General features: G+C 40.4%; 4 protein-coding genes across 6 annotated transcripts; all 4 read left to right on the forward strand.

Moving 5' to 3' along the window:
• The first annotated feature begins 7,975 nt into the window (after nt 1-7,975).
• Nucleotides 7,976-52,581, forward strand: LOC308509617 (uncharacterized protein). Its single transcript, XM_081077859.1, has 5 exons — nt 7,976-8,107; nt 30,545-30,604; nt 48,122-48,248; nt 48,451-48,511; nt 48,912-52,581. The coding sequence occupies exons 1-5, from the start codon at nt 8,105-8,107 to the stop codon at nt 50,665-50,667; spliced, it is 2,007 nt and encodes a 668-aa protein (XP_080933985.1). The 5' UTR covers nt 7,976-8,104; the 3' UTR covers nt 50,668-52,581.
• LOC308509216 (large ribosomal subunit protein uL6-like) lies at nt 45,486-46,079 on the forward strand (the record flags this gene model as incomplete). The annotated part of the gene is made up of 1 exon (XM_081076980.1): nt 45,486-46,079. The coding sequence occupies exon 1, from the start codon at nt 45,501-45,503 to the stop codon at nt 46,077-46,079; it is 579 nt and encodes a 192-aa protein (XP_080933106.1). The 5' UTR covers nt 45,486-45,500.
• A 14,199-nt stretch (nt 52,582-66,780) lies between the features above and the next one.
• LOC308509621 (uncharacterized protein) lies at nt 66,781-92,399 on the forward strand. Of its 2 annotated transcripts, none has more exons than XM_081077865.1 (3): nt 66,781-66,905; nt 80,375-80,501; nt 89,902-92,399. In XM_081077865.1, the coding sequence occupies exon 3, from the start codon at nt 89,909-89,911 to the stop codon at nt 91,352-91,354; it is 1,446 nt and encodes a 481-aa protein (XP_080933991.1). In that variant the 5' UTR covers nt 66,781-66,905; nt 80,375-80,501; nt 89,902-89,908; the 3' UTR covers nt 91,355-92,399. The 2 variants fall into 2 exon arrangements, with proteins under 2 accessions (XP_080933991.1, XP_080933990.1); XM_081077864.1 differs by having other exon boundaries at nt 66,849-66,905; nt 80,375-80,764.
• Nucleotides 92,400-99,492: 7,093 nt separating this feature from the next.
• On the forward strand, nt 99,493-112,559 carry LOC308509619 (uncharacterized protein). Of its 2 annotated transcripts, XM_081077862.1 has the most exons (5): nt 99,639-99,674; nt 108,205-108,237; nt 108,601-108,727; nt 108,930-108,990; nt 109,372-112,546. In XM_081077862.1, exons 2-5 carry the CDS (start codon nt 108,235-108,237, stop codon nt 111,011-111,013), a joined length of 1,833 nt encoding a protein of 610 aa, XP_080933988.1. In that variant the 5' UTR covers nt 99,639-99,674; nt 108,205-108,234; the 3' UTR covers nt 111,014-112,546. The 2 variants fall into 2 exon arrangements, with proteins under 2 accessions (XP_080933987.1, XP_080933988.1); XM_081077861.1 differs by lacking the exon at nt 108,205-108,237 and having other exon boundaries at nt 99,493-99,674; nt 109,372-112,559.
• Nucleotides 112,560-123,722: the final 11,163 nt, after the last annotated feature.

Genomic DNA, 123,722 nt, shown 5'->3' on the forward strand with positions numbered 1-123,722 from the left:
CCTTTTTTTTTCCTGAGATGTCACCTGTTAATTTTACTGCACTTTCCTTGTAGAAGTCCAGTCATTTTCCAACTGCTGTTTTTCCTCCACTTTATGGCTCCTGCTTTCCTATCTCTTTGTAGGTCTCATCTTTTGTTAAAAACTAGATATTTTAGGTAATACATTGTAGCAACTCTGGGTACTGGACCCCTTCCTGCTGGGGCTTTTTATTGTAATTTGCGTATTTATTTGTTCAGTGACTGACTGGATTATTTTAGTGACGTCCATTTCCCTCTGTGTTGAGAAACCGGAGCTGGTGTATTAAATTCAGAGCAGCCAGATATGACCTGCTAAATGAAGCCACACGGGGGCAGCAGGTGCTCCCTCAGCGTTGTGATCCCACTTTGACGCAGTGAAACTTCCACGGTCGTTTTGATTAAAGGCGCAGTTTCAATACACCCATACAAAGTACAGTCACAAGATTTATTACTTATAGGTCCGAGAAGTGTGGATGGGTGGGGAGGAGCGATTTGAGACGGTGTAAGGGCAGTCTTCTGTCCCAGGTCACTAGAGAGCAGGGGAGCGTGCACCTATTAATTATAAGCAGGTTGGGGTGGACATCACTAACTTTTCACAGGTTACTCCAAGTGCTTATTTTAAAAGGTACCCTGGGAGAAGCAAAGCAGGAACTTGGGATGGGCACCTAAGCTCAGGTCCTGATCTAAGTGCGGAGACCCTCGGTGTGAATACGATGGTCACACTATGAAACGCCTGGGCAGCACTCAGAACGGCTGTTTTCGCCTCACAGACTAATCCATGTTAACACACTCAGGAACTGTTTGGGTGTGATGTGACCAGAGGACAGGAATACCGGAAGTCCTCCTTTCCTGTGATTAACTGTAATGATTCCCCTTAAAGATAGAGATAAACATATGGTGCATCTTTCCAGTTGTTCAGTCTTTTCTCTATATAATATATGACCTTGAATTTGAACCTGGGGATCTGGAACTTGAGACCTCCCACCGACTTGAGCCACAGATACCTGTGGTGTTCTTTTGTGTTTAGCATTATTTGAGAGGATTTTTAATATATACACTTATACATTTTAAATTTTAATGTAGTGGGCCTTTTTTGTGCTGCCATTCAGACTGGTGCCATAGAGTGTACACCCCATGGAGTTCCTCCCAATTAGAGCAAGTTACAATCATCTGCACCATTCTAACCCATCCTGAGTTTATGCTCTGAGTAGGGTGAAAACAATGCATGTCCAATGTGACTTCTCAGTGGAAACCAGAAAGAGCTATGGATATTTAGAAAGTAATCATCCAAGAAATAATTAAAATAAGCTGCAGACAGATTGTATCATTTTGAGTAATATCCTAAGGTACTGTAAAAGGAGACATAGTGAAAACTCACAACTACACTTAAAATAGTATGTATCTATATTCAAAATAATAGAAAACAAGCAAAATGTTCTATGTTCCAGGAGAATGTTGAGCTCTGCTGAACCTTGATTTTCATGCGTTCCACTCTCCTTTGTACAACTGCAGGATCCTTCTCGGGAAGAGTTGAAGAACTGGGAAGAAGGACTCAGTCCCACTGGGCCTTTCTTGCAGCCCTGTCTTAACTGAGAAAATGCTCTCTAGGGTTGCACCTTCCTCATCTCATGCACATAAGGAAGAGTGAAGTGGGAGAGCTCCAGGTCTGTATTTGCATTTAAATCAGGCTCCTCAGACAGACCTCTGGACGTAATGTGGCTCTGAAACATAAAAGCGTATCCCAGTTTTCCCCGAGTGGAATCAAAAATGGGCATCAGCGTTATGTCTTTCCATGGTAGTCCTGGGACCTTTTCCAGCTGTATTTTCTCAGCTCAAGTCGACCTTTTGCCTGGCTGCTGGCAAACATCTTTAGAAATCCACCCCTGTCCTACTCCAGTAAATTTCTCTGTGGCCCACCTGCGGGCTGTGACCTGAGAGGGTAGAAAAAGCAGTGGCAGAACCCTGTCATGGGCACAGGCCCCTCAGTTTCAACAACCCAGCTGTCTCATAATTACTTTCTCTACTTGCAAAAAACTATTCTCAGCCTGGTGTTAAACACATTAGAGCAGCAACTGCTTGCAACAAACAGTCTTTCTGGAAATGGAGAGTCTCAAGGCCCTGAACTGATGATCCAATGTACCAAACTTTCCATGTTTTCCTTGGGTCATGAAAGGAGGACCCCTTAGGCTTACAGAGGACTCCTCATTGAACAGATTTTGGTACCCGCAGGACAGAGCCAAAAATGGGACTTCTGGTATATCCCACCTATAGGAGGGAGGGTATTTCCCAGTCCTCTGATGGATACATTCATCCTGGAGAAAATCACCAATTTTTCTAGACACATTGGCCACTGGGGAAGTCCTTTGAGATCACATGTGTGACCAGGAGAATTCATATACTTATGGACAGTGTTGTGCCACCAAGACAGCTAATGGACTCCAGTAGAGAGGTGCTACATTCTGTCCCCAGATCAAACAAGCCATCTGGACAAAAACTGCACACAAGCATCAGCTCAGTTAGTCAAATTCTGGCACTCATGCTAGCAATACAGGATGCCCTGGCCAAGAGTCAACATCATCTGCACTTTCTCCAGATCCTTTGGCCACTGTCAGTGATCTTGCTGTCTGGTCGCACCATCAGCAACAGGAACTTTTCATCCAAGGTTGTCCCCCTTTGGGATAAATTATTCTCTGATTATGTTGCTCAGAATTGCCCAAATACGAAGTATTATTCCTAACTCTCACATATTAAACCTTAATTTTCAGAGGCTCCTTTCAACCCTCAGAGTGAAAAGTTGATTCTAATTTCTGACTCATGCTGAAACGTTATGGTATTAACCTTGGCCCTGTAAGCCCATGTAATATAAAATCATTGAGGAAACTCTGCCATAAAGGTCTAGGCAGAAGCAAAGGAATTCCCTCCTCCTTTCCCATGGCTAATTTAGTGACTGGCCAGTGCTCCTGATATAAGAAAACACACCTCTAGTAATATAATCAATTAACTTAATTCCCAGGATGAGGAAGGCGTCCCTATAGCTGATTTCAATACATTTTATAGGGCCCCTTACCCCCTCTGTGGGCTATTCTCTATGATCAGTCCATGTTAGATACTCATATAGACATATTACTTATCCTATCTGAAGCCAAAATGCAGGATGCCCCATGACATTATGATGTGAACCACTCATTTCTCCAAATATACAACACTGGGCTCTTCACAAAGTGTGTAATGGAACTTACATCTCTCTCAGGACCTCAGCCTGTAGCCCTATTAGAAGCCAGAATGGATTACTTAAACAAATCTTGCTACCTTCTAAATGGGTCTTTGGTCTTTCAAGACATAGATTCCACCCCCAGTCTTTAGGGCCCACTTCTGTGTCCTAATCAGAAGGCTTGATGGCACTTTATAGGTAAAGACCTTTCTCATTTCTGTCAAAATGGCCACTCTCCCAGGTCTTTGGTTAAATGGAATAGCGTCCATACCCACTATTCTTATATCCAACTCCTGGGTCTTCCTCCTAACATCACCCGTAGTTGGTACCCTCGATACCAGTTTTTTATTTGCAGCACCCACCTTCAAAACACCCTGTGGCCCATCTCAACACAAACGTGCTGCTTTCCTACCAATTGCACTCACTTGTCACTGGCACTGCCATCATGTCATTCAACAATCTCACGTCGTTAATGCCAGTCAAGAAATATCCAAACACTGAAAACCCATGCAGCAGACAGTTCATGTGTTAGAGGTTTTCTATGAAGGAAAACTCCCTGGCAGCTATGGTCACTGATGACCGCTTTGGTTTGGAATATTTGTTAGCCAGCAGGGAGCACTGAAAAGGGGCTGCTTGCTGCATGTGGGTAAACCATGCAAAGTGCCACCAATAACTCCACAGTGAGGCAACTAATTACAAATGAACCACAAATTAAATAAAGTTAACAATAACAAACAATGACAGTCATAAAATAATTGAACAGACCTCTGGAACCCTACCGACATATTTTCCTGGATCTCTCCAGCATTCTGGGATGGCTGGATTAAATTTCATTTGAGGTTTCTCCTACTGAATTGTAAGTTGGTTTTGATTTTCACATGGCCTTTAAAATTCATATTCAAACAATTGAATATTCAAATTCATTTAAATAAGATGGGACATCATTCTGTCAACAAACATCAGGACTGAACTTAAATGAAGACACTGACTCTGTTTTGATGTTTAACTGTTAATGAGATTTAGATACCTGCTCTCCTTGATGGGTCCATGATGGGTAACTAAATTAGAATGTTGACACATGCCCCAGGTTTAGGTAGAAACCCCAAATATGTCCTGATTACAGGGTAAAAGCAAGGAATTTTCAAGATGCAAACCACTTGAGTTATTTATAAAAATTTCCTCTTGGTGCTAGCAAGCTTAAGCTAGTCTTGGCTATACATGCTTGGTTACTGATTCTATCTCTAGGCAGAAATCTGTACTCATCAGTCCTTATGATTAGGATGTTTGTTCACTGTGGTTCAGCCCAGTTCAAAAGTTCAAGGAACAAGATGTGCAAAGCAGTTCCTCTGAAATGGAAAATCTGGCTCCGTTTAAAAACACTTCTTTTATGTTAACTTTCTCATTTCCCCCTTTTTGTCAAGATCTTTGTTCAAGATCAACCACTGGGGTTGTTTGTGATACCTCATTGTCAGGTGGTCCATTCCCGATGTATCATATCCCATATAGGAGGGAAACTGGCTTCGTTGAGAGCCTTTAGGCCACATTTGAGCAACAAGAGTACCAAAATGGAGGAATGTTTGTCATCAAAGCCTATGAAATAAACAAAGGTTAGTGAAGTTCAGCATAGGTATTCCAATAATTTTCTGTGTTATCTTTTATTATCCATGTGAGGTCTCATAAGTATTAGAATCAATTCGAAATTTTAGGCTACCATTATTTGCACAGAGTTATTATAGCATTGTGGAAGTGAGTAGAAGCAGAGTTTAATAATAACCATTATTCCTAAATTTACAAGGAGGTCACTAATTCCAAAATCTGGAATAGTTCTAAACCATGAGGCTATACCTGAAGGTCGCCAACTAAACAGGTGGAAAGACCAGGAGCTTTCAGAGGCCTCTGTTGTAACCAGTGGGCCTGGTCTCTGATTTTGTGTAATTGTGTTTCAGTTAATCCTGAAGAATATATGAAGTACAACAGGTGGTATTAGCGATGGCAGAGACACCACCTTTTTATGCTCTGCTAATTTATCATCAAGAGCAATTCTGTTATCTAAAACAACCTGAGCAATTGAATTTAAAGATTTTCCTTGAGCAGCTATTGCTTTGGTGGTAGATTTGAGCAATCTTTCCTAAAGTTCTAGACAAATTTCTAGACACATATATTTTATTTGTGCCAACATCCTACCATAGAAATAAAATGCTCAAAAATCTCATTTCTTCAGTTTCAGAAACACCACCAGGCAATTCTTGTAATCTGTGATGTAAATTGAAGGGTGATATCCAATGTCGAGTCTCTGAAATAGGCATCACCAATAATCTGACTGCTCAATACCTTCCAAGTTGATAAGGATTTAAGCAATGTGTCCTCCATAGATTTGTCTGCCAAGTACAAGTAAAAATAAATCCTAATGGGGCACAGATAATGGAGTTATGCTAATGAGACTGAGTGAACCAAGGATCTGAAGGATCTGGGCAGTTAAGTTTATCTGTGGGTGCAGTAAAATCATATTGGCATAAGAAGGAAAAGTTGCATAGGACAACTGTTGAAACCTGGGATGGCTGGCAGGCTTACCGTTCCATGTTACAAATGTTACCTCTTAAATTTCTGGAGGTTTGATTGATTAGGCAAGGAGCTGTAGAAAGTCCTAGAGAAGTCTCACTACTCTGATGGTTCAACAGTACAATTAGTACACAGGAGGAATGGCAGAGAAATTGAGACTTAAATGTTCTAAAGGATCTCTAGGTTCCAGTACAGAGAGAGGTTTCAGATGCAAATCCAACAGTTTGTCAGAATTCCTCTATGTGCAAGGGATTGGGCTATGCAGACTAGGCAGTTGTCCTTCTAGGAGAAACTAAGAAGAAAAAGAAAACAACTATTGTAGCAGGTGTTTGGCCTCCCATATTAATACCTTTTATATGCCTCATTTGCGTGATAGAAAGGGATTCATCAAAATATATGCCAAAAGAAAATAAGTCCAATAACTAGTATTGTAGCTGCAATGTATTCTGCAAAGGAAGGATTCTTGGGGTGTATTCCAAAACCCCCAATTAATAAGGTGAACAAGTTTCAATAGGACAGTTAGCATGAGAAAGGCAATAAGGAGTAGTAATATTCCAAAAATAGCCTAAAAGGCAGACATCTAAATTTCAGTACCAACACACAATGCAAAAGAGTTTTGCAATTCAGGCTCATAGGCACATAAGTGTTTCCAGGTTAATTAACACATCCATCACTTCACAGTATTATTGAGAGAGAGAGAGAGAGAGAGAGAGAGAGAGAGAGAGAGAGAGAGATCAGAATGCTTAAGAACTACTCTCTCAGCAAATGTCAATTATACAACTCAGTATATGTATATCAAATCATCACATTGTACATTGTAATCTTTAAAACGATTGTATTAGTCAATTATACATCAATAAAATTTGGGAGAGTCTCCAGGTGCATCTCAAATTTACATAATGAGTATTAAAAATAATAGAAATTCAAATACCTTAGGGATATCATAGCCATTTACATTTCAAAGTTCTCTAGGGATACAGGCAAAAACTGACCTAAATTAAATTTCCTTCTAATGTAAAATGTACACCTGAGAATGTAATGAACACACCTCACACCCTCTTGTTAGACTGAGATGAGTCCCAATGCCCAGGCTGAGGCTGCGGATTCAAACTTCACACCAGAGCCAAGTGCTCTGGATTCTTTCCCTTAAGGACCAAGTGACTGGGGGTGGGGAAGGGAAGGCTCATTGCTGTCAAGGATCAAAGTTTGAAATGAAGCCAGACTCTGTTACAGATGGTGAGGTCACATTGTCTGTGTTTCCAAACAAGGGTCACAGTTCCATGAGTGGCCTGACAGTCTTACACCAAGCCGTTGACCCCTAGAGGACGTAAGACCCTCTTGTTCTGTCGACCAAGCAGAAATGAATAAAACTAGAAATAAATGATAAAGATTTATTCAAGGGTCTTACAGTTTGCAAACTGGAAACACAGCTGGGCAAAAATCCCAGGAGAGTTTTAAAAAAGAAATAAAAGTTAAGAGTTCTTAGAGTAAAGTCACATCCTGGGGAAAAAATCAGTCCTACATTTGTAGCCCTAGGATTGGTTATCAGTGAGATGTCAGGCGGTCTGGATGATGATTGCCAGGTGGGCTGAAGGATAGACGCCAGGAGGTCTGGTGACGTCCTGCATCCTTTAGTGGATAGTGCGAAGGTTATCTGCCAGTAAATAAATGTCCGGGTATTGACACAGGGCTGGGAAGTTCAAAAGTTTAAGTTCCCAAACTAGTTAAGACAGGAAAAAGCATCCTTTCCTGAAGGCCTCGACCTTCTTAATGTTAATAATTTAGCAGCTTTCTTGAAATGACTCCAATTTGTGTTTTCCCTGTCTTCACTCTTTTTCCTCAGTTCCAATCAGCCCTGGCCTGGTCTACCCTCTTGTTCATGATTGCTCCATCTAGAAACTGAATCAGGAATTCCCTGTGCACACCGGTGCCCGGGCCTTCACAAAGAGCTGGGGGAAAACAACACAGGGAGCCCCAGGCAAGGAAAAACTTCTGTTTAAAGTCAAATGTGCCAGGCTGGGTCAGGTTCCCGCCCACCAGCCCAGGCTGGTTCTGCAGAGCTACACGTCCTCCCACCCCATGTCATTCACACAGGACCTTTGCAAATTGTCCAATCAGGGAGTCGCTGGGGCAGGTGGGTGGGGCGACACACTGCAGAGGAGTGGACATCCCTACCTTATCTGTCCTTTCTGGGGATGCCTGTTGCGTGCTGGTAACGGTCCCTGGGTGCTCTGTCGGTCTCAGCCTTTGTCGCACTGATATCTGCACTAGTCGTGGGGGTCTAGGCAGGACTAAGGGAGACACAGGAAACCTAGAAATGGTGAGTGTTCGGGCCGGGTGCGGAGACAGGACAAGGGGTGGTGGAACCAGCGTGGCGGGACCCGGTCTCCCCGTCGTCAGCTCTGGAACCTGCGGACCTCAGTCCCCTCTCGCAGGAACCGTAGGGCTGGGCTGGCTGCCGGGATCCGGGGCGTCCCGTCCCATCACTGCACGCGGCTTTAACTTCCCCAGATTGTGCGGTGACCAAGGGGAGGGTCAGAGGGGACAATCGTGACTCGGTCTCTGGGATTCGTATGTGGGAGAAGCTGAGGTCTGTGGGGTCCCCAAGCCCATTTTTGTCTCCTCAAAGGACCCGTTTTCTCCTGAGTTTTCCAAATGTTTAGGGAGCGGTGTCTCAAATCCACCACCCTGTCCCTCTTCCTGGGACTGGCAACAAGTCCCTAAATTTCCAGATTCTCTAATTCCCAAGCCAACTCCTCCTCTCCGATTCACGGCATCATTATCAACTATTTGTCCTACGGGATGCATTTCAAACACACCCCGTATTTTAATTTTTTATGCTTTTCCCATAGCGCCACGAATGATTCTTTTGTAGAGATTTGTGTATTGAGGATATTTTACATGAGAGGAAAGCAGGGAACAACCACCTGGAAGACGTTATATGAAATCCCCGTTCCTCTCCCCCAGGACCTGGCCTGGGCACAGACGTCCTATGGGAAGTCCTTTGGGTGGAGGTTCCTCTTGTCCTTTTCCTTGATGCTGCGTCTTGTCAGCATTGCCCCTCCGTTGGTGTCACCTTGATTTCTTCGCTTATTTAAAGTGTCCGTTTTTTAACGGGTAAAATATGTTTAACCACTAGAGTTTGAAGACGGTAAAATAGTTCCAAACATGTCAGAAAGAGGTGAATTTTAGAACAAATAAAATATTCCAAGATTACATTCCATTTGTATAGAATTCATCTTTCACACCTCCCGGAGCATGTGTATTAAGTTTCTGAGGTCTGTTCTTTACCTTTGAGTGTTTTCAAATGAAATTCTAGGTCTTGGAATTTCTGAGTAGAAGTGTTCCAGTATGATTAATTATTTACAAACCAAGTTCTGCCTTGGAAATAATAATTAACTGACATCCATTTTCTGAAAGGAATAGGTATTTGGGGGTTTTAGTTGAACTAGTAAAAGTGCCTAACAATTTTCTTCCTTTCCACATAAATGCTAGTTTTAAGTCATTTTGATGGATTGTTCAAACACTGGCTTTGTGTCATTTACAAAAGCAACTGTGGTCCAAAGCAGCTCCAATGAGATTAGAAGCCTGTGGTCAGTGACCCAGGCTAAGGCCCCTTGAGCTGCAAAGGGAAGTACTTGAAGGCCCAGTGGTTCTTCCTGGGGAGCTTCCCCTGCAGGTGTCCTACCTGCTCACACCCATGGTGGAAGGAGTCTTTACCCTGAGAAGCTGCAGCCCTGGAAAGCTGGGTGCACATGCACTTGGCAGGGGCTGGGGGTGGGGCGGGGAGCGACACTCTTTCTGAGGTTGTGGTTTCCTTAGGCTGACATTTTTTGACAATTTATTTGAATTTTGTATCCATGATATATGTGCACTCAGAGTGTATTCGTGTACATTGAGAAAGTCTGTAAAGATCAGGAGTTCTGTCTTGTGGACAAAGGGTTTATGAACTGGGGAGTTCATTTGGATCAGAACCTTAATCAGTCTGAGAGTTTCCTCACTGTGAGAATGGAAGTCTGCGGGAGGGAGCGTTTCCATACTTAACGGAAGGGGGGAGAGTGTGTTTGGAGTTCCCAGAACTCATTCCTAAGGCTGCTCAGGTGTCCTCCTCCTCCTTCCCCAGGGACTGATCCACTGTTTCAGCGGGGAGTATCTAGACCCCAAGGTTGGGAACGTGTTCAACTTTCTGAGTGTGAGTTTCCTTCTGAACTGTAGGGAAGCTGTCTGTTTATGTTTTCATTCCAATATATGTGTTTTTTCCCCATTGAATTCTTTTCTCCCTTGAATGTTGCAGCCTTTTACTTCTAGTTTCCATTAGCACTTGGTCTTTAATATGTAAGTTGATGGAGAGGTAAAGTATGAGTAAGGCAAGAAAGCTGTGGAACCAAATTGAATTTTGGTTCCATTTAGGCTGGTAGAACCTCAATATGTAAGATGGGTGTATTTAAGTTCCAAGGTGTGTTTTCCATGTTTAGGTCAGTTTATGTAGGTCCATGTCTCTAGAGAACTTCAATATCAAAAAGCTATACTCTTCCTAAGAAAATGATGACCTATTTTAAAACATGTGAGGAAAAAGCAATTGATTTTCTATTTTCATTGATATGAGGGAAACGTCTCAATGCTGCTGCCTTTCCAATTTCTGGTTCATTTCAGGGATAAATTGCAAAATGCATTATAGTATACTACTCATTTCTGAAAATATCCGCAGTGAGGAATATAGTGGAGGGACTAATTATTATAATGCCCCTTGTCCTTGTAGTTGGAAATGAATTTGTAAATGTTTGATGGTCTGCAGTTTTATATTCCTTAGTGCTTAAAGGATTAAAACTTGCAGTGGTTTTCTATCTAGAAAAATTAAAATTAAATTAATTTTAAAGAGCAAAAGTTAATTAAAAATAATGATTAAGCATAGAAAAATATGGTGTATATAAATTTCTCTATTTTATATAAATAATGCATTAGAATGTTTTAAAAGAATTACTAAGATAGAAAACTAACTTCAGAAGACTCCCTGCGAGCATATCTGCTCCACACCTGTGTTTTTATCCCACCCACACTCAAATAACCAGGTTTGATAATTTCTTGATCATCCTGTTAGTGTGTCTTTATGTAAAAACAAGCCAGTGCAAAATGCCTGTTTTTCTTACCTGTGTTTGTTCTTGTCATGAGTGGTCAGGGTCCAGGTATTTGATGTTGACTCCTGAAGACTTAAGCTCCACCCCTTCCTTTCCCGCTCCTGCTTCTTACCTGTCAGGCTGATGAGAAGCCTGGAGGCCCCTGCACTAGGAGCTGTTGCTCACTGGGGAGCCCTCCTGTGGGCTGTGCTGCCCTGCGCTGTATCGTGGACCCACCCAGCCTGGGGTCTGTATACATAGGACTCTGAGTTGACAGTTTAGGTAATTCCTCATTCTTTGGGAGCAGGAGTATGGGAATGGGACATGCCTTACAGTGGGCCTGGGTAGATGTCTTGGCTGGAACCGGTCTTTAGAGTGAAAGTGTGAGTGAGGTTGGGTTCGCACAAACATTAGAGGAATCTAAGGGTGGTTCAATGATTATTGTACCCCATGAATGAGGTGAGCCCATCAGATACTCACTACTTAAAAAGCAGGTATTCCAGAGAGAAAGAGAAGAGACAGGGAAGGCAGCCCAGAGCTGGTGGGCTGAATCCACTCTCCTAATACCAGAGGGCTCCCCAGGTTCCTTCAGTGCCCCTGCTGCTGCTGCCCCTGCCTCTATTGCAACCCAGATCCTGACCCTCCGGGCTGTTGGGGACAACACCTAAGGCCTCACTTGGGCACAGCGAAGGATTAGTTCAAACAGGACTTAAGCCCAGGGTCCTTAAATCCTACACAGCAGCCATTTCCATGGGGGAGGCCTGTAACCCAGATGGTGCTGATTTGAGTCTCCCTGGGGGGAAAAAAAGATAAATACCATCTTTTTTTGAGAGGGCACCCACTCCCCCAAAGTTTATCCAGTGAACTAAAATACAAATCGAGGAAGGACACAAGAGAAGGTAGAAAAGGAAAATGTATCAAAAAGAGGTCCATACTTTGACCCAGTTGGAAATCCAAAATATACTAAAAGAATTTCAAAACAAAAAAAAGATAAAAGGACATTTAAAACATACGTATTTTTTGTTTTGTTTTGTTTTGTTTTTTTAAAAGTTTATTGGGGTGACAACTGTTAGTGAAATTACATAGATTTCAGGTGTACAATTCTGTATTACATCATCTATAAATCCCATTGTGTGTTCACCACCCAGAGTCAGTTCTCCTTCCATCACCATATATTTGATCCCCCTTACCCTCATCTCCCATCCTCCTCCCCCCTTACCTTCTGGTAACCACTAAACTATTGCCTATGTCTATGAGTAAAATACACGTTTTGAATTGATGTTACTACCTCCTGAAATGCAATAATTCACAAACATTCATTTGGTTACTCAATAGTAAGTTAAGTTACAGTTATACCTGGGATCTCAGTAAATTTAAGCAAGGATCCCCCATGATCTCAGGGGAATTAATGAATATAATATAGAGGTCAGGTTGGTATACTTTGCCTGAAGCATCAGCAATCTTTGCTTTTTCTTAGTCATAGCACCCATTGTCCTAAAATATTCCACAGTGAATAGGACAGCTCTGAACCAGTGATTCGTGCTTTTAAATTAAGTCCTCATTACTTCCTAATTGAACTCACAAAATGGGGTTTCATGGTTTGTACCCCTTAGTAAAATTAGTTAATATGGCCCAGTGTTAAATAAGTGGGGTCTTCAAGGATTGAAAATTATTATAAGAAACCTTTTAGGAAGAAGTGATTCTCCCCAGTGCTTCTCCTTTGTTAAAGAGCTGATTTGGGAAGGTTCTTAAACGTGGAAAGAGTGAGTGACACCTCGCACTGGATTTGCTGGGTGATCTGTCCTGTTAGCACTGTCTTTCCTGTGTTTGTCAATTTGAAAAGATTTGCTCACTTATTTGAGCCTCAGTTTTTCAAATATTTAAAAATTATATAAATAAAAGAGCTTGAAAGAGGCAAGAAATCGGTGAATTTCAGAAAATAAGAAAATAGTGTTACATTGAATGTGTTGAAAATTGTTTTCTTTTTTTTCTGCCCTGAGTTTGTGTAATAATATTCCAAGGTCTGTTCTCTTTTTGTGTGGGGATAGGGTGCTTTTAAATGGAATTTCAGGGCTTAGAGTTGAATACCAGAAGTGTTCAGGTATGATTGTTGAAATAACAATTTCTTGCCATGCAAATAACAATTAATATCATTATTTTCTGAAAGTAATAAGTACTTCAGGTTTTTCTTATTAAACTAGAAAGATGCCTTACAGTTTTCTTCCTTGTTTTACACATAAACGTTGGGTTAGTATGATTTTACTGCATTCTTCAAATATTGGGTTTGTGTCATTTAAAATATCCACGTGATCCAAAGCAGTGTGACTGGGAACAGAAGCCTGTACCCAGTGACCCAGGCTAAGGCCCTTGAGCTGCAAAGAGAAATACTTGAAGGCGCAATGGTTCTTCCTGGGGAACCTCCCCTGCAGGTGTCCTACCTGCTCACACCCACCGTGGAGGGGCCTTTACACTGAGAGAAGCTGCAGCCCTGGAGAGCTGGGGGTGCAGGTACATGTGGGAGAGGGGAGTTATACCCGTTCTGAGGTTTTAGTTGTGGTTTCCCGGGGCCTGTTTCTAGACATAGGTAGGAGTTTTGCGTCCACAGTGCAGGTGAGCTCAGAGTGTAATTTGCACATTGAGAAAGTCGGTGAAAGGAGTTCTCTGTCCTGGGTTAGGGTTCATGAATTGGGAGTTCATTTGGGTCAGAACCTTACACTGAATCCAGCTGAGATTTTCCTCATTGTGAGATGAAGCCTGAAAGTGGGAGCATTTCCATTATTCCCTGGGGAGAGGGGGGTGTGGGAGCTCTGAGAGTTCATTCCTGGGGCTGCTCAGGTGTCCCTCCCTCCTTCCCCAAGGACTGACCCACACTAGGGGTCCTATCTCAACCTGGAGAGTCCAGAATGTGGAACCTTCTGAAAGTGGCTTTCCTTCTGTCCTGTGGGAAACATGTTGCTCATCTGAGCTGATTCCAATACTTCTGTTTCTTTCCTTTGGATCCTTTACTGACTGAATAATGCAGCCCTTTGGCTCTGGTTTCCTTGGACACTTTGTAATTTTATTCTTTGTGTAGGAAATAACATGTTTAGTTTCTTGGAATTAAAAATGTAAGTTGACTGAGAGAGTTGTTATTGATAAGGCACGTAAATAGTGGAACTAATTGTTCCTCTCAGGCAAGAGAAACTCAAGATGTGAGATGAATGTATTTAAGCTCTCAGGTCAATTTTTCATTTTTACATCAGTGTTTGTATGTGCGTTTCCCTGGAGAAGTGAAATTTAAAAGGCTAAAGTAATTGAATTTTTATTTTAATTGAAATCAAAGCTTATGTAAATCTTTGAAAAGCCTACTGTGTGTAGGAAGCTAAACCCAAATGCCTATTGCCTCATAATATGGTACTTATTCTTAAAATATCTCCATGTGAGATTAAGGGAAGGACAAACTAGGGTATAAATTGTTTTTTAGTTATCAGGAGATTTGCAAATTTTCATTTTGTATGGTTTACACTTTTGTAACTGTTTTTGTTTAAAGGAATTAAATTTTAGGATGGTTTCCTAAAAAAACAAAGACCAGTAGATAGTAAAACATGGTGTGTATAAATTTCTCTGTTTATTTTAAATAAATCTGTAAGATCGCAAAGTCTAACTTAAGAGGACTCACTGCCTACACATCCTGGTCGCTCCGGTGCTTTAGTCCAGCAACCCCCACATACACAGCTTTGGTCATTTCTTGAGCCTCCTCTTACTCTTTCTTTACATAACAACAAGCCCTTGAGAATGCCTGTTTTTCTTACCCATGTTTGTCCTTGTAATGAGTAGTCAGACTCTGAATTGTTTGATATTTGCTATGGCTTAAGCCTCCTCCTCTCTCTTCCTTTGTGTCCCCACCTGGACAGGCTGAGGACAAAGTCCAGGGCTCCCTCCTCTGGCACTGTCATCTTCCACCACACAAGCCCCTGCCTGTGAGCAGGACTCTTGCCCCAGCCCCGCCCCTGACAAGGATTCTTTGCTGGAACTTTAGTCAACCTCTGAGCCTCCTCCCAGGCCTACCTGTGCACATGCTTGTATAATCCAGTTTTAGCAGGAACCCTGATGTCAGGTGAACCAGAATCCCCACCCTCCTGTCTCATACCCCTCCATATCTGATCAGGTTCCCCCTCCTGCACCATCTGGTGATGTCTGATCACCCAGGCCTGTCTGCAGTAAGAATCCTGTTAGGTCGGTTTAGCAGGAACCCCCAAGCCCCGGATTTTTCTCTTAGTTATTTTCCATGCACTGACCCCCACCTGTTGTCTGGCTGTGAATTCCCACTTTTCCTTGCTGTACTCAGACGGTAGCCCAATCTCATTTCTCCCCATTGGGAAAGCCCTCCACAATGGTCTCTACACCTATCACAGTGGTTCTGATAAAACCTGCCTTATCATCTTTGACAAGTGGCGCTGAATATTTTTTCTGTAACACCCCCAGTCACAATGAAATTCCAGGCCAGGCTCCTTCCTTGCTGTTTCAAGCCATTTCACAGCTGCCCTCCCCAGATACCTCAAACACGTAAAGTTATAGACCTTCTCCTACCCTCTATTTGTGTATGTGTGGGAGACACACGAGTATCAGTCTCAATATGAGAACCATCCCTCTGCGAGTGACCATAACACTTGGCACTGTGAGCAGCATGTCTCAACGTGACCACCTACCTGGGTCTGTCTTTTCTTGCTCTGACTTGCTCACCTGCTCTGCTGCCTGATGGCTGCCGCACTGTGGGCTGCTGGGTGCTAGGGAGCTGGTGCTGTGAGCTGTGCTGCCCCACGGGGCAGTGTTGACCCCATCTAACCCCAAAGCTATGTGCAGTCCACCAGAGTGGGCAGTTTCGAGAATTTCCAGGCATTTGGGAGCAGGCATATGGGATTGGGGCCTTCTCTAAAGTCCTGGGTCGATGTCTTCGCCCAGATTTCTCTGTGTGTTAGAGTGAAGCTGTGACAGAAGGTGGGTTGGCCCCGACATACCCGGGGATGGGGTGGGAGAGTGGGACTACACCCTGTGTGGGAGGTGGGCCCATGGGGTAGTTATGCCTAGAAGGCAGTTATTTAAAAAGAGAAGAGAAGGGGTGAAGAAAGCCAGTAGGTGGCCGCTGATCCACATCATACCAGAGGGCTCCCCAGGACCCCTCAGTGCCTCTGCTGCTGCTGCCCCTGCCTCTACTGCAGCCCAGATCCTGACCCTCTGGGTTAAGGGGACAACACCCATGGCCCCACAGTGGCACAGCCAAGGGATCAGTTCAAACCAGTTTAAGTTTGGGGTCCTTACACTTTATAAAGCAACCAGTAATCCTGGGGAGGCTTCCAACCTGATATCACCAATGTGAGGTCCTCTGGAGGAAAAGAATACATAAATACCAGGGTAGAGAGGACACCTTCTTCCAAGAAGTATATAACGTGACCAAGAAAAAAAGCAAAAACTGAAAAACAGGGAAGGACAGGAGGGAGGGAGCAAAAGAAAAATAAACTAAAACTAAGATGTACAATTTTACCAATTAGAAATCCACAATGTACTAAAAGAGTTCACACAAGAAAATAAATAAATAAATAAAAGGTCGCTGCCTGGCTTTTGGGGACTCTAAAACACAGGTTCTGCATTAATTTTGCCATCTGCTGTAATGCACTAATTCCCAAACCTTCATACAAGTCATCAATAATGGGACTCAAATTGCAGTTATACCCAGGATCCTACTAAATTTAAGCACGATACCTCAATAATCTTAGAGGAGTTTCTGAATATAAAATAAAGGATAAGTAGGTATGTTCCTTCTTAGCCATCAGAATTATGGTCTTGCCTAAATTTCCCATAGTCAAAGCAACCATTGTCCTAAAATATCCCACACTGAGCAGAGAAGCTCTGAACCAATGATTTATAAGTTAAAATTATATGAAGTCTTTGCCATTTCCTAATTGGCTTCACACAAAGGGACCCCAGAGATCTTACCCCCCATTTAAATTACTTAGAATGGCCCTATGTAAAGTAAACGGCCTGGTAGCATTAAAACTCTTACAAGAAACCTATTTATAAAGAAGTGATTATTTATAGTGTTTCTCCTTTAATGCTCCGATTTGTCCTGATCTTAAACGTGGAAAGAATGAGGGACACCTCACACTGGATTACCGCAACCTCAGGGCTGTGGTCACACCAAATAAGCCCCTATTTCTAGTCCCCAACATTATGGAAATTACTGCCTCCATCTACTCAGCTACTGGTAAATATTTTGCACCCAGAGATTTGGTTAATTCTGTCTGTTCAGTGCCTATGTCAACAGCCTCTCAGATGCAGTTGGCCTTCACCTCTGAAGGGACATGACACACCTTTACCTGGCTCCCCTCAGGGGATTTCAACATCGTTGCCAGCACACACAGTCTCTGCAGGCAGGATCTGACCTGCATCCAGGAGCCACAGGTATGACATTACATTAAGGACATTCTCCTCTAAAGATGGTCATTTGACATTCTGTTAAGTACAGAATATTGTGGGCATATTTCAAACTGGCTATTTTTCTGTCCCTCTTTCCAACTTTTTAGACAGTGGTTTACCCCGTGATCTGAATTCTTTGATAGCTCTAAAAAGATTTGTTGATTTTAAGTTTGTTTGCTTTTTTTGGATGAGGATGGGAATGTCACCTTCTAACACCAGAAAGGAAACCAGAGGTCTCTGACTCCATGTTTTAACATTGCCTTCTGGTGTGTTGGAAAAACCCAGTAATCTTCCTGAGTAGGGAAAAATCCAATTCTTCCCTCCTATGTGTCTCCTTTACTTTCACTCAGAATACTTCACTTCGCACACTTCTGGTCACCAAATGTGTGAGGGTTTTTCACCACAACAGGCAATTCTCTGTGACACCAGCTGGGTGTTCCATAGCTTAACTCAGTCATAACATTATGTGTCTGGAGATAATGTTATATCCCCCTGATTATGACATTATGCTCAGTCCCACAAGACTGTTCCCATCCCACTTCTGACGCCAATCACAGGTAGCAGGTCCCAAAGGGTTCATTTAAGTTCTGTCCAAGCTGTGTACAAATCAGAGGTTCCCACCCTCCTCCTTGGGTTCTGTTAATTTGCTAGAGTGGCTCGTAAGGCTCAGGAAACACAATTACGTTTACCAGTTTATTAGAGCATGTGATAAAGGATACTGATGAACAGGCAGATAAAGAGATACACCAAGCAAGGTCTGCTGAGGTCTCTGCGGAGTTGGGGTGCATCTCCCAGTCTGTGGATGTGCTCACCAACTTGAAATCTCTCTGAACCCTATCGTACTGGGAATTTATGGAGGCTTCCTCAAATAGGCATGATCAACTAGTTATTAATTCAATTTTCAACCCCTCTCCCCTCTCTGGAGGATCGGGGTGGGACTGAAAATTCCTACACCCTGATCATGGCTTGGTCTTTCTGGTGACAACCCCCATCCAGGAACCATCTGGGAGCCCAACCAGAGTCGCCTCATTAGAACAAAAGATGTTCCTACTGCTCTTATCGTTTCGGAATTTACAAGGGTTTCAGAAACTCTCTGCCAAGTGTCAAGCACAGCGACAATATGTATTTTTTCTATGTATCTGACAGCTGACGACTTTAAAGCCTTACCCCGCCTTCTTCGTCACGTGCCCCACATCTGTACAAGGTGATAAAAGAGCTTGGCTGCTCACTCCTTTCACACATTCCTGGTAGGTGTGTGTGTTGGTCCCCACTAGTCAACCAAACCTTGGGTGGTATCAGGGGCCCACCTGTCTCTGCAGGTTATATATTGCAATACACTTTGCTTATTTGTTCTATTGATAAATTCTCCAGATCTTTTCATATCAATAACTGTGTTGTAGTAAGATTTAGTAATAACAATATGAACAGCCTTGGAATCATCATCAAGATTCATAAATCGCCTGTGGGCAGTGGCGAGGGTTATCCTGATATTCCCGTCCCTGACTCATCTCTGCCCTGCCTATAGATGACCACTGTCCTGGTTCCTTATTCTTCATACCTTTGCCGTCGACTATTTTTCACCAAGCAGTGTTCTTTCTGTTTTGCCTCTTTTGACCTTTCAAGGAATGAGTATTAACAGAGTACCTTGAAAAGGTTTTCTGGTGGTTGCTTTGCCTCATTTGTTTCACACATGCTGTCATCTGAGGCTTCGGACCCGGTCTAGGCTTTGGGGTCAAACTTCCACCAGAGCCAAGTGCCCCTGAGACCGCAGGATTCTATAAAAAGTACCAGAGGAGTGGGGATGGGGGAGGGAAGGGTGACGTCTCCCCGCTGGAACTGATCAAAGATCAAACTGGAGCCAGATTCATCATTACCTATGGTGAGGTCACTTTTAAGTGTCTGTGTTTGTGAAGAAGGGTCACAGTTCCGTGCTTGGCGGCCTTATGGTTAAACGCAGTGTCCTTGGAGAGGATGGGTTCAGAGCCATTGCCAAGACAACGTTGGCTCAAAAAAGTGACCTCTGGCTTGCTGTCATTCAGGCCTTGCGATCTGTCCAATCAGGGGAGTCGCAGATAACAGGCATTGTGCTACGTGGATGAGGGCATGGGCGGCGTGTCCGTTGCTGCTAGTTGCTGCTCACTCCGCCGCCTCCAGATCAGCTTCTGTTTGCCCTCGAGGGCCACAAGTGACATTCCCACATTGCCTGCAGCTGTGATCTGCACTGGCCGTGGCTTGGGAGGGTGGACGACCAGGTACTCCCCCACCCCCAAACTGAGAAATGGTTTGTGTGCTGGGCGAGTATCAGGAGAAGGGGTGGGGAGGACGGGTCTGAACCAGTGGTGAGAGGATCAGGGCATTCCCCACCGCCACTCCGAGTCCGTGGGTGGCGCTGCACACAGCGACCCAGCGTCCTCCGTTCATCTGCGTGTCCCCCAGAATATGCGGTGAGCACGGGAAGTGTCATCAGGGGACAACTGTGACTTGGTCTCTGAGGTTCCTGTGTGGGAGAATGTGGTGTGGGAGTGGGGTGCGGTGGGGAGGGGGGGGTCTCCAGGCCCTCCTTTCTCCCCAGAGCATCTATTTTTTCCTGACTTTTCCAAATTTTTCGAAGCAGGGTCTCAAATCCACGACCCTGTCGCACCAGCCTAACTCCTTCTAGGGCTGGCAATAATGGCTAAATTTCTAGAACTTTTCCTGCATTCTCAAATGCCATCTTACCCTCTCCAGTTTATGGCATCCACGGTGAATTTCAAACTCTTCAGTAACTATTTGTCCTCCACGATGGATTTCAAACTTTGCAATATTTTAATTGTCTATCATTTCTCTACACAATCATAGATGATTTATTTAAAGATTTTTTCCCCTGTGAATATTTTACATGAGGAAAGCAAAGAATAACCACGTGGAACTACATTGTATATAAAATCTTGTGCCTTTACCCCCAAGACCTTCCCTGGTCACAGATGTCCTACGGGAAGTCCTTTGGGTGAAGGTTCCTCTTTGGAAACTGCTCGGTGATCTATCCCTTTATCACAGTTTCCCATCAGAACAGTCTCTCCTTGAGTTTACTACCTTTCTCTAAGTCTCCGTTTTTCAATAAATGTAGACTGTATTTAATGAATAGGTCTTGAGAGTATAAAGTATTTCCAAAGATGCTAATAAGATACAAATTTAAGAAAAAATATTCCTTGATTCCAGTCCATTTGTTAAAAATTTTTGTTTCCTTTCATTTCCCATGAATGGGTATAGTAACAGTCTGAGATCAGTTCTTTTCTTTTGGGTGATTTCAAATGCAGTATCAGGGCTTAGACTTGCAGCACCTAGAAGTATGTTCAGGTATGGTTGTTTTCCAGACAATTTTTTTGCCATGGAAATAATAATTAACTCACATTTATTTTCTGAAAGAAATAGATTTGTGGGTTTTCTTACTGAACTAGAAAAATGCCTTACATTTTTCTTCCTTCCCACATAAATACTGGGTTTGAGTGATCTTGTTGGATTGTTCAAGCACTGCAATTATCACTTTAGAAAAATCTATGGTGATCCAGAGTGGGAAGCTGAAGCCTGTGGTCAGTGACCCAGGCTAAGGCCCCTTGAGCTGCAAAGGGAAGTACTTGAAGGCCCAGTGGTTCTTCCTGGGGAGCTTCCCCTGCAGGTGTCCTACCTGCTCACACCCACAGTGAAGGGGCCTTCACACTAAGAGAAGCTGCAGCCCTGGAGCGCTGGGGGTGCACAAGCGATTGTGGGTGGGGCAGATGGGGCAGTGATGCCTTTTCTGAGGTTGTAACAGTGGTTCCCTTGAGCCTGTTTCTAGACATAGGTTTGAGCAGGGAATTCACAGTGTGGGTGTACTCAGTGATTTGAGTACATTCAGAAGGTCTGTGAAGGTAGGTAGTATTGTCTTTTAGACAAAGGATTTATGAATTTGGGATTTTTTTTGAGTCAGAACCTTAAACTGAATCTGGCCAAGAGTTTCCTCATTCTTGAGAATTGAGGCCTGAGAAAAGGAGGGTTTTCATTACACCCTGAGATGAGGTTGTGGGAGCTCCCAGAGTTCATTCCTGGGGCTACTCCTTCCCCCCGGAATGACCCACTTTAGGGATCGTATCCCAACAGAGGGAGTGTGGACTTCAAGCTTAGGAGTATGGATTTTTCTTCTGAAGCAGTCTGCTTATCTCTCCTGATTTGAATATTTGCACTCAAATATTGCATATTGCATCTCTGAACTCTAGTTTTCCTTAGCAGTTTGTGATATTATTTCCTGGGTGAGTTTAAGATTTTTAGTGCTTGGTATCAAAAGTGTTAATTGATTAGAAGATACAATAATAAGTGTTGATACAATAAGTGTTGAGCAAGAAATTCTGGAACCAGAGTATTTGTTCCTTTTAGGCAAGAGATCTTGAAAATATGAAGTGGGTGTATTTGAGTTATCAGATTTTTCTTTTCAGGTCAACTTTTGTATGTGCTTGTGCCTAGAGAGCTTTGAAAGTGATTTTTGCTAAGGCAAATTCATTCCTATTTTAATTGATAGGAAGAAAACTACTCAAAACTTACATGAGTCTTTGAAAATCCTAGTACATCTAGTGGATTAGGCCCAACTCCCTAGAGCATTCATTGTACAGTCATGGTCCTGTCATTTTGGCAATACTGTCCCCTTCAGATGCCACCTGCTTCACTTTTTGGACATATTTCAGTCAGGTCACCAGACAGTGTGCAAGTCCAGTCAGGTTTGGTGCCTACTTTAGGTGTGACACATGAATCCAAGAGTCAACTCCCTGGAATTCAGGGGCACATGGGTTATTCATCAGTACCTGAGAGGGGCCCTTTCAGGTGAGGCTGGAGCAAGTCTTTTTGGAGGTGTCTTTTCCAGTAAACAAATGTCCAGGTTGTAGCATGCGGTGTTCGGGCTTTTTGTCTCCTGGAGTGCTCTGTGGTAAGATTTCTCTACCAAAGAATGCTTATTTTCAATAGAAGCAATTAGGCCTTTACAGTATTGAAGTGTGTCTTCCTTTGTCAACTATGGATTGAAAGAAGCAGGAGCCAAGCACATGGGACGTTCTGTAATTATCTCGAAAGGTGAGAGTTTGAGTCCCAAAGGGGTAGACCTCAGATTTAAAAGGACTAGTAGCATTGCTTTTGGCTAAGACATCTGGAGGGTTTCTATAAATTTAGCCAGTCGAGTCTTAATAATGTTAGTGCATTCGACTAAACCTGAGGATTGAGAGTGGTAAGTGCTGTGAAAATGTTATAAGATCAGCACAGACTTGTTGAAGCACCTGACCTGTTAAAATGGGTTCCTGATCACGTTGGAGTTTAGGAGAGATTCTCCAGGTAGGCATAATATAATCTCTTCCAAAAATACATTAGCCACAGAAATGGCAATAGTCTGCCTACAAGAGAAAAAGCTTCTGTCTAGTGAGAACACATACCGTGTTTCCCGAAAATAAGACCTAGCCAGACTATCAGCTCTAATGCGTCTTTTGGAGCAAAAATTAATATAAGACCTGGTCTTATGTGGTGTAATACAATACAATATAATATAATGTAATATAATACCAGGTCTTATGTTAATTTTTTCTCCAAAAGATGCATTAGAGCTGATGGTATGGGGAAACACAGTACATATCATGACTAAAATGTATTTGTATCCATGAGATGGGGGAAGCTGTATGAAATCTATTTGCCATGCCTCAAATTTTCTGTTAGGCAATTTGAAATGTCCAGGGGCAGTGCAAACAGGCTTCCCTGGGTTGTACTTTGGACAGGTGGGTCACTTAAAGTGGGTGCTTTCTACTACCTTATTAATATTTCCCACCAATGTTGATTCATGAATGCTATCATTTTGTCAGTGGACCAGTGGTTTAATGCATGTACAGTGGTCAGGAGTGGAAATATTAGAGTCTCTGGTAGGACTAGGTTGTTATTTGTTCTCTCTTTTTATGATATCAACAGTTCTTGGATTTCCAATCTTGTTTTTCCCTTTCAGAGGCTAATTGTTGGGTTTCTCTGACCAGTTTTTCTAAGTTATCAGTTGTGGAAATACATTTTTGGACCATGACAGAGGTTTGACTATTGTTGGTTCCTTTAAGGACAGCTTTCCTTGTAAGAATGTCAGCAAACTAATTTCCCTTAGCTTCCACTTGGCAATTATCAGTTCTGTGTATCTGTGAGTGTGTGTCTGTTTTGTTCACTTATTTTGTTTTTCAGATTCCACATATAAGTGAAGTCATGTGGTATTTGTCTTCTCTGTCTGACTTTTTCACTTAGCATAATACCCTCCAGGTCCATCCATGTTGTTGCAAATGGTACAATTTCATTCTTTTCTATGGCCAAGTAATATTCCATTGTGTATATGTACACTTCTTCATTTATCTATTGATGGACACGTATGTTGCTTCCACATCTTAGCTACTGTAAATAATGCTGCAATGAACGTAGGGATGCATATATCTTTTTGAATTAGTGTTTTGAATTTCTTCGGATAAACACCCAGAAGTGGGATTGCTGGGTCTTATGGTAGTTCCATTTTTAATTTTTGGAGGAATCTCCATATTGTTTTCCATAGTGGCTGCCCAAATTACAATCCCACCAACAGTACATGAGGCTTCCCTTTTTTCCACATCCTCACCAACACTTGTTTGTTGATTTATTGATGATGGCCATTCTGACAGGTAGGAGGTGATAGCTCATTGTGGTTTTAATGTGCATTTCTTTGATGATTAGTGACCTTGAGTATCCTTTCATATGTCTATTGGCCATCTGTGTGTCCTCATTGGAGAAATGTCTGTTCAGGTCCTCTGCCCATTTTTAAATGGGATTGCTTGTTTTTTTTGTGTGTTAACTTGTGTGAGTTCTTTATAAATTTTGGATATTAACCCCTTTCGGATGTATCATTGGTGACTATCTACTTCCAGTCAGTAGGTTGTCTTTTTGTTTTGTTGATGGTTCCTTTGCTGTGCAAAATGTTTTTAGTTTGACGTAATCACATTGTTTATTTTTCCTTTTGTTTCCCTTGCCAGAAGAAACATATCAAAAAAAGAAAAAAAAGATACTGCTAAGAGTAATGTCAAAGAGTTTGTTGCCTATGTTTTCTTCTAGGAGTTTTATAGTTTCAGGTCTTACATTTATGTGCTTAACCCATTTTGAGTTTATACTTGTATATGGTAAAAGAAAGTGGTCTGGTTTTTTCTTCCTCTCTTTCTTTCTTTCTTTTTTTCTTTTTTTTTCTTTTTTGCATGTGTCTATCCAGTTTTCCCAACATCACTTATCAGGTTCATCAAACTTTTGTTAATAATCCTGAATTTTGTTCCAGTCAACAGGCTTCAGAAAGCCTCCTGTAATTGCTCATTGGAGTTCTCCAGAAAGTGTTTTAGTATTTTGCCAAAAGTTAGGGGTTTGTTTTTCTAAATCCTTTCATGGATGTTATCTTCGCACAAGCTTCATCTATCTAGTGTTTGGCTTAACCCTCACCAACAAGCATGTAGACTGATATAAATCTGAGAAACCAGATTGTTGAGTTTGAATAACTATGTCAAATTCTTCAGCAAATGTATGGGAGTCTTCAGTTACTTTAGGAAATCTTTCAGCTATGACTCAAAATTCGGCCTTACTCTGGGGAACTTAGGAAAGTTGAGGTTTGTTAGGTTCCTCAGAAGACTTAATTTCAAAAGGGCAGGTACTGATAGGTTTAGAAGAGGAGTGAATGGGGAGAGGTTTGAAGGAGGGAAAAGATGGCAGCAGAGGTGAAACCTGAAAAGAAAAGGAATCCAGGAAGAAAAACAAGATGGTACTGGTGGCAGAGACTGAGACAAAGCAGCCAAAGGAGAGATACAAAATGGCACTGAAGAGGAACTAGAGGCTTCAGAAACCATTTTTTTCTTTAAATGTTTGTTTTCCTCAGTTAATATTAAATTTTTATTTTGCAAAAGGTAATTTTAGTTTGCTGGTAACATTTGGAAGCTTTGAAATGTCTATCGAAATAGGTATTCCATTCAGTTTTGCCAGTTTCAGAGCTATGATTGTCAAATTCGGTTTTAAGAAAAGTAAGTTTGGGATTTCAATAGTTCCCCTTAATGAGCTTTGGTATTCTAAATTACTTTTGATCAAATCAGTCCATTTAGTTTAAAATGTGCATGAGGAGAGACCACAGGTTTTAAACATAAAATCAGCTGCAGTCCCTGTAGGGGGGTTGTCCTTAATTTATTTAGATAACTGGGATCCTGTTTGTGAGAGGTTTTTATTAAGAGCAAAAAGTCCAAACAGTCTGCAGGCCAAATACCAATACCTTTCCCATGGGAACTGTCTTATCCCAATGGAGTCCAAAGGACGAATAACGCAATTCTAGAGGAACAACCTGGTCCTGAAGGAGTCAGGCTGAAGTGGCAAAGGAATACTCACAGACAAGTAAGGCCTTAACCAGAAAAGGACAGTCTTAAATTAGATCTTCAATAATCTCTAGTACTTCAAAACACAAAGCAGGAGCTTAGATCCAAGAGAAAACTTACCTTCAAAATTCAGACTTGGTGAGAAAGCAGTGGGCTCAAAGGGGTTTGTGGCATCGTGCCTGTTTGTTCACCAGCCTTGGAGTTATCAGGGGTCTTCCCTGGACGCCCACCAAATACTATGTTGACCTTAAGCAAAAAGTCAGCCAGATATTTTTTACATAAAATGGGTTTATTTGGGAACAACAAAGAATTGCAATTCAGAACAGGCAACCATGGTGAGCCACATTCAAGTCTGCTAAAACAATGGAGATGAAATTTATAGGGGAGAAGAGAAAGTTAGGAGGGGGATTATAAAGAGTTCTTCCTGTTGGGCTTTTCAATCCATGCAGGGTGCAAGCTCCCCCTATAGGCCCTCCGGATTCCAGTTTTGGTTGAGGTCTACTTTATTGATTTTCACATAAATTACTCAGTTTATTTTAAATAACAATACATGCTAAGGTTGGCAAAAATCTGTAAGTCGACTAATTGCTGGAACACCCCCTCCGGTGCTTTTGTTTCAGCCATCCCCAATAACCAGTGTTGAATTTCTTGAGAATCCTATTATTTGTTTCTTTATATAAAAAGAAGCAATTGAAAATGCATATTTTTCTTACTCACCTTTGTCTTGCAATGAGCAGTTGGACCCCACACTTTTTATCTGATGGCTTACCGCTGAAGCTTCACTCCTCTTCCCCTTGTGCCCCCACTTGAACAAGCTGATGAGAAAGTCTGAATGTTCTTTCCTCTAGAGATGGCAGGAGATTCAAATCAAACAAACCCTGTCCTTGGGCAAGAATTTTTGTCCCAGTCCCACCCCCAATCACAATGGACACCCAGGCCGGTCTCCTTTCCTTGTTCTCTCACGCCATTTCAGAGCTGCTTGAGAGGCCGCCCTGCCCTTCAGAGACCTCAATTATGTAAGTCCTAAGCTTTTTCCTACACTTGGTATGTGTGTGGTGGTGGGGAGGAGAGGGCACCATCATTCTCAATATGGCAATCATACCTCTGCAGTTGTCTCAACGTGACCACCTACCTGGGTCTGTCTTCTCTTGCTCTGACTTGCTCACCCGCTCTGCTGCTGATGGCCGCACTGTGGGCTACTGGGTGCTGGGGAGCTGGTGCTGTGAGCTGTGCTGCCCCGTGGGGCAGTGTTGACCCCACCAAACCCCAGTTCTATGAGCAATCAACCAGAGTGGGCAGTTTCGAGAATTTCCAGGCATTTGGGAGCAGACGTATGGGATTGGAGCCCTCCTTAAAGTGATCCGGGGTGGATGTCTTTGCTGGGATTTCTCTGTGTGTTAGAGTGAAGCTGTGACAGCGGCTGGGTTGGCCCCAACATATAGAGATTGTATAGGTGGGAAAGGGGGACTATAGCCTGTGCAAGAGGTGGGCCCATTGGCTGGTAGCTCCTGAAAGAGCAGGTATTTAACAAGAGAAAAAGAATGGGGGAGGGTGGGTGGGTGAGTGAGGCTACCATTGGAAATCCCACTGAGCCCACACTCCTAATACCAGAGGGCTCCCCAGGACCCTTAAGTGCCTGTGCTGTTGCTGCCCCTGCCTCTACTGCAGCCCAGATCCTGACCCTTGGGGTTAGGGAGACAAAGACCATGGCCTCACTGGGGCACAGCCAAGGGATTAGTTCAAAGTCATCTTAAACCTGGAGTCCTTAAACTATAAAGCAATGGAGAGGACCCAATGATGGCACTCTTTCGGCTCTGTAGAGGGGGAAAAATACCAGGGTATTTATTTATAAATTTTATAATTTACAAAAAATTAATAAATGCACAGGAACACCCCTTTCCCTGAAGTATACTTAGTCACCAAAAATATGTAACAGCGAAAGAAAGCAGGGAGAAAACAAAAAATACTGAAAAAGAGGTCAACAGTTGGATCCAATGGAAATGCAAAATATACCAAAAGAAGTTACACAACAAAAAAGATGAAAGGAAAAATTAAATTTAAAACTGTAAAAAAAGAACCTATATGAAAGGGAACTACTTGTCTTTTGGACCTCTACGACATAGGTCCTGAATTAATGTTATCCCCTGATATAATTCACAAACCTCCATGCGAATAATCAGTATTAGGACTCATATTTCATATACGTGGGATCCTACTAAATTTAAGCAAGGTACCCACGATAATGTTAGAGGAGTTACTGAATATAATATAGAGGAGAAATAGAGATCTTTTACAATAACCATGAGAACTATGGTCTTACATAAATTCCCCATGATCATAGCACCCATTGTCTTAAAATATCCCACATTGAGCAGCAATGGTCTGAACAAATGAATTATAAAAATAAATTTTAATTTAGCCTTTGGCATATTCAAATTACATTGACAACATGGGACCACGCAGTCTTTACCCCCCAGTTAATTACTTCATATGACCCCATGTAAATCGAACAGGACCTTGAAGGATTGAAAACCATTGAACAATATCTATTTAATAAAGAAGTGATTATCTTCTCTGCTTCTCCTCATAATAGCTGAATTTGTCCTGATCTTAAACGTGGAAAGAATAAATGACACCTCACACTGGAATACCACAACTTCTGGGCTGTAGTCGCAGCGAATTAGCCCGTATTCCCAGTCCCCAACATTATGGAAATTACTGCCTCCATCCACTCAGCAACTGATACACATTCTGATCTCATAGATTTAAGTAAGTCTGGTCTTCTCAGTGCCTATGTCAGCAACCTCTCAGCTGCAGTTGGCCTTCACCTCTGAAGGGACAGGACACACCTTTACCTGGTTCCCCTCAGAGAACCTCAGCACCATTACCACCACTCACAGTCTCTGCAGACAGGAGCTGAACTGTATCCATCTTGCTCCAGGAGCACAAGTATGACATTAAACTAATGACATCATCCTCTGAGGGTATTTTATCCTCCTGTGAGGACCCTCAGAGAACATAAAAAATATTGACAAAAAGAGCTTGTCAAAAGGTGAGAGGCCATTGCTACGTAAATGAGGTGAGACCCTGGCACCTTGTTTAAATTCCTAAAAAGTAGTTGGTAATCTGGGTCTTGCTCCATCCTTGACCTGGTGAAGAAATAGCTATTGTCCCTCTCAGCACCCATGACACTGTCTAGATTCTTTTGGTGTTCTGGAGGCAATATATCCCTTACACATTGAATGTGACTCCATTTATGTTTTTACTTGCAAACTGGCCCACCTTGAATTGGTACGGCTACAACAAAACAACAAGGCCCGACTTGGTCAAATTGCCATGCAACAAGCACTCCCATTAGTGCCATCAGATACTTTCACAATAGAGGCTTCAGGGACCTTCTGGAGTTACCCATGATGACCTTAAGTTCTCCATAGGCTTCTGATGCAAGAAACTGCCCTAGGCTCCAAACTGCATGCCATTAGAGCTGCAGTTGCCATTGCTTATAGGGCTTTCCTAAAAGTAGCCCTGAGCATGTGACCCCTTAGGAAGCTACCCATTATGCCTTGGGACCTGTAACTCAGCTCAGCTATTGAGACCCCTTGAAACAAGATATAGCTAAACCTGGGCCCTCGGGCATATTCTACCTGCAGAAGCTGGTGGCCTCCCCTCTCCTCAGTCCCTTGACAGGTGCCGTGGAGCTCGAAGAGGTCACCCTGTCCCAGACCCCGAGGCTCCCTGGAGAGCTCCTTAGGATTCCCTGAGTGAAAAGCAATGAGACTTTATAGACTTTAGGGTCGATATCACCTCTTTAGTACATGATGGAGTTCAGGCAGAGTTGCTGCTTTTGTCCTTTAATTGGAACATCCTTTTAAAAGATATGACTTGGGTCCACAGGACTGACCAAACATCAGGCAGTCATCTTAGCAGTGACCAGCAATTGGCTTTGTCACCTGTGTTTCCAGACTTTGATCATTGTCTAAGAGTTGTCCTTTTGTGGTAAAAGATTTCTGGGACTACCTTGCCTCACAGTTGTCCATAATACAAATCAAGGTAACACCTGTCTCTATGTGTATACTAAGGCCACAATACAAGGCCTCACTAGGACACTTACATTAGTTTTGATTTCTTTGAATTATGTAATGTCTGGGCTTTGGCAATATAAAATGACAAGTGTCCACTTTTCTGTATCATATAGAATACTTTCATTGCCCTAAAAATCTTCTGTACTCCACCTGTCATTCATTCTTCCCTTCCACCCCCAATCTCTGGCAACTGAAGATCTTTCACTACCTCATAGTTTTGTCCTTACCAGAACTTTCCTTAGACTTTCAGGACAGTTTGACTAGAACTGGTAAGAGGGCACATCATTGTCTTCTTCCTGATCTGACCAAGAAAGTACCCAGTTTCTCAACATTATGTTGTTATTAACTGCATGTTCCTTATAATGGTCTTTCTCAAAAAGAGGAAGTTCCCCTCTGTTCCTAGTTTGCTATCATAAATAGGTTTTGGATTTTTAAAAATGCTTTCACACTTTCATTTTCTCCCCTTTAATTCCTGATATGAATAATTTCTGTCTTTTTTACTCTCAGCTTGCATATAGACCGTTCTCAATTTCATTAATCTTTTCAAAGAACCAGTTTGGGGTTGTGTTGATTTTTCTCAATTGATTTACAGTAATTTTGTTTATTTTTCCTCTAATTTTTATTATTTCTCTTCTTGTGCTTGCTTTGGGTTTAATTTGCTCTTCTTTTTTTAGTTTCATAAGCTAGAGGCTTAGATCATTGATCACAGATCTCTTTTTTTCAGGTGTATGTCTTCAATGCATTTCCCTCTCAGCACTGGTTTTGCTGCATCCTACAAATTTTGGTAAATTGTGTTTTCCTTTTGTTTATTTCAAAATGATGTGATTGTTCTTGAGATTCTACTTTGATCCGTGAGTTATTTGGAGTGTGTTGTTTAATCTCCAAGCATTTGAGGGTTTCCCAATATCTTTCTGTTACTGATTTCTAGGTCAATGCCTTTGTGGCTTGAGAGCATATTCGGTATGATTTCTATATTTTCAAACGTGTCAAGGTGTGTTATGTCCCAGAATGTGTTCTAGCTTCATGAATTTTCAGTGTGGACTTAAAAAGAATGTGTATTCTGCTGTTGTTTGATGAAGTATTCATGGTTTTCAATTAAATCCATTTGTTTGATGCAACTGTTCAACTGCGGCTTTTCTGATTTTCTTCCTGCTGAACTCGTAACTATTAATAGAGGGTGTTGAAGTCTGCAGTATGATAGTGGATTCATCTGTTTCTCCTTGCAGTTCTAGCCATTCCCCCTCGTGCATTTTCCCACTGTGTTGTTATGCACATAAGCATGAGGAGTGCTATGTCTCCTTGGGTACTTGACCCCTTTATCATTCTGTAAAGCCTCTCTTTATCCCTGTGCTTTGTCTGAAATTACTAGATATGCCAGATAACTTTCAATGTTAACATGGTATACTTTTTCTATCCCTAATCTTAATCTGTCTTTACTGTTCACGTGGCTTTATTACAGACAACATGTAATTGGGTGTTGTTTTTTATCCACTATGATAGTATCTGTTTTTCAATTGTTGTGTTTAGAACATTGACTTTTAAAGTAGTTATTGATACAGTTGGATTAACATATGCCATAATTTTGGGGGGTTGTTTATTTCGTGCTTTTGTTGTTTCCCACTTGTCTTCCACCTTTTTTCTGGCTTCTCTGGCTTTGAGCATTTTACCTGATTTCATTTTTTTCTCCTCCCTTAGTATAACAATTATACTTCCTTATTTATTATTGTATTGGTTACCCTTGACTTTGCAGTATATAGTTAACCCAAGTTCTCTTTGAAATAACACTTAACCACTTCATTGATTGTGTAAATCTCTTACAACAGAGTCTTCCCAATTCTGCCCTTCCCTGCGCCATAATATTGCTGTCATTTATTTTACTTATCCATAAGGTAGGATTACTGAGTACATTGTTGCTAGTATTATTTTTGAACAAATTGTTATCTGTCGGATTAATAAAGAATTTTTAAGTGATATTACTGTCCCTTCATTGATTCCTTCTCAAACACTACCTTCATCATCTTCCTTCCTTGTGAAGAATTTCCTTTAATATTTCATGCAAAAGAGGTATACTGGTGATCAGTTCCCTCAACATATGCTCGTCCCACAAAGTCTTTAATTCTCTCTCACCTTTGAAGGATAATTTTGCTCAATACAGAATTCTAGTCAAGTTTTAGAATTCTAGTTTATTTCTGTGAACATTTTAAATATTTCATTCTATAAATGGTGCAACCACTTGGAAAACAGTTTGGCAATTCCTCAAAAATTAAACCTAGAATCATCATATGGCCCATCAATTCCCCTCCTAGGCATGTGTTGAAGAAAAGTGAACACATATGTTTGAACAAAAATTTTTACTTGAATATTATAATAGTGTTATTAATAGTAGTCAAAAATGAAAATAAACAAAATGTCTCTTAATGGATGAATAGGTAAACAAAAAGTGTTTTATCCATACAATGGAATATTATTTGGCCATAAAAACGAATGAAGTATTGGTACATGCTAAAACATGGTTGTCCCTTGAAAAACATTATGCTGAGTGAATGAAGTCAATCACAAGATCATATGTAATTCCATTCATTTGTAAGTCCCAAATAAGGTAATATATAAAGACAAAAAGTAGATTAGAAATTCCTAAGGCTGGTGATTGGAGGAGGAAGATGGCAATATTGGCAGTGATGGCAAAAGTATAGAAAAGTTTGTTTTTGAGGTGACGAAAATGTTTAAAAATTGACTTGGTCGTGATTGCACACATCGGGGAATGCACTGAAAACTGTTGAATTGTGCACTTTACATGGGTTGCACTGTATATTATGTACATTTTATCTCCATTAGGCTGTTCATATAAATAAATAAATGCATTAAAAGTTTTTCAGTGCAACACTTAGGCATATAAGGGTTTCTAAAGTAGGTCATACATCCATCACCTCACAGTTACTGTGTGTGTTTGGGGGCGGGGGATGAGAATACTTAATCCATTCTTAGCAAATTTCAAGTGTACAATAAGTATATGTATATCAAATCATGTTGTAATCTTTAAATATAGACAGTTGTATTTGTCAATTATACCTCTATAAACCTGGTGGAGAAAAAGAATTTAAGGTGCATTCCTAGTTTATATAACGATTTATTGTTTTTTTTATATAGTAAAAATGGGAATCAGTTGTCTTAGGGTTATTATAGTCATTTACATTTCAGAGTTCTCTGGGGACAGAGGTAAAAACTGATGTAAATTAAATTTCCTTCCAGTGTGAAATGTAATGAACACATCTCACACCCTGTGGTTAGACTGAGAAGAGTCCTTGCGCCCAGGCTGGAGCTGTGGTTTCCAACTTCCCCCCAGAACCAAGTGCTCTGGATTCTTTCCGTTAAGGACCAAGTGACTAGGGGTGGGGAAGGGATGAGGGAAAGCTCATTGCTGTCAAGGATCAAAGTTTGAAATGAAGCCAGACTCTGTTACAGATGGTGAGGTCACATTGTCTGTGTTTCCAAACAAGGGTCACAGTTCCATGAGTGGTCTGAAAGCCTTGCACCAAGCCCTTGACCTCTAGAGGACATAAGAGCCTCTTGTTCCAGTGTCACCTGGCCGAGTTGCCTTCATGTTCTGCACTTACTTGCTCCATTTGGAAATTCAAGAATTTCCTGTGCACACCTGTGCCCATATGTTCACGAAGAGCTGGGCAAATATGGTACCTTTAGCCCCAGGCCAGACAAAAGTTCTGTTTCAAGTCTGAGTCTCGGGTCCTCCTAAGGGCTGTCACTCAGGCTCGAGAAGGCGCGCCATTGTGAAGCTATCCAATCAGAGGTGCTTCTGGGGCAGGTGGGTGGGGCGAGATACCGCCTGGGCGTGGACTTCCCAGCTACCTTCAGGCCTGGCTAGGGAATGTGCGTCGTCTGTCATTAACGGTCCCTGCTGGCCCTGTTGTAGTTTGTGTGGCGATGTGATCTACCCGGGTAGTGGGAGTTTAGGCAGGACTCAGGGAAACGCAGGAAACCAAAAATGGTGAGTGTGCGGGGCCGGGTTCGCAGACGGGGACGAGAGGCTGGTTGGAACCGGCTGGAACCGGCTGGAACCGGCTGTGGTGGGACCCGGCCTCCCCTCGGTGAAGTCGATGGAGTGCGTCGGGGGCACCGCTGAGACCACAGTCCTCTCCGGCTCGCATCGTGGGGACTGGGCGGGTAGCGGGCGACTTCGGCCCCGGAGCCTCTTGGGCAGCTCTGCGCCCGCAGTCCCGCGTCTCCCCGGATGGGGCGGTGACCACGGGGAGGGTCGTCAGTGGACAGTCGTGACTCCGTCTACGCGGCTCGTGCGTGGGAGGAGCTGTGGTCTGTGGGGTCCCCCCAGCTCCTTTCAACCCAGGGGTCCCGTTTTTTTCCTGAGTGTTTCAGATTTGGGGAAGCAGGGTCTCAACTCCAGGACCCTGTTCCCCCAGATCGGCTGCTCCTAGGAGTGACAATAAACTCCTAAATTTCCAGATCCGACCTCGAATCCCCAAAGCCAACTTCCCTTCTGCGACTCGCAGCATCATTATCAACTCTTTGTCCTCTGGGGGCATTTCAAACAGACTCAATATTTTAATTGTTTATTTTTTTTAGCAGAATCATTTTAGCGGAACGCTCTGTCTTAAAAGATTTATATTTTTGCATTTTTTTTTTTTCATGAGAAGAAAGCCGAAAATAAGCACCTGGGTGGAATACGCTGTATGAAATCCCCGTTCCTCCTGCCCTGGGCACAGACGTCCTCTGGGAAGTCCTTTGCGTGGAGGCTCCTCTTGGGAAACTTTCCTGGGTGGTCTGTCCTATCAGCGCTGTCCCTCCTGGGTTTGTCACTTGAAAACATATTGACGTATTTAAATATCATTTTTTTCAATAGAAATAAAGTGTATTTAATCGATAGAGCTTGAAAGACAGTGTAAACCACTTCCAAAGAGGCACGAAAGAGGTGACTTCCGACAAAGCATTCTAGTATTACATTCCATTTTTATGGGGTTCTTTCACTTCTTACTTTCTGAGCAGGTGTAGTGAGTTTCTGAGGGTTTATTTTCGGTGCTTCCAAATACAGTTCCAGGCCTGAGCATTGCGGAGCAGAATGGTTCAAGTAGATTTCCGGAGAAAAGCTAATGATCCCTGGAAATGGGGGTGTCACTGCATAGGGTTGGGTGGGGGTGGGGGATGATGCCCGTTCTGAGGTTGTGGTTGTGGGTCTTTGCATTGCGGGTATAATTTGTGCACAGTGAGATGGTCTGTGACGATCCGGTGTTCTGTCTGGTGGACGAAGGGTTTATGAATTGGGGAGTTCATTTGGGTCAGGATCTTAAACTGAATCAGGCTGAGAGTTTCCTCACTGTGAGAATGGAAGCCTGTGGGAGGGAGCGCTTCCATGCTTACAGGAGGGTGTGTGTGTGTGTGTGTGTGTGTGTGTGTGTAGCGGTCACTGCTCTGGTGTCCCTCCCTTCTTCCCCAGGGACTGACCCATTCCAGGGGTTCTGTCTCAATCCGTGTCTAGACGCCAAGTTTGCGATTATGTTCACCTTTCTGAATGTGGGTTTCCTTCTGAACTGTAGGGAAGTGGGCTGCTTATCTGTTTTGATTCCAATAATTGGTATTCATTTTCGTTGTATTTCTTTAACCATTGAATATTACAGCCATTTCATTCTCGTTTCCATTATATTTTATGTTTTAAACCTGGGCTTTTAAAATATAACTTGACTGAGGGATATACAGTGTGAATAAGGCACGATTGTGGAAATTAATAGAGTTTGGTTCCATTTAGGCAAGAGAACCTGAAGATGTGAGATGGGTATTTTTAAGTTCTCACGTGCTTACTCCATTTTTAGGTCAGTTTTTGTATGTCCATATGTCTAGAGAACTTTTGCTCTTAAAAGTCTATACTATTCCTAAGGCAAATGAATCTGTATTTCAATGGATGTGAGAAAAAAGCAGTTGATTTTTTTTTCATTGCTAAAAGGAAAATAACTCAAAACTTACGGAGACCTTTGAATTTTCTAGTTCATTTCAATACTTAATTGCAAACCCCTAATATGATATATGTTATTATTTCTGAAAATATTCCCAGTGTGAAAAACAGTGGATGGACAAACTATTATAATTACTGCCCCTTCTACTTTTTATCAGAAAGGGATTTGGGAGTTTTTGATGGTCTGCAGTTTTTAGTGATTAAAGGATTAAATCTTGGAGTGGTGTTCTGTGTAGAAAAGTTAAAATTAAATTAATTTTAAAACAAAAGTTAATTTAAAGTAATAATTAAGCATAGGATATATGATTATAGAAAATATAAGTATTTTCTCATTAAAAAATATTTATTTAATTGGGGGAGAGTGTGTTTTCCAGGACCCATCAGCTCCTAGTCAAGAGGAGCTGTTTTTTATTTTGTTTTTTGTTTTTTGTTTTCAATCTAGTTGTGGAGGGCGCAGCACACTGGAACCTTGTGGGAATGGAACTGGTGACCTTGGTGTTATGAGCACCGTGCTCTCATCAACTGAGCCAACTGCCCCCCACCCCATCTCCTTATTTTAAATAAGTAGTGTGTTGGAAGGTCTCTCAGACAGGAATCTAACTTAAGAAGACTTCCTGCCTACATATCCTGGTTCACTCTAGTACTCTAAGTATAGCCACCCTCAAAACAATAGTTTTAATCTCTTCTAGATCATGCCATTAGTGTTTCTTTACATAAAAACAAGACAGTGTGAATGCCTACTTTTCTTAACCATGTTTATTCTTGTAATGAGTACTCTGGTATTTGATGTTTATTTACTGACGCCTTAAGCCCCACCCCTCCCTTTCCCCCTCCTGCTTACCTGTCAGGCTGATGAGAAGCCTGGAGGCTCCTGCACTGGGAGCTGCTGCTCGCTGGGGAGCCCTCCTGTGAGCTGTGCTGCCCTGCGCTGTATCGTGGACCCACCCAGCCTGGGGCTGTATACAGAGGACTCTGAGTTGACAGTTTTAGTTATTCCTTTGAGAGCATGAATATGGGAATGGGGCCCTCCTTACAGTGGTTTTGGATCCATGTCTTGGTTGGAGCCTCTCTGTGTGTTTAGAGTGAAATTGTAACTAGGCTGAGTTCTCCTTGATATTAGGGTGGGTCTTGGAGGTGTATTAGGATGATTATACCCTGTGAGTGAGGTGAGCCCATCAGATGGTTACTCCTTAAAGATGTGTTTTGTTTTGTTTTCTCTTAGTTTAAAAAAGTTTTTAATTTATTTTTATTAAAGTATGGTTGACATGATATTTATATTAGATTCAGGTGTACAACATAGTGATTTTACATTTATATATTTTACAATGTGATCACCAAAATAAATATAGTAACCGTCACCATAGAAAATTATTACGATATTATTGACTGATTTTCCCTATGCTGTAAAATTATAACCTGGTGACTTATTTATTTTATAAGTGGAAGTCTGGACCTCTTATTCCTCTTCACCTTTTTCACCCATCCCCCTAAACCCTCCCCCTTTTTTTCTGGTAACTATTAGTTCTCTGTTCTGTGAGTCTGTTTCTTTTGTTGTTGTTGTTTGTTTTGTTTCTTTAGATTCCACATACTCATGTAAGTGTAATCATGCGGTATTTGTCTTTTCTTGTCAGACTTTTTACTTAGCATAAAGTCTCTAGCTCCATCCATGTTGTTGCAAATGGCAAGATTTCATTCTTTATTATGGCTGACTAATTAATATTCCATTGTCTGTATATATATATATATATATATATATATATATATATATATATATATATATGTTTATGTATATATCACATCTTTTATTGTACATAATACTGCAGTTAACATAGGGCTGTGTATATCTTTTTGAATTAGTGTTTTTGTTGTGTTTGGGTAAATACCCAAAAGTGGAATTGCTGGTTCGAATGATAGTTCCAATTTTAATTTTTTGAGGAACCTCCATACTATTTTCCATAGTGGCTGCACCAGTTTACAATCCTACCAACAGTGCATGAAGATTCCCTTTTCTCTATACCCTTGCCAAGATTTGTTGTATATTGACTTTTTGATAATAGCTATTTTGGCAGGTGTGAGGTGCTAGATACAAGGTCGGACAATTAAGTTCGCAAACTCATCCTAGAAAAAGTGCTACATACCTCATTGCTGAATGTCACTGTGGTCACCTTCGAAGTATTCCCCTTGGGAAGCTATGCACTGACGTCAGCGCCTAGTCCACCCTTCAAACCAATTTTGGAACTCTTTTTCTGGAATGGCCATCGGATCTGTCATCGTTATTACCATTGATGTCCTGAATATTATCAAAATCAAAATGTCTTCATTTCAATGTTTCCTTTATCTTCGGGTAAAGAAAGAAGTCCTTGGGGCCCAGGTCTGGTGAGTAGGAGGGTGTTCCAATACAGTTATTTGTTTACTGTCTAAAACTCTCTCACAGACAGTGCCATGTGAACTGGTGCATTGTCGTGATGCAAGAGCCATGAATTGTTGGCAAAAAGTTTGGGCCGGCCGGGTGGCGCAGGCGGTTAGAGCTCCGTGCTCCTAACTCCGAAGGCTGCCGGTTCGATTCCCACATGGGCCAGTGGGCTCTCAAAAAAAAAAAAAAAAAAAGTTCAGGTCGTTTTCATCTAACTTTTTCACACAGCCTTTTCAGCACTTCCAAATAGTAAACTTGGTTAACTGTTTGTCCAGCTGATACTAATTCATAATGAATGATCCCACTGATATCAAAAAAAGCTTAGAAACATCATTGCAACAAGTTCGTGAACATAATGGTCAGACCTCAAATAAACAAACTGATGGTTGCCAAAGGAGGAGGCTAGGGAATGGGCAGAAAAATGGAAGGGGATTAAGAAGTACAAACTTCTAGTTATAAAATAAGTCATGGGAATATACAGTCATGGGTAATATACAGCATAGGGAATAGAGTCAATAATATTGTAATGACTATGTGTGGTGACAGATTGTTACTAGACTTATTGTGATCAATTTTTAAGGTATATAAACGTTGAATCACTATGTTGTACACTTGAAATGAATATAATGTATATCAACTATAATTAAAAATAAATCTTACAAAAGTAGTAATGGTAGGCACCGTGTCGTGTTCCTGATGTTAGGGGGAAATCTCAGCTGTTTACCATTGAGTATGTTAGCTGTGGGTTTTCATATATGGACTTTATTATATCGCTAGATGTTCTGTCTAGTTTCATTTTGTTGAGAGGTTTTTTTAAAAAAAAATCATGAATGGATGTTGTATTTTGTCAAATGTGTTTTTTGCATCTACTGAGATGATAATGTGATTTTTATCCTTTGTTCTGCTATTGTGGTGTGTTTTGTTGATTGATTTGTGGATATTGAAACATTTTTGCATCTCTGGAATAAATTTTACTTGATCATGGTATATTATCCTTTTAATGTATTGTTGAATTCAGTATGCTGATCTTTTCTTGAGGATTTTTACACCGATGTTAATCAGGGATACTGATCTATAATTTTTTTTATAGTGTCTTTTTGTATCAGAGTAATGCTAGTCTTGTAGAATGAGTTTAGAAATGTTTCTTTCTCTTTGAGTTTTTGGAATACTTTGAAAAGTATAGGTAATAATTCTTCTTTAAGTATTTGGTAGAATTCATCAGGGAATCTGTTAGGTCCTGGACTTTTCTGTAAATGTCTATTAAGTTTGTTGGGGTTTCTTTCATTACTGATTAAATTTTGTTACTAGTTATCAGTTTGTTCAGATTTTCTGTTTCTTCCTGATTTAGTCTTGGAAATGTGAATGTTTCTAGGAATTTTATCCATTTGATCTTGGTTGTCCAGTTTGTTGGTGAGTAGTAGTTTATAGTATTCACCTATGATTATTTGTATTTCTGTGATATTGGTTGTATCTTTCCTTTCATTTCTGATTTTATTTGGGGTTTTTTTTTCTTGATGAGTTTGGCTAAGGTTTTATTAACTTTATCTTTTCAATGAAGCAGTCTTAGTTTCATTGATCTTTTCTATTTTTTTTTTTTTGGCTCTACTTCATGTATTTCCACTTTGATCTTTATTTCCTGCTACTAACTTTGGGTTTTGTGTGTTCTTTTTATTATAATCCTTTTCAGTGTAAGTTTAGGTAGTTTATTTGAAATTTTAATTTTGTTTCTTTAGGTAGGCCTGAATCACTGTAAACTTTCCTCTTACAATTGCTTTTGCTGTGTCACATAGATTTTGGAATACTGTGTTCTTATTTTCATTTGTTTCACATATTTATATTTCTTTGTTAGCCTCTTGATTATTTAGTGGCATATAGTTTCGCCTCCATGTGTTTGTGTGTTTTCCACTTTTCTTTTAATTGATTTCTAGTTTTATACTGTTGTGGTCAGAAAAGACACTGGATATGGCTTCAATTTTAAATATATTGAGACTCATTTTGTGGTGTAACACGTGACCTATCCTGGAGAATGTTCCATGTGCACTTGAAAAAGAATGTATATTCTGATATATTTGGATGGAATGTTTCTGTAAATATTTATTAAGTCCGTCTGGTCTAATGTGTCTTTCAAGGCCAATGTTTCCTTGTTGGTTGTCTGTTGGGATGATGTGTGCATTTATATAAGTGGGTTGTTAAAGTCCCCTACTACTATTGTTATACTATCAATCTCTACCTTTATGACTGTAATTTTTGCTTTATGTATTTGGGCACTGATGTGTTGGGTACATAAATGTTTACAACTGTTACATCTTTTTATTGGATTGATTCTATTATCATTATGTAATGCCCTTCTTTGGCGCTTATTAGAGACTGTTTTAAAGTCTATTTTGTTTGATGTAATTGTTCCTACACCAGCTTTCTTTTCAGTATTTGCATGAAATATCTTTTCCCATCCCTTCAATGTCAGTCTGTGCGTGCCTTTAGATCTGAAGTAATTCTTTGTAAGCCAATATATGTGGCTGTTTTTATCTGTTCAGTGACTCTGTCTTTTGATTGGAGAATTTAGGCCATTTACATTTAAAGTAATTATTGATGGGTATGGACTTATTGCCGTTTTATTAACTGTTTTCTGATTATTTTTGCAGTTCTTCTCTGTTCCTTTCTTCTCGTGCATTGGTGACTTTCTTTAGTGTTATGTTTGGATGCATTTCTCATTATTTTGGGGAGTACCTGTTACAGGTTTTTGGTTTGTGGTTATCATGAACCTCATATATAACCTGTGTTTATAGTCTATTTTAAGTTGATGTTTTAAAGTTAAGTTCAGCATATTCTAAAAGCACTACATACTTTATTCATTCCCCCCATATATTTTTTTTGACATTATGTTTTGCATCTTTGTGTGTGTATGTGTATATCCTTAATTATTTTAGGTACATATGATTTTACTATTCATACTAACTTTATAATTAGTTGATCTACTTTTACTATATGCTTGCCTTTACCATTGACTTTTTTTTAAAAGATTTTATTGGGGAAGGGGAACAGGACTTTATTGGGGAACAGTGTGTACTTCCAGGACTTTTTTCCAAATCAAGTTGTTGTCCTTTCAATCTTAGTTGTGGAGGGCACAGCTCAGCTCCAGGTCCAGTTGCCGTTGCTAGTTGCAGGGGGTGCAGCCCTCCATCCCTTGCGGAAATCGAATTGGCAACCTTGTAGTTGAAAGCCCACGCTCCAGCCAACTGAGTCATCTGGAAGCTCAGTGGCAACTCAGCTCAAGGTGCCAGGTTCAATCTTAGTTGCAGGGGGCACTGCCCACCATCCCTTGAGGGATTCGAGGAGTTCAACCGGCAACTTTGTGGTTGAGAGCCCACTGGCCCATGTGGGAATCGAACCAGCAACCTTCGGCATTAGGAGCATGGAGCTCCAACCGCCTGAGCCACCGGGCTGGCGCCCACCATTGAGTTTTTAAAAATATTTTCTTATTTTTAGTTCTGTCCTTTTATTTTTTGCTTATAGAAGTCTCTTTAGCATTTCTTTTAGAGCTGATGTAGTGGTGATGAACTTTTTAAGTTTTTGCTTGTCTGGGAAACTCTTTATCTCCTTTAATTCTGAATGGTAACCTTGCTGGGTAGAATGTTGTTCATGGTAAGTTTCCCTTTTATTACTTTGATTATGTTGTACCATTCCCTTCTGGCCTGCAAAGTTTGTGTTGAAAAATCAGCTGACAGTCTTATGGGAGCTCCCTTGTATGTAACTAACTACTTTTCTCTTGCTACTTTTAGGATTACTTTTTGTCTTTAACCATTGGTATTTTAATTATGTGTCTTGTGGATCTCTTTGGGTTCTTCTGATGTGGGACCTTTTGTGCTTCCTGATTTGGATGTCAGTTTCCTTTACCAGTTTAGGGAAGTTTTCAGCCATTATTTCTTCACATAGGTTTTCTGTCCCTTTCTTTTCTTCTTCTGGGATCCCTATGATCATAATGGTAGTACACGTAATGCCCCACAGGTCCCTTAAACTATCCTCATTTTTTGAAATGCTTTTTTCCTTTTGCTGTTCCAGTTGGGGATTTCTACTATGTGTTTTCCAGTCCACTGACTCATTTTTCTGCAGTATCTAATCTGCTGTTGATTCCCTCTAATGCATTTTTTTTTCATTTCAATTATTGCATTCTTCAATTCTGATAAGTTCTTCTATATATTTTTTTTCTTAAATCTTTTTGTTGGCATCCTCCCTGAGTTTATCTATTTTTTTCCCCAATTTCATTGAAAATCTTTATAATCATTGCTTTCAACTCTTTATCTGGTAGATCGCTTGTTTCTGCTTCATTTAGTTCTTTTGCTGGGGTTTTGGCCTGTTCTTTCATTTCGAGTATAATCCTCTTTTGCCTACCTCCCTTTGTTTGTTTCTATGTAGTAGGCACATCAGGTAGTCTTAAAAATGTGACCTTATGTACCATGTGTCCCCGAAAATAAGGGCTAGCCAGACCATCAGCTCTCGTGCATCTTTTGGAGCAAAAATTAATATAAGACCTGGTATTGTATTGTATTATATTATATTATGTTATATTGTGTTATGGTGTGTTATGGTGTGTTATGTTATGTTATACCTGGTCTTATGTTATAGTAAAATAAGATCGGGTATTATGTTAATTTTTGCTTCAAAAGACGCATTAAAGCTGATGGTACAGCTAGGTCTTATTTTTGGGGAAACATGGTAGGTGTCCTCTGACGTCTGGTGGTGCAGTCCCTCCAAAAGTATAGTGTTTCAGGGGTATCTCTTGTGTGGGTTGCACACACCCTCTTGTTGTAGTTGGGTGGTAATTGCTGTGGGCACAACTATGGATGTGGTTGTCCCTCAGGCTGACTGGCTGTGAGGACAAACTGTGACTGCTGCAGACCAATTGGTGTGTGGGAACTGGCCCCATTGAGTAGGAACTGCTTTTGAGGGGCGTTAGTGCTGGCCAAGGCCACCTGTTGGGTGTGTTGATGTGGAGCTGCTTGGATGGGGCTCTGGTCTGTGTTGAGGATGGCTGCCAGGTGCTCAGGGTTTTGAGCCATTTGGGAGGTACTCTGGTGTGTGCCAAGGCCAGCCACTGGGTGTGCCTGTTCTGGAGGCTCTTGGGAGGTGCTTTGGTGTGGGTTGAGGTCAGCCAATGGTTGTGTAGGCACTGAAGTGGCTGAGGGGAGGCTGTGGTGTGGGCTATGGCATTCCCAGTGTGACAGGGTTGGATCTACCTGTGGGAACAGAAATACTGGAATGGTGTCCTACTTAACATTGTCCTGGGTTGATGTCATGGCTGGAACCTATTTGTGTCTTTAGAGTGAAGCTGTGAATGAGGCTGGTGTTGCCCCAACAGTACTGAGGGCATGCCCGGTGAATGAAGTATGCCCATCAGGTGATCATTTCTTAAAGAGCAGTTATTTCAGATAAAAGAGAGAAAGTGAGGAGACAGGGAAAGCAGCTCAGACCTGGTGGACTGAGTCCACTCTCCTGATACAAAGGGCTCCCCAGACCCCTAAGTACCTCTGCTGCTGCTGCCCCTGCCTCTACTGCAGCCCAGATCCTGACCCTCTGAGCTACTGAGGCAACACCCATGGCCTCACTGGGGCACAGCAAAGGGGTTAGTTCTAACAGGACTTAAGCCCAGGGTCCTTAAATCCTACACAGCAGCCATTTCCATGGGGGAGGCCTGTAACCCAGATGGTGCTGATTTGGGGCTCCCTGGGGGAAAAACGTTTCTAAGTATCTGGGTAGAAAGGATACCCTACCCCCTGAAGTATTCACAGTGACCTGAAATACAAAATAGAAAGGACATGAGAGAGGGAACAAGAGGAAAAATATATTGAAAAAAGATTCTCAACCAAACCCAACTGGAAATTCAAAATTTATAACAAAAAAATAAATAAATAAAAGGGCATGCCTTGGATTTAGAGCCTCTAAAAATTGATTTTGAGTTAATGTTACCATTTCCTGTAGTGTAGTAATTCACAAGTCTTCATGCAATTACTCAATGCTAGGTTAAATCACAGTTATACCTGGGATCTCAATAAATTGAGGCAAGGTTCCCCATGATCTTAAGGGAATTACTGAATTTAATATAGAGGACAAATCTGTGTACTTTGCCTTAACCATCAGAATGCCTTACTTTGCCTTATGGTCATAATAGTCATATCTTAAATATCCCATAATGAGCAGGAAATTAGTAATTAGTAATTCATAAATTGAAATTAAACTAAAATAACTTTGCTACTTCCAAATTGGCTTCATGAACTGAGACTCCATGGTCCTTAGCCCTTAGTAAAATTAGTTAATATAGCCTGGTGTAAATTAAACAGGGCCTAGAGGGATTGAAAATTGTTATAAGAAACCTTTTAGGAAGAAGTGATTATTCCCACTGCTTCTCCTTTAAACGTCTGAATGTGACCTGTTCTTAAACCTGGAAAGAATGAATGCCACCTCACACTGGATTACCACAACCTTGAGGCTGTGGTCACACCAAAAATATTCCTACACCCAGTCCCCAACATTATGGAACTGACTGCCTCCATCCACTCAGCAACGGGTACATTCTGTTCTCATAGATTTAGGTAAATCTGGTCTGCTCAGTGCCGATGTCAGCAGCCTCTTATATGCCATTCACCTTAACCTCTGAAGGGACATAACATGCCTTTACCTGGTTCTCCTCAGGGAACCTCAGCACCATTGCCACCACACACAGTCTCTGCAGGCAAGAGCTGAACTGCGTTTACCCGTTTGCCTTGCTCCAGGAGAGCAGGTATGGCAGACATGACATTCATGAAATTCTTCATTGTGAACACTCTGATATTTAGGACACAAATATATTAAATATGGGCTCACAAAAAGTGAAGGGGCCATTGCTCAAAACATGAGGCCTTGATGCCTTGGTTCCTTCTTAAATGCTGCCATTTATTTTACTTATTTATAAGCACATAATTACTAAATACATTGTTGGTTATATTATTTTAAAGAAAATATCATTTGTTATATTATGATATGAAACAAAATGTATTTTGCCTTCATTTATTCCTTTTCTAATTCACCACCTTCATCATTTACATTCTTTGTTATGAATTTTTGAACGTTTCTTTCAGAGTTGGTGTAGTCATGACAGATTCCCTCAATTTTGTCTAAGAAAGCCCTACTTTATTTTTGAAGGATAATTTTGCTTTACGCGGAATTATTGGAGAGTGGTGTTTCTCTTTTAAAACTATAAAAATTAGTGTTTTGTTGTTTTGTTTTGTTTTGTTTTTTGCCGCATCTACTACAAGGATGAAGACCATTCTCAGCAATCAGATTGTAGATGTTCCAGAAAATGTGGACAGCATTTTGAAGGGACGCACAGTGATTGTGGAGGGCCCCAGAGGCACCCTGTGGGGGGACTTCAATCACATCAATGTAGAACTCAGTCTCCTTGGAAGGAAAAAGAAGAGGCTCCGGGGTGACAAATGGTGGGGAAGTAGAATGGAACTGGCTCCTGTCCACACTATCTGTTGTCATGTACAGAACACGGGCAAGGGTGTTATCCTGGGCGTCCGTTACAAGATGAGGGCTGTGTGTGCTCACTTCCCCATCAACATCGTCATTCAGGAAAATGGTTCTCTTGTTGAAATCCGAAATTTTTTGGGTGAAAAATACATCCACGGTGTTCAGATGAGGTCAGGTGTTACTTGTTCAATATCTCAAGCCCAGAAAGATGAGTTAATTCTTGAAGGAAATGATAGTGAACTTGTATCAAATTCAGCTGCTTTAATTCAGCAAGCCACAGCAGTTAAAAATAAGGATGTCAGAAAAATTTTGGGTAGTATCTGTGTTTCTGAAAATGGAACAGTTCAGCAGGCTGATGAATAAGATCTAAGTTGTCCAGCTATAGAAACACCAAGATGTTGAGTGATTCCTCAGACTTATTTGTGATATTTTAAAGATACATTAAAAGTCATGTATTAAAAAGAAATAAAACTATAAAGATTATACTCTACTCTCTTCTTACCTGTATGATTTCTGATAGGAACTGACTTAATCCTAATCTTTGTTTCTCTATAACTTAAGTTGTTTTTTTCCCCTTTGGCTTCTTTCAATATATTATTTGTGTCTTTGATTTTTGTCTACAGTGAATATGAAATACTTGGTTGTGCATTTTTGTTGTTTTCATATTTAGTGATCTCTGAGCTTCCTGGATCTAGACTGTGTCATTTATCATTAATTTTAGGAAAACTTGTATGATTGTTACTTTACTGTTTCTCCTGTTCCTTTTCTTTCTTTTCCTTTAAGTATTCTCATGATGTTTATTTAAGTTTTCTGTTCAAAGAAGGTTGTCCTAGGACTCATGGATATTGTGTTATCTTTTTTGTTCTTTTTTCTTTGCATTAGACTTTCTGAGATATACCTTTTTTTTTTTTTAAGTACAGTCCATGTTAAGAACAGAGTATTGGGGCTATATTTCAAAATGCCGTGTTTATTTTCTCTTTCACAAGTTTGAAGACACCAAGTCGCCATGTGACCTAAATTATCTGATAGATCTAAAAAGAGTTCATTTCAAGGTTTTTGCTTTTTTATTGTAGTGTTGGAAATAACAGATTCTAAGTTAATTAAATGCCAGACCATACACTGGAAATCTCTGACTTCAGTTTTTGATGATTGACTGCTAACAACTTTAAAGCCTTATCCGTCCTCCTTCCCCTATGCCCCACATCTGTACAAGGTGATAAGAGAGCCTTAGTGCTTCCTTCTTTGTGGTGGCAAGGGATTGAATACACACAAGCTCCTGCCCTTATGTGTGAACCCTCACTCTAGCCTAAGAAATTCATGCACTTTTTTTGCTCTCCTAAGCTATTTCATCCCTTCCTGAGGGGCCTGCTTACTATCCTGAGGCCTCAGTTATGGAATCAATAACCCCTTTCATACCTTAGGGGCCGAGTGTGGTATCATCAGCTGAGGGATTGCCATGCTCATGGTCTGAGTTCTCATGTTCCTTTACTCCAGGGGGGAACTTGGAAATGACAGAAGAAAGGAGGGTATTATCTAGATACACAAATTCTTACCTTGTGTTACAGTTGCCTACAGTACCCAGTATAGTAACATGCTATACCATATAGACTGGGTGTGATAGGCTATACCACATAGGTTTGTTGAAGTATACTCGACATGTTCCCCAATGGTGAAATTGCCTAACAATGCATATCTTATAACATATCCTCATAGATAAGTGCTCCTGACTGTACCTCTCTAGCCCATAATATTGGACAGCTAGAGAAACAAAGAACCGAGTCTGTAATAAATATTCCACAAGGAAAAAGCAGTGCTTGTCTATGAGAATATTGTCATTCATCCAGCAGCATCTGATGACTTTTAATGGCCTGGGGAACTTTAGGATGATATGGCCAGCTGGACCTTGCTAAAACTGGCATTGTCATAGGCCTTCTGGACTCTCGTATTTGGTGATGGCAATAGAACAAAAAGCTTTTAGTCTTTAGTATGTATTTATTCACTGAAACCTTATGCAGATTTGACCCTCTGCCTCATGGAGTGCTGTAAATAATAAGGGAGAAGATGAAAAATTTTTTCACATGGAATTGGTCATCTTAAAATGATAGTTTGTTTCATTTTCATAGCATTTGTGTCTGTTCCAACATGCTGTGAACCCTGCCTTTAGAAGAATTACATAAAATATAGTATGATCATGGTAAAAATGTGTACATAATTTCCATGTTTTCATGATGGTATTAAATTTATGAGGAAGTAATTGTGGACAGAGTGTAAGTTTCTAATAACCAGTCATAGGATAAATGTTTGGAAATGAGAGAGTCATATGTAACCTTCCTGTAAATGGAGTATAGATGTCCAGTGCAGTCAGTCTTGTGAATTTTACTATACACTTATTTGTGGTGTTTTAGGACTCAGTGGCCTTTGAGGATGTGGCTGTGACCTTCACCCTGGAGGAGTGGGCTCTGCTGGATCCTTCACAGAAGAAACTCTACAGAGATGTGATGCGGGAAACTTTCAGGAACCTGGACTCACTAGGTAAGGATGACAAGTTACCTTCACTTTGTCAATTAGAAGACAAGTGTTTCTTACCCATTAACATTTTTCTAACGTGTAATGTGGGAAGGGAGGCCATTGGTCAATAAACTGGGCATGGTCACAGCTCATCATAGAACTAGAATGTATGATTTTTATAAAATTTCTAATACTTTGGAATCATATTTCTTGGTCTGCATTTTAGGGAAAAAGTGGGACGATCATGACATGGAAGAACAGTACAAAAGCCAGGGGAGAACACGAAGGTGAGTCACACAATAGAAAGCAGTATCTCAGGTGAGAAACCTGTTATGCTATGGAATTTTAAAAAGAATCAACCAAAACTACTTGTGTTTCAAATTAATTACTTTCAGGAATTTTTCACCAAATTGTTTTCTTATATATGACATAAATGTTCAGTGTTTGCAAAATAGTTTACATGGAATAATTTACATTAATAAAGCCAAATGTGAATGTCACTGTTTTGATAATAGCAAGGCTGAAGCTGTCTTCCAGAGCATTTCAGTGTATTCAATGTCCAACAATTTAGACAAGGCAGAAAACGTATACTTTGCTGTAAATCATTAAAATGCAGTTCGAATATTCTAATAAATATAAAATCATTAACAAAGAAATCATTAATATTGTGCTTTTTGTTTTTTATAGATGTCATACGGTAGAGAGACTCCGCGAAGGGAAAGAGAGTAGTCAATGTGGAAAAAACTTCAGCCTTATTGCAAATCTCAATCTGAAAAACAAAACTCTTCCTGGAGTAAAACCATGGGAACACAGTGTGTGTGAAAAGGTCTTCACACTTGAATCATCACATAATAGGGACATCAGATGTCACACTGGACACAAGCCCTCTGAGTATCAGAAATATGGAGAGAAGCCATATAAATGTAACATATGTGGGAGAGCCTTCAATTATATTCAGTTTTCTGAAACACATGAAAGAAATCCCAATGGAGATAAATCGTATAAATGTGAGGAATGTGGGAAAGCCTTCATGTGCCTCAAAAGCCCTCAAAGAGACATGAGTACGCATACTGCAGATGCTCCTTATAAATGTAAGGTGTGTGGGAAAACCTTTACTTCTTCAACTTCACTTCAAATATGTGAAAGAACCCACACAGGAGAGAAGCCCTATCAATGTAAACTCTGTGGAAAAGCCTTCCGATATTATAAAAGTTTTCAAAGGCATGAAAGAAATCACCCTGGAGAGAAACCCTATGAATGTAAAAAATGTAATAAAGCCTTCAGATATCCCAGTCATCTTCAAATACATGCAAGAACTCACACTGAAGAGAAACCCTATGAATGTAAGGAATGTGGAAAATCCTTTAGATCATACAGTTCTTTACAACCACACGAAATGACTCATACAGGAGAGAAACCCTATGAATGTAAGGAATGTGGAAAAGCCTTCAGATATTACAGTTCCTTACAAATACATGAAAGGTCTCACACTGGAGAGAAACCCTATGAGTGTAAAAAATGTAATAAAGCATTCAGTGCTCCCAGTTGTCTTCGAAAACATGAAAGAATTCACACTGCAGACAAACCCTATGAATGTAAGGAATGTGGGAAAGCTTTCAGATTTTACAGTTCCTTACAAACACATGAAAGGACACACACAGGAGAGAAACCCTATGAATGTAAGCAATGTGGAAAAGCCTTGAGATATTATAGTTCCTTACAAATACATGAAAGGATACACACAGGAGAGAAACCGTATGAATGTAAGGAATGTGGAAATGCATTCAGATGTAACAGTTTCTTAAAAATACATAAAAAATCTCACACTGGAGAGAAACCCTATGAATGTGAAAAATGTAGTAAAGTATTCAGTACTCCTAGTAACCTGCGAATACATGAAAGAACTCATACTGCAGAGAAACCCTATGAATGTAAGGAGTGTGGAAAAGCCTTCAGATATTATCGTTCCTTACAAACACACGCGAGGACTCACACAGGAGAGAAACCCTATGAATGTAAACATTGTGGTAAAGCCTTCATTTGTCGCACCACCATTCAAAGACACATGAAAATGCATACTGGAAACACACCTTATCAATGTAAGGAATGTGGGAAAGCATTCACCTGCCTTAGTTTGTATCAAAGACATGAGAGGACTCACACTGGAGAGAAACCCTATGACTGTAAACAATGTGGTAAAGCCTACAGAGATCACAGTTCCTTACAAAGACACGAAAGGACTCACACTGGAGAAAAACCCTATGAATGTAAGGAATGTGGAAAAGCTTTCGTTTGTAACAAAATTTTTCGAATACACATGATGAGAGTGCACACTGCAGAAAAACCATATAAATGTGAAGAATGTGGGAAAGCCTTCAGTCATCCCTATTCTTTTCGAAGGCATGAAAGGACTCACTGGATAAAAACTCATGAATGTAAATAGTGTGCAAAGACTTCAGTTGGCTCACATCCTTACATGTGAAGACTACCACAGAAAAGAACTAAAAATGTAAATAATACGAGAAAGATTGACGTAAGTTAATGTAGTTACAATGTCCTAGAAAACTTTCAAGATTAAAGGGTTGTTATTAAAATTGTAAATTAATTGTGTTTACCAGGTTTCTTTCTTTAAGTGCATCATTGGACGTGGAATTTTTACCACAACAGACCCTTGAAAAATGCAGGGATTAGAGGTACCTACTGCCCACACAGTCGAAAATTTGTATATAACTTAAGCCAGTCCTCTGCATAAATGAATACTAAGCTGAAGATCAAAAATATAGTTGACCCTTGGACAGTACAAGTTTGAAACTGCACAGGTCCATGTTTTAAATTCCATGTAAAAGTGGACCTGTGCATTTCAAACTCGTGGTGTTCAACATTAATTATAATTAATTTTAGAAATAAATATTGAGGTGAAATAATTCTGCAAGCTGTCTTTCAACAATGGCATAACATAAATAGGTAGTGATTTTTCATTAAATCAGTTAATAATATCGTCTACATTTTTTAAATCTCTTTTTAAATTTGCCTCTTTATGTTTTGAAACCTATTAGATCCATTGGTAAATTCAAGTTTATTTCCAATATGAATTAGGTTTAATTTTTTTATGATGCTTTATTTGTTTTGTGTTAAGGGGCCATTGAAAATATTTGTTGGGATTTTCCTACTGGTTTTGTGACAGTTCCTAGATGTCCCTATTCCATTATATATTTTCTCCCTTTCTTACTGACAAAGCTCCTTTTGTGGAGTGATGGGTATTAGACACTTTTTCCATTTTCCATTCTAATAAACAGTTGGAATAAATATTTAAGTATATCAAGTTTTTGAAAGATTTTAGTTTCATGTGAATTACTATTTTCATATTTGGGTCTTTGTTTTTTGTTTTTTCTTCTGACTGACATTGGTGAATATCTTTTTATTTAAGAAGAGCAATGTGATAGGCCAAAAAAAAAAGTGAAAGAGAGCTGGAAATATCACCCCTGTGGGTAATGTTAGGAGCTAGATTTTCCATAACCTATTCTCTTTTTGGTTCCATATTCTAAATTACCAATACTAAGATAGAGCGCTTGAATTGCCAGGCTAGTACCCCTACCTGGTGGCATTTTGGGTGCAGCCCCCCATGGGCTAACTTACAGCACTCACCGTCTCCCCCCCCATCCCAGTATACAATTGCAGGTGACGCTATGCGGTTCCAGCAGCTTTCTCGTATTGCTACCCTGGGATGGGGAAAAAGCCCCATAGGCACAGAGTAAGGCCAGCGGTAGTGAGTATCTGCATTTTACAGCTTTGCCTCTGTCCGCGGACTGCTCCATGTGAAGATTTATTATGGGTGGTTGTGGGTCAGCAGCTCCAAGGTGGCCAACTGTTATAACTGCATTGCTGTGCTGTTATCTTCTCATGTTGCTGGTGTCAACCAACCTGGGTGACTCTCCCCCCTTTTAGAGACCAACATTGGCCCCTCAGTATGTACAGTGCGATTATTTCCACTTTCAGTCCCACAGAAGTGTTCCATCTTAATTGGGAGTGGCAATTTTATAGGCTCCCAATCTCCAGCTTCTATCAGGAAGGCTAGGGATTTGGGTTTGTTCCAGATGGGTGGTGGCAGGTCACAACATCCAGAACTACGATAGGAAAGGGTGGGGCCAAAGGGTCCACCACCAGTAAAAGATTTTAATGAAATTGTTCCAATAGTAACACCCAATGGAAATTGAACTCCTCCTACTATCCTGCTTGTTGTGTCTTGTAATTTAAAGGGTGCCCCTCACTTATGACCAGAAATCAGGAATACTGGAAGTCCTCCTTTCCTGTGATTAACTGTAAAGATTCCCCCAAAAGACAGAGATAAACACATGTGCATCTTTCCAGTTGTTCAGTCTTTTCTGTATATAATATGTGACCTTGAATTTGAACCTGCGGATCTGGGACTTGAGACCTCCCACTGACTTAAGCCACAGATATTTGTGATGTTTTTTTTGTGTTTAACATTATTTGAGAGGATTTTAAATATGTACATGTGGCCACGCAGCAGCCTACCCGTTTGTCTCCTTGTACTTGCCCCCAAAGAAAGGAGAGTCTGTGAGATGGATCCTTTCAGAAACTTTGCTTCACCTTTGTGTTTGCACCTTATGTCTCCCTGTTTGGCCCCAGAAAGATGGCTGGTCAGCCAATGACGAGTAAGATTCCCCACGAGGGGGACAACTCAAGCCAGTCGCAGTCGAGTGGGGACCAACAGGGGAACCCACGGAGTTCGTATATGTGGGCACAGCCCCCCACCTTCCCCAGGCTAGGAAAGCCTCTGCCTCTGTGACTGCATTCCTTCCCAAAACCTGCAAGGGAAGAGATTCAATGATGTGCTCTCCATCTATTCATAAGCATAAAGGTTTTGTCCATTGGGGAAGTACAAACATCCTGAGACGGTTCAGCTGCCTGCAGGCAAGGGTGATTGGCTTGAATCAGTTTCCTATTATAGTGGATGGAATTCACAGATCTTGAGATTGACAAGCTTTATCTCCTTTGCTTCCCCACCTAACTAATAAAAGCTAATGTGTTGGCCCGATTAGGTACCACAGCCCAGTCTTTGAGGCTGCCAGTCATTTGGCCCCCCACACCTAAACTCTATTCATGGCTACCATCTTTTCTCAACCCTGCGCCACCCTCCTCGCTCCCCACAACCCTCATCATGCTGGACGCAACATATACACTTACATATTTTAAATTTTAACGTTGTCGGCCTTTTTTGTGCTGCCATTCAGGTTGGTGCCATACAGTGTATACCCCATTCAACCACGGAGTTCCTCCCAATTAGAGCAAGTTACGTTCATCTGCACCATTCTAACCCATCCTGAGTTTATGCTCTGAGTAGGGTGAAAACTATGCATGTCCAGTGTGACTTCTCAGTGGAAACCCCAAAAAGATCTATGAGTATTTAGAAAGTAATCATCCAAGGAATAATTGAGGTGAGCTGCAGACAGATTGTATCATTTTTAGTACTACCCTAATTTTCTGTAAGAGGAGATAAGGGAAATGCGAATGTCTTTATAGTAGAAGTAGCTGGTAGCTTTTTGTTTCAAATATCCACAAATCCCTATGGCCCACTTCCTGTTCACATATGCTTGGACTTCCTGCACATGCTACTGAAGAAGGGCAATGGAAAGTAACTGCCCTGAGTTTTCAGGAGCAAAGGAGATGCAATCACTTCCTTTTTTTTTTTTTTTTTAGTGTTGACTTTGGATGAAAAGGGGTTCTATGGAAAATAACCTCACAGCATGATCTGATCATAAATCCCTAACTGGGAAAGTCTTGGTGGGTCGTCACTCCCCAGGCACGTAACTTTTAGTAAAAGGTTTATCTTTGCCTTAAGCAAGCCTTGTCCATTGTTTCTGTGCATCTAGGTTAACACACCTTTGAACTAAGCTTTACCACCCTCATTGACAGCATGTAATCTTGTTAACTATTCTGTAATTCAGTCCCCACTGTTAGCTCAGCTACAGGCATGGTTGAAGTGGCCAGGAGCCAAGTCATACCCCTCTGCCAAGTCAGACCCCTCTTCGCATGATGGAAACTGGGGCCCCTGGCGTTTCCCCAAAAAGGCAGCAGACCTTTGGTGCGATAAACAACTCCGGATGCAGCCGCTCACACCGGATCTGCACTGGGGGGGCCTGCCCATCTGCCACCTCAGTCAGCCAACCCTCACTCCCAAAATTGCATATATGCCTCCCTCACTCTGCCCTGGGCGCGACTTCACCAGCCCAGTCTGTGGACCGGTGAACCTCGCCCAGGGGCACTGAATAAAGCACTCACCCTTCTCAACCCGTCTGACCCTCTTAGCCTCATTATCTCCCTGCAAGCCTTACACCCACTTTGCTTTCTCCCACTCCATGTAATCTTCTTTACATGCCTTCCTTAATTTCAAGTGCATAAAAGAAACTGCGAGATTGTCATTCTCCTGAACATTTGAGATCTTCCTTCATACCATTAACATCAGTTTGGCTCATAAACGCTTGTAAAATTCTCAGCAGGTTTGGATGTTCTTACGTCGGCGTGATGTATGCATTGGAGGGGTTTGGCAGAAATGGGCACCACAAGAGTATTCTTTTGAGGTTATGGAGTGTTCTCCATCTTTTGGTGGTAGTGTTACTATGCATTTGTGAAAACTCACAACTACGTATACTTAAAACAGTATGTATCTATATTCAAAATAATAGAAAACAAGCAAAAATGTTCTTTGTTCCAGGAGAATGTTAAGTAAGCTCTTCTGAACCTTGATTTTTCCCCGCTTCTCCCCCAACTCCGAGTCAAGCCGTTGTTCACAAATCTAGCTGTAGAGGGTGCAGCTCACTGGAGTATGTGGGAATCCAACGGCTACCTAGGTGTTAGGAACACAGTGCTCCAACCACCTGAGCCACTGGGCTGCCCCTGAACCTTGATTTTTATGTGTTCCACTCTCCTTTCCACAACTGTAGGATCCTTCTTGGGAAGAATTAAAAGACTGCGAAGAAGGACTCAGTCCCATCAGGCCTTTCTTGCAGCTCTATCTTAACAGAAAACACTCTAGAGTTGCACCTTCCTCATCTCATGCACATAACGAGTGAAGTGAGAGAGCTCCCAGGTCTGTCTGTGAGTTTAAATCAGGCTCCTCAGACAGACCTCTGGATGTAATGTGGTTCTGAAACAAAGGCATATCCCAGTTTTCTCCAGGTGGAAACGAATTCATGGGCATTAGCATTATGTCTTTGCATGGCAGTCCTGGGACCATTTCCAGCTGTATTTTCCCAGCTCAAGCCTACCATTTTCCTGGCTGCTGGCAAACATCCTAAGAAATCCACACCTGTCCTACTCCAATAAATTTCTCTGCAGCCCACCCGGGGGTTTTGAGCTGAGACGGTGGAAGAAACAGTAGTAGAACCTTGTCATGGGCACAGGCCCCTCAGCTTCAACAACCCAGCCGTCTCATAATTACTTTCTCTACTAAGTACTTAAAAATTAACCAACTTTGAGTGAGAAAACAGGAGCTCCAGAATTTGATCAATAGTCACTCCATTAGTGTCTCCCTCTTCAGACTCCTATACCACAGAGGCTTTAGCATCTGCTTCTCGTGCCTCCCAGAGTCTCTAAATCACCCATCATGGCCATAACATGCCAAGGATATACTGGTGCAAGAAGCTGACAACAGACACAGTCTTTCTGGAAATACAGCCTCTCACTGGCCCTGACCTGGTGGATGATCCAATGTACCCAGCTAGCCATGTTTTCCTTGGGTCATGAGTCAGGACCCCTCAGGCTTGCTTCACCACAGAGGCCTCCTCATTGAAAAGATTTTGGTACCCACAGGATAGAGCCAAAAATCGGAGTTCTGGTGTATCCCACCTCCAGTGTATTTCCCAGTCCTCTGATGGATGTATTCGTCCTGGAGAATATCACCCATTTCCTAGACACATTGGCCATTTGGGGAAGTCCTTTGAGATCATATGTGTGACCAGGAGAATTCATATACTTACGGACAGTGTTGTGCCACCAAGACACCTAATGGACTCCAGTACAGAGGTGCTACATTCTGTCCCCAGATCAAACAAGCCATCTGGACAAAAACTGCACACACGCATCAGCTCAGTTAGTCAAATTCTGGCACTCATGCTAGCAGTACAGGATGCCCTGGCCAAGAGTCAATATCATCTGCACTTTCTCCAGATCCTTTGGCCGTTGTCAGTGATCTTGCTGTCTGATCCCAGCAGAGGAAACAGGAATCTTTTCATTCAAGGTTGTCCCCTTTGGGATAAATGATTCTGATTATGTTGCTCAGAATTACCCAAATACAAAGTATTATTCCTAACCCTTCACATATTAAACTTTAATCTTAAGATGCTCATTTCAACCCTCAGAGTGGTAAGTTGATTTGATCATAAGAGATAAATTCATGCTGAAACCTAATGGTGTTAACCTTGGCCTTGTGAGCCCACATAATGTAAAATAATTGAGGAGCCTCTGCCCTAAAGGTCTAGGCAGAAGCAAAGGAATTCCCTCCTCCTTTCCCATGGCTAATTTAGTGACTGGCCAGTGCTCCTGATATAAGAAAACACACTTCTAGTAATATAATCAATTAACTTAATTCCCAGGATGAGGAAGGCGTCCCTGTAGCTCTTTTCAATATATTTTATAGGGCTCCTTACCCCCTCTGTGGGCTATTCTCTATGATCAGACCATGTTATATACTCATATAGACATATTACTTATCCTATCTGAAGCCAAAATGCAGGATGCCCCATGACATTATGATGTGAACCACTCATTTCTCCAAATATACAACACTGGGCTCTTCACAAAGTGTGTAATGGAACTTACATCTCTCTCAGGACCTCAGCCTGTAGCCCTATTAGAAGCCAGAATGGCTTACTTAAACAAATCTTGCTACCTTCTAAATGGGTCTTTGGTCTTTCAAGACATAGATTCCACCCCCAGTCTTTAGGGCCCACTTCTTTGTGCTGATGGCACTTTATAGGTAGAGACCTTTCTCATTTCTGTCAAAATGGCCACTCTCCCAGGTCTTTGGTTAAATGGAATAGTGTCCATGACCCACTATTCTTATATCCAACTCCTGGGTCTTCCTCCTAACATCACCCGTAGTTGGTACCCTCGATACCAGTTTTTTATTTGCAGCACCCACCTTCAAAACACCCTGTGGCCCATCTCAACACAAATGTGCTGCTTTCCTACCAATTGCACTCGCTTGTCACTGGCACTGCTATCATGTCATTCAATAATCTCACGTCGTTAATGCCAGTCAAGAAATATCCAAACACTGAAAACCCATGCAGCAGACAGTTCATGTGTTAGAGGTTTTCTATGAAGGAAAACTCCCTGGCAGCTATGGTCACTGATGATCGCTTTGGTTTGGAATATTTGTTGGTCAGCAGGGAGCACTGACAAGGGGCTGCTTGCTGCATGTGGGTAAACCATGCAAAGTGCCACCAATAACTCCACAGTGAGGCAACTAATTACAAATGAACCACAAATTAAATAAAGTTAACAATAACAAACAATGACAGTCATAAAATAATTGAACAGACCTCTGGAACCCTACCGACATATTTTCCTGGATCTCTCCAGCATTCTGGGATGGCTGGATTAAATTTCATTCGAGGTTTCTCCTACTGAATTGTAAGTTCGTTTTGATTTTCACATGGCCTTTAAAATTCATATTCAAACAATTGAATATTCAAATTCATTTAAATAAGATGGGATATCATTCTGTCAACATCTGGACTGAACTTAAATGAAGACACTGACTCTGTTTTGATGTTTAACTGTTAATGAGATTTAGATACCTGCTCTCCTCGATGGGTCCATGATGGGTAACTAAACTAGAATGTTGACACATGCCCCAGGTTTAGGTAGAAACCCCAAATATGTCCTGATTACAGGGTAAAAGCAAGGAATTTTCAAGATGCAAACCACTTGAGTTATTTATAAAAATTTCCTCTTGGTGCTAGCAAGCTTAAGCTAGTCTTGGCTATACATGCTTGGTTACTGATTCTATCTCTAGGCAGAAATCTGTACTCATCAGTCCTTATGATTAGGATGTTTATTCACTGTGGTTCAGCCCAGTTCAAAAGTTCAAGGAACAAGATGTGCAAAGCAGTTCCTCTGAAATGGAAAATCTGTCTCCATTTAAAAACACTTCTTTTATGTTAACTTTCTCATTTCCCCCTTTTTTTTAGTTTGGTGGTAGATTTGAGCAATCTTTCCTAAAGTTCTAGACAAATTTCTAGACACATATATTTTATTTGTGCCAACATCCTACCATAGAAATAAAATGCTCAAAAATCTCATTTCTTCAGTTTCAGAAACACCACCAGACAATTCTTGTAATCTGTGATGTAAATTGATGGGTGATATCCAATGTTGAGTCTCTGAAATAGGCATCACCAATAATCTGACTGCTCAATACCTTCCAAGTTGATAAGAATTTAAGCGATGTGTCTCCCATAGATTTGTCTGCCAAGTACAAGTAAAAACAAATCCTAATGGGCACAGATAATGGAGTTATGCTAACAATAATTTAGTGAACGAAGGTTCTGGGCAGTTAAGAAGGTTATCTGTGGGTGCAGTAAAATCATATTTGCATAAGAAGAAAAAGTTGCAGAGAAATAACTGTTGAAACCTGGGATGCTTGGCAGGCTTAATATTCCATATTACAAATGTTACTTCTTATATTTCTGGAGGTTTAATAGATTACTCATGGAACTGTAGAAAGAGTCCTAGAGAAATCTCACCACTATGTAAGTTCAACAGTACAATTAGTACACAGGAGGAATGATGGAGAAATTGATACTTAAAACATTTAAGGATCTAAAGGATCTCTACATTCCTGTACAGAGAGAGGTTTCAGATGCAAATCCAACAGTTTGTCAAAATTCCTCTATGTGCAAGGGATTGGGCTCTATGTGCAAGGGACTAGGCAGTTGTCCTTCCAGGAGAAACTAAGAGAAAAAGGAAATAACTATTGTAGCAGGTGTTTGATCTCCCATATTTATACTTTTGATATGCCTCATTTGCATGATAGAAAGGGACTGATCAAAATATATGCAAAAGGAAAAGAAGTCCAATAACTAGCATTGTAGTTGCAACATATTCTGGAAAGGAAGAATTCTTGGGATACATTCCAAAAGCACCAGTTAATAAGGTGAACAAATTTCAATAGGACAATTAGCATGAGAAAGGGAATAAGGAGTAGTAATATTCCAAAAATTTCCTGAAAGGTAGGCATCTAAATTTCACAATGCACAAAAGTTTTGCAATTCAGGCTCATAGGCACCTAAGCGTATCTAGGTTAATTAATAGGTCTGTCACCTCACCATGTTATCGTGCACGCGCGAGGGCGTGTGTTGAGAATGCCCATGACCCACTCTTCTAGCAAATTAGTTATACAGTTCAGTATATGTATAGCAAACCATCACATTGTAATCTTTTAATATAATTTTGTTAGTCAATAATACGTCAGTAAATGCGGGTGGAAAGAGTTTCCAGGTAAATCTCAAATTTACCAAGCAATGTATTGTTTTTTCCGGAACCGGCCGTGGCGGTCCTGGCCTACCCTCAGTCAATTCTGGAGTCTGCGGCCCTGCGTCCCCTCCCGCACGAGGCGTGGGAGTTGGCTCCGCCGGCGAGACACCTAGCGTTCTCTTCCGTCACTGCACGCGGTCGCTTGGACCCGAAGCCTCTCTGGGCAGCTCTGCGCCCTCGGTTTCGCATTTCCCCAGATGGTGGTGCAGTGACCACGGGGAGGGTCACCAGTAGACTACTGTGACTCAGTCTCCGGGGTTCGTGCGTGGAAGGAACTGTGGACTGGGGGATCCCCAGCCGCTCCTTTCTCCCAAGGATGACCCGTTTTTTTCCTGAGTTTTCCAAATGTGTGAGTAGCGGAGTCTGTGATCCACGACCCTGTCCCCCAGCCTGGCGCTTCCTGGGACTGTCAGTCCCTAATTTCCACATCTTCCTTGCATTCCTAAGCCAACTGCCCCTCTCCTAGTCACAGCATCGTCATCAAGTTTTTGTCCTACGGAATGCATTTCAAACTGACCCAAGATATTTTAATGTTTTATCTTTTTTCCATAGAGTTATGATGACTCTTTTTTAGAGATTCATATTTGTTGTGGATATTTTATATGAAATGAAAGCCAAGAATAACCACCTGAAACTTGTTGCTTGAAATCCTTGTGCCTCTCCCCTCAGGACCTTCCCTGGGCACACTCTTCCTATGGGAAGGTCCTTTGGGTGAAGGCTCCTGTTTGGAAGTTTTCTGGGTGTTGTGTCCTGTCAGCACTGCCCCTCCCTGGGTTCACCTTGCTTTATTCACTAATTTAAGTTTGCATTTTCAACAGGGGTAAAATATGTTGACTCATTAGAGTTTGACAGACAGTATAAAATAGGTCCAAAGAGCAAGACAGAAATGAATTTCAGAAAAAAATAAAATATTCCAAGATTACATTCCATTTGTATAGCATTCATCTTTCACTCTTTGTTTCCCTAAACATGTGTAATAAATTTCTGAGGTCTGTTTTTCACTTTTGGGTGTTTTCAAATAAAATTCCAGAGCTGAGCCTTGCAGAGCAGGAGTGGTCAAGTATGATTAATTATTTACAAACTAAGTTCTTTCACTAGAAAAAATAACTGACATTTTTTACCTGAAAGGAATAGGTTTTTGTTTTCTGGGTTTTATGTTTGTTTGTTTTGGTTTTTAGTTGAACTAGTAAAAGTGGCTTCCTTTCGACGTGAATACTGGTTTTAAGTGACACTGCTGGATTGTTGAAACACTGTGTTTGTCACTTTTAAAATATCTATGGTGGTCCAGAGCAATTTGGTGGGAAGCTGAAGTCTGTGGTCAGTGACCCAGGCTAATGCCCCTTGAGCTGCAAAGGGAAGTACTTGAAGGCTCAGTGGTTCTTCCTGGGGAACCTCCCCTGCAGGTGTCCTACCTGCTCACACCCACCGTGGAGGGGCCTTTACCCTGAGAGAAACTGCAGCCCTGAAGAGATGGGGGTGCAGGAGTACCCAGTGGGGAGTGATGCCCTTTCTTAGGTTTTACTTGTGTTTCCCCGGGCCTGTTTCTAGACATAGGTAGGAGTTTTACATCCACAGGGCAGATGCACTCAGAATGTAATTTGTGCACATTGAGAAAGTCCATGAAAGGAGTTCTATGTCCTGGTTTAGGGTTCGTGAACTGGGAGTTCATTTGGGTCAGAACCTTAAACTGAATTCAGCTGAGAGTTTCCTCACTGTGAGATGAATCCCGAAAGAGGGAGGTTTTCCATTATTCCCCGGGGAGGAGGGTGTGGGAGCTCCCTGAGTTCATTCCTGGGGCTGCTCAGGTGTCCCTCCCTCCTTCCCCAGGGACTGACCCACACCGGGGGTTCTGTCTCATCTGGGAAAGTCTGGAATGTAGAACCTTCCGAAAGTGCTTTTCCTTCTGTGGAAAGCAGGCTGTTCATCTGAGCTGATTCCAATATTTGTGTTTCTTTCCTTTGGATCTTTTATTTACTGAATAATGCAGCCCTTTGGCTCTGGTTTCCCTGAGTACTGTATGATTCTATTCCCTGTGAGAGAAATAACATTATTAGTTTCTTTGGCTTAAAAATGTAAGTTGATTGAGAAAGATATGTCAGTAAGGCAAGTAAATAGTGGAACTAAATAGACTTTTTGTTTCTTTCAGACTAGAGAACCTCAAGATGTAAGATGAATGTGTTTAAGTTCTCAGGTCCATTTTTCATTTTTACATCAGTGTTTGTAGGTGAGTGTTCCTACACCAAATTGAAATTTAAAAGGCGGAAGTAATTGAATTTCTATTTTAATTTGATGTGAGGAAAACTAATCAAAGCTTTTGAATATCTGTGAAAATTTTACTAAGTTTAAGCAGTTAAACCCAAACCCAAATTGTATCATAATATGCTACTTATTCCTGAAAATACCCCCATGTGAGATATAGGGGAAGGACAAAGTGGGATGCAGCTTGTCCTTTTAGTTAGCAAGGCATTTGAAAATCCCTTGTGTCCCCACCTGGACAGGCTGAGGACAAAGTCCAGGGCTCCCTCCTCTGGCACTGTCACCTTCCAACACACAAGCCCCTGCCTGTGAGCAGGACTCGCCCGCCCGGGCCCCGCCCCTGACAAGGATTCTTTGCTGGAACAACTTTAGTCAGCCTCTGAGCCTCCTCCCAGGCCTACCTGTGCACGTGCTTGTAATACCCAGTTTGGGGAGGAACCCTGAAGCCAGGTGAACCAGAATCCCCACCCTCCTACCTCATCCCCTTCCATATCTGATCAGGTTCCCCCTCCTGCACCATCTGGCGATGTCTGATCACCCAGGCCTGTCTGCCCTAAGAATCCTGTTAGGTTGGTTTAGCAGGAACCCCCAAGCCTCGGATTTTCCCTTCCTAATTTGCCATGCACTGACCCCCACCTGATCTCTAGACGTGAATTCCCACTTTTCCTTGCTATACTCAGAGGGGAACCCAATCTCATTTCTCCCCATTGTGAAATCCCACCACAGTGGTCTCTATACCTATTGCAGTGGTTCTGATAAAATCTGCCTTACCATCTTTGACAAGTGGCGCTGAATATTTTTTCTGTAGTACCCTCCAGCCATAAAATCCCAGGCCATTTTTTTTTTTTATTCTCTCAAGCCATTTCAGAGCTGCTTGAGAGGCCCTACTTTCAAACTCCCCCCACCCCATACCTCAATTATGTGAGTCATAAGCCTTTTCTTAAACTCTCTGTGTGTAGGGGGGCCACTATGCAGGTGACTGGAGCACTTGGCACTGTGAGCAGCATGTCAAAAAACCCTTTAAATAATCCTAGTCTTGCTTAACTAACTGAATTGACAAAATCCGATACTGTTTCATAATTAAAGCACTCAGCCTACCAGGAATAGAAGGACATTTCTTCACTTCATAATAAGCATCTATGGAAAACCCACAGCTAATATTATATTTAATGGCAAAAGACTGGAATGCTTTCCCCTAAGATAAGGAACCAAGGAGGGATATCTGCTCTTGCCATTTCTATTCTAGAATGTACTAGAGATTTGAGTCAGAACCATTAGGCCAAAAAAAAAACAGATGCATGCAAATAGATTAGGAAGATGTAAAACTATCTCTGCCTCCAGATGAGATATCTGGTGTAGGGGTTCACAATCTGTCACCTCAAATGTGGCATGTGGGCATATTGATTACTTTGAATTACAGATACTTGAGATACAGCTGGTTCAAGAAGGGCATTTTGACCCTGCCTTTTCCCTCCGAAAGCAGGAGATGAACCTTCCGTGTGAAAGGTGTCCTCCCTGCCCCAAGAGGGTAGATAGCATCCTTATCATCAGAGACAGGGAATTCAGGCCTCAGAAGACTATATAAACAAATTATTTCTTTATCATTGGGACCCTAACCCAAACCCCTCTACCTTGTCAAGTCTTCCCAAAGTTATTGTTTCTTTATAAGGCTTCCTGCTCTGGTCACTTCCTTGAGTCTCATTTTTTTATGGGGCTCCCATACATAGGAAATATTTTCTTTCATTATTCTGTTATTCTAATAACATCATTTTAGTTATTAGACCAGCCAAGGAATCTAGAAGGGAAGAAAGGAAAAATTTTCTGTCCCAATATTTGCATATAGAAAACTCTAAGGAGTCCACAACAGAACTTATATTCCCTGAAAATAAGACCTAGCTGGACCATCAGCTCTAATGCATCTTTTGGAGCAAAAATTAATATAAGACCCAGTCTTATATTATTATGTATTTTACTTATAGTAAAATAAGACCGGGTCTTATATTAATTTTGTTACAAAAGACACATTAGAGCTGATGGTCCAGGTAGGTCTTATTTTCAGGGAAACACAGTATTAGAACTGATCATTGAGTTCTGCAGTGTAGGATACAAGGTCAAAATATAAACATAGGTTGTATTTCTGTACACTTGCAACGAACAATCTGATAATGAAATAAAAAGACAAATACATTAACAATAGCATCAAAGGAATAAAATACTTAGGAAAAAATTTAACAATGAAAGCACAAAACAAATACTATGAAAACTACAAACATCATCCAAAGACATTAGTAAAGGTATAAATAAATTGGAAACCATCCCAAGTTCATGGATCGGAAGACTGAACTTTGTTGAAGTGGCACTGCTCCTCAAAATGATCTAGAGGTCAGCACAGAACTCATCCGAATTCCAGCTGCTTTCTTTATAGAAATTGGCAAGTTGGTTTATAAATTTGTATGGAATTGCACAGAATCGGAATAATCAAACCATTCTTGAAAAAGAAAAACAAATTTGTTGACTAACATTTACTGCTCTCAAAACTTTGTATGAAGCTTTGGTAATCAGGATGGTGTGGTACTGACACAATGATAGACATATAGATCTGTGGAGCAGATTGAGATTTGAGAAAAGCCCGCATATCTATGGTCAACTGATTTTTTTTTGAAGTGCCAAGAATGGAGAAAAATAGTCCTTGTATAAATTGGTGCTGTGCCAAGTGGATAGCCATATGCAGAAAAAAAGAAAGTTGTACACTTATATCAAACCATGTACAATATTTACAGGAAAGGATCAAAGACCTGAACATAAGAGGAAAACTATAACACACAAGAAAAAATATAGGAAAATTTCCTTACCTTGGATTTGGCAAAGAATTGTTAGATATAGCTCTAAGAGTAAAATCAGAAAGAAAAAGGTAATTTAGACTTCATTAAATTAATGACTTGTGCCTCAAAGGACAAAATCAAGAAAGTGAAAACACCCTTTAGAATCTTTGTACATTATTGCTGGGAATATGAAGTCGTGCTGCATGCAGGTATGAAAAAATCATGTCCGTCTCTCAAAAAATTAGAAACTGAGTTACCATCTGATCTAGCAATTCTACTTCTGGGTAAGTACCCAAAAGAATTGAAAGAATCTTTAAACTGTATTCCATAGCAGCTGCACCAATTTACATTCCCACCACACTTGTTATTCCTTATCTTTTTGTTAATAGTCATTCTTTCAGGTGTGAGGTTTTGATTTGCATTTCTCTGATGATTAACAATATTGAACATTTTTTCAGGTATCTATAGGCCATGTGTATAGTTTTTTTGGAAAAATGTTTACTCAGATCTGCCAATTTTTAAATTGGATTTTTTGTTTATTTGCTATTAAGTTGTATGAGTTTTTAATATATTTTCGATATTAACCTGTCACGGGGGGTGACGTACGGGGTCTCTAGTCCCGCTCCCCCCATAAGAACACAGGACATGATGAGGCCAAAAAGGAACACCCACGGAGCCATAGATAGGGGAGTCACACCACTACAGTCTCGCTGGCAGCTGGGTTGGAGACACAGGAGGCAGGAGCCACACGATCTGCAACCCGCCGTCCACTTGTCTCTGCCAACCGACCTCACTTGCTAACTGCAATCTGCCTCTCTGCAATCCATAATCCACACTCCATCACACACCACCACCTTGCTAGCTTAGCCACGGCAGTTATATCAGTGGCTAACGGCTAACCGTTAACAGCCGGTGGCCAACTAGTCACAGCTGATGACCATCTACTACCTGAGCCAGCACCTTTCTATGTGAGGCCGAGAGCCTGGAAACTGCTCGCTGGGGCTCTGTCCCCACAAACCTCTATTTAGATATATGATTTAAAAATATTTCCTACCATTCAGTAGTTTGTATTTTTATTTTGTTGGTTTTCCTTGCTGTGGAGAAGCTTTTTAATTTGATGTAGTCCCACTTGTTTATTTTTACTTCTGTAGCCTTTGCTTTTGGTGTTGGATTCAGAAAATCATCACGGAGATCTATGTCAGGAAGCTTATGGCCTGTAAGTCCTACTAGCAATTTTATAGTTTCAGGTCTTACTTTTAAGTCTAATCCATTCTGAGTTCATTTTTGTGTATAATGTAACAGTGCTCCAGTTTCATTCTTTTGCATGTGGCTATCCACTTTTCCCAACACCATTTATTGAAGAGACTGTTCTTTGCTCATTGTATATTCTTTGCTCTCTTGTCATAAATTAACTGACCACATATGTGTAGGTCTATTTCTGGGGCATGTTTCGTTTCATGGATCCACGTGTCTGTTGTTGTTGTTGTTTATTTGTTTGTTTGCAAACAAAGATCACAGTTCTATTTGTGGACTCCCAACCTATGCCACCCCCTCACCCTGGAGGACCTCAGACCTTCTGGTCCCAGTCTGGCCTGGCTTGGGCATCCCTCTTGCTCTGCACAAGGGTGTCCCTCCATCTGGAAACTGACTCTGGAATGCCTTGTGCACTCCTGTGTCCCTGGGTTCAGAAAGAGCTGCGCGAACACCACTGTCCTTGTAGGACCAGGAATAAGTTTTGTTTAAAAACAAACGTTCTGAAGGACAGGTCCCATCCACTTGCTGAAGCTGGTTCTGTTAAGCCATATGACCTCTTGTCCAGGTTGTCACTCAGGAACAGGGAGGCGGGTCCTTGTGAACTGTCCAATCAGGGGAGAAGCAGGTGAGGCGAGCGGGGCGACTCTGCAAACCGCGTGGACGCCCTTGGCTGCGCTCGAGTCCGGATATTACCTGCGGTTAACGGTCCAGTTCTCTCTACTGCAACGTCAGTCCCTCTGTGACTGCGCCGGCCGCTGGACCCGGGGACCCCAGACGCCGGGAAATGGTGAGTGTGCGGGGCCGGGTGTCCCGGGACGGAGACGAGGGGCTCGTTGGGACGGACTGTGGCAGACAGACGGACCTTCCCGCCATCACCTCCAGAGTCTGCGGACCGGAGTCCCCCAAGGCTCAGATCTCAGTCCCTTCCGACTCCCAGAGTGGCGGCCGGGCAGGCAGCTGGAACCTGGGCGTCCTGTCACTGCGCGCGGAGACTTCGCTACCTGCCCTCGACCCTCTCTGGGCAGCTCTGCGCCCACAGCCCCGCGTCCCCAGACAGTGCGGTGACCACGGGCAGGGTAGTCAGGGGACAGTCGTGACTCGGGCTCCGGGGTTCGTGGGTGGGAGAACCTGTGGTTTGTGGGGGTCCCTAGTACCTCCTTTCTCCCCAGGGGGCGCCCTTTTCTCCTGAGTTTTTCAAACATTTGGGAAGCAGGGTCTCAAATCCATGACCCTGTCCTCCCTTCCCATCATCCTAGGGGTGGCAGTAAATCCCTAAATTTCCAAGTCCCTCCCCGCATTCCCAAACGCCAACATTCAAGCAGCAAGCACCAAAATCAACTATTGATTTGTCCTCCGTGCTTTTCAAACACCCAATATTTTAATTGTTTATCCTTTCCCCACACTCAATTGATGGCTGTTTTAATGGGCTTTATTTTTTGTCTGTGGATATTTCACACGAGAGAAAAGTAGCGAATAACCTGGAACTACATTGTATGAATTCCCGGTTCCTCTCCCCACAGGACCTTCCCTGGGCACGTCCTATGGGGGGAAGTCCTTTGGGTAGAGGCTCCTCTTTGGAAACTTTCCTGGGTGATCTCTTCTGTCAGCACTGCCCCTCCCTGGGTTTGTCACCTTGAAAAGATTTATTTCCTTTTTCTCCCCGTCTCCATTTTTCAACAAATGTAAAACATATAATCTACAGATCTTGAAAGGCAGTATAAGAGATTGTCAAAGACGCATCAGAGGTATTATAAATTTCAGGAAAAAGTACAACATTCCATATTACATTGCATGTGTTAAAAGTTGTTTCCTCCGGGCGGTCAGGTGGCTCAGTTGGTTGGAGCGCGAGCTCTGGGCAACCGGGCTGCCGGTTCAATTCCCACATGGATCAGCCAGCTGTGCCCTCCACAAGTAAGATTGAAACGGACAACAACTTGACTTGGAAAAAGTCCTGGAAGGACACACTTTTCCCGATAAAGTCCTGTTCCCTTTCCCCAATTAAAAAAAAAATCTTAAGAAAAAAAAGTTATTTCCCCTTTTTTTCCTCTTCTGAGCGGGTTAGTAGTATTCTAAGGTCTGTTCTTTTATTTTGGGTAAATTCAGATGGATTTCTAGAGCTTAAACTTACAGACCAGAAGTGTTTAAGTATGATTAATAGTTAATAAAGCAATTTATCATCATGGAAATAATAAACACCTTTTTTTTTCCTTTTTGGAATGCAATACATACTTGTAGGATTTCTTGTTCAGCCAGCAAAGTGCCTTACAATTTTCTTCCCTTTTTTCCAGGAAGACTGGGTTTGAGCATTTTTGCCAGATGGTTCAAACACTGGGTTTGTGTCAATTAAAATATCTATGGTGGTCCAGAGCAAGTCTAGTAGGGAGCAGAGGCCGGTGGTCAGACCCAGGTTAAGGCCCCTTGAGCTGCAAAGGGAAGTACTTGAAGGCTCAGTGGTTCTCCTGGGGAGTCTCCCCTGCAGGTGTCCTACCTGCTCACACCCACCTGGAGGGGCCTTCACACTGAGAGAAGCTGCAGCCCTGGAGGGCTGGGGGTGCAGGTGCCCATGTGTTGGGGGTAGGGCAGAGGGGTGGATACCCCTTCTGAGGTTGTGGTTTCTTAGGTTTACACATTTTTAGACGTTTCGTTTGAGTTTTGCATCCACCGTGTAGGTGCGCTCAGAGTGCAATCCGCACAGTGAGAAAGTCTGTGAAGATCAGGTGCGTTTATGATTTGAGAGTTCATTTGGGTCAGAACATTACACTGAATCCAGCTGAGAATTTCCTTACTGTGAGATGAAACCTGAGAGGGAGCCTTTTTATTGTTCCCTGGGGAGAGAAGGGTGTGGGAGCTCCCAGAGTTCACTCTTGGGGCTGCTCACAGGTCCCTCTCCTCCTTCCCCTGGGACTGACCCACTCCAAGGGCTTTGTCTCAACCTGGAGAGTCTGGAATGTGGAACCTTCTGAAAGCAGCTTTTCTTTTGTCCTGTGGAAAGCAGACTGCTCATCTGAGCAGATTCCAATACTCGTGTTTCTTTTCTTTGGATCCTTTATCGACTGAATAGTGCAGCCCTTTGGCTCTGGTTTCCCTGAGCACTGTGTAATTTTATTACCTGTGTTAGAAATAACATTTTTAGTTTCTTGGGCTTAAAAATGTAAGTTGATTGAGAGAGACGATGTTGGTAAAGCAGGTAAATAGTGGAACTAAATAGACTTTTTTGTTCCTTTAAGGCTAGAGAACCTCAAGATGTGAGATGAATGTTTTTAAGCTCTCAGGTCCATTTTTCATTTTTACATCAGTGTTTGTATGTGCATGTCCCTGGAGAACATTGAAATTTAAAAGGCTTAGGTAGTTGAATTTCTATTTTAATTCTTATATAAATCTTTGAATATCCTACTATCTTTGGGAGCATAACTGAAATCCCTATTGCAGTATAATATGCTACTTATTCTAAAAATAACACCAGTGTGAGATATAGGGAAAGGACAAACTAGGGTGCAACTTGTCATTTTAGTTAGCAAGAATTTTGAAAATTTTTATTTTATGTGGCATACAGTTTTATAACCATTAGTGTTTAAAGAAATTAAATCTTACAATGGTTTCTTATATACAAAAGTTAAAATTAAAGACATAGTAAAATGTGGTGTATATAAATTTCTCTGTTTATTTTAAATGAATTTGAAAGAAAAGTCTAACTTAAGACTCACTGCCCATGTATCTTGGTCCCTCCAGCGCTGTTACTCCAGCTACCCCCAAATACATTTTTGATTATTTACCAAACTTTCTGTTAGTGTTTCTTTACATAAAAATGAGCCATTGAGAATGCCTGTTTTTCCTAGCCATGTTTGTCTGGTAATGAGCAGTCAGACTCCACATTGTTTGATATTTGCTGTGGCTTAAGCCTCTCCCTTCCTTTCCAATGTGTCCCCACCTGGACAGGCTGAGGGAAGTCCAGTGCTCCCTCCTCTGGCACTGTCACATTCCAACACACAAGCCCCTGCCTGTGAGCAGGACTTGCCCAGGCCCCGCCCCTGACAAGGATTCTTTGCTGGAACTTTAGTCAGCCTCTGAGCCTCCTCCCAGGCCTACCTGTGCACTGCTTGTAATACCCAGTTTGGGGAGGAACCCTGAAGCCAGGTGAACCAGAATCTCCACCCTCCTGTCTCATCCCCCTCCATTATCTGATCAGGTTCCCCTTCCTGCACCATCTGGCAATGTCTGATCACCCAGGCCTGTCTGCCCTAAGAATCCTGTTAGGTCGGTTTAGCAGGAACCCCCAAGCCTCGGATTTTTCTCTTCCTAATTTGCCATGCACTGACCCCCACCTGCTGTCTGGCTGTGAATTCCCACTTGTCTTTGCTGTACTCAGAGGGGAACCCAATCTCATTTCTCCCCTTTGGAAAATCCCACCAAAATGGTCTGTATACTTAACGCAATGGTTCTGATAAAACCTGCCTTAAACCATCTTTGACAAGTGGCACTGAATATTTTTTTTCTGTAGTACGCTCCAGCTATAAGATCCCAGTCCATTCTTTTTTTTTTTAACTCTCTCAAGCCATTTCAGATCTGCTTTAGAGCCCCCCCTCCCCCGCAACCTACCCCCATACCTCAATTATGTGAGTCATAAGCCTTTTCCTAACCTCTGTGTGTGGGGGGCGGGAGGTCACTATGCAGGTGACCATAACACTTGGCACTGTGAGCAGCATGTTTCAACGTGACCACCTACCTGGGTCTGTCTTCTCTTGCTCTGACTTGCTCACCTGCTCTGCTGCCTGATGGCGGCCGCACTGTGGGCTGCTGGGTGCTGGGGAGCTGGTGCTGTGAGCTGTGCTGCCCCGTGGGGCAGTGTTGACCCCACCAAACCCCAGTTCTATGTGAAGTCGACCAGAGTGGGCAGTTTCGAGAATTTCTAGGCATTTGGGAGCAGGTGTATGGGGTTGGTCCTCTTTAAAGTGGTCATTGCTCAGTGTCTTTGCCAGAAATTATGGATATGTCAAAGTTGTGACAGAGGCTGAATTGGCCCGGACATACCCTGGGGATTGTGGTGGGAGAGGGTGACCACACCCTGTGCAAAAGGTGGGCCCATGGGGTGGTTACTCCTGAAAGAGCAGTTATTTAAAAAAAAAAAAAAAAAAAAAAAAGGTGAGGGGATAAGATGGCTGGCTGATCTACATAATACCAGAGGGCTCCCCGGGTTCCTTCAGTGCCTCTGCTGCTGCTGCCCCTGCCTCTACTGCAGCCCAGATCCTGACCCTCAGGGCTGTTGGGGACAACACCCATGGCCTCACTGGGGCAGGATGAAGGCATTAGTTCAAACCTGACTACAGGTTAGGTTCTTATACTCTATAAAGCAACCAGTTGTCATGCGGCAGACTTCCAACTTGATGACACTGATTTGAGGCCCTTAGAGGAAAAAATATAACAATACGAGTGTAAAGAAGACACCCTCCCTGAAATATATTTAGGAAGGAACTTAAGATCAAAACAAAACAGGGAAGACAGGAGGGAGGGAACAAGAAAAAATAATATTGAAACAAAGGTCTACAATTTGATCAAATTGAAAATCTAAAAGATATTCAAAGAATTATACAGCACAAAAGATCAAGGGGCACTGTTTGGTTTGGGAGCCTCTATAACATGCGTTCCGAATAATTTTGTCATCCATTGTAATGCACAAACCCTCATGCAAATAATCAATACTAGCTCTCAAATTATAGTTTTATTGGGCTCACACTAAATATAAATAAGTTATCCCTAATAATGTTAAGGGACTTACTAAATATAAATTAGGGGACAAAAGTGTATGTCTCACCTTAACCATCAGACAACTCTTCTCTTGCCTAAATTACCCGTTGTCCTGAAGTATCACATAGTGAACAGAGAAGCTCTGAACCAATGATTTATAAACTGAAACTAAGCTGTGAAGCCAACTTCCCAATTGGCTTCACAAAAAGGGACCCCACAGCCCTTACCCCCTAGCTTAGTTACGTAATATGGCTCAGTGTATATTAAAAAGGGCTTTGAAAAATTGAAACAATCATATAAAACTTAGTGAAGAGGTGATTACCCCCAGTGCTTCTCCTTTGAACAGCTGAATTTGGCCTGTTCTTAAACTTGGAAAGAAAGAGGAATGACACCTCACAGTGGATTACTGCAACCCGGAGGCTTTGATCGCACCAAATAAGCCCCTATCCACAGCACACTTTACTTCTGATTTTATCAATTTGAATCTTTTCTCTTTTTTCTTAGTCTAGCTAAAGCTTTGTCAATTGGGTTTGTATTTTCAAACAACCCACTCTTAGTTTCTTTGAGCAGTTAGTTTTGTACTTTCATATATTTTCACGTTACTAATTAATCTTTTCATTTCAGCTTGACAAAATTGCCATAGCATTTCTTGCAAGGCAGGTGTAGTGGTGATGAACTCCTTGAGCTTTGGTCCTGTTTGCAGAAGTCTCTCTGTTATTGATTGCCAAGGGACAGCTTTGTTGTATAAAGTGTTTTTGGGTGGCAGTTCCTTTTTTTCAACACTTTGTGTATATCATGCCAGTCTGACAAGTTTCAGCTGAGAAATGTGTAGATAATGGGGGTTCCCTCGTATGTGACACATTGCTTTTTTTTTGATACTTTCAAAATTCTCTTTGTCTTTGATTTTTTAATAATTTGCTCATAATGCACCTTGGTGAAGCCTTTTTTGGGGGGTTTAACCTGTTTCCAGATCTTTGAGATTCATGTACCTGGATGTCCACATCTCTCCCAAGATTTGGAAACTTTCCAGCCATTGTTTTTTTAAACAAGCTTTTTACCCATTTTTCTGTCTTCTCCTGGGATATCCGTAATGTTTATATTATTTCTTTTGCTGATGTCCCCTGAATCATGTAAGCTTTCTTCATTCCTTTTTAGTCTTTTTTAAAAATCTTCTCTATCTGGATCATTTCAAATGACCAGTTTTCCAGTTTCATACATTCTTTCATCTGATTCATCCAGTCAGTTCTTGAAGCTCTATTACATTTTTCATTTCATTTGTTGTATTCTTTAGGACCAGGATTCTGTTTTGTTCTTTATGATTTCTATCTGTATGTCAAATTTCTTATTTTGTTCATATATAGTTTTCTTGACTTCGTTGAGTTGACTGTCAGACCTTCTTATGAAGACCTCTGAGCTTCCTTAGAATGATTATTTTTAATTCTTTGTCGGGCAATTTGTAGATCTCCAGTTCCATAGGCTAGGATACGGGAAAATCATATGTTCCTTTACTGGTGTCATTTTCCGTGTGTGTTCCTTGAAGCCTTGCATTGCTGTGTTCACATTTGAAGAAGCAGTCACCCCCTGCAGTCTTTACTGACTGACTTTGGGACAAAATAATTTTTAGGCACAGCCAGAGGAACGAGTCGTGGGAAACCAAAATCAGTCTATTAGAGTTTATTTGGCGTGTTTGAGCTGCGGGAGGTCAGGCTAGAAAAGACCATAACCTCTCCGAGCAAAAAGGAATATGGAGTTTTATAGGAGGGGGTAAACAAGGCTGTTCCCCCTTCAATGCTTCAGTGGGTTTTCGTTGCATTGTCTCTCACAACAAAGGTTTTCGGGGTATGACTAAGCTCTCCAGTTCCACATTCTAGCCCCCAGGCTGCTGTCTGGACTTCCCAGCCCCACTGATCATAAGTCCCTAGCTGACAAACACAAGCCAAAGTACAAAGCAAGACAAGATGGCTTTTAGGATAAGATGGTTTCTATATTCCAGGAGGCTACTCCAGGCCTAAGGCAAATACAAGCCAGCAGGTATAAGGTACAAAGCGAGACAAGATGGCTTTTAAGACAAGAAGGTTTCTGCTCCAGACCTAACTATGGCCTAACAATAATTTTCCAGGTAGTCCACCAAAAGAGGATTTATTTGGCAAAGGAAAAAACAAAAACCACTGCAGCAGTGTAAGAACGTACACTCCCGGCTACCCACATACAGCATTCTGCTCCTCTCCTGGAATGGCTGCTATATATGCGTGTCGTGCGGGGTGTCAGGCGGGGTCTCTGCTCCCGCTCCCCACATAAGAACGCAGGACACGGTGAGGCCAAAAAGGAACACCCACGGAGCCATAAGTAGGGGAGTCAAACCAGTATATTCTCACTGGGGGCTAGGCTGGAGACACAGGAAGCAGGATCTACATAATCTGCAACCCGCCGTCCTAATAGGAGTCCGCGCTTGCCAGCCACCATCTTCTTGCTAGCCCCCATTTCTCTGCTAGCATAGCCACAGCAGTTTATTAGTGGCCAATGGCTTACGGGTTACAGCTGATGGCCAGCTAGCCACAGCTGATGGCCATCTCATCACAGTTGATGGCCATTTACTACCTAAGCCAGCACCTTTCTATGTGAGGCCGAGAGCCTGGAAACTGCTTTCTGGGGCTCCATCCCCATAATGAGGTTGGACAATTAAGTTCACAAACTTGTTGCAATGCTGTTGCTAACCTTTTTTTGATATTAGAGGGATTATTCATTATGAATTTGTACCAACTGGACAAACAGTTAACCAAGCTTACTATTTGGAAGTGCTGAAAAGGCTGCGTAAAAAGTTAGACGACCTGAACTTTTTGCCAACAATTCATGGCTCTTGCATCACGACAATGCACCAGCTCACAGGGCACTGTCTGTGAGGGAGTTTTTAGCCAGTAAAAATAACTGTATTGGAACACCCTTGCTACTCACCTGATCTGGACCCCAATGACTTCTTTCTTTACACGAAGATAAAGGAAATATTTTTTTTAAATTAATTTTATTGGGGTGACAATTGTTAGTAAATTTACATAGATTTCAGGTGTACAATTCTGTATTACATCGTCTATAAATCCCATTGTTTGTTCACCACCCAGAGTCAGTTCTGATAAAGGAAATATTGAAAGGAAGAAATACTGATGACATTCAGGATATCAAGGATAATACAACGAGAGCTCTGATGGCCATTCCAGAAAAACAGTTCCAAAATTCCTTTGAAGGGTGAACTGGGTGCTGGTGTCAGTGCATAGCTTCCCAAGGGGAGTACTTCAAAGGTGACCATAGTGATTTTCAGCAATGAGGTATGTAGCACTTTTTCTAGGATGAGTTCCCGAACTTAATTGTCAGACCCCATATAACTTCCCTGCAGGAAGTTGGAACCATAGAGTCTTAACAGGAAGTCAAGACTTGAGAGTGAAAGGAAGACCAGCACCGTCCATAGACCTCCCAGCTCCCAGCTTTCACCAGTCAGCCCCGTAGGATTCTGAGGCTCTCACAGAACTTTTCTATGGAAGCACCTGATTGATGTCTCTTGTTCCCTCTTTAGGAGGAATTCTTAAGATTGCATGCCTTCTCTGGATCCCTCAAAGCCAGGCCCAACCCACACCTCCCCACCCCTGTTTGTTCTCTTGAGGGTAGTCCCCTGAAATGCTCAAGTTTGTGTGTCTTCTTACAATCCCACTGAGTTGAGCCAGCTGAATGTGTGTGAACTTGAGATATTGGAGATTTGCACTCCCCATCTGGGGCAGGCCCTGGGAGCTGGCATGGGTGGGCAGGAATGCGGTGTGCAGAGCTCCTGGTGGAGTCACCAACAGTTACTTGCATCTGTAGCCATTTGTTGAGTTTTGAAACTTGGTTGCTATGTGTGTCCCTGCAACAATTCCGTGCTCCCAGCCTTCCAGACACTCACCTGTGCTGATCCCCTTGGTGTTCTTAGTGAGAGGAGAAATCAGTGAGCATCTTGGGCAGTGTCCTCACCACTGGGAAAGCCAAATGTTCAATCAGTGTGCTCTCACTTTCCCCATGGGGCAAGCCAGGGCCGAGGTTGTCCGATAGGCAATAAGCTGTGCCACCTTTGGAGCGGGGCGGGGGTGTGATGCACGTAAATTAAACCTGTTCTTACCATAGTCATAGTGTCTGTCCTCAGATTTTTTGCTCTATTAGTGTGCGGGTACTTCTCCATTGGATTCCCATACTTCCACAAAGGTACTCATCCTTGGTAAGTTGTCAAAATCAGTGCAGTGTGGTGAGATGATGGTAGAAAACCCCTCTTTCACCATCTTGCTGACATCACTCTCTCATTGACTAATATTTTATTTAGAAGTGTGTTCTCTAATATCCAAATATTTGGGGGTTTTCCAACTATGGTTCTGTTATTGACTTCTAGATTAATACTACTGTGATCTACAAGCATATCGTATGTGAATTCTCTTTTTTTCAAATTTGTTAAGGTGTGTTTTGTGTCCTAGAGTGTGGTCTTTTGTGATGAATCTTTCATGTGAGTCTAAGAAGAATGTGTGTTCTGCTGTGTTTGGATGAGGTGTTGAATGGATTTCAGTTAAATCCACTTATTTGATGGTGCTGTTTGACTATTCCTTCCTGATTTTCTGCCTGCTGGGACTCCTTATTATGGATGGGTGTGGGTGTTGAAGTGACTGACTCTAATGGTGGATTCATCTTCCTCACAGTTCTGTGAGTTCTGTGAGTTTTTTCCTCACATATTTTTGCCCCTCTGCACACTAAGGACTGCGATATTCTCTTGGAGAACTGACCCCTGTATCATTATGTAATGCCCCTCTTTATCTCTGTGAAATCTCCTTCTTCTGCTTTGTCTAAAATTAGTACAGTTATGCCAGCTTTCTTTTGTTTAGTGTTGGCATGATATATCTTTCTCCATCTTTTATTTTTAATCTGTCTTTATATCTAAACTGTGATTCGTGTAGACAACATATAATTAAGTCTTATTTTATTATTTAGTGGGAAAGTTGTTGTCTTTCCTTTGTTTATTTAGACCATCAACTTTGAAAGTGACTATTGATATAGTTGGATGAATATCTACTATATATATATATTTTTACTGTTTTCTATTTGTTGCCTTGTTCTCTGTTTCTCTTTTATCTTCCACATTTCTTTTTCTTTCTCTGCCTAAATATATCTAAAATATATTTCACTTCACTTTTTTTTCCTTGCATGATTTCACAAAGAAATTTGATTTAATTGTAATCTTTGTCTTTTGATAAGTTAGGTGTTTTCCCCTCTGGCTTTTTTCAGTATATTTTCTTTGTCTGATTGTTGTCTAGTTTGAATATGAGATAGTTGGTTGTGGGCTTTTGTTGTTTTTCATGTTTAACGTTATGTGAGCTTCATAGATTGACAGTTTGCCATCTATCATTAATTGTAGGAAAATCTCAGTGATTGTTACTTCACTAATTTCATTCTGCTTTTTTCTTTTCTTCAGGTATTCCCATTATATGTATTTAGATCTGTGTAAAACAGGTTGTCCCGAGATTCATGGATATTGTGTTCTATTTTTTTTGTTCTTTTTTGGCTTACCAATAGACTACTGAAATTGATTTTTTAAAATTTTATTTATTTATTTATTTATTTTGAATTCAGGCCGTACTAGGAACAGAGTATTTGGGGCATTTTTCGCAATGCTGTGTTTATTTTCTCTTTGCCAATTTTGGAAACACTGGGTTATCCTATGACCCAAATGCTCTGATGGATCCAAGAACAGAAGTTCATTTCAACTTTTTTCACTCTTTTCCTAGTGAGGTGTCAGGGATGACAGCTTCTAAGTTACTTAAATGCCAGACCTGACACCCGAAGTCTCTGACTCCATTTTTCCATCATTGACTGCTGACAGCTTTTAAGCTCCATCCCTCTTCCTTCCTCTTGTGCCTCACATCTGTACAAGGTGACAAGAAAGCCTTACTGTTCCCTCATTTCGGGTAGGAAGTGATTGAATATACACAAGCTCCCACTCTTGTGTGTGAACTCTCACCCTCGCCCATCCACTAACCTCAAAATAAAAACAAATCTGTGCACCTTCCCTTCCTCTCTCAGGCTATTTCATGCCTGCTTGAGAGGCCTACCTTTCTCACCCCAGAGACCTCAGTTATGGAATCAATAACCCCTTTTATATGTGATCAAACAATACAGTGAATCTTTAAATTAAAAAAAATTATTACAGTAAAAGACATGTTGCCATTAATCCCCCTCAAAATACTCTCCCTTGCTTAAAATACACTTATCCCATTGTTCTTGCCACTTTTTGAAGCAGTTCTGGAAGTCCTCATTTGTGAGTGTCTTTAGTTGCACTGTCATGGCTGCCTTGATATCCTGAATCATTTTGACTTTGGGGAAGAGCCAGAAGTCTCACGGTGTCAGATCCAGTGAATAAAGTGGATGAGGACATACCGTAATGTTTTTATTTAACATAAATTGCCATATACCACAAGCGATGTGTGCCACAGAGCATTGTCATGATGGAGGATGACTTATGGCAACTTTAAAACACACCTTCTCTAAATTGTAGCTCACACTTCCACTGCACCAAACAAGTTGAAACTTGTCACATGCTGTTACTAATGTTCAATGCACCACTTCCCATATTGAAGTTCCCTGCCTTTCCATTGGATAGCACTGGGCAGCAACATTCACCATATGTTTTGATCACAATGGAAAGGCTCCAGCCATACATCGCTTCTGGTATGGCAATTTCTGTCAAATAAAAACATTATGGTGTATCCTCATCCACCTTATTCACCAGATCGTGCAACTTTTGGCTCTTCCCCAAAGTCAAAATGACCATGAAAGGTAAACGTTTTGAATCAATCAGGACATCAAGGCAGCCACGACGGCACTACTAAAGACACTCACGAAAGAGGACTTCCAGAACTGCTTCAGAGAGTGGAAGGATAATAGGATAGTGAGGGTATTTTGAGGGTGATTAATGGCAATGTGTCTTTTACTGTAATACATTTTTTAAAATTTAAACATTTGCCGTATTTATTGATCACACCTTCACACCCTAGTGGCCAAGTGAGGTGTCATCAGTTGAGGGATTCCCATGCTCAGGGGCTGAGCTCTCATGCTCCTTTACACCCCCCGGGAGCTGGGACATGACAGATGAAGGGCGGGCAGCCTCGAGGGTGCATGGTCAGGAAAACTTCCTCCTGACTGGGGAGCGGAGATGTTATGTTCTGTTGGAGGAAAGCACTGCTGACACCTGTACGTATTTTATAATCATGAGCAAATTTACCACTGAACCGGTGTGGATGTCAGTGAACTGTCTTGCAATCGGCAGCTTTTAACCTGTTCCTCAGTGTCAGCAGCGCTCAGGACAGACTGTTATTGTTCTGCTGGAAAGAGCGCTTCACACTTATTATTATCTCAGTGTGTGTGCCTATGTGTGCCAAAAGTTGGCAGGAAGTGGCCCTGAGACACCTAATTAGAAGGATCTTGGGACCTAAGTTGTCATGCCTTCTTCCTTGTATCTGAGCTCAAACTTCCAAATAACTTTCTAGACTATGTAATTGTACAAACAGAGGAAGAACTGAGTCTGTGATAAATATTACACAAGGTAAAAGCAGTGCTTCCCCACAAGTATATTTGTATTCAGCCAGCTGCACGTGATTACAGGCGTACCTCGGAGATATTGCAAGTTTGGTTCTAGACCACTGTAATAAACATAATCAATAAATAGTCACACGAATTTTTTGGTTTTCCAGTGTATAAAGAAGTTACATTCATACTGCAATCTATTAAACGTGCTATAGCACATTAGTGTACATACCTTAATTTCAAAAATACTGCTAAAAATACTAACCATCATCTGTGCCTTCACTGAGTCATAATCTTATTGCTGCCGGAGGGTCTTGTCTCAATTTTGATGAAAACGCAGTATCTCCCAAGTGCAATAAAATGAAGCTCAATAAAACGAGGTATGTCTGCACTTCAAATGGTCTGGAGGGCTTTAAGACAGTAAAGCCAGCTAGGCTTTCTTAAAAGTTGGATTTCCACAGGCTTCTCACACTCTTCGTTTTTTTGGTGATGGGAATAGCAGAAAATGCTTCCCATTCTTTACTATATTTTTATTCATTGAAACCTCATGTAGATGTGACTCTGTTTTATGGAGTGCTGTAAATGGTGGGGAATAAGGAAGGAGATGAAAGAATTTTACTCAGAAGAATTGATGGTTTTAAAATGATAATATGAGTTTCACTTATATAGCATTTCTGTCATTTCCAAGGTTGTCTGAACCCTGTCATTTCAAAATAAAAATGTAACCACAGTAAAAATATGTTGATAACTTCCACGTATGATGATGTTAAATTTATAAGGAAGTAAGTGTGGATAGAAAGTTTCTGATGATTAAGTCATAAAGCAAATGTTTGGAGATGACAGAATCATACGTAACCATAAATGGAGTCTAGATGCGCAGTGCTGTCAGTCTCTCCCATCCTACTATACACATATATTGGGATGTTTTAGGACTCATTGACCTTTGAGGATGTGGCTGTGACCTTCACCCTGGAGGAGTGGGCTCTGCTGGATTCTTCACAGAAGAAACTCTACAGAGATGTGATGCGGGAAACCTTCAGGAACCTGGCCTCAGTAGGTAAGGATGACAAGTTTCCTTCATTTTGTCAGTTAGTGGACAATTATTTCTCACCCACCAACATTGTTCTAATGTGTAATGTGGGCAGGGAGGCCATTGGTCAATAAACTGGGCATGGTCACAGCTCATCATAGAACTAGAACGTATGATTTTTGTAACATTTCTGATACTTTGGAATCAGTTTTCTGGGTCTGCATTTTAGGGGAAAAATGGGAAGTTCAGGACATTGAAGAACAGTACAAAAACCAGTGGAGAAAACAAAGGTGAGTCACAACAATACAAAGCAGTTTCTCAGGTGAGAAATTTGCGATGCTACAAAATTTTAAAAAGAAGCAACCAAAACAACTCTTGCTTCAAATTTCTTACCTCTCAGAAAATTTTCACCAAATTTCTTTCTTATATATGACATAGATATTCAGTGTTGTAAAATAATTCACTAGGAAACAGCATTCATAAATGCTATATATAAATATCACTTTTTTGCCGTTTTTCTTTCTTTTTTTAAGTATAGTTGGTATACAATATTAATTATATTAGTTATATTAGTTTCAGGTGTATAATATAGTGATTCAACATTTTTATAACTTATGTGATCACCCCACTAATGCTGGTAATCATCCGTCACCATGTAAAACTATCACAACATTATTGATTAATCCCCTTCAGCTTTTTTCCCATTCCCTCACCTCCTCCCCTCTGGTAACCATCCCTTTGTTCTCTGTTTCTATGAGTCTGCTTTTGTTTTGTTTTCTTTGTTTGTTTTTATAGATTCCACATTTAAGTGAAACAATATGGTATGTGTCTTTCTCTGTCTGACTTATTTCACTTACAGTAATACCCTCTAGGCCCATCCATGTTGTTGCAAATGGCAAGGTTTATTCTTTTTGGTGGCTGAGTAATATTCCATTATAAATATATACCATATCTTCTTTATCCATTCATCTTTCTATGGACATCTAGGTTGCTTCCATATCTTGGTTATTGCAAATAATGCTACAGTGAACATGGGGTGTATATATCTTTTCTAATTAGTATTTTCATTTTCTTTGAATAAATACCCAGAAGTAGAATTAGTGGGTCATATGGTAGATCTGTTTTTAGTTTTTTGAGAAATTTCCATGCTGTTTTCTATAGTGGCTGCAACAATTTGCAATCCCACCAACAGTGCACAAGGATTCCCTTTTCTCCATATCCTCATCAACACATTATTTGTTGACTTTTTGGAAATAGTCATTCTGACAGGTGTGGGTGATATCTCATTGTGGTTTTGATTTGCATTTCCCTGATGATTAGTGATTTTAAATATCTTTTCATATGTCTGTTGGTCATTTCTGTGTCTTGTTAGGAAAAATGTTTATTCATGTCCTCAGCACATTTTTTTTAACATGTATTAATAGTTTATTTTTTGTTGAGTTGTATGAGTTCCTTATATGTTTTGGACATCAACCCCTTATTGGATATATCATTTACAAATATTCAGTGTGTTGGGTTTTTTTGTTCGTTTTATTGATGGTTTCCTTCACTGTGCAAAAGCTTTTTAGTTTGCAGAAGTCCCATTTGTATATTTTTGCTTTTGTTTCCCTTACTCGAGGGGACGTATCCACAAAGATACGACTCAGACTGATGTCATAAAGTTTACTACCTCTTTTTTCTCCTAGGAGTTTTATAGTTTCAGGCCATAAATTTAAGTCTTTAATCTATTTTGAGTTTAGTTTTATATATGGTGTAAGAGAGTGATCCAGTTTCATTTTATTGCATGTATGTGTCGTTTTCCCAGCACCATTTGTCGAAGACACTGTTGTTAATCTGTTGTATATTCTTGCCTCCTTTGTCATAGATTAGTTGACCACATAAATGAGGGATTATTTCTGGGCTCTCTATTCTGTTCCGTTGATCTATGTGTCTATTTTTATGCCAGTACCATCCTGCCGTGTAGTACAGTTTTAAGTCAGGAACAGTGATAACTCCCACTCTATTCTTCCTTCTCAAGATGGCTTTGGCTATTTGTGCTCTTTTGTGTTTCCATTTAGATATTGTAGGATTATTTGTTGTAGTTCTGAGAAGAATTTCATTGGTATTTTGATAGGGATTGTATTAAATCTGTTGATTGCTTTGGGTTTTATGGTCATTTTAATAGTACGAATCCTTCCAGGAGAACAGTGTATATCCTTCCATTTATTTGTGTGCCCTTCAGTTTTTTTCTTAAATGTCTTTTGATTTTCCAAGTACAAGTCTTTCACCTTGTTGGTTAAATTTATTCCCAGGTATTTTATTTTATTTTCTTTATGCAACTGTAAATGTGATTGTTTTCTTAATTTCTCCTTCTGATTTTTCATCATTAATGTATAGAAATGTGAGAGATTTCTGTATAGTTTGTATCCTGCTGTTCTACTGAATTCTTTTTTTTAAATATTATTTATTTAATTCAACTTATTGTATGACTTTTGGCACCCAGATAGCATTTAGGTCTCCCTTAAATAAATTAAACTTCTCATCTGTACTGAGTTATTTGGCAAGAAGTGCAAATAGAAGAGAAAGGGAGGGATGAAGAAGAATTTTGTAATGTATGGAGCTGTGAGTGCAAGCACTTCATTTTTGCCTCCCCCAAAATGACCATCACCTTCATGACAATATTCATCCAAGGAATCATTCAGCCTGTACTTTTGGTCTGTGGTCCCCCACAGCCACCATCCATGGCCTGGGCCTTTGGTCATCCTCCTTTGTCTGGGACTGGTTCTAGCCTGTGTGGATGCCTGTGAACATGGCTAATAGTTCCCCTGGGAGGAGAGCGGGCAGGGCAGGGAGAAGGTAACTATTATCCATGCACCTCTGAGGTTCTGCCTTTCTGCAGAGCAGATGGGAGGGCCCAGGTCCTACCAGATCCTGGCAGTGCACTGAAAGACTAGCCAGAGCCCAGCCTGTGGTGGTAGTGGGGTGGGAGGTGGGGCATTCTGGAGGAACACCCAAGTAGAAGAAACTGTCACCTCAGAACCAAATGATGGGGTAGGGTCCATATGAAGCAGGGGCCCCAAAACAGTCGTACTGTGGCCCTAAGTGCTACCAGGCAACCAAGAACATAGGACAGGTAAAGAGGGAGGGAGGTGAAGGCAGGGATTGGAAAATGTTATTTATTGGGGCGTGTGGAAGAACTGGAGTGAAGCAAATGCCAGCCACAGTTTTGGATAGTCTAAATGAAAAGGGGACAATGTTAAAATATCATTAATCCTGGGTGCTAGAAAGAAAATCTATATATTCATATATCTATGTATGTATATGCATATGTATCTGTAATTTTTCTAAAACAGCACTTGGTTTGAGAACCCCCTCTGCCATTGGCCAATCATGGGACCTTGAACATGGTATATAACCTAACTGCAGATAATAATTCCTCTGGACCCGACTGGGAAGGTTTTAGTGCTGGTCCAAACTCAGAGCACAGGAAAAGTTCCCTTCCACCTCACTCCCTCAGAGTGATTCTCTATTGAATTCTTATATTCTATTAGTCATTTGGTTGATTCTTTAGGGTTTTTTATATGCAGTATTATGTCATCTGCAAGCAGTGGCAGTTTTGCCTCCTTTCCAATTTGGATCCCTTTTATTTTTCTTGTCTGATTATTGTGTCTAGGACTTTACAATACTATATTGAGGAACAGTGGTGAAAGTGGACATTCTTGTCTTGTTTCTTAGAGGAAAAGCTTTCGGCTTTTCACCATCAAGTATGATGTTAGCTATAGGCTTGTCTTGTATAGCCTTTTTCTTTTTTACTTTATTTTATTTTATTTTTTTAGTTTCAGATGTACAAAACAATGCAGTAGTGAGACATTTCACCCCTCACAAAGAGATACCCCTTTCCCCCAATCTATTGCCCCTCTGACATTGTATGTATCTACTACAATTCCATTGACTCTATTCCCTATGCTGTCCTCTATATCCCGTGACTATATGTGTATATATTAAATTATAGCTGACATGCAATATTATTCAACTTCAGCTTCAGGTGTACAGTGCAGTGGTCAAGCATTTACACCATCCATGAATTGGTCTTCCTAATAAGACATGTGCCCATCTGACACCCTACAAAATATTTATAACATTATTGATTATATTCCCCAAACTGTCTTTCATATTCCTGTGGCAATATTCTAGTTACCAATTTATGCTCTCTAATCCCCTCCCCTTCGCCCTCATCCCCACTCCCCTCCCTTCTAGCAACCCTCAGGTTTTCCTCTATATCTCTGAGATTATTTCTGTTTACTTTGCTCATTTATTCAGTCCTTTAGATTCCACATATAAGTGAGATCATGTGGTATTTGTCTTTCTCAGACTGACTTATTTCACTTAGCATAATGGTCTCTAGGTCCATCCATATTGTTGCAAATGGTAAAATTTCATTCTTCTTTATAGCCGAGTAAAACTCCATTATATAAATGTACCACAGTTTCTTAATCCAGTCATCTACCGATGGGCATTTCAGTTGTTTCCAAGTTTGGGCTATTGTAAATGGCATACATAGCCTTTTTCAAATCGAGGTAAGTTCCTTCTATGCCCACTTTGTTGAGAGTTCTTATCATAAATGGATGTTGAATTTTGTCATGTGCTTTTTCTGCATATATTAAGATAATCATGATTTTTTTTCCCTTGGCTTTGTTGACATGATGAATCTTGATATAATTTTTTTTGCAGATGTTGAACCACCCTTGCATCCCCGGGAAAACTCCCACTTGATAGTGTGTATAGTCATTTGAATGTACTGTTGAATTTCTTGGGAACTTTGGCATCTATGTTCATCAGGAATATTGGCCTTTAATTCTCTTTTTCTAGAGTATCTTTGTCTGCTTTTGGTATCAGGATACTAGTGTCCTTGTAGAATGAGTTTGGAAGCACTCCTTTGTCTGCAATTTTTTGGAATAGTTTGAGAAGGATTGTTCCTAATTCTTCTTTAAATGTTTGGTAGAATTTACTTATGAAGTCTTCTGGTTCTGAGCTTTTCGTTTGCTGGGAGTTTTTTTATTACTGCTTCAATTTCATTGCTAGTAATTGATTTGCTCAGGTTCTCTGGTTCTTCCTGGTTTAGTCTTAGAAGGTTGTATATTTCTAGAAATTTATCCATTTCTTCTAGATTGTCCAATTTGTTGGCATATAATTTTTATAATATTCTTTAATGATCCTTTGTATTTCTATGGTGTTGGTTGTAATCTGTTAATTCTGATTTTATTTCTGTTCTCTCTCTTTTGCTTGAAAAGTCTTGCTGAGGTTTGTCAATTTTATTTATCCTTTCAGAGAACCAGTTCTTAGTTTCACTGAACTTTTGTATTGCTTTTCTATTTCATTTATTTCTGCTCTGATATTTATTATTTCCTTCTACGTTTGGTTTTGTTTGTTCCCCATTTACTAATTCCTTCAGGTATAAATTTAGATTGTTGGATATTTTTGCTTCTTGAGGAAGACTGTATAGCTATAAACTTTCCTCTTAAAACTGCTTTTGCTGTATTCCATAAATTTTGTAAGGATGTGTTTTCATTTTCCTTTGTCTCAAAGTAATTTTTTGTTTCCTCTTTGATCCATTGCTTGTTTAGAAGCATGTTATTTAATCTCCAAGAATTTTTGCAGTTTTTTCCAGTTTTCTTCCTGTAGTTGATTTCTGGATTCATATAATTGTGGTCAGAAAATGTGCTTGATATAATTTTAATCTTGATAATTATAATCTTGATTTAATTTTAGTCTTGAATTTATTGAGGCTTGTTTTGTGGCCTAGTGTGTGATGTACCCTGGGAAACATTCCATGTGCAGTTTCTGGATGAAATGCTCTATAAATGTTTATTAAGTCAAACAGGTCTCATGTGGCATTTAAGGTCATTAATTCCTTATTAATTTTCTGTCTGGATGATCTATCCATTGAGGTAAGTGGAGTATTAAAGTCCCCAACTATTATAGTATTACTGTTATTTTCTGCCTTTATGTCCATTAATATTTGCTTTATATACTTGGGTGCTCCTATGTTGGGTGTGTAGATACTTACAATTATTATGTCCTCTTCTTGGATTGACCCCTTTAAAATTATGTAATGTCCTTCTTTGTCCCTTTTTACAGTCTTAAAATCTATTTTGTCTGATATGAATCTGCTACACCAGCTTTCTTTTTGTTTCTATTTGCATGGAGTATCTTTTTCCATCCCTTCAGTTTCACTCTGTGTATGTGTGTCAATCTAAAGCATGAATCACAGTGAATCGACTATCTAAAAAGCTAATATGGAGGTTAAAATAAAACAGTAGCAAAATTAACTATAACTACAACAAATAATCAGGAGATACACAAAAGATAAAACTACATAATCGTACATAGATGGTTGTGGTTTTTAATCCATTCTGCCACTCTATATCTTTTGATTGGAGCATGCAGCCATTTACATTTAAAATAATTTTTGATGAGTATGTGCTTATTGGCATTTTGTTGATTTTTTTGGCTGTTTTTGTTCTCTATTCTTTCTTTTGATCTCTTTTTGATTTGTTGATTTTCTTCAGTGTTTTCATTGGATGCCTTTCTCTTCATTTTTTGTGTATTTTTTATGTTTTTGTTTTATGGTTGCCATCAGCTTCGTGTATATCCATCTGTAGATCTGTTTTAAGCAGATAATCATTTAAGTTCAATTGCAGTCTAAAAGCACATTTTTACTCCACCCTCCACTCTGTTTTTGATGTAGTTTTATCTTTTTGTGTATCTCCTGATTGTTATAGTTAATTTTGCTACTATTTTATTTTAAGCTTTATATTAGCTTTTTAGATTGTTGATTCACTGTGATGATTACACATTTGCTTTTACCAGTGGAAATACTTTTTCCTTTCCTGTATTTTTTTCTTTCTGGTTATGACCTTTCTGCATAAAGAAGATACTTTAACATTTCTTGCGAGGCTGGTTTAGTGGTGGTGAACTGCTTTAGTTTTTCCTTGTCTGAGAAACTCTTTTGTCTCTCCTTCAATTCTGAATGATAGCATTGCTGGATATAGTATTCTAGGTTGTAGATTTCTTTCTTTCAGCCTTTTAAATACTTCCTGCCACTCCCTTCTGACCTGTAAAATTGCTTCTGAGAAATCAGCTGATAGCCTTTTGGGGTTTCCCTTTTATGTGATTATGTGACTTGTTCTTTCATTCTTGCTGCCTTTATGATTGTCTCTTTATCCTTAACTTTTGCATTTTAATTACAGAATGTCTTGTGGGTCTCTCTGGCTTCATGTTTGGAACTCTGCTTCCTGAACCTCGATGTCTGCTTCCCCAGATTAGAAAATTTTTCAGCTGTTATTTCTTCAAACATTCTTTCTTCCCCTTCCTCTGTTTCATCTCCTTCTGGAGAAGGAGAAGGGCCTACCATAATGAAATGGTAGGGCCTTGATGTTATTCCAGAGATCGCATATATTATCTGCATTTTTTAAAATTCTTTTCTCATTGTCCTGTTCTCATTGGGTAATTTCCACCATTTTGTCCTATAGGTCTTTAATCTGTTTTCCGTATTAACTAATCTGTCGATTCCTTTTAACGTACTCTTCATTTCAGTTATTGTATTCTTCATCTCTGATTTGTCTTTATTACATTTTCTCGTTCTTTGTTGAAGTGCTCTCTGAGTTCCTCCATTCTATTCTCAAGTTTGTTGAACATCCTTGTGACCGTTTCATTGAAATTTTTATTGGGCAAATTACTTATCTCCATTTCAGAGAAAAGCTCCACTTTTTTGTCTGGAGTTTTTTCTTGTTCCTTCATTTGGGGTATACGAGTATTCTTTTGTTTCTACAAAAGACTTTCTGTTTGACTTTCTGTGTTTGTTCCAAGGAATTAGATGAAATCATTATTTCTCCTAGTCTTGAAAAAGTGATCTCTTGTAGACAGTGTATTGAATAGTTTTTGCCTGCTGATTGTAGTTGGGGCTGGTGTGTGCACTGCCTCATGTGTTGTCTGGCCTGAAGGAGTAAGTTCCAGGTGCAGCAGCTCTGTGTGTATATGCTTCATTGCCCTTCTAATCCAGATGGTGCTGGCTGCTGTACATGGGGCTTCTGAGAGTGCTTTTGGCATACCCTGTTGTTTTAACTGTCTACTATCAGAGCAGGGAGTGGGCGGGGCTGCTTTGTGTACTTGTGTCACAACACCCCACCAGCACAGCCCCCTTCCCGGGTGATGCAGGTCTGCCATGTTTGCACAACTGCACTTTGCTAGTTCTGTTCCCTCTCTGGGTGGTGCATCTCTTTGTATGCTCATTCCACATTTCCGTGTGCCTGCCTTGTTGCTTTTATTGTATCTCATCAGAGCAGGGTCTGGGTGAGGCCTCTGTGTGTGTGCCAGACACTCTGCTTTTTCTCTGAGTTGGGCAGCCTTGCATACGCGTACAACCACACGTTGCTAGTTCTGCACCCTCTCCATGCAGGGCAGCCCTGCACGTGCACAGCAGCACCCCACTCACTCCACAAGGGGCAGCCTTGCAGTGGATACCACAAAGTTTTGCTAGCTCTGCACTTTCTTCAGGCGGGGCAGCCCCACGTATACGTGTAACTGTGTCCCACTATCTCTGCAGTTCCTAGAGGGAGAGTGTGTGTGCCACAGCATTTTGCTAGCTCTACACTCTCTTAAGGAGGGGTAGCCCCATGTGAGCTTCAAACTTTCTCTGTGTGAACTGTGTCTTCACACTTTCTCTGGAGAGATTAGCCCTGCAGGTGTTACCACAGTGTTTAGCTAGCTGTGCACTCTTTCCAGGTGGGAGAGTCCTGTGTGCACGTGCAGCAAAAGGAATGTGCTAAGCAGCACACTCCTGCAGCCTCTAGATCAATCTCCAGGTGGAGGGACCCTTGTATGCACACTATGGCACCCTCCTGTTTCTGTTGCATCCAGATCCAGGTGGGGTGGTTGGGGATGACTACAACATCCTGCAGGTCGACCAGAAAACCTGGGTGGAGCACATGCCCACTATCCACGTGCAGGAGAAATGTAAACAGTGGCGCTCAGTGGTTGCTCTGATCCTAGCTGGTTTCCTCACCTCCCAAAGAGCTCTAGTAGTTCCCTAACCTTTCCTATATGGTCTCTCGCTATTGCTTGTTATGCAGATGCTGTTCGATGGCTCACAGTTTTCTCAGGAGGAAGTGCTCTAAATGTAGGTGTACATTTGATATGTTGCGAAGGGGTGAACTCAGCATACACCTACCCTGCCATATTGGACCAGCCTCTGACTATTACTGTTTTCATAATAGCAAGCCTGAAGTTGTCTTACAGAGCTTTTAGTGTATTCAATTTCAAACCACATAGTTAATGCAGAAAAATCTACACTTTTCTATAAATCACAGAAAGTATAGTTCAAATATTCTAATAAACATAAAATCACTAGTAAAGAAATCCTTAATAATGTGCTTCTTGTTTTTTACAGAAGTCTTATGGCAGAAAGACCCTGTAAAGGGGAAAAGGATAGTCAATGTGGAGAAAACTTCAGCCTTCTTCCAAATCTCAATCTGAAGAAGAAAACTCCTCTAATACCATGGGAATACAGTGTGTGTGGAAAAGCCTTTAGGCATCATTTATCCTATAATAGGCACAAGCCCTCTGAGTATCAGAAATATAGAGAGAAGCCATATCAATGTAACGTATGTGGGAGAGCCTTCAGCTATCTTCAGTGTTTTGAAAAACATGAAAAAAATCATAATGGACAGAAAACTTATAAATGTGAGGAATGTGGAAAAGCCTTCATGTGCCTCAAAACCCTTCGAAAACACATGATAACACATATGGTACATGCTCCTTATGAATGTAAGGTGTGTGGGAAAACCTTCAGTACCTCAACTTCTCTTCAAATATGTGAGAGCACTCACACTGGAAAGAAGCCCTATCAGTGTAAACACTGTGGAAAAGCCCTTAGGAATTACCGAAGTTTTCAGAGACATGAAAGAAGTCACACTGAACAAAAACTACATGAATGTAAAAAATGTAGTAAAGCATTCAGGTATCTCAGTAATCTTCGAACACATGAGAGAACTCACACTGAAGAAAAACCCTATGAATGTAAGGAGTGTGGAAAGTCTTTTAGATCTTACAGTTCCTTACAACCACACAAAATGACTCACACAGGAGAGAAACCCTATGAATGTAAGCGATGTGGAAAAACATTCAGATATTACAGGTCTTTACAAACACATGAAAGATCTCACACTGGAGAGAGACCCTATGAATGTAAAAAATGTAGCAAAGCATTCAGCGATCCCAGTTATCTTAGAAATCATGAAAAAATTCACAATACAGAGAAACCCTATGAATGTAAGGATTGTGGAAAAGCCTTCAGATCTTCCCGTTACTTAAAATCACATGAAAAGGTTCACACAGGAGAGGAACCCTGTGAATGTAAGGAATGTGGAAAAGCCTTTAGATCTTCCCGTTATTTAAAAACACATGAAAAGATTCATACGGGAGAGAAACCCTATAAATGTAAGAAATGTGGAAAAGCTTTCAGATCTTCCAGTTACTTACAAACACATGAAAATTCTCACACCAGAGACAAACCCTATGAATGTAAGAATTGTGGAAAAGCCTTCAGATTTTACAAATTCTTACAAATACATGATACCTCTCACACTGGAGAGAAACTCTATGAATGTAAAAAATGTGGTAAAGCCTTCAGGTATCCCAGTAATCTTCAAATACATGAAAGAACTCACACTACAGAGAAACCCTGTGAATGTAAGGAGTGTGGAAAAGCCTTCAGATCTTACAGTTCCTTGCAAATACATATAAGGACTCACACAGGAGAAAAACCCTATGAATGTAGACATTGTGCTAAAGCCTACATTTCTCACAAATCTCTTCAAAGACACATGAAAATACATGCTTGAAATACACCTTGTCAGTATAAGGAATATGGGAAAGCATTCCTTTGCCTTAATTTGTGTGTCAAAGACACAAAAGATTGAACTGGAGAGAAATCATATGAATGTAAACAATGTAGTAAAGTCTGTGCAGACTAGAGTTCCTTACAAAGACAGGAACAAACTCACACTGGAGGAAAAACCCTATGAAAGTAAGGAATGTGGAAAAGCCTTCACTTATAACACAACCTTATGAAAATCATAGATTGAGTGCACACTGAAAAGAAACAATATAAATATGAAGAATGTGGGGAAACCTTCAGCCATCCCTCTTCCTTCTAGGAAGGCACACTGGACCAAACCTGTTGAATGTAAATACTGTCAGAAAGACTTCCATTGGACCACATCCTTACATGTAAAACTCCCACTGAAAAGCAAAAATGTAAATAACATGAGAAGGCATGAGAGAAATTAACTCATGTTTAATGTTTCAGAAAACTTTCGACATTAAAGAGTTGTTATTAAAATGTTAAATTATATTTACGAAGTCTCTTTCTTCAAGTGTATCATTGGAAACTGGATTTCTACAACAGTAAACACTTGAAATATTCAGGGGTTAGAGGCCTGACTGTCCATGCAGTCAAAACTCCATGTGTAACTTAAAGCACGTCCTCTGCCTATACAGATTCCCAATAATTATACGTGGACTTTAATCCAAGTGTAAGTGCACCCATGCAGTTCAATCTTGTGTTGTTCAAGGGTCAACTGAAATTGCTTTCAGAAATTAATATTGGGTGAGATAATACAGTGAGTTGTCTTTCAATAATAGTACATAACGTTAATAGGTAGCAATTTTTTTATTAAATCTATTATGTCTTTTTACATTTTGAAGCCTGTTGGATTCCTGGGTGAATTCAAGTGAATTTCTAATATGCAATGAGGTTTAATGTTTTTTGATGTCTTATTTGTCTTGTGTTAAAAGGCCATTGGAAAATGACAGCCCCTGGATATATTTAGTCCATTATATGTATTCTCTCTTTCTTACTAAATAAACCTTTTTTTTTGAGGGGTGACGTGTAAGAGCCGTTTTCCATTTTCCTTCTAATAATCAGTTGGGAGTAAATTTTTATGTACGCCAAATTTATGAAATAATATATTTTCATGCAAATTACTTTCATGTTTCTTGCTTTTTGCTTTTCCCTTGACTAGCATTTGGTGAACAGTTTTTTTTATTTAAGAAGAGAGACCTGTGATAAGACTTAAACTCTAGAGTTGGAGATCTGTCCCACCCCCTGTGGTTTAAGTTAGGAACTAGATTTTTCAGAATTTATTTTCTCTGTGGTTCTATATTAGAATTTACCAATAGCCTCACTTGCATGAGATTTGGCAGGCAAAAACAAAGAAGGCATTAGTCAGATATTGGAGCCACCACCATACAGGTGGAGAGAGATACATAGGGGCTTCAAGGACACCATCTGCCAGCTAAGTTTTTGGATTCCTTGTCCTTCCAATCAAGAGTATCTTCAAAATCACCACCAACTGTTTAATCTTCATTTTTTTGAGGCGTAGTTTTCCACTGGTGTCTTCACAAGATCCACATAAAAGATCCATTAAAATGTGGGTTTTTCTGTAACCTCTCTTGTGTCCATCAGAAAATCATTCAGCCTTTCATGTTTATGAATATTCTGATTCCCCTCTCTGGATTATATCAGTATAAGGTCTAATTTATTTGTTATTAATCAGTATAAGTTCTAATAATTGTATAGGAAACAGCTTTATGCTGTTAATAATGCTGATGAGTATGTTTTCCTGATTCACCATGACATGGTGCCATTGAAAAGAAGGACATGGGCATTTGTTTCTCTGCTGCATGTGCAGTGGCTGCCGTGACCCTGTCCTTCTGTGTGAGAACAGGCCCCTTCCTCCTGTCAGGAAGCCTGTGGGTGTTTCCTGTTACTTGTAGCTGAATGTAATCCCACGGTATATTTTCACTTATTTTTGAATTCATGTGATGAAAAGTAATGGCTCTGTGTGATGTCAGAGGAGTAGTGGATGGGGAGGTTGTCATGGTGTGAGGGATATATATGATAAATGTCTAACTATTACATTGTTTTGTGCACCTGAAACCAAAGAAAAAAAAAAAAGCTTATTGGGGAAAAAAAAGTACATGCATTTTTTTTGGTCAAACGAATACTTCTGTAGTTATTTCATAGAAATATTTTAGTAACTGTTTTGTAAGCTGTAAAATGCTAACAAATGTATTTTTGTTCCCTGTGATAGTATGCTAACATGTCCCATTATAACTGGATTTTCAGAATAACTTTTTTCATTTAATCATTATACATTATGAGTCAATATTATCATGTGCATATAAGTTCAGGTATTTTTTCCTAAGGCAAAATTTTAAAACTTAAATTTATTGGGGTAACATTGGTTAATAATGTATAAGTTTCAGGTGTACAGTTTTACAATATATTATCTGTATATTCCATTGTGTGGGCAAATTTTATTTTTTACTTTATTATAGGTACAATTTTTGTCATAAACTAATTTCTTTTTGTCATAAACTAATTTCTTAACATGAAAAACATAAACCATGGTTTACTAGTTGCTCTTTTGCCAGTGACCTGCAGGATCACATCTATAGTTTAAAAGAGAGGTGTAATCCTTATGCCTTTAAGAATGGCTATTATCAATAAGATAAGAAATAATAAGTGTTGGAGGGGATGTGAAGAAAAGGGAACCATTGCACACTGCTGGTAAGAGTGTAAACTGGTACAGCCACTATGGAAAACAGTATGGAGGGTCCTCAAAAAAAAATAGAGGTACCATACTACCCACCAATCCCTCTTTGGGTATCTACTCGAAAAATTAGAAAACACTTATTTACAAATATATGTTTATCTACCTTTATGTTCATTACAGCGTTGTTCACAATAGCCAAGACATGTAAACAACCTGGGTCCTTCGACGGATGATTGGATAAAGAAGAGGTGGTACATATATGCAAGGGAGTACTACTCAGCTATAGAAAAAAATGAAATATTGATATTTGTGACAACATAGATGGATCTTGAGACTATCATGTTAAGTAAAATAAGACCGAAAAGGCCAACAACTGTGTAACTTCACTTATGTATGGGATATACAACAAAAAGCAACAAACAAACTCATAGATACAGAATGGTGGTTACCAGAGGAGGAGGGGGATGGAGGAAGGACAAAGAGAGTAAAGATGTCAAATATATGGTCACAGGAGACTAGACTTCCAAAGAGAGCAAGGCCAGTTCCCAGTCCTCTGCAACAGCTTTTGCCTTTTTTGCCTTTTCTACTGATTATCTAAACACTGATGTATTTTCTACAATGTATTAGAAACCGTTTACCATAAAGTACCACAATTATATAAATTCACTTATCATAATACATTTAATATTATTTTTAGGTTCTTACTGAGGCTTCTAAGTTTAGGGAAATGGTGAGAACATAAACCTCTGCCCATTTTCTAATTGGATTGTGTTTTTGTTTTGTTTTGCTTTGTTTTGTTTTGGTGTTGAGTTGTATGAGTTATTTATAAATTTTGTATATTAACCCCTTATCAGATGTATCATTGGCAAATATCTTTTGCCATTCAGTGGGATGTATTTTTGTTTTGTTGATAGTTTTCTTTGCTGTGAAAAAACTTTTAGTTTAATGTAGTCCCATTTGTTTATTTATTTTTTCTTTTGTTTCCCTTACCTGAGGAGATATATCAGTAAAAATATTACTAAGGGTAATGTCTGCAAGTTTACTTCCTATATTTTCTTCTAGGAATTTTATGATTTCCGGTCTTACCTTAAAGAGTTTAATCCACTTTGAGTTTATTCATGTACATGGAGTAAGAAGATGGTACAGTTTCATTTTTTTCATGGATCTGTCCAGTTTTCCTAGCTCCATTTATTAAATAGACTGTCTTTACCCCAATGTAAATTCTTGCTTCCTTTGTCATACATTAAATGACTATATAGGCATGGATTTATTTCTGGGCTTTCTGTTCTGTTTCATTGATCTAGGTGTCTGTTTTTACGCCAATACCATAAATATGCATATTTCTCGCTCTAACAATTTTACAATGATCTAAATCAGAGAAATGTTCCAAACTTGTTAAAAAGAATCACTTATTTACTGTCACATAAAATCAGTGACAATGGGAAAATAAGTATTGGCATATCTATATGATATGACACTTATAGGCATTAAAATAATGTAAATGTGCATTTATTTATATTAAATTATGTTCACGATATACTGTTATGGATGACAGATGGTTTACAGAATAAATCTGTCAGTATATATCCATGTGGTAACCCACAAAACTTAGGAAAATTCCAGAGCTTGACAATCACATGGTACCCAAAGCTTTTCTGCCCAGAATGCAGATGCAGAGACGTCTGTGGCTGGAGGCAGCAGGTAGAGTGCAAAGTTTGGCCTCTAGCCTTGTGACATTGCTGAAGACACTCACCCTTCACCCCACACTGGCCTCGTGGACAGAACAGGTTCTCTCCCCTGACACACAGCGCCTGAGATCAGAGAGGTTCCTTCATCCTCTGATAAGTCACCTTCTGCCACCCTACCATGTTTCCCCAAAAATAACACCTTGCCGCTCTGATGGTCCAGCAAGGTCTTATTTTCAGGGAAACACGGTATCTCTGGTAGGGTCAAAATAATCAGTAGCTTCCACCAAACCAAAGAATGTACTACATAAAATAATTTCCATGAGATATTCCATTTCACATTTTGGTTCAAGATAGAGCAAGAAACCAAGAAGGAAGGAAATATGCAATGTGAAAGCCAAAAGGGACAAATATAGGGCAGGCAGAGGTCTTCACACAACAGAAAACCAGACTGACATGCTAACTCCCCAAATCAGCAGCCCTCCTGAAGAGCACCTGCTGAAATGGCTAGTTAAGTAATCCCCCAAACAACTATTAAGGATAGAGTCACTGCCTGGAAACCCAGTGCATGGTTTCTAACCGTCTCCTCACCCTCTGACAACATGGGCATGATAAATATTCCGAAGCACTACCTACCGTTTCCACCAACAAAGCATGAGCAGAGCACGCACTGTTGGAGCTAAACCCTTAGTTCTGCATTGCTGCTGTAACTCAACCAGAGGCATGCTCCACTTGTACAAAGTCCAGAGTTTAAGACTATGTTCTCATTTGTCCTGGAGGAGTTAGTGAAGAGGATCAAAGTGAAGGGCATTAACCTCCTCTGAAAAATTATCAACTTTCCTCCTTCTGGCTTCCAGGATAATGGGCTGAATGCCTCCATCCTGATAGGATTAAATTACTGGTATTGATTGGAACGTGTTTCGGTTAGGGTGGTGGGCCTCAGGCACATGCAGGCTCTCCAGAGGGGCACTTTTTAACAATGTCTTTGTCAGCAGTTGGCATCCAGACAGGCACTTTCTCCCAACATTGACTTCAGGGCAGGGAGTCCGCATCTCCAAATGCTTGTCCCCACACCCTGGGTCCTGGCAGCAGAAGGGGCAGGGATCCCAGCAGTCTCACTACTTCTAAGCCTTCCAGGGACTGATCGTGGCGAACAGGCTGATGGAGGGGACACAAAAGATATTTCTCTCCTCTGTCTTAAAAGAAGTGGGGAGAACATTTTTAAAGGTAGTAAAGGGACAAAGAAGAGATAGAACATTCAGGGGTTTTTACATATAAGATCATGTCACATGCAAAATAATTTTACTTCTTTCTTTCCAATTTGGATGCCTTTTTAATCTCTTTTTCTTCCCTAATAACTCTGGTTGGGATTTCACTGCTCATTCCATATCCCACCATCCTGAAGTAGCTGACCAATATAGCATAGAATGGCTATAGAATGGGCTTTGGAAGACAAAGGCTAGCTTGCAGGGCTGGGACCATGCTCTCCAGGAGGTTGTGTATGCTCTAAATCGACGTCCATTATATGGCACCAACTTTCTCACAGCCAAAGTTCACAGGTCCAGAAATGGAGGGTGGAAATGGGAGTGACGCCACTCGTGTTACCACTATTACTCCTAGTGACCCACCAGCAGAATTGTGGCTGCATGTCCCTGGGACTTTATGACCTGAGCATGCCTGGGCCTTCCTGGCCTGTTTTTTCATCTAGAAAGTGTGAGGAGAACTCCTCTGTCTGCCAGGGTCTCCTGAGGACTCTGTCATCTGACTGTCATCACTGCTCTCCCCTCACCCTACGGGAGGAGCCGGCACAAAGCTCAGCACATGCCTCTCCTCACTTGAACTTCATCACCCCATGGCTCAGTTGGTTAGAGCTCTGAACAACACGGCTGCCGGTTGGATTCCCACATGGGCCAGTGAGCTGCGCCCTCCACAACTAGATTGAAGGACAACGACTTGGAGCTGATGGGCCCTGGAGAAATGCATTGTTCCCCAATATTTCCCAATAAAATTTAAAAATAAAAAAAATTTTTTTTTAAATCCTAACACGTGCTACAACATGGAAAAATTTTAAGGACATTGTGCTAAGTGAAATTAGCCAAAGGCCAAACACTGTATAATTTCATTTGTATGGGGACTTAGAATAGTCAAATTCATAGAGACAAAAAGTAGAATGGTTGTTGCCAAGAGATGGGATGAAGGGAGAATGAGGAGTTGGTGTCTAAAGGGTTCATTCAGAGTTTCAGTTTTGAAAGATGAAATTAGTCCGGGAGATTGGTTTTACAATGTCAGTGTCCTTTTCCCGACTGAACGACACACTTAAAAAATGCTGAAAATATAAATTTTATGGTACATGCATATTACTACAATTTAAAGTAAAAATTTTAAAGCAAGAGAGTGAAAACACAACACACAGAATGGAAGAACTTTGCAAATATATCTGATAAGAAAATTGTATTCAAAATATCTGAATACCTCATAACAAATTATAGAAGTCAAATAACTCAATTTAAAAATGGCAACAGATTAAATATACATTTTTCCAAGGAAGATACACAAATGGTCAAGAGCACATGAAAAAATGCTGAACTGCATTATTCACTCACAAAATGCAGAAGTGAAATGAAATCATTAATCAAAACCCCAGTGAGATAACCATTTCACAACCACAAGAAGATGGATAGTATGTGGATTATATCTCAATAAAAGATGTTCATATAAATAAGTAAATAAATACAGTAAGATTTGCAATACAAAAGTGTTGCAGTCTAATCGCTCAGGCATAGTAGTTTATGTAAGTTAGCACATCTATCACCTCACATAGTTGTTTTGTATGTGCGGTAAGATCGTTTAATCCACTGTTTTAGGAAATTTCAAGAATATTGTACTGCATATGTATAATAAACCATCACATTGTAATCTTTATAGATGATTTTATTAGTCAATTATACCTCAGAAAAGCTGGAGGGGAGAAAAGTTTCCAGGTGCATCTCAGAGTTATGTAACCATTTATTGTTTTTCTTACATTATTAAAAACAGGAATCAATTGTCTTAGGGATATTTCAGTAGTTTCCATTTCAAAGTTATCTTGGGACTGATACAAAAAGTGATCTAAAGTAAAGTTTTCTTACAGTGTAAAATGTACACCTGAGAATATAATGAACAAATCTCACACCCTGTGGTTAGACTGAAAAGAATCCCTGAACCCAGGCTGGGGCTGCGGGGTTCCAAATTCCCACCAGAGCCAAGTGCTCTGGAATTCTTTCTCTTAGGACCAAATGAGTGGGGTTGGAGAAGGGATGGGTGGAAAGCTCAATGCTTGCAAGGATCAAGATTAAAATGGAGCCAGAATCTATTAAAGATGGTGCAGTCACGTTTCAATATCTGTGTTTCTAAACGTGGGTCACAGTTGACTCACAGGTTTACCTCCTATTCTAATGTGGCCTGGCCTGGGCTACCTTCTTGTCTCTACTTACTTGCTCCATCTGGAAACTAAATCAGGAATTCCCAGTGCACACCTGTGCCCTGGCTTTCACAAAGAGCTGGGGGGAAACAACACAGGCAGTCGCAGGACTAGAAAAATTCTGTTTATGCAAATATACCAGACTAGGTCTGGCACCATTCACAGGCGGAAGCGGCTTCAGCAGAGCCAGAGTTCTCCCACCAGCTGTCACTCAGGTACGAGGGGGCGAGGCCTTAGGAACTGTCCAATCAAGAGCGCCGCTGGGCCAGGTGGGTGGGGCTATGCCCCGCACAGGCGTGGTCCTTTCAACTCCCTCCGGCCCCTCGCAGGATCCCGTGTCGCGGGCCCTTAACGGTCCCTGCTGATTCTGTCACAACTGTGATCTGTCGCGCTGGGATCTACACTGGTCGTGGGAATCGTAGCAGGGACTCAGGGAGACCCAGGAAGCCTAGAAATGGTGAGTGTTCTGCTCTAGGGTGAAGACACAGGGACGAGAGGCTGGTTGGAACCGGCCGCGGCGGAACCCGGGCCTCCCCGCTGTCAAGTCGGAGTCCGCCACCCGATTGCGCCTCCGCCGGGGGCGCCGCTGGGACGGGAGTCCCCTCCGGCTCGCAGCGTGGGGGCGGGGCCGGCAGGCGGACCCCGGGCGTCCTGTCCCGTCACTGCGCGCGGCGCCTCCCTGGGCAGCTGTGCCCGAACCCCCGCGTGTCCCCGGATGGTGCGGTGACCACGGGGAGTGTTGTTGGGGAACAGCCGTGACTGGGGCGCGGGGCTTCATGCGTGGGAGGAGCTGTGGTCCGTGGGGTCCCCAGTCTCTTCTTCCTCCCCAGATGGGACCGGGTTTCTGCTGAGCTTTCCAAGTATTTGAGAAGCGGGGTCTCTAATCCACGACCCCCTCCTGCCCCACGCCCACCTGTCTCCACCGGGGCGGCAGCGAGGCCCTAAATTTCCCGTTTCCTACAGGCATTCCCTAAGCCGACGTCCCCTCCCCATTCATAGCATAGCATCGTTATCAAATGTTTGTTCTCGTGGTTTATTTCAAAGTCTCAATATTTTAAATATTTTAATTGCTTGTCTTTTCCCCCCCCAAAGTCTTGCAATGCTTTTTTTAAAAGATTTATATTGTCTGTGGATATTTTATGTGAGAGGAAAACAGACAATACCACCTGGAAAACGTTGTATGAAATCCCCGTTCCTCTCCCCTAGGACCTGCCCTGGGCACAGACGTCCTATGGGAAGTCCTTTGGGTGGAGGCTCCTCTTTGGAAACTTTCCTGGGTGTTGTCTTCTGTCAGCACTGGCCCCCTGGGTTTGTCACTTGAAAACATTTATTGACGTATTTAAGTCTCATGTTTTCAATAGGGGTAAAATGTATTTAATCAGTGGAGCTTGAGTATAAAATAGTTCCAAACAGGCAGGAAAGAGGTGTGAATTCAGAATAAATAAAGTATTCCAGTATTACATTCCATTTTCTTTCAATCTTTCTTCCTGAGCATGTGTAGTAAGTTTTGAGGTTTATTTTATTTGAGGTGTTTTAAAATACAATTCCTGGGCTTAGCCTTGCAGAACAGAATTGTTCGGGTAGATTAATTATTTACAAATTACTTTCTTTCCCTGAAAATATAATCATCTGATATATTTTTTAAACAGATATTTAAGGTTTTCTAGTTGAACAAGTAAAAGACCTTTACAATATTCTTCCTTCCTTTCCACATAAATACTGGATTTAAGTGATTTGGGTGGATTCTTCAAACTCTGGGTTTGTATCATTTAAAGTATCAACAATGTTCCAAAGCAACTCTACTGGGGAGCAGAGGCCTGTGGTCAGTGATTCAAGCCAGGGCTCCTTTGAGCCTATACAGTGCTAACCTAGGAAACAAAACAACAACAAAAACCTTTTCAAAGTGAGAGGCTACAAGCATCTATTGGCCATCACTAAGAATAGCTATTTGGGAGGGTTTGATTCAGGCAGAAGCCCAAATAATATTCCAAGTAGGAGATAAAAGCAAGAGGTATTTATGAGAAAACGGGAGCAATTATATCAGTAGAAGGAAAGCATTTTCATTGATGCAGGTGACATAGCATAGTGATGCTAATTCTGAACAATGTACTTAATTTTCACTTAGTCATCAGTCCTATAGAGATAGTATCTGTTTTCTTGACCTTGCAAACAGTTTTCTGGGACAGTGTTGCTTTAGGCCCTGTCCAAATGTTATTTTGCCCTGTTTTAACTTTGCAAGGTTTGAGTCATAAGACGGTACAAAGTAGTACTGAGATGGCAGCTCTGGCTCCATTTTAATGTGGCTCCATTAATGATTTTTTACAAAAGGGAAGTACTTGAGGCCCAGTGGTTCTTCCTGGGGGGCCTCCTCTGCAGGTATCCTACCTGCTCACACCCACCATGGAGGGGCCTTTACCCTGAGAAAAGCTGCAGCCCTGGAGGGCTGGGGGTGCAGGTGCATGTGTGTGAGGGGTGGTGACGCCCTTTATGAAGTTGTGGTTTCTTACACCCCTTATGAAGTTGTGGTTTCTTAGGCCTCGACATTTTTAGACATTTTGTTTGAGTTTTGCATCCACAGATTCAGAGTATAGTTTGTGAACACTGAGAAAGTCTGTGTAGATCAGGTGTTCCGTCTCATGGACAAAGGGTTTATGAATTGGGAATTTCTTTTGGGTCAGAACCGTAAACAATCAGGCTGAGAGTTTTCTCACTGTGATAACGGAAGCCTGGGGAAGGGTTCCATGCTTACAGGAGAGGAGGGTGTGTATGGAGCTGTCAGCATTCATTCCTGGGATTGCTTGGGTGTCCCTCCCTCTGTCCCCAGGGACTGACTCACTCCAGGGATTCTGTCTCAACTGGGGTGTCTAAGCCCTAAGCCTCGAATATCTTTTAATTTTCTAATTTTCTGAACATGGGTTTTTCTTAACTGTGGCTAAGCAGGCTGCTTATTTTGATTCCAACATTGGAGTTTCTTTTCATTGGATTTCTTTAATCATTGGCTGTTGCAGCCCTTTCCTTCTTGTTTCCATTAGCACCTAGGCTTTTAAGATACAACTGGACTGAAGGAAATAATGTGAATAAGGCAAGACTGATTGTGGAAATAAATAGAATTTTGCTTACATTCAGGCAAGACAACCTGAAGATGTGAGATGGGTGTTTTTAAGTCTCAGGTGTGTTTTCCATTTTCAGTTAGTTTCCTATGTGCCCTTCCCTAGAGAACTTTGAAATGTAAAAGTCTTTACTGTTCCTAAGGTAAATGAACTCCTGTTTTAATGGAAATGAGGAAAAAAACAACTGAATATTTATTTTCAACGATATGAGGAAACATATTAAAGCTTATGTAAATATTTGAAATTCCTAATCCATTTCACAGCTTAATTGCAAACCTCTAATGCGTTATAATACCTTATTTATTCCCGAAAATATCCTTATTGTGAAATACAGTAGAGAGAAAACTGTCATAATATTTTTTGTCCTTTTAGTTAGAAAGGGATTTATAAAAATTTATATATATATATATATATATATATATATATATATAGTTCTTTTTCTTTATATATTTAAAAAAAAATTTTTTTTAGCAGGGTGCAGCTCACAGTGGCCCACACTGGGATCAAACCCACCACCTCGGTGTTATTCACACCATGCTCTAAACCAACTAAGCTAACAGACCACCCTATAAATTTTTTATGGTCTCCATTTTTATATCATTTAGTGTTTAAAGGATTAAATTGTGGAGTGGTTTCTTATGTAGAAAAGGTAAGTTATTTTTAAAAAGCAAAAGTTAATTAAAAATAAGGATTAACCATAGGAAATGTGGTCTATATTATAAATATCGCTTTTTATTTTAACTAAACCTGCATGGGAAGGTTAAAATTTTTTCTAAGCTAAGAGGCTAACTTCAGACTCCCTGCCTGCATATCCTCCCTCCTGTGCTCTTACTCCATCCACCCTCAAATAACCAGGTTTGATCACCTCTGGATCATCCTGTTAGTGTATCTCTATGTAAAAACAAGCTAGTGCAGTGGCCTGTTTTTATTACCCATGTATGTTGTTGTCTTGAGTAGACGGGGATCCACACTTTTGATGTTTGACTCCTGACACCTTAAGCCCCACCCCTCCCTTTCCCCCTCCTGCTTCTTATCTGCCAGGCTGATGAGAAGCCTGGAGGCTCCTGCACTGGGAGCTGCTGCTCCCCGGGGAGCCCTCCTGTGAGCTGTGCTGCCCTGCGCTGTATCGTGGACCCACCCAGCCTGGGGTCTGTAGACAGAGGTCTCTGAGTTGATAACATGCTGTCCTTTGGGAGCAGTAGTGTGGGAGTGGGGTTCTCCTTACAGTGGTTTTGGGTTGATGTCTTAGGTGGAACCCTACTGTGTGTTTAGAGTGAAGGTGTGACGGAGGTTGGGTTCACCAGACTTAAGTGAGGGATCTCAGGGGGCTATGAGGATTGTTATACCCTGTGAATGAGGTGAGCCTATCTCATGGTCACTCCTTCAGGAGCAGTTATTTCAGACAGACAGAGAAGAGACGGGTACAGATGGTAGGGAGGGAAATTCCAGAGACCCCAACAGGACCCCTAAGTAACGCTGCTGCTGCTGCTGCCCCTGCACCTGTTGCAACAAAGACCCGGACCCCCTGGATTACAGCGGCCAGCACCATAGTTTCAGTTTGGTGCAGCAAAGGGATCAGTTCAAACCCTACTTACGCCCAGGGTACTTCGACTCTGTACAGCAACCGGTTGTCGTGGAGGAGGCAATGGTGATTGGTTTGAATCAGTATTCTGGTATGATGTATGAGACTCACAGACCATGGAAAAAACACTGCTACTTACTTGTGTGTACATCAATAAAAGCCACAAGGCAGCCCGATTCGGGATTCTCAGTCCTGTGAGGCTGTGAGACCCTTGGCCCCCTGTTTCATAACTTTCTTGATTTCTGTTTCTTTCCTAACCCTTCGCCGCCCTTTCTCATTCGCTCACTGCCGGTGTTGCGCTGACACGACAGTGACCATGGCGCTCCTCAGAATATAGATGACACGCTCTCCAACACAGTGTTCCAAGGAAGTTTCTCCTTCCTGCGCTCAGGCTCCTAGAGCACCAGGCTGGCATATTGACGTAAGGTCAGACCGGGTGAATGACACGTGGCCTGTTTCACCCATCAGTCAGTCATCGGGTGAATTGTGTGAGTCTGCCTTCATCTTTTTTGGGTTTTGGTAGACTTCAGTTTTTTTAAAAAGCTGTTTTAGGTTTACAGAAAAAACTGGGTTTCAGAGAGTACAGAGTTCCCACATAACCCCTGTGTATCCACACAGTTTGCGCTGTTTTTTACATCTTGAATGACTGTGGTACGTTTATTACAATTGCTGAGCCTATATTGCTGCATTCAAGTGCACAGTTTACATTAGCGTTGGCTTTGTGTCATCAGATCTGTGTGTTTGGGCAAATGTAATGTAACGTGTATCCATCATTTTTTATAAGTCGTACTGTAGTTTTACTTCGCAGAAATCTGTGCTCCACCTATTCATTCATTCCTCCCTCCAACCCCTAAATCCTTCAAACCCCAAGTTCGTTTTATTGGCTCATGGTTTTGTCTGTTGCAGGTGGTCATTACTTGGAATCGTACAGTCCGTAGCCTTGTCAGATTGGCTTCTTTCTCTTAGCAATGTACTTTTAAGGTTCCTCCGTGTGTTTTCATGCCTTAATCCCTCATGTCTTTTTATCACTGCACAGTATTTTGCCCCATGGATTTACTGACTGTCGTTTGGATTTACCACTGTTTGTCTGTTTGCCTCTTGAAAGACATCTTGCTTAACTCTAATTCTTGCCAATTATGAATAAAGCTCCTAAAAACATTCATGTACAGGTTTCTGTGTGAACATAAGGTTTCGGTTCATTTAGGTCTATACCAAGGAGTGTGGTTGCTGGATCCTACTATATGTAGTAAGAGTATATTTTGTATTGAAATAAAGTCCTGGTCTCCAGTGCGGGCATGCCCGATTCCATTCCCACAGCAATGAATGAGGATTACCTGCAGCTTCACATCTGACCAGTATTTGGTGTTTGAGTGTTCTGAGTTTTAACCATTTAATACATGTGTAGTGATACCTCATTGTTTTTCATTTGCACCTAGATTTCCTCATATGTTATTTTGTAGGAGTTTATTACTTTTTCATTTTATATTTAGCTGTAAGGCCTGTGTCTACATTCATTTTGTGTGTGTGCATATGTGTTTGTATGTGGATATTTATTATTTCCAGGACTATTTGTTTAAAAGCCTTTCTTTTTCCATTGATTGCCTCTCGTCCTTTGTCAAAGATTAGTTGAGTATATTTGTGGTGGTCTGTGGGAAAGCAGTAGATTTGTGTATCCTTAATCCTTGCTATACTTTCTTATTGATTCCAGTAGTTATCTCTCTTGTTGTGAGATCTTTCTGGTGTTTCACAGACACTCATGTCATGAGCAACAAATGTGATGTATTTAGCCACAAGTTTTGAGGATGTTCTTTATCAAGAAGTGGAAATTCCCCTCTATTGTTAGTTTTTCATAAGTGGGTATTCCATTTTATCAAATCCTGTTATTCATATCCCCCTTTTTTCCTTTTTGATAGGAATCCCTTTTTTAGGAATCCCTTTTCTTAGTTACCTTGTCTGGATGTTTACCAGCTTTATGAATCTTGTCAAAGAAACAAAATTTTTTAAAAAAATGTTTTCTCCATTGATTTTCCACAATAATATTGTTTTCTTTTTAAAATTTTATTATATTTCATTCTGCTTACTTTTAGTTTAATTCGGTTCTTTTAATCATTTTTTTAAGGTGGTTGCTTGCATTAGTGATTATATATTTTTAGTGTATTTGTTCAATGCCATATATTTCCCTCTAGGCACTGCTTTAGCTGCATCCTACAAACTTTGATACATTGCGTCTTCATTTTATTTAATTCAAAATAATTTTTCATTTGTCTTGAGACGTCTTTGATCCCATGTGATTTTGAATCTCCATTTATTTCAGGGTTTTCTAACTACCTTCCTGCTACTGATTTCTACATTAAGTTCTGTGTAGTCTAACAGCATATTTTGTATGATGCTGTTAGAATAAAAATTTGACATTTTTATTCTTTCAAATTTTTCAGGTATGTTTTATGTCCCAGAATGAGTTCTGCCTTGGTGAATGTTCCATGCGAGCTTGAGAAGAATGTGTATTCTGTTGTTGCATGAAGTATTCCACAGATTATAATTAAGTCCAGTTGTTTCACAGTTGTTTCAATTAAGTCCAGCTGTTCAGTTCTATAGGAATTTATATTTCATGATAAGGGGGTGTTGAACTCTCCAGCCACAGTAGTGGGTTTATCTCTTTCTTTTTGCATTCTGTCAGTTCTTAACTTATGTATTTTGCCCCTGTGTTGCTATGCACATACACCTAAGAGATTGGTAGGCCTTCTTGGAGAGTGGACCCCTTTATCATTCTGCCATACCCGTTCTATCTCTGAGTTTTCCTTGGTTTAAAATCTTTATAAGTCATACACCTATGCCAGCTTTCCTTTGATTACTGTTGACATGGTACATTTTCTTCCATCCCTTTACCTTTCATTCTATTAGAGTGTTCTTTTAATTTTAAAATGTTCAATATTTCACACTGCTTTGTTCTTGCCTGTTTGATTTTTTCTGAAAAGAAGTTTGATTTAACTCAAATCTTTGTTTGTCTATACCTAATGTCCCCTCTGGCTTCTTTCAACAAGTTCTCTTTGTCTTTGATTTTTGTCTGATTTGAATATGATATACTTGGGTATACAATTTTTGGTATTTTTCATGTTTTGTGTTTTAGAGCTTTCCAGATCTACAGTATGCCATCTATTATTAATTTTAGGAAGTTTTAATGATCATTCCTTCATTTATTGTTCCTATTTGTCCTTTTTTTCTCCAGGTATTCCGATTATATGTATTTCAAACCTCATGTTAAAGAGGGTTGCCTTAGGGTTCATGGATATTGTGTTCTCTTTTGTTCTTCATCATCTTTGCATTAGACTCTGGTGAAAGAGATTATTTTGAGTGCAGGCCTTGTGAAGAACAGAGTATTTAGGGCATATTTCAAAGTACTGTCTTATTTTTCCTTTTTTCCTATTTTGGAGGTGCCAGCTTTCCATGTGATCTAAAGACTAATGGATCTACCAAAAATTGTTCGTTTTTTTCAGTTTTGTTTTTGTTTGTTTCGTTGGTTTTTGGGGGTGGAGTTGTGGTTTTTGTGTATGTGTTTTAAATTATTATCATTATCACACATTATCATGAGTGTGTGAAAATGAGGATGATAGCTCCTAAGTTTTCTAAGTGCCACACCAGAAGTTGACAACGTAGCCTTAGGGTGACTGCTTAGTAAACACTTCCTCCAGAAATGAGAGAATGGAAATTCTGTTATTTTGGGGGAAAGCACTGTTGAATCCTTTATGTATTCTATAATCGGGGATAAACTCACCATTAACCCATGTGGACTTCAGTGAACTCCTTGCAAGCTGCAACTCTTAACTTGTTCCTCAAGAGCAGTGAGGCCCAAGGTACCCTGTTATGGTTTGACCAGAAAGAGCTCTTCTGGCACATTCTCTCATTATGTGTTCTAACATTTGGCTCGAAGTACAGGAATTTTGATGACTAACTTGTCATGCCTTCTCGTGTCTGAGCTCTATGTTCTAAATAACTTTCTAGCCCCATTAAATTGGACAGAGAGAGAAAAAGGAAGAACTCAGTCTGTGATCAATATTACACAAGTTACAAGCAATGTTTCTCCGCAAGCATATTTCCATTCAGCCAGCTGTACCTGATCGCTGACTGACAGAGGCCTGGAGGACTTGAGGACGACATGGTCAGCTGGCTCTGTTGGAAGTTTGATTTCTGCAGGCCTCTTGGACTCTTGTTTGGTGATGGGAATAGAAGGAAAAGCTTCCAGTTTTCCACTGAAATATATTTAATGAATATATTTTATTCATTAAAACTTTATGCAGATTTACCCTCTGCCTCCTGGAGTGCTATAAATGGTGAGTAATGAGGGAGAAGAAAAAGGAATTGTTTTTCACAAGGAATTGATGGGTCATAAAATGAAAATATATGTTTCATCCCTATAGCATCTTGGTTATTTTCCTACATGCTCAGGACCCTGACACTGGAAGTAAATAAGATATAAAGTAATCACAGTAAAAATTTGTAATTTCCATGTGTTAATGATGGTATTAGATTTATGAGAAAGTAAGTGTGGACAGAGAGTAAATTTTTGATGTTCAAGTCATAGATGAGATGTTTGGAGATGAGAGAATCATACGTGACCGTCCTATAAATGGAGTCTAGATGCCCAGTGCTGTCAGTCTCTCACATTCTACTCTACACATATTGGGATGTTTTAGGACTCAGTGGCCTTTGAGGATGTGGCTGTGACCTTCACCCTGGAGGAGTGGGCTCTGCTGGATCCTTCACAGAAGAAACTGTACAGAGATGTGATGAGGGAAACCTTCAGGAACCTGGCCTCAGTAGGTAAGAATGAGGACATTCCTTCAGTCATCAATTAGAGAAATAGTGTTTATTGCTCATCAACATTGTTCCAAGATGTGAGATGTGGAAAGAGAGGATGCAGGTAAATAAACTAGGAATGGTCACAGCTAATCATGGATCCAGAAGCTAATAATTTTTCTATAATCTGATACTTTGGGATCATTTTTCTGGTTCTACATTTTAGGAAAAAAATGGGAAGATCCTGACATTGAAGATCAGTACATAAACCAGGGGAGAAAACTAAGGTGAGTCACAGAATAGAAAGCAGTATCTCTTAGCGTGAGAACTCTAATTTGTTACGAAATTTTTAAAAGAAGATAAAAAGAACTCTTAAATGTTGCTTTAAATGGCTTTCTTAGAAAAATTTTACAAAAATACTTTCTTAAATGTAACATACATGTTCAGTGTTTGCAAAGTTACTCACTTGTAAAAAGTATTAATAAACCCTATTTATTAATATTACAGTGTGATAAAAACAAGGGTGAAGTCATCTTGAAGAGCATTCAGCATATTTAATTTAGACAAATTAGATAAGACAAAATATCTATACTTTTCAGAAAAATCATAAAAAATATGAATATAAAATTATTAATGAAGAAATTATTAATATGCTCATTTTTTTACAGAAATCATATGGTGGAGAGACTCTATGAAAGTAAAGAGAATAGTCAGTGTGGAGAAAACTTCAGCCTTATTTCAAATTTCAATCTGAAGAAGAAAATTGAAGTAAAACCCTATGTGCGAAGTTCATGTGGAAAAGTCTTTGTGTATCATTCATCCCTTGGTAAACTTACCAAATGTCACACTAGACATAAGTCCTCTGAGTATCTGAAATATGGAGAGAAGCCGTATAAATGTAACATATGTGGGAGAGCCTTTAGTTATCTCCAGTGTTTTCGACAACATGAAAGGACTCACAATGGAGAGAAAACCTATAAATGTAAGGAATGTGAGAAAGTCTTCATGTGCCTCAAAACCCTTCGAAAACACATGATAACACATACTACAGATTCTCCTTATGAATGTAAGGAGTGTGAGAAAGTCTTCAGTCGCTCAAGTTCACTCCGATTACATGAAAGAACACACACTGGAGAGAAACCCTATGAGTGTAAACAGTGTGGTAAAGCCTTCGGTATTCCTAGTTCTCTTCGAATGCATGAAATAACTCACAGTGGAGAGAAACCCTATGAATGTAAGGAATGTAGAAAAGCCTTCAGATATTACCAAAGTTTTCAAACACATGAAAGAAATCACACTGGAGAGAAACCCTATGAATGTAAAAAATGTGTCAAAGCATTTAGTTGTCTCAGTTATCTTCGAAAACATGAAAGAACTCACATTGTAGAAAAACCTTATGAATGTAAAATGTGTAGTAAAGCATTCAGGTATCCTAGTTATCTTCAAATCCATGAAAGAACTCACACTGCAGAGAAACCCTATGAATGTAAAATATGTAATAAAGCATTTAGTTGTCTCAGTTATCTTCGAAAACATAAAAAAACTCATACTGGAGAGAAACCTTATGGATGTAAGGAATGTGGGAAAGCCTTCAGATGTTATCAAAGTCTTCAAACACATGAAAGAAGTCACACTGGAGAGAAACCCTATGATTGCCAAATATGTAGCAAAGCATTCAGGTGTCTCAGTGATCTTCGAAGACATGAAAGGACTCACAGTGCAGAGAAACCCTATGAATGTAAAATATGTCATAAAGCATTTAGGTGCCCCAGTTATCTTCAAATACATGAAAGAAATCACACAGGAGAGAAACCCTATGAATGCAAAATATGTAGTAAAGCATTCAGGTATCCCAGTTATCTTCAAATACATGAAAGAACTCACACTACAGAGAAACCCTATGAATGTAAAATATGTAGCAAAGCATTTAGATGTCTGAGTTATCTTCGAACACATGAAAGAACTCATAATGGAGAGAAACCCTATGTGTGTAAAATATGTAGTAAAGCTTTTAGGTATCTCAGTTATCTTCAAATACATGAAAGAACTCATACTGGAGAGAAACCCTATGAATGTAAGGAATGTGGGAAAGCCTTTAGTTATCACACAAACTTTCGAAGACACCTGACAATGCACACTGGAGAGAAACCATATAAAAGTACAGAATGTGGAAAAGTCTTCAGTTATCCCAGTTCCTTTCTAATGCATGAAAGGACTCACTGGATAAAACCTATTGAATGTAAACAGCATGGGAAAGACTTGCATTGGCCCACAACCTTACATGTGAAACTTCCCATGGAAAAAAATTAAAATGTTACATGAGAGAAAGCGTGATAGAAATTAATCCATGTATAATGGGTTTAAATTAAAGTTGCAGATATATTGTGTTTGTTAAACCTTTCTCTTAAAGTGCATTATTGGACCTTGTATTTCTACTAATTGCTTTCAGAAATGAATATTCAGTTGCGATAATTATGAGAGTAGTCTTTCAACAATAGTACATGAGATAATTATTGTTTTTTCCTTGAAATGTTGAATAAGATTTCTCTCCACTTTGAAATATATTTCTTACATGCAGTGAGGTTAAATTTTTTTAAATGGTTTTTGTTGTTGTTCTGTGTTAAAGGGTCATTTAAAAAGAACAGTATTGTAGTTGGATTTCCCTAGTGTCTTTATGGCAATCCTTTATATACCTAAATTAGTATATATATTCTACTTTTTCCTCTGATAAAGCTCCTTTTTGGAGGTGATGGATACAAGTGTTTTTCTGTTTTTGATACTGATAAATAGTTCAAATAAATTTTATGTACGGCAATTTTATGAAAGAATATAGTTTCATGCGAATATTATTTTTATATTTGTACCTTTGCTTGTTCTTCCTTCTGACCTGTATTTGGTGAATTGACTTTGATTTAAGAAGAGTGACCTGTAATAGGGCAAGAAAATCTACAGTTGGAAATACCCTCCACCCCACCCCCCAATCCCCCCATAGGTAATGTTAGGAACTTGATTTTCCAGAATCCATCCCATTTATGGTTCCAGGTTAGAATTCCTTAATAGAGTCACTTGCTTTATATTTGAAAGGCAAAAACAAAGAAAGGATTAGTCATGTCTTGAAAACACTATTTGGACAGACAGATACATAGGATCTTGAAGGACACCATCTTCCAGTCCATTTTTTCACTTCTTTGATTTCCCAATTAATACTATCCTCACAACTTCCACCGACTGTGTGATATCCATTTTCTGAGAGGTGTAGCTTTCCACTGGTGTCTTCACAAGTACCGCAGTAAAGATCCACCAGAGTTTGGAGTTTTCTGTTAGCCCTCTTGTGTCCACAGGAAACTGATTCAGACTTTCCTGCTTATGTCTGATTTCCCCCTTCTCTAGATTATATCTGTATAAGGTCTAATTTGTATAGGAAACACCGTAAGCTGCCAAGTGCTGGTGACTGTTTTCCTGATTCACCATGACATGGTGCCATCAAAAAGAAGGAAACATGGGAAAACATGGAGTTTGTTTCTCTGCTGTATGTGCAGTGGCTGCTGTGACCCGGTGCTTCCACGTCAGAATAAACCCCTTCCTCCTGTCAGGAAGCCTGTGGGTGTTTCCTGTCAGTTGTAGCTGAATATAATCCCTGGGTATGTTTTCAATTATGTTTGATTGTATGTGATTAAAAGTATGTGCATTTTTTGTCAAATGAACACTTCTACAGGTTTTTCATAGAAATATTTTATTGTTTCCTAAGCCATGTGCTAACAAGTATTATGTTTTTCATTTCCTAAGAGGATATGTTAAAATATCCCATTATAATTACAGATTTTCAAATAAACTTTATTATTCTCTTTATATAATCATCATATATAATATTTTGAGTCAATACATGTGTGTTTAAGTGCAGGTAATCTTTCCTAAGACTCATTTTGTTTTGTTCTTTATAGTTACAGTTTTTGTCACGACACTAATTTTCATTCACTCTTAATCCCAAAAATTTAAATCATGGTTTTCTTCACAGCCCTCTTGCCAGCGACCTGCAGAATCACGCCTGTAGTCAGAGAGGGGTATAATGAATTCTAATAAGAAGAATGACCACAAAGCACACGTGACTGTTGGTTGTAACATAGAAGGGTGCTCAGGACTGTAATAGGATTTGTCTTGTGTTAGATGATTTGATGGCTATGCAAGGCACCAGGACATTTTTGTATATTGAATCCTATGAGGAGGTAAACTTATTATGTTATTGGTAGATATAAACATTGTATTCTAGCAGGTAAAAATATTGTAGTAAAGCTAAACTTAATTTGTAAGAAGCCCCAGTCAGTCGTATTAGTAAGAAAAGGACAATAATGATCATTTTTATGATTTGGAATGATCACTTTTATCATTTTTAAAAACATGGTTGCAAAATATATTTTTGTCTTGGTCCATCATAAGTACCACGTGCCTTTGAAGAAGGAGGTATGTAATATCTTTCTCTTCAATAGGATAAGACTTGGCTTTACAAAGATTGCAGGCCAGCACTCAGTCCTCCAAAAGGGCTTATTATGCCTTTAGTACTTATTATCTGAACACTGATGTATTTCCTACAGTGTATTAGACACCATTTACCATAAATACCTCCATTAAAATATATAAATTCACTTCTTAGTATACTACATAATATTTTTTTAAAGATTTTATTGGGGAAGGGGAACAGGACTTTATTAGGGAACAGTGTGTACTTCCAGGACCTTTTCCAAGTCAAGTTGTTGTCCTTTCGATCTTAGTTGTGGAGGACGCAGCTCAGCTCTAGGTCCATTTGCCGTTATTAGTTGCAGAGGGCACAGCCTACCATCCTTTGCAGGAGTCCAAATGTCAACCCTGTGGTTGAGGGGATGCACTCCAACCAACTGAGCCATCTGGGAGCTCAGCTGCAGCTCAGCTGAAGGTGCTGTGTTCAATCTTTGCTGCAGGGTGCGCAGCACACCATCTCATGCGGGAATTGAACTGGCAACCTTGTTGTTGAGAGCTTGTGCTCTAACCAACTGTACCATCCGGCCACCCCTCTCCCCATTTTTTAATTGAATATTTTGTTTATTTGTTATTACGTTGTATGAAGTTTTAAAATATATTTTATGTACTAAGCCTTATTTAGGTAAATGATTTGCAAATATTTTCTCCCACTTAGTAGGTTGAGCTTTATTTTGTTGATGATTTCCTGTGCTTTGCAGAAGATTTGGGATTAATGAAGTTTTACTTGTTTATTTGTTTACTGGTTTATTTTTACTTTTGTTGCCTTTGCTTTGGGTGTCACCAAGATCTATGTCAAGTAGGTTAAGGCCTCTGATTTCTGCTAGCAGTTTTGTGGTTTTAGGTCTTACATTTAAATCCATTTTGAGTTAATTTTTGTGTGTGGTGTAAGATAGTGGTCCACTTTCATTCTTTTGCATGTGTTGTCCAGTTTTCCCAACACCATTTATTTAAAAGAATATCTTTTGACCATCATTTATTCTTATCTCCTTTGTCTTAAATCAGTTGACCATGTATGTGTGGTCTATTTCTGTTCTCTATTTGATTTATGTGTCTGCTTTTATCCCAATGCCATACCATTTTAATTACTATAGTTTTGTAATATAGTTTCAAGAGGCTTGATGCACCCCACTTTGTTCTTTTTTCCTCAAGGGTACTTTGGCTTTTGGGGGACTTTTGTGGTTCCATACAAATTTCAGATTGTTTGTTCTACTTCTGTCAGGAATGCTTTGTAATTTTTAATACAAATTTCATTGAATTGTAGACATTTTAACAATAGTAAGTCTTCCAATTCATAATCAGGGAATATCTTTTCATTTAGTTGTGTCTTCTTCAATTTCTTTCATTAACATATTGTAGTTTTCAGTGTACAGGCCGTTCTCTTCCTTGGTTAAATATATTCCTAAATATTTTATCCTATTTGATGAGATTATACATGGGATTGTTTTGTTAATTTTTTCTGATAGTTTTTATTAGTGTATAGAAATCCAACAGATTTTTGTGTATTGATTTTGTAGCATGCAACTTTACTGAATTTGTTTATTAGTTGTGTTTTGATGAAGATATATAATATATCATGTCATCTACAAATAGTGACACTTTTACTTCTTTCTTTCCAATTTGGATGCCGATTTTTGTTGTTTGATTGCTGCAGTTGAGACTTCCAATATTACGTTGAATAAAAGTGGTAAAAGTGGGCGTACTTGTCTTGTTCCTGATCTTAGAAGAAAGCTTTTGGCTTTTCACCATTGAGTATGGTGGTAGTTGTGGGTTTGTTATATACGGCCTTCATTATGTTGAGGTATGTTCCCTCTACCCCCACTGTATTGACAGTTTTTATCACAAATGGATGTTGAATTTGGTCAAATGCTTTTTTTTTTTTTTGCATGTGTTGAGATGATCTTACGATTTTATCCTTCATTTTGTTTATGTGGTGTATCATGTTAATTGATTTCCTCATACTGACCCAACTTTGCATCCTGGGAACAAATCCCACTTGATCATGGTGAATGGTCTCTTTAATGTGTTGCTGAATTCAGTTTCCTAATATTTTGTTGAGATTTTTGCATCTATGTTCATCAGGGATATTAGCCTATAATTTTTTTTTTCTTGTGGAGTCTTTGTCTTCTTTTGTTTTCAAGGTAATGCTGGCCTGATAACTTGAGTTTGGAAGAGTTCCCTCCTGTTTTATTTTTTGAACTAAATTGAGAAGAATTAGTATTACTTCTCTGAGAATTTGGTAGAATTCACTAGTGAAGTCATCTGGTCCTGGACTTTTGTTTCTTGGGAGGTTATTGATTACTGATTCAATCCCCTTACTTGTAATTGGTCTGTTCAGACAGATTTCCAATTTTTTCATGATTCAGTCTTGGTAGGTTGTATCTTGGTAGGAATTTATCCACTTCTTGTAGGTTGTCCAATTATAATTGTTTACAGTATTGTCTTATGATCCTTTGAATTTCAGTATTGTCAGTTGAAATATCTCCTCTTTCATTTTTGATTTTATTTGAGTCCTCTCTCTTTTTTGTGTGAGTCCAGTTAATGGTTTGTCAATTTTATTTATCTTTCCAAAGAACTATTTATTGATCTTTTCTATTGTCTTTTTAGTCTCTATTTCATTAATTTCTCCTCTAATCTTAGTTATTTGCTTCCATCTGCTAACTATGTGTTTCATTAGTTCTTCTTTTTCTAATTCCTTGAGGTGTAGAGTTATGTGTAAGCCTACCTTATGAATATCTGAGTATTGTTAGGTATAAGTATAGTAAACATTTCACATGTACTTTCTCCAAAGGAAGAAAAATACTAATTTCATAAAATGTTTTAAATGGGCAACTCGAAACATTTTATTTGATTTCTCTTAGCCCAGACAATCACAGTTTATACGTAATGTGCTTTAGAATCTATTGTATTAAGTTTCATTCATTGATTACAGAAGTCTTGAATTCAAAGTAAACTTACATAGTTAGTAACCAACTCTCTTATGCATATATATGTGTATATATATACATATATATACATACACACACATATATACATATATAAGATAGTTAAAAAATAAGCAAACTAAATTCTAGAGATAAATATAAATACTAGAACACCCATGGAATAGCCCCTCAGCATTGAGATATCACATACATAATTTAAATCAGAAATTGTCTAGATTAAGGTTTTCAGAGACAATTTAATGATGATGTATGTCAACTTCACTGTTGTCCATCTATGCCTGGATTTTGGAGTTCTGATACTTCACCAAGGGAATCAACCTATCCCTGCAACTAAATTATTTAAAGGCAAAAAAAAATTATTCTTCACAACAGATGGAAAATAAATTCAGGGTTGCCACATGATCCAGCAATACTACTTCTAGGTATACAGCCCAAAGACTTGAATGCAGAAACGGAAACATATTTTTATACATGGTCACAGGAGCATTATTCATGAGAGCCAAAAGGTGAAAGCAACCCATGTGACCATCAGTGAATGAAAGAACCAACAAAATTTAGTATATACATACAATGGAATATTACTCAGATTTAGTAAAAGGGAAACTCTGATATATGCAGCAACATAGGTGAAACTTGAGGACTTTATGCTAAGTGAAATAAGCCATTAAAAAAATCACAACTACTAAACTATATATTTAACATGTAAATGTTATAGTATGTGTGCTATCACAATTAAGAGTAACAATGTTAAAGCAAGAGAGTGAAAACACAACCAGAGAATGAAAGACAATTTTACAAATCATACGAGGATATCTGGTGAAGAATTTCTATCAAAAATTTATAAAGACTTTCAGGTTAATAATAAAAAAGTCAAATAAACCAATTTTAAAATGTCAACAATTTTAAAATGTGAATAAACTTTTTTTCCCCAAGGGAGATGTACAAATGGGGAAGAGCACACCAAAAGATGCTAGAAACCACGAGTCATCAAGGAAATCAAATCAAAACCCCAGTGAAATACCATGTCACAACCACCAGGATAGCTTGACTAATAAACTGAAATAATAACTAGTTTTGTGGAGGATATGGAGAAATCATCCACAGCTGGTGGGAATATAAATGGTGTTTCAGTCACTTAGGAAAACAGTCTGGCAGTTCCTCAAAAATTAAACCCAGAATTATCATAGGACCTAGGAATTCATTCTTAGGTATATACCCCCGAAAATGAAAATATATGTCCAAACAAAATCTTGTACATGAAAGTTTATTGTGGCATCATTTGGAAAGCCAAAAAGTAGAAACAAATAAAATGTCTAACTACAGATGAATAAACACAATGTATTTTACAATGCAATATCATTTGGTTGTAAAAACAAAGTATCCACACATGCTACTACATGGATGTTCCTTGAAAAAATTGTGCTAAGTGACTGAACTCAGTCACAAAGACAATCTATTGTATCATTCCATTTGTATATAAATCCAGAATAGGAAAATCTATAGACACAGCAAGATTAGAGGTTGCCTAAAATTGTGGTTTGGAGATGGAAGATGGAAAGATGGAGAAGTGATAGCTAAAAGGTACAGGGGTTTCTTTGGAGACAACGAAAATTTCAAAAATTATAGTGATGACTGTACGTATGTGTGAATATACTGAAAATCAATGAATTGTACCCATCAAAGGGATTCATTGTATGGTGTGTGTATTGTATCTTAATAAAGCTAGTCCAATGAAAAAAATGCACTAGGAGTTTTGAACCAATGTGGTAGTATATTGAGTTTTCAGTTACATTCAACATTTTCAAAATCTTCCTTTTTTTCCCCTTATTTTGGTGAAAATAGGAATTCAGTTGTTATAGGAGTATCATAGCCATTTACATTTCAAAATCTCTAAGGGAACAGTCAAAAACTAAAATGAATTTCCTTCTACTGTGTTTCCCCGAAAATAAGACCTAGCCAATCAGCTCCAATGCATCTTTTGGAGCAATTATTATAAGACTCAATATTATATATATATATATATATATATATATATATATATATATATATATTACATATTATAAATTTTATATATTATAGATTATATTATGTTATAATATTGTAAAATAAGACCGGATCTTATATTGATTTTTGCTCCAAAAGACGCATTATTGCTGATTGTCCAGTTAGGTCTTACTTTCGGGGAAGCACGGTAGTGTAAAATGTCCACCCCTGAGTTTTATTGTACACACCTCACAGCTTACTGATGGTCAAAGAGTCCCTGCACCCAGGTGGCGTTGTCGGGTTCAGAACCTAAGAACCTGGTACTTAGGAGATCGTGACTCTTTAGTTAAAGCATCACATGTGTGGAAGTACAGAAGGGATGGGTGAAAAGCTCAACGCTGTCAACGAGGATTAACATGGAGCCAAACTCTTTATTACACATGGTGAGGTCAGTTTTTAATGGGTTTGTAAACAAGCGTCACAGTTCCATGAGTGGCCTCACAGCCTATGCCAACTCCCGACCTGGGGAGGACCTCAGACCCTCTGGTCCTAGTCTGGCATGACTTGGGGGCCCTTTTGCTCTGCACAAGGGCATCGCTCCATCTGGAAACTGACTCGAATACCCTTCGCACACCTATGTCACCACGTTCAGAAAGCGGAGCAGGAAGAAGACACCAGGGTCCCTCTAGGAGCAGGAACAAATTTTGTTGTGAGCAAAAGCCCTGGAAGGGGTCAGGTCGCGCCCACCGGCAGCGGATGGTTCTGTTAAACCTTTTAAACACATTCCAAGATTGTCACTCAGCAACAGGGAGGCGGGTCCTGCGAACTGTCCAATCAGGGGCGCATTAGGGAGGTGGGTGGTGCGAGGCTCAGAGACCATCGAGGAAGTTCCGGCTCGCGTCTCACCCGCGGTTAACGGACCAGGTGTGTCTGCTGTTTCGTCAATCCAGCTCTGATCCGGCCCGGGCTGCGGGAACCGAAGGGATTCCACCGGGGTACCCCAGAAGCCGGCCATGGTGAGTGTGCGGGGCGGGTGTCCCAGGGCGGTGCGAGGACCTTGAATCCGGCCAAAGCTAGAGCCGGCCTACCCGCAGTCAAATCTGGCGTCTGGGGACCTGAGCCCCGCGGGGCTCGGCTCGGACCTCGGTCCCCTCTGCTCGCTGCGTGGGGGATGGGTCATGAACCAGGACCCCGGGCGTCGTGTCAGGTCACTGCATGGGCGACTTCGGTTCCAGCCAAGGAACCTCTCTGTGTAGCTCTGCGTCTCCCCAAAATGTGCTGTGATCACGGGGAGGGAAATCGGGACAGTAGTGACTCGGACTTCGGGTTTCGTGCATTGGAAGAGCTGTGATCTGTGTGGTCCCCAGTCCCTCCGTTCTCCCCAGCTGGCGCCCATTTTCTTTTTGAGTTTTTCAAACGTCTGGCAAGCAGGGTCTCAAATCCTTAACCCTGACCACGCCCCATCTGCCTAGGACTCGCAACACGCGTCGAGATTTCCAGATCCTTTCCCGAATTCCAAAACGCCGAATCTCCTCCCATTCAAGCATTATACTCAACTGGTAGTCCTCTGGGGTTCATTTCAAATAGACCCAGTCCTGGTTACTCCCCGGTTATGAAAGCATTCACGAGGCACAAAGGAATAGACGTTAGAAAGTTTATTTAAGAGGAGAAACACCAGCAGAGGAGTTGCGAGTGTAGAGGGTGGGTCGACAGCTACGCTGAGTTTCTGTTTAACTGGGGTTTTATCTTGTCTAACCAGGATGTAAATTGCTTCGGCCCGTAGTGGAATCTTCTGTTATGTTCAGTTTTGTCCATCGTGGTGGGAGAAGATGCGGTTAAACTTGTTACGGCAAGCTTCATTGTATAAACTTATGTTAGAGTCACCCCAATGAGTCAAATGACTGCCCCCTAGACTCGTTCCTGTTTACCCTTACCTGTCTTATGAGACCCGATAATAATAATCATTTTTTCAGAGTCAATGAATGCCTCTTTTCATGGATTTCTGGATATTTTACATGAAAGGAAGGACGAATTAGGAGGTATGCAACGGGTCCTTTTAGTTAGCGAGAATTTGGAAATTTTTCATTTTCTATCGTTTATACTTTTGTAACAGTTACTGTTTAGGGAATTAAATCTTAGGATGGTTTCCTATGTACAAAAGTAAAATAAGGAAAGACTAGTAGATAGTAAAACATGGTGTATATAAATTTCTGTTTTTCTTAGATAAATGTGTAAGATAGAAAAGTCTAACTTAAGAAGACTCACTGCCCACCTGTCCTGGGTCCTCCATGGCTATTGTTCCAACCATCCCAAAATACACAGTTTTGATATGAAGAGAAGCAAAGTTTTGCCACCCTGAAGTTGCCTTTTGGGGATATTGATTTTAAGCTCTTTGTTAAGAAACAAAAAACTTAGAACCTTTGACCTCCACTTTCCTGCCCAAGGGATTGAGACAGAAAAACCTGCTTCAGGAAGGAAATCTTATGGTGCTGCCTTAGCCTTCTTTGAATTAAGTATGGTAAATAGGACTGCAGATGGAACCTGTTAGCTAGATACCCAGTGTGTCCCATTGTTTGAGTTACCTAACAAGCATTTGCCTGCCCTGTTTGTTCGTTCAACTCTTCAACTACCTGTAAATCGCCCAGTCTCACTTCTGAAATCTAAGACCACATTCCTCCCTTTTTCTCCTTTGTTCAAAATGTCACATACACCCAATGTTGCCTTACTATCGTTGCAATTTTCATACATATGTAAATTCCCTATGTGCACATACTAAAATTTTTATTTTCTTTTAATCTGCCTCTGTTAATTAAATTATTAGCCCAGCTAAAAGAATTTAGAAGGTGAGAAGAAAAGTACTGTTTTTTAGCCTCCAGGGGTGATTTGTTGAGCTTTTTGTTAGTGTTTCTTAAAATAACAAGACATTGCGAATGCATATTTTTCTTACCCATGTTTTTCCTTGTAATGAACAGTCAGATCCACTTTGTTTGATATTTGCCGACCTCTTAAGTCTTCCTCCTCCCTCCTCCTTGTGTCCCCACCTGGACAAGCTGAGGACAAAGTCCAGGGCTCCCTCCTCTGGCACTGTCACCTTCCACCACACAAGCCCCTGTCTGTGAGCAGGACTCTTGCCCTGGTCCCGCCCCTGACAAGGATTCTTTGCTGGAACTTTAGTCAGCCTCTGAGCCTCCTCCCAGGCCTACCTGTGCACGTGCTTGTAAAATCCAGTTTTAGCAGGAACCCTGAAGCCAGGTGAACCAGAATCCCCCACCCTCCTACCTCATCCCCTTCCTTATCTGATCAAGTTCCCCCTCCTGCACCATCTGGCGATGTCTGATCACCCAGGCCTGTCTGCAGTTAGGTCATTTTAGCAGGAACCCCCAAGCCCGGAATTTTTCTCTTCCTAATTTGCCATGCAGTGACCCCCACCTGATCTCTGGCAGTGAATTCCCACTTGTCCTTGCTGTACTCAGAGTGGAACCTCGGGGTATCCAAACGTTTTTCAACGTTTTTCACCAAGGGCCATATGTGGTAAAATACACAAACAGCCGGGCCACTCACTCGAGGTGAAGTACGTATTGCCTCACCTGGTTTATTTAAGTAAACTAAATATATTTTTGGAATTTGCTGCGGGCCAATTAATAATGGATCATGGGCCGCAGTTGGCCCACGGGCCGCGGTTTGGACACCCCTGGTGGAACCCAATCTCATTTCTCCCCATTGTGAAATCCCACCACAGTGGTCTCTATACCTATGGCAGTGGTTCTGATAAAACCTGCCTTACCATCTTTGATAAGTGGCACTGAATATTTTTTCTGTAACACTGTGTAGCACAGTAAAAACTCAGGCCATTCTTTTTTATTGTTATTGTTTTACTTTTCCAAGACATTCCAAGATATTGAGAAGTCCGCCCTGCCCGCCCCACCTTCATTATGTGAGTCATAAGCCTTTTCCTAACCTCTGTGTGTGTGGTGGGGAGGTGGAAGGCGGGAGGGCTCCTTACAGGTGACAATATTAGTGAGCATCACACCCACCCCGTGGGTCTGTCTTCTCTTGCTCTGACTTGCTCACCTGCTCTGCTGCCTGATGGCGGCCGCACTCTGGGCTGCTGGGTGCTGGGGAACTGGTGCTGTCTGTGAGCTGTGCTGCCCCATGGGGCAGTGTTGACCCCACCAAACCCCAGTTCTATGTGCAGTCGACCAGAGTGGGCAGTTTCGAGAATTTCTAGAAAATGGGAGCAGGCGTATGGGATGGGCCCCTCCTTAAATTCTTCCTGGGTTGATATCTTTGTCAGGATTTCTCTGTGTGTTAGAGTGAAGCTATGACAGGGGCTAGGGATGGCCCCGACATAACCTGGGGATTGGGGAGGGAAAAATGTGACTATACTCTGTGCAAGACATGGGCCCATCAGAGCGTCACTTCTGAAAGAACAGTTATTCAAAATGGGAAAGTGATTGTAATAACTATGTGTGGGGTCAGATGGGTATTAGACTTATCAAGGTGATCTTTTCAGTTATATAAATGTCTAATCACTGTGTTGTACAGCTGAAACCAATAAAATATTGTATATCAACTAATTGAAAAATAAAGGAATTATTAAAAATTAATTAATAAAAAGTAAAATATATAGAGAAGATGGGGGCAGGGCAACCATTAGGTGGTGGGCTGAGTCCCTAATACCAAAGGGCTCCCCAGAACCCTTAACCTCTGCTGCTGCCCCTGCCTCTACTGCAGCACAGATTCTAACCCTGGGTTAAGGGACAAAACCCATAGCACCCTGTGGCTCAGCCAAGGGATTAGTTCTAACCAATGTATGTCTGGAGTCCTTAAACTCTATAAACCAACCAGTTGTCACGGGGACATTCTGAACTCTGATGGCACTGAAAAGATATATAAATACCAGGGTAGAAACGACACCTTTTTTCTCGAAGTGTATTCAGTAACCAAAAAAAAAAAAAACAAAACAGGGAAGGACAGGAGGGAGGGAACAAAAGGAAAATAAAAAATGAAACAAAGGTCCACAATTTGTTCCAATTCAAAATCCAAAATGTACTCAAAGAATTACACAACAGAAAAAATGAGGGGCACTGTTTGGTTTGGGGACCTGTATAGCATGGGTTCTGAATAATTTTTGTCATCTGCTGTAATACACCATCCCTCATGCAAATAATACTGTGTCAAATTACAGCTATTCTGGGATCACACTAAATGTAAACAAGGTACCCCTGGTAATACTAGGGGGCTTACTAAATATAAAATAGGGGATAAATGTGCATGTCTCACTTTAACCATCAGACAACTATTCTCTTGCCTGAATTACACTTGGTCTTAGCATCCATTGTTCTGAAGTATCCCATAGTAAACAGGGAAGCTCTGAACCAATGATTCATAAACTAAAATAAAGTCTTCCCCACTTCCAAATTGGCTTCACAAAAAGGGACCCCACAGACCTTACCGCCCCCCACCCATTTAATTACATAATATGGCTCTATTGAAATTAAACAGGGCAATGAAAGATAGAAAACCATTATACAAAACTTATTTAGTGAAGAGGTAATTATCGCCAGTTCTTCTGTTTTTAA

This window comes from Rhinolophus hipposideros (assembly GCF_964194185.1).
Source record: "Rhinolophus hipposideros genome assembly, chromosome: 16".
Taxonomy (NCBI): Eukaryota; Metazoa; Chordata; class Mammalia; order Chiroptera; family Rhinolophidae; genus Rhinolophus; species Rhinolophus hipposideros.

Coding starts and splice junctions, on each gene's coding strand:
- LOC308509617 (XM_081077859.1), top strand. Junction 48,249..48,450: donor CAGGAACCTGGACTCACTAG/GTAAGGATGACA, acceptor TCTGCATTTTAG/GGAAAAAGTGGGACGATCAT. Junction 48,512..48,911: donor AGCCAGGGGAGAACACGAAG/GTGAGTCACACA, acceptor TGTTTTTTATAG/ATGTCATACGGTAGAGAGAC.
- LOC308509621 (XM_081077864.1), top strand. CDS start 80,580: ATGTGGGCAGGGAGGCCATTGGTCAATAAACTGGGCATGGTCACAGCT. Junction 80,765..89,901: donor AACCAGTGGAGAAAACAAAG/GTGAGTCACAAC, acceptor TGTTTTTTACAG/AAGTCTTATGGCAGAAAGAC.
- LOC308509619 (XM_081077861.1), top strand. Junction 108,728..108,929: donor CAGGAACCTGGCCTCAGTAG/GTAAGAATGAGG, acceptor TCTACATTTTAG/GAAAAAAATGGGAAGATCCT. Junction 108,991..109,371: donor AACCAGGGGAGAAAACTAAG/GTGAGTCACAGA, acceptor ATTTTTTTACAG/AAATCATATGGTGGAGAGAC.